At 40.3% G+C, this 137,780-nt stretch overlaps 3 protein-coding genes and 2 long non-coding RNA genes across 13 annotated transcripts in view; 3 read left to right on the top strand and 2 right to left on the bottom strand.

Annotated features, from left to right (window-relative positions):
- Window positions 1–16,828: 16,828 nt before the first annotated feature.
- On the bottom strand, window positions 16,829–53,540 carry STAM (signal transducing adaptor molecule). Of its 4 annotated transcripts, none has more exons than XR_008464846.1 (15): window positions 53,362–53,540; window positions 41,942–42,026; window positions 35,339–35,414; window positions 35,156–35,251; window positions 34,010–34,156; window positions 33,650–33,740; window positions 31,597–31,789; window positions 31,175–31,269; window positions 29,822–29,910; window positions 27,985–28,072; window positions 25,340–25,394; window positions 24,852–25,005; window positions 22,612–22,787; window positions 22,033–22,258; window positions 21,327–21,449 (listed from the first exon to the last, which is right to left on the bottom strand). XR_008464846.1 is itself a non-coding variant. In XM_054191317.1 (14 exons), the coding sequence occupies exons 1-14, from the start codon at window positions 53,399–53,401 to the stop codon at window positions 21,200–21,202; spliced, it is 1,635 nt and encodes a 544-aa protein (XP_054047292.1). In that variant the 5' UTR covers window positions 53,402–53,540; the 3' UTR covers window positions 16,829–21,199. The 4 variants fall into 4 exon arrangements, 2 of the variants coding, with proteins under 2 accessions (XP_054047292.1, XP_054047293.1); XR_008464845.1 differs by having other exon boundaries at window positions 21,344–21,449; window positions 22,050–22,258; XM_054191317.1 differs by lacking the exon at window positions 22,033–22,258 and having other exon boundaries at window positions 16,829–21,449.
- Window positions 53,541–53,631: 91 nt separating this feature from the next.
- Window positions 53,632–57,247, top strand: LOC128905340 (uncharacterized). 2 transcript variants are annotated; one of them, XR_008464847.1, is made up of 3 exons: window positions 53,632–53,826; window positions 56,048–56,166; window positions 56,997–57,247. It is a non-coding gene; the product is annotated as an uncharacterized LOC128905340 (long non-coding RNA). The 2 variants fall into 2 exon arrangements; XR_008464848.1 differs by lacking the exon at window positions 53,632–53,826 and adding an exon at window positions 53,903–55,551.
- Window positions 57,248–62,880: 5,633 nt separating this feature from the next.
- On the top strand, window positions 62,881–80,747 carry HACD1 (3-hydroxyacyl-CoA dehydratase 1). Of its 2 annotated transcripts, none has more exons than XM_054192756.1 (7): window positions 62,881–63,162; window positions 67,044–67,161; window positions 68,401–68,419; window positions 68,507–68,589; window positions 71,275–71,396; window positions 73,652–73,830; window positions 75,313–80,747. In XM_054192756.1, exons 1-7 carry the CDS (start codon window positions 63,035–63,037, stop codon window positions 75,393–75,395), a joined length of 732 nt encoding a protein of 243 aa, XP_054048731.1. In that variant the 5' UTR covers window positions 62,881–63,034; the 3' UTR covers window positions 75,396–80,747. The 2 variants fall into 2 exon arrangements, with proteins under 2 accessions (XP_054048731.1, XP_054048730.1); XM_054192755.1 differs by having other exon boundaries at window positions 62,882–63,162; window positions 68,501–68,589.
- Window positions 80,748–102,807: 22,060 nt separating this feature from the next.
- On the bottom strand, window positions 102,808–117,704 carry LOC128905830 (uncharacterized). 3 transcript variants are annotated; one of them, XR_008464996.1, is made up of 6 exons: window positions 111,886–117,704; window positions 109,982–110,098; window positions 108,050–108,189; window positions 107,777–107,938; window positions 104,764–104,953; window positions 102,808–104,653 (listed from the first exon to the last, which is right to left on the bottom strand). It is a non-coding gene; the product is annotated as an uncharacterized LOC128905830 (long non-coding RNA). The 3 variants fall into 3 exon arrangements; XR_008464998.1 differs by having other exon boundaries at window positions 107,777–108,189; XR_008464997.1 differs by lacking the exon at window positions 107,777–107,938.
- A 917-nt stretch (window positions 117,705–118,621) lies between these two features.
- ST8SIA6 (ST8 alpha-N-acetyl-neuraminide alpha-2,8-sialyltransferase 6) overlaps window positions 118,622–137,780 on the top strand; it is a 48,420-nt gene continuing 29,261 nt past the window's right edge. Inside the window, exons 1-4 of one of the 2 annotated variants that reach the window (XM_054192395.1) lie at window positions 118,622–118,838; window positions 119,094–119,189; window positions 129,494–129,592; window positions 135,052–135,138. In XM_054192395.1, the coding sequence (XP_054048370.1) occupies window positions 118,744–118,838; window positions 119,094–119,189; window positions 129,494–129,592; window positions 135,052–135,138 (377 nt within the window). In that variant the 5' untranslated portion in view covers window positions 118,622–118,743. The remainder of the gene's footprint in view (window positions 118,839–119,093; window positions 119,190–129,493; window positions 129,593–135,051; window positions 135,139–137,780) is intronic. The other variant, XM_054192394.1, reaches the window with a different exon arrangement.

The following is a 137,780-nucleotide window of genomic DNA, read 5'->3' as shown; positions in this document are numbered from 1 at the left end:
TGTTCCTGGCAAAATACCCTGAAATCCTGAAGTCACAGTGGCCCTTGACTTTGATAGTCAACAGCAAGATGGAAAGTTCAGTCTAAATGAAATCATATCCAGACCTGAAACATAACGTGGCGGTTCCGTTTGTGCTGAAACAAAACAACTACATTATTATCCGTTCTTTCCCTTTTACATCCAAGACATTTTTTGATGTTTCATGTGGGAACCTGCATCTCAGGTGGCATTCAGTAGTTTTCTATACATTTCTAATGTCTGCATGGTCATATATAATAAACATATACTCAAGAACAAAATGTGCATTATTTGTAATACCTGTACTATGTTAAGAAGCTATATAAACAAGACATTGAGCAGGGGAAAAAAAGGAATTGGCAAAGTTAGTATTTCCTTTTTAGGCAAATCAGATTACTCAGAAAAGTTATCCAAAAACTGATTTTGAGGTTTCTTATTTCTAAAAACAAAATATAATAAAATGTTTTATGAAGGAGAATAATCAGGGTTTTGATATCTGTTACCAGAGAACCTTTACCTAGAAAAAGTCCTTTGAGGATACTATTAATATAATGTATAATACTCACTTTAAATTCAACTAATGCAATCTTCTATATGTGCTTTAAATTTAAAAAAAAAACATTAAAAATTCCAACATTCTGCCTTTACTGCAAAGCAAGAATGTAATTTTTCCTTGCATACACTTTAATTGCTTTACAAATATAAATTATTGGGAATGCATGTATATTCAAATGATTTCTAACATTTCAAGTTCAGTTTATGCTTGACCCACACTATGAAACTAAAGAGAAACGTCCATGCCTTTGCCTTTCTAGTTGCTTACAGCTACAAAGGAGTGTGTTTGCATAGTTAAAAGCCACAGTAAACACAGCCCAAGTTTTCAGATGCTCAAGCCAAGTAAAGAAATTCTAGAAGGTTTCTTCTTTCTGTCATCATAGAGGAGTCTTGAGTGGCGAAGGAGAGAAGATCCATGGCTGAGGAACACCCATTGTGCCTACATAGATCCTGTTGTGTGCCTTTTATCAGTTCTCATTTGATTTTTCCATGGTATTCTACTATGTCGTGTTTCAGAAATAGATATTGGATTGTGGGGTAGGGACTGTTTTTTATAAAATACGAATAAAAGGACCTTAATCATAATGTGTTCACATCTTCACGTTCATTCAGGGAATTCATTCGCTGCTTCCAGCCATCTCCAGGAAAGCAGGGCTCCATCACGCATTACAGTTACTTGGGAAAACAAATGCCATAATTCTGAACACCTCCCCCTTCCTTCTTCTTCCCCCAGGTTTATATACTGAGCGTGATGTCATATGGCATGGAATATCCCTTTGGCCAGTTGGGGTCAGCTGTCCCAGCTGTGTCTCCTCCCAGCTTCTTGTGTCCCCCCCGAGTCTACTCGCTGGTGGGGCGGTGTGAGGAGCAGAAAAGGCCGTGAGCGCTTAGCAACAACTGAAAACCCCAGTGCGCTCTCACACTGTTCCCATCCCACATCCAAAACACAGCACTACACCAGCTGCTAGCAAAAAAAGTCAGCTCTATCCCAACTGAAACCACGACACTTGGGAAGCAGCCAAACACCTGCCTGACAATGGGAAGCAGTGAATGAATTCCTTATTTTGCTTTGCTGGTGCATGAAGATTTTTGCTTTACCTGTTTAACTGTCTTGATCTCAGCCCACAAGTTTTTCTCACTTTTACCTTCCTGATTCTCTCCACCATCCCACTGCAGGGGAGTGAGTGACAGGCTGCGTGGGGCTTCACTGCCGGCTGGGGTTAAACTCCAACAGACACAGACTAAAACATTATTTATGAGGATTCTTTCAAGAACGTTAATGTTCTATATGTTCTAATTAGCATATAGGAGTCAGACAATTTAGCTTTATTTAAACGAGAATCTTTCAGGGTTTCCTCTTAGCTTTTAACTCTAAAAGGAGTTAAAAGCTAAGAGGAAAATCACAGAAAATGGACAGAAATCTTGAATCCTCTCTTAAGAATTTTTGATGATAGGCAAACTAAATGTAACTATCAAATTGAGGAAAAATTAGAGCACTGTTGTGTATGAACTAAAAGAGCACAAACCTGTGGTTGCCAACCAACAGTCACCAGAGCTGATTTCAAATGTGGCTAAGACTGAATCAGGCACCTTTCCTCCCTACAGGACCTAGTAGAAAGAAGGGTTATGAAAACTTTCAGCACTTTTTCATCTCATCTCTTGCTTTTTAAGGCTTAAGCTCGTCCTGTTGACTTCTGCAAGCACGAAGAAATGAGACAGCTAATAGGAACAGTGAATAAAATTGTGCATAAGTTGAGAGGATCCAGTTCAGCACCGGTTTCACAATACCATTATCTCAACAAGAAATTTTGACCACTGGTGAGAAAAAAAAGTAAAGCACTGACAAGAAAGTAGATTTATTGCTCTGTAATTGCTTTAAATCCCACCAAAAAAAACTTCTAAATACCCAAATGTGTTCAGCCCACCCACACAACTCCTAAGACAGCAGTGCAATCATCCTAACCTGCCTTTGCTGTCAGCGGAGAGAAAGAAAGGAGCAATGTGGCTCCCGTACCCTTCCATGAACACCTCAGATGTTCACTTTTACCTAACTTGAGCCTGCATTCCTGCACAGGATACATGCATCATTGTGCTAAGTAGAGCGATAGAATAAATACTCAATCTGAATAAACATTTTGTTTTTCTCAAGGCAACACCTCAAGCCTTTATTGTGAAGCCCTATATGCTTTTCTTTTAAAAAAAAAACTTCTTTAATTACCTTTTTTACCTTTAAGTTGTCCAGCATAAAGAAAATAAGATTAACTTCATATTCTACAAGTTATAGCAGGTATCTGTTGTACAGGGAGAAAACAGCTCACCACTGATGTGGGAGGTGAAGTACCTTAGCTCACTCCCAGAACAGAATTGCTCTCCCAAATGAAATCCATGCTAGAAATCCCCTCCAGCCAGGAGGCAGGAAGGGAATGCCACTGTAGTAAGCATTGGTTGCTCTTCACAGTCTATTCAGTTTTCTCTCCCATTCTGTAATAATAAAGCACTCCGAGGTGATAACTGTGTGAATTTTGTTTTAATTGCAGTGCTCTGCATGGCAAAGAGCTGTACACAACCAGAGCAGTGGGACCTATGGCGCTGTTATCTGCGCAAGAGACAATTATAAAGTTCTGGACTGCCATTTCTCATTTATCTAGGTGCTGTAAGTCTTTTGATAAAACTACTTCTCAATTAACAAAATGAATACACATGTTTGATCCCCCTCGTAACTTTACAAGTACATCAGTGCTCTCTAAGTTTTCTTCGTGCATAATAATATCCAACTATGTGGATATTACTGCAGACAAAGGTCAGCAAAATTTGGAACTCAGTGGGAGTTGAGCAGAGGACACTTTGAAATGAATGTAAGGCCCTAACATACTGATAACAGTTATTACCTTTGAGCTGTACACTCAGTTCTAGTTATTCCATGGTTAAAGAAGAGATGCAGCAGAAATGTGGCAGTTCACAGACGAAATGGTGTTTAATAAAGGATTAAGAGATTTTCTTACCAAGAAATAGCTTTTTAGAAATGAAAGGCAAAAGTTGACACGTGATGGAGAAAGATAAAAGGATAAACAGTACAGAGCTGGTTTGTCAATCCTTTCTATTTGCCGTATCATGGTACAAGCACAAAAAGAGTCCAGTTTAATTCCAAAGCAACAGTCTTCATATTCATTGTCACTATCAACTGAAAATATAACCATAGACATGAGCTGTCAGAGGTCCTTCAAGAACTACCATCCTTCAGGAAAGAAATAAATCAGTAGGAGACTATTTAAAAAGAAAATTCTGAGCAGGTTATGAGATCGATAGGTAACTGTCAGGTAGAAAGTCTGGGTTGGCTTTGTTTTCAGAGAAGAGGGTTATTTGTGGGTTTCTTTCTTTGTTTTAACTCTACTTCAAATAATCTAATTTTGGGTTAAATCATAGGCCATACTCCTTAACCACAGATTTAATCCTGTCTCGCTGGAATAGGAATACTATGGCATTCCTACAAGTATTAAAAGGATACCTGACAAATCTTTAAATCATTCTTTTGGCAACTGTTCTGTTGGTTAGTAGTTGAACAACATTGCAGTGTTCTTTATTATAAATAAAAGTCTACATCCATGATCAGTATGCCGGTAAGTTTATGACATCATGAATGTTAATTCATGACGGCTACAGTAGCAAAGTACTACTTTGTGAGAGTTTTATTTGAAAAAAGGAAACGTTTTCAGTGCAATTTCCCAGAGTTATGGAATTAAGCAATAATATGAGTCAAATAGGCACGTATTTTTTAAGAAATTGATGTTATCCCTAATATTAGTCAGCTTATTGTTACAGAAGTTGAAACATATTCTAACCTTAAGTTTATGAAGTGTTATTTACAGTACAGGCTTTATCCATTGGCAGAATATTAGGTTTTTGGAAGGAAATTATACCAAATTTCACTAAAGGCACTTAGAATTGCAGTTATGTCTGTGATTTAATGTTCATACCTCCTGTCTTATTCAATGAAGTCCTTAAGCCTGTGCTGTATGAAATTTTTTTCACCATTTTTGCAGAATTTAAAAATCTTTTTCATCAGAAAAATGAACTCAGTAAACTGAAATATTATGGAGTATTATGTAAACTAAACAGTCACTAAGTACATATTACTGTGTTTTCAATATAGTAGGGGAATAAAAGAAATTTTATTTTGCAGAACATTGTTACATTTCCTTCTGATTTCAACAATAGAATTTGTCTTTTGGTAATACTTCCTGCAGAACAGAATAAAATTTCCACACCTTGGTTCTGTCTGTGCCAGAACAGCCTGAGCATCCCTCCCAGTGACTTCCCTTTCGGCCAGCACCAGAAGTGAGAGATGGCCCTCTGCCCCGCTACAGCTCACCCTCTGTTTTGCTCGTAAACGTGCCAGGTTTGTCTCTCCTGAGAATGACCGAGATTGATAATGATGTTTTTATTTGACATTGTTTAGTCACCAAGTAATGTCATTTTGATTAGTCCAAAACTGTTTATGCATTCAGACACAGTTCACCAAGTTTGTTTGAAAAGTGAATGTCATGCTGGATTCACAAGACGGGATGACTCATTAGACCACAGCAGGGTGCATTAGATCTGGGCACGTGTACGGCGACGGATGCCTCCCACAGTGGATTTCAGATCCCCACAGCATTTCCTGTCACTGCAGTGTCACTGAGGAACATTGCCAGACCTGATGAACACGCAGTTCTCTGCAAACCTGTCCTAAGTACCTAACTTAGCGATCCTGTGTTTCACTTCGTTCCTGCCCTCACTTCCTTACTCTTAAAATGAGATAATTACTACCTCCCCCGACTTACTAGAGAAGCAAATATAGTGATGTGTATATTGAGTACTGAATATAGTGAAATTTATGAGCCAAAAAGTGGCTGAGACAGTCTCAAAGCTATTCTGCCCTCCAGCCTATTTCCAATGAAATAAAAGCTGTGTAACGATTTTGTAGACTGTGGTATGCGTGAAAGAGGATGACCTGTGAGACAGGGATAGAGGGAGGGAGGCTGGTGCTACCTGGTGTGTGGGAGTAGCTCCGATGGAGAGAGCAGCAGCAGACCTGCCGGGGTGTGAGGAGGGGCTGGGATGATGCTGAAAGCTGCTGGGAGAAGGCACGTACTGAAATAGGAGACTGGAACTGGTGTGAAAGATACCTTGGAGCTTAATTCTTACCTGGACCTCAGGAGGCTGCTGGATTTGCAGTAACAAGCCTTCTCCCTTTTTCCTCTCCTCCAAGAGATAAACACCTTACCACTTTCTCTCGATGCAATGTCTCCTGTGCTAGGTCTTAGTGGGAGAAAGATAAAGAGAAGACAGAAGTTTAAACTGCTCTCCTCCTCTTACGGAGTTTTGATGACATACGAGGGGTGAGTCTAAGTCTGTAAATCATCATTTCTGGGAAATTCAACAGCCATGCCTTGAATTTTGAGAAGTTTGGCAAGAGCTCCAAAGTTATTAAGAAATGCAGGAACATGTTAAATACATGAACAGCACTACGCTGCCCCGAAGAACCTGCCATCTGAAAACTGCTCAGTGAGCTGGTAGTGAAATTGTGGCCAGAAGCATCCTAACTTAAGCCATCACTTCAGCTCTTCACTGGGTGGCATTTTCAGCAGAAATGCCCCGGTACGAAAAAGCAGAGAGACTGAATCACCTTTTTCTCTCCTACTGGGAAGCATTATGAGGAGTCAGAAAATCTCACACTGCCTCAGAGCCAGGCTGTACCTGTTGTGCACGTAAGGAAAACAGCCAATTTCACTGTTACTTGTCCAACTTGTTTTCCATTAAAAGAAATATTTTTAAATGTTGAGATTTAAGTGAAATGTCTTGTACCACTGTGTAACGGACTCACCAGGCATTTCCTTGAGAATATTTATGAATATTGACTTTGTAAAATCTGAAAGGGAAGTAGTACAGATTCCTGGGAGCTACGCCAAGAGATTTTGAATCCAGGGAAACAGTGCGCTCATGATGTGCAAACAGGTCTAGAATCCAGAGCTCCTGGAATTTCACCTCAGCTACCGGTTTTCTGCATGTTCATGACTACTATCTCTTTTTTTGCACCAGCAGTGGGGATCAGCCCTCACACATGTGGACGTCAACAGCACTGTAGGGCTGAGGAGCCTCATACACTCTCCCTTTCTCTCCTACGAAATAGTCCTCCTCCCTGGCCAAACGGCAATGGCCCTGTCACCAGGAGAGCCTTCATCTCCTGTTTTCATACAGGTACAGGTTGTTTATGGGTGACCTGGACTCCAACTTTTGTAGGTATTATTTTCACAGATGGACAAGACATTTCTTATGTATGTCAAAGTGAAAAACAAAACAAAACCCCCTAACCACACATGGGAAAGACCATCCAGTAAAAGGTGCCTCCAAAGAGGAAAGGCATAATACTCCCAACCAGGCAGGGTTTGGAATTATTTCCCTTTCCTGGTGCCTTGGCTAGAAGCAAGAGATCAGCCACAGTGGTGCCTGGATTATTTTGATGCATCATTTCAGTGGGAGTTAGGCATCAAAATGACTTTGAAAAATGTGAAACCTAGATGTTTATTTAATCCTAAATGTGAAATATCAAAGCTGATTAAATGGCAGTTAAATCAGAAAAATTCAAATGGAAACAATTACTCTGATAGGTTATGAATAGTTTTGAGATAGGCTAGGTTTTTCCCTTTTTTGGACACTTTTTGTCAAGACCAACGTCTTTTCCATAATTTGCCATCTCCACCTTTTCGCGGAAGAAACTTCTTAATATTTCAAAGCACTTCTGGCATTTCAAGCACTGTGAGAGTCCTTTGATAAAAAATACTGATTTTTCGTTGCCTAGTAGTTGGCTGTGCTATCTGCATTTAAACCCAAATTAGGTTACCTCTGCTAGCAATCCCAGAAGTTAGGTATCATCTGCAGCACTCAGCTCAGTACAAGAGATCCTCACAGTCTGTTTCTGGAGGTACAGCAGCAACTGTGCCATTTGTCACTTCAGTGTGTAACCACTCAGGCAGGCCCAGCGTGGGCAGCCCGCCAAACCACCAAGACAGCAACGCCACGACAACTTTGTTCTCTCTTATTTTGTTTCATACTGACATTGTCATCTTATCTAAGCTTTCTGGAGAGCAATGGGTTTGAAATCACGAACAACTTAAAATATCTGTATTTTCTGAGAACAGCTTCCTTCTGCAGTATCAAAACATGCCATTTGCTTTTTCTTCCTAAAATAAAAATACTCACTTCAGCTCTGTGCTGCATGGAGGATTTATACAGACTATTCTTCTTAGGAGCCCTGGCAGCCCTTCCTGCCTGTTATCTGTGACCAGAAGTGAGCTGATGTATCAGTTTTTACAGGAAACCAAATCAGCAAATGTCACACAGGCAGCGAAGCAGGATATAGTAAACTATGCTCCGTATATACATCCCGTGCTTCCTTTACGTTCTTAAAACTGAGAGCCAAGTGGCAAACAGCAAACGTAGGTATGGGGTGGGGGAAGAAAGCTGAAGTGCTTCATAAATCATAAAACCCGATTTTCCCTACAATCTAGTTAGTGCAAATGTAAGCAGTTGAAGATGAACACTGAAGTGCTCAGGATATCGCGTGCCACAGGAGTTGGAATACTGTCCAAAAAGACTTGCATGTATATACTTAATTTCTGTTCATTTTAATAATTTTCCTAGGTGACGTACTTAACTATGGCACCCAAAGCAGGAAAGTTCTGTAAGTCTCTTAACATTAGAGAACATGCTGTAGTTCTGATTTCGCTCAGAGCCCTGGGTTACTTCACATCTTTTATAACACAAAGAGGTTACTTTTTACACAGACTTAAAATACTGTTTGGTTTACAGACAACTGAGGGTTTCTATGGATAAATCCCCTCTATACGAAGCATGCGTTTCCCTCTAGAAACAAAGCTTTTTTATTAAAGATTAATTTATTTCCACAAAGTCATCTTCCTTCTTTGTCTCTCCTGATTGCATCATCCATCTCAAGTGCTAACTTGCTTTTTTCCTTCGTTCTCTCCACCACTCAAGTCCTTGAGACCCTGCCCCACATGTCATACCCAATTTGAGTGAAGCCGGTGCTTGACAAATTTGGCATTGAAATACTAAGAAAAGATATTAAATCCATTTAATTGTGATCTGTTGCTTGTCATAGCTATTCCAAAGTACAACATTACCCAAAAAGATTGACTATTATATTCCATGTTTTTCCACAGCTCCCTTCAACAACTGCCCCTTCTGGTCTGTTCTGCAAGACAAACAAGTATTAAAAATAAAAAGTAAAATAGCCCAAATACCTGTAGTGAGCTATGGAGAACAAGTCTGGTTTAGCTGAGAAATTCAAACAAAGTAAGTATTTCTGGGTGATTATGACAGGCTAGATCTGCAGTCAAGATCCAGTTTATGGCACAACATCCTTTACAGTTTTGCACCGGGAGTAACAATCAATAAAAGATCAAAGAATGAGCGAAGCAAAGATTAGGATCCCTGCAAAACATAGGCTAGACGTGACATCGTTATCACTACCTGAATACGGCATCCTCCCATCAAAGAAGCTAAAGACCCTCCCTTACCAACCTTCTCAAATGAGACATGAACCCTTCAGGTTTGCAGTGCTGATACTGATCTTATGCAGCACCCATGTTTATTCTTAAAATAAATTAACTCAAAATTATTGTACCTCAGTGGCCAATTTATTTTTTTTTTACAAGGGACAATTTAAAACTTTGCGCCCTCAATGGAAACAGAAAAAACAGGCGATCTTGATATTCCAGTAAACTCAGTGCACAAGGTGGGCTTAAATATTCCATGAATATGCAGACAGTGCTACAGCTGTCCCGTAGGACCCCAGGGCTTACGAGGGAATCATGAAAGAGAGATTTTTGGCAGACTGTTGATAAGAAAGATTCTTAAGCCTACAGGATTTACTGATGTGGAACATGCAGTGGGGCTACTGATACACACCAGCCTGGCGGTAACGAACCAGGAGCTCGTATTCCTTCATACTGCAGTGGAACATTCACAAAATAAAATCACCGATGTAGGAGGCCGACACTATTTTTCCTGACTGCTGCCTATATGTGAAACTGTATTGCAACTGTAATAATAACAGTTTTGCTATTAGTGAGGATACAGAAAATTAACTCCGCAGGCACCCGCCAGCCAGCCTCTAAATCCTTCCAGTCCCTCATTTAGGAGGAGCAAGTGTGCAGTGCCACCCTCAGTCTGGAGCACTCTTTCAAAATACTGACATGGAGTCACGCCTCTGGTGTGACCCCTTTGCACAGCCCCAGATAGCCCTGGATATGGAGGTCCCCACGAGCACGGGCATTTGGATCTGGGTTTGTTGGAACACATCCAGGGAATGCTTTTTATCAAAAATATGAACTGACAGTAGTTCTGACCAGAGCTGCTACTTATGTGGTTACATCTCTGACTCAAATGTCTTCCAGAAAAAAAGGAGGGAGGAGTTCCAAGATCATAAACTGAATATAGTCAGCACCAGCATTATATAGGTAAAAGAAGAGGTTATAAGAGTCAAAATTGGCATTATTATACATAATTCCAATGGATAAAGGGCTGGAGCACCTCTCCAATGAGGACAGGCTGAGACAGTTGGGGTTGTTCAGCCTGGAGAAGAGAAGGCTCCAGGGAGACCTTATAGTGACCTTCCAGTACCTGAAGGGGGCCTACAGGAAAGCTGGGGAGGGGCTGTTTGCAAGGGCATGTAGCGATAGGACGAGGGGCAGTGGTTTTAAACTAGAGCAGGGCAGGGTTAGATTAGACATTAGGAAGAAGTTCTTTACAATGAGGGTGGTGAGACACTGGAACAGGTTGCCCAGAGAGGTGGTGGAGGCCCCATCCCTGGAGACATTCAAGGCCAGGCTTGATGAGGCCCTGAGCAACCTGATCTAGTTGAAGATGTCCCTGCTCACTGCAGGGGGGTTGGACTAGATGAGTCCCTTCCAACCCAACAGGTTCTATGATTCTATGATAATGGGGACATTATCACTGTCGAGGCACACTCTGATTCAGCACATGCTCAAACTGTTTGGAGCAGGACAATTCTCTTTGAACTTGGAGGAGAGGGAACTGCAAAGTACCCATTACTGGTCTGAAACATCTTAAAAATCAAACTGAGTAAAGAAAACAGCCAGAAACAAATCAAGTGACCATAAACTGCAACACTGGTCTCCTCCTGGCAGACCACACGAGGATTTTGCAGCAAATCTTCAATAGTGAAATGTGACTTCCAAATACTGAGGAGAGCTGTGCATCACACAACGGGCTGCAGCCTGGAAGACTGGGGAACTGGGAATTGAGCTGGGAATTGGGACCACTAAATTTGAGGTTTGTTAGGTTAAAAATGAAAGGAAAATGCAAAATAGGATGGAGTAGGAGGTAAGACAGAAAATAGGAGGAAAATGTCAAGATCACCAAGTTTTTGCGTGCAATAGAGTTATTGATTTATTTGAAAAAGAGCCAATACAAATGTGAGAGGGAAAAGACTCACTTTTTCCACCTAATACTAAAATAAATTTAAAAAGGAAGAAAAGGGGTTGGTGAAAGTGACTTGTTAAATAGAGTATTTTGAAGACCAGGATGGGCACTCCCAACATGATTACAAATGTGCTGCACTTGGACCCAGTGCTGACACCATGTTTTATGAACCTGATTCTCTTTCAGCTGGGAGTTGCCTTTATGTAAACCCTATTAAAAAAAAAAATCATTAAAATTACCCAAAAGAAAACAGAAAAATATGAGGAGGGAACAGATTAATAACACAAACACCATGATAAAAACACAGAAACATACTGGATTATGCTGAAGTGGAAACTCTTACAAGGTTTATTAAAAATTCTGCTTCTTAATAGGGTCAGCTAATTAGGCAGACAGACATTTCCGTCAGAATATTATGTTCAGCACAGTATGACACTTTAAAAACAACAACTTCCAAAGGAAAGCATTTACTTTTAAGCACTTACATCTATTCTATTTGCTCTACCCAAATGGTACAATTAAAATAATTAGAATAGCTTCCTCCTGAGCGAAGTATGAGAAAGAAATGAAGAGCTGATTATGAGATTTCGATTGTTATCTTTAGAACTGTTCCATAACAGAATATTTTTCTAGCAGTTTATTTTCAAAGATGAGGCCAGGACACGTGAAAGAGAATAGTCCCAGCAGAACCCACTGACTGATTCTTGGAAAAGTTCAGAGCCTTCACCTACCTGTGTGGTAAAAATCGCAGCCATTCAGTAACGCTTATAAAGTTATAATTTCTAACTACTTGGAATTTGTGTGCTTGCATTAATTCACTGTGGAATAAAGAAAATGCTTTATTTTCAAATCTATCCGCGGTGTTCTGGAAGTATGTCCATATTTGTCGCAGATTTAGAATTTATTTTTTTTTCTTCCCAGGAAGTTGCAGAAACAACCTATGCTCTTGAAGGATGTGCTTTCACTTTGGAACATATCAATTAACACGTGAAAAATCGAGACACAAACTTTGATAAATGCAGGGTTGGAATGGACTGCTCTTACACTATCAACAACCAACTTTCTCCTCCATTCCCCCCCATCCATCCATCCATCCATCCATCCATCCATCCATCCATCATATGAAGTCCTTAGCAACAAACTAGAGTTCAAAGAACGTACAAAGTCTGTAGCAGAGACAAACAAGACTGCAAAAGCTGTTAAGTGCACGGTCTAGTTGGCACGAAAGCTGCAATAATCTCTGGGATTGTATAAGCACAATCAAATTTTTAAAAGCAACAATGGGTGGTGAACCACTCGTAAAAGTTTGTGACAGCCTTGCCTCAGAAACTAAAGTAATTGCCTTTCTGAATCCTGTAATGGATAAAAATAGCAAAAAGGATGCAACAATCAGCTTCTATCATTAAACCTTTTGGAACTAAACTTCGGTCCCCAAGAAGAGAAGTGGTTTTTTTCCTGGGTTGAAATCTGGCCAATTCCTTTGTGAAACCGTACCACTAATGAACAAAAAATAACGCCAATCAGAAAATGATGACCCAAAGTTAATGGCAAGGTGCTGTGTGAAGAACACGCCATAGGTCAAAGCGACATTACAGAGACTTGAAAAATACAAAGCCCAATTATGGGAATTGTGTGACTGAACCTGGGATGAGGGGAAGGGACGGTGCTTCAGAGATTAAAGAGAAGGACCGTCTGCATTTCAGAAAACAACTTAAAAGCTCCACGAGACACCTGTATTATTGTGGAAGGACAACCTGCAGAGTGGAAATGTCCAAATATAGGAAAAAAATATATATGTATATATAAAATTAATTATATTTATGATTGACTAACCATTAGTACTTGTGGGCTTACTTACTGTAAGGACCAAGTATGAGAAAGCATATGAAAGAAGGAGATAACCATTAGGAAACACATATAATATGTGGAACTGATTGAAGATAGAGAGAGAGAGAGAGGAGAGCTGGGATTTGGATTCTTTAGACTGCTGCTGCTGAACTACAGGATCCCGCTGAATGCTGCTCAGCTCAGCGCTGTTTACAGATATGCAATTAATAGCTCGCTACCTACTATCTGTCCTGAAGAAAGAAACCCGAGCAACAAATCTGATGTCAGTTTGAGCCTCATGGATACACAAATTCAAGGGAGTCAAGTTCTTGGAAGAGGCAAAATTAGGGACAGGTTTGAGCGATGAAGGCAAATAACTGCCCCCTGAAGCGACCAGTGGGACTCTGAAACCTTGGAAGGAGCAGCCAACATTTACAGGAAGCCTTGATTATCCGGAAGATAAGAAGTGCTCAAGAGTAGAAAGCATGTCTGCTTTGAGAGACAACAAGCTTACTAAGATAAATTACTAAATTAAAATTATCTACTTTACAGTTAAGTGAGCAGGAGGAGGAGTTTTAAAAATTACTAATGCTGAATCCTACTTGAGTGTCATTACCCGCACAATCAGATAATACAAACCACGACTCCACAGAAGCTGCAAGGAATTTGTTACGAAGTGAGAATGTGGGCTCTGTTAAAGCAGTCTTTTAGACACCACCTATGTTTTCTCTGAAAAACACCTATTTGAATGTTTCAAGAGCACATTTCAATGAGGTGGTGGGTACCGACACCGTGTTCTTACAGAGTTCCAGAGAACCATGACTCCTCTGTCCTCAGCTGAGCTGAGCCTTCCATTTGTTCTGAGGTAAAATACCATATTTTTGTGTAATCATCATATTACCTACATTCCTCAGGGCACATGGTTTTTATTGCAGCGTTTGCCTAAACGGACTCTGCCACAATTCTTCAGCATCAGCTACAAGAGTAGCTCACCAGGGGAACACAGAAAAGGACTAACTTGGGGAAATTTTCGCAAACCCACAAGACATTAAAACCCAGGGATCTGAATGTTCGCACTCCTTTGTGAAGCTCAGTAAATTGGGACAGTCTGACACATAGTTTGCAAAAGTAAACGCATCTGCATAATCCACAAATACCTGAGGATGTGTGACTCAACAGGGGTGAGCCATCTCAACTGTCTAGAAATAGATTCCAGTGTGATCTCAGTAGCAGTCAGGGCAGATTTGTTTGCATATTTGTAAATCATACTTAGAAAACAGGTAAATATTGTATAAAATTAAGTGGTCCGGGCATGGATGCATTGAAGGGTTCCACTTCTTGATCCATGTGCCTCCTATAGCCAAAAAGTGGGAAACAGAGACACTGACCAGTCAAATAACGATGAGTTTCTACTGATGAACAGTGTCACGCTGGTGATGGGCTTTACCAACCACACAACACGTTCCTGCTGGATTCAGCACCAAGAGGGCCCAAAGTACAACTGCGAAGGTCGTACTTGTGAGATATGACCAACAGCAGGAACATGGGGCATAAACACCAAACTCCAGTGATTTTAGCAACCAAAGGTGCATGTAAAAGCACTCCAAACTCATGCTTAACGCGGTTAAGCAGAGTCAAAGCAAAACACTAGTGGTTATTTCCTTACATTTTATATCAACTCAAGAGATTGTACTCTAAAGATGTTCTCAGTCTACAACTGGAAATATGTATTTGCCTTTTTTCCCCCATATGATTTTCTGTATTATTGCGTGTTACCCATGTAGACTCCCAACACTGATGTCAAGTTTCAAAAGTGCAAATCAGCCTTAATCAGTGGAAGTTTCTCCACAAGTTCTTTCACAATGGCTTATTTCTCATTTCTCGCTTAAAACACAGATCATGACTGGTATCAACCAAAACAACCTTGACTTAACAACAACCCAGATAATTTAATTTTACAACTATCGTGAGAGATAAAAGTCTTTATCCTGCAACAGAGTAGCACAAGATTTTGAAAACCAGCTACAGTAGTAAAACAATACATTAAAGTCCCCAGCTTCGTAATACAAGATGAAGTGACTGCTAATGAAGAGATATTACATACGAACCCGTTCATTGAAAGTCTAGTGAAGATATAGTTGGTTTGACCCCCTTAAACGCAGACTGAGGAATATTTTACTTGTTGCCCAGATTTAAGTACTATGTAACAAACTCTCAAACTATATTTTCATCACAGGCATCTCAACAGCAACACGCTTTCTGGCCAAGAGAGAGGGGCAGTAAAGCAAACTCAGTATTAATTCCCCACCCGCTGTTGTAAATCAGAGACATTGCATGTTTCATTTCTACACAATCTGTAGGACTTTTGATTCTGTCAACTGAATCTATATTCTCTTGAAACACAGAAATTACCTTACTGAGTTAACCCACGTCCACATAATGACTTAGCCTAGGGTGTTTAGCTCACATTTTTAGGAGGAGGCCCCAGGAACAGGCCAAACTGATAATCTGCTGCTCACTGCTCCCAAAATCCCATGGTGATATCCGATATTTACATTGGCTTAACTAAGAAACCTATAAAGTTTAACATTGTTTTAAGAACACAGTGTACATCTGTCAAGACTATTGTTTCAACTGTGACAGTATTTTAAGCAGTAATGAAGATTCACGAGCCAGGCTTTAGCCTGATCTTCAACTCATTTCACAGAGATCAAACCACCAAGTCTTAACACTACTTTGTGTTCTTGTCATCAAAAATGGAATTAACTGTCAAATAACCGTGTAAATTAACTGTCAAGCTGCCAGCAGTATTTACTTCTTGATCTGTAAGCAAATATATACATTATACTGTACAGATATGGTTGGTTTTGTTTGTTCTTTACCACCCTTTTGAAACATTCCTGCTGTATTCCTTAAAAAAAAAATGCAGCATACTTGAAATAAGATAGATAACGTATTACTTGGATTTTAGCTGAAGGAAATTGACAGATATAAGACTTAGAAAGTAAAAATACTATAATCTACGCCTAAGCATCATCCAAAAAAATCCACCAAAAAAAACCCCAAACCCAGAACAACAAAAATCCCCACCCCCACCCCACCTGAAATCAGAAAATTTGAGCTAAGTATTTCTAAGACTTTGCCTGTTGCATCTCCAAGTCCTTCCAGCAAAGGCCTTTTCTCATTCTTCCTCCATGAAATTTATAAATTGACTTTGCAACGTAATGAACTAAATACTCCAACTTTAATATTTTGCATTCATACCAAAAACAATTAACAGTTTTTACAAATAGTGTTATTTACTAAAACAATTCTTGTACAACAGTGCAGTATATCTAAATATATACATATGCCAACATCAAAGAGAGCATCAAAACAAACAAAACCAAAAATGCACTTTGCTACCGTGTACACTTTATTAAAACCAAAGCAGACTGCAGCAGGCTTCTTTTCTTTTTCATGACAAAGACAAAAATTATTTGGATTTCCAGAAGCACATGCAGGATAGAAGAACAACAACAACAAAAAAAAAATCCTACCACCTTTTTGCCAAGGTAGCAGCATGAAAAGTGAACTTCAGATCTGCAATTTCACATAGTAGCAAATGGAATGGTTTTAAAACACAAACACCCTAATTTAAGAAACAAGGCTTCAAAAACGTACATGGTGGGGTTTTTTTTACATCTTGAAGCAAAAAGTTCAAACGGCAAGGCCTTCCCACATTTTCCTGTGGTGTTGGATAGTGTAACGCATGAAAGTTAACATTCTGCACTGCAGCTGAAACTGAAAAAGGAGCGTCTGTAGCGTGGAGCTGGTCGGCTTTACCAAGATTGAATAACAGAGTAAACAATGATTCTGCCGGCTGTTAGCAATGGAGGGGTTTGTGGCAATAGAGGGTTTTGTAACTTTACTTTTTTCTTTAAAAAAAAAAAAAATAAATCTCCTCCCAGTTTTTAACTGGAAACATTATGCTCCCTTGTTCCAAAACAGATCCGTGAAGCTTCTCCGAAGGAAGCTGCAGTTACATCATTCGAAGTGCCGTTGTAGCTGCTGCAATTAGAGATGTTCGTTTTCATTCTGTCTGTGAAACCCAGCAGACGAGGAATAAGGTAAGACCTTTATATATAAAGGCTGCACAGACATCTTTGAAATATGAGTGAAAAATAAGGTAAGTGATATTAGAGAAAATACTAAAAAAAAATTGGAGAATGAGGTATTAAGCAGTTCTCCAGTGTAAATCTGATGTTCCTGCCATCTAGATGAAATCAGAGAACTATAATAGCAGCCTAGATTTGATCACCAAAATATGTACATGCTATTCAAAGCAAATTTATCTCCTTTGTTACGTCTAAGCATCTGCAATCTGGCGGAATTCTCTGAAGTTATGGTTACTCAAACTCATTTCAGTTCTCCTCCCCTCAAAATTCATGAATAGTAACCGTACCGTGAGGGCAATATGCTGCTCCACACCTGTTGAGAAGCATGCAGTAATTCTTATATGTTGTTCTCTTTTACTGTTGTTTTACTGCTGGCTACATGTGCTTTGGCCGGTGACACTAAATACACACCTGCATGGGTACCAGTTACTAAATGGAGGTGGGTAAATACGTTGCAACTGTCTCTGCAACTGCGCACTCTGGAATATACTGCCACGACATCAGCACAGCAAATTTTAACGCGCTGCCTCAGTATTGTTCCTGGGATGCTTTACAGTGAATCTTGACATCTTTGTTATGCCCACATAAATTGAGATGATACACATGGGTAAACAACCTTTGTTTATACAAGTGAAATGCACAGAAGGCACTTTCCAGAGTTTGATCCAGTTCATGATAAACAAGTCACTAAAATACCCCTTCTGGAGTTAATTAACATTTTTTGTATTCCTTAATTAAAGGGTTATATAGCAAAGGTTTATACAAAATATTATGAAAACACTTTAGCCTTTCATTGACAATTTACATGTAAAGAAACAAGACATTCAAAAATTAGGTCTTCTATTGGAACATGAGTAACATATGTTCAGGGATTCTTAAACTTTCAAATAGATTAATTTCCTGACCTTATTTATTTGCTAAAAAGCTCTTCCATACAGTAGCTGTACATGTACTTCCCCCCTCTCACCCCTATTCAGTGTTCAATACCACAGTAAGACAGAACATCTGTGAACTTGGTGAAAACAATGGATAAACGAGGAATCTCAGAATAAATCACAGCAGAGAAGCCCCAGTAATGGCATCTCCAGGTTCATGATACTAAACCAGCAGAGAGGAGGTGAATTGAAATATAATTGCTAAATTGTCAGTGAGAGAGGAGACGAGAGGGTGAGTGAAGAAATTAGCGCAATGACAGCATCTAGCAAGGTAGAAGGAAGCGTCGCTTTCGAGTATCTGGCATACGGGGGACAACCAAGTGAGAAGATGAAATCATCTTTTTCTGATAAATGAGAAAAATCAACATGAAGCAATACAGCTCCAAATTCAATTAAATATGAAAATTGTACCTGAAATGGAAAATGTAGGTAGGGTGCAATAGAAACACTCTGAACCTAAAAACCTAGGGATCTACTGCGCCAATTGTGGACAACGAAAACTGATTCTTAGTCAACTAAAATTCACAATTTGTTACAGGAGATACCTTAGAGCAGCCACTTTAATAACGGCATGAAATAAAATAAAAAGTGTCCATCTTTTTTTCAAAACTTTTATTATACTGGATTTTTAGTGGCATTGCATTTTAGAAAGTGTTTTTTGGTCATCATGAACACAAATGAAAGGTGATTTTAATTTTCTTAAAGATGGTTAAATGCCCAAAATAAGTTGGAAGGCAGAAAAACTTAAGATATACTTAAGTTTCCAGTGTTCAAAGGAGAAACCAGGAACAACCATTTCTGTGTTTTAATTGATGGCTGGACTAGATGGTCTGAAAGGTCCCTTCCAACCTAGGAAATTCTATGATTTAAGGAAAGAAGACTTCGAAAATTTTAAAAACAAAGACAAATTAGTAATAAAAAGTATTTTTGTGTAGTCATTTCTGTACAGAATTTCCACAGTCCCTTATTAGGGAACACGTGACACAGCATGTGAAAACCTGAGAATACAAATAGTCAATGTCAGCTGGATTATTCCGAATCTTCAAGCTCCTCCTTGAATCAGGGCCTAAGAACTATGGACTAAAAAGTCATTTTCACTTCTGTGTAGAAATTATACACTTCTATACACATTGTTTCTCTGATTTTGGAATAAGGTACCTAAAGCACACAGACAATGCTATCTAAATGAAACTACATGCCCTTTCTAAAGAAAATCACCTCTTCAATCTATTAAAAGTGATCTATGACAATATCTTGGATTCTTTTTTTTTTTTAGTCTTTCCTTTCAAATTCCACAGACTTCTGTGATGACACCAAGTACTGAAGTAATGACAATTTTTTGAGGGTGCTTAAGAATTCTGGAGAAAAAAAACCCACAAAACATGAAAATACTAGTATCAAAACAGCCAGCTGGCTAGAACATCCCCAACTGGAACACATCAGCTACGGGCACGTTTTGTAACCACCCCAGTTAGAAGTTATGCAAAGTAGTCATCTGAAAGCATAAACAGGGAAAATACCAGTGTCTATTAAAACAGTGAACCAAAGGCGTGTTAGGTAACTGAACAGACGCAGGAGTGTATGGGACAACTGAGGTCAGCTTATAGCGTAATGTACAATTGCAACATTTAATTCCAGGAGCACCACACTAAAATATAGTACACAAAAGCAAACCATTTCTGACATACACACTAACAAGACTGAAAACACAGATCTGACGTTGAAGCCATCTAGTATTGCTCTAATTAGAATTAGAGTCGCTGGAAATGATAAGAGGAAACCAGGATGCATTAATAGATTGAACACAAATGCAAAGTAACAACAGTCTTTGTACAAGAAACTCTGATCAGGCATATCTAAAATGCGGCCTTCCATCACCGTGTTCCTTTTGCAGCTCCTCAGCTGTAGAAAGAAAATATTGTGCCTTAAAGAGCCACCTGGGTGAGTTACTGAGAAATGCAAGGGTTTAAAAAAGGCTAATGGCTGTTGCTGCAGAAGAGAATTCAAAGTAACCTGAAAGCAAATGAAAATAAGATGCCTCATAAGCTATTCATACTATAGACGGGCAAATACACTCTAATGGTACAACTGGAAATTGAAGCAGATGTTTAAGGCAGAAGTGTTTGTGTAAGAACAGTAAACAGAACAAATTGCTAAGCAAGGCCACAAGAGATAAAATAAAGCCCTGAAGGTTTGTTCAGCAAAGTGATTTAAATGTCCATAATTCTCCATGTTCTAATTAAGAAGAGTTGAATAAAGTAGTGTTATTTATGTTGTGTGTTCCAGTTTAAAACTCCATCATTTCTCCTCCAACTCAATTCCTCTGTCTTTGGTGTAATCTCTACCAACACGCATAGAGTACAGTTCTGGTTCTCATTGTAAAAAAACAACTTGGAAAAAATAAATTACATGCTCTTATGATAAAATGCAAGTTTCTGATCTGTTGCATGGTCCCATGATATGTTTAGCAGCCTCTGAATAGTAGTTTTAAGTTATTAATTATATCTGAAGCAGAATCATAATTTGCTGTTATCCCCCCAAATCACTTACTAGTTAACGAGTTTACTTTGGTAGATAAGCCATCTAATAGTCATGATACACTTGTGTTCAATTCAAGAAGCGGTGAAACCTAGACTCGGATAAGTTTGTAAATTCATATATAGACCTTAGCTTGTAAGTGTAACCATGATATGCAGAATTACTGCTTTTCCTGCATTGGAAAAAGACATCACATCTGTCATAAAACCAGACAAAACTATGAAACCTGGTCATCAGTTCATGATTAAAATAAAATAGTAAAGTAAATTATTTTTAAACATTGTGTTAAATATATTCACATGATCACCATAGCTATACGAAATGGCCACTACTGCAATCACACACTATATGTACATAACATATATGCCACGACAGTTTGCAAGTGTTGAGTTTTCACAGACTAGCCAATTTTACCAAACATAAATAATCTTGTACCAATTTTTAGGCATTTTAAAAGGAATTAAATGTCCTAAATATATCCGTTCCTCTGCAAAATTAAAAAAAAAAAATCCTAAAAAGTCAGTGCAAATTGAACTTGTTCACCAAGATAGATTCTTATTAAGCTGAGGATAAACAAAGTTTAAGAGATTAAGGGAAGAAACTCATAGAATTGCCAACTGCCTTTAGCAGAGGTTAAAGAAGATTAGGAATCAGAAGTCCTGGATCCTATAGCAGAGCCTTCTGCGAGTAACTATGCTGTGGTTGTTGAGGTGGCGGAGGCTGCGGTTGTTGTGGAGGTGCTTGTTGACTGCCTGCTGTCTGTGGCAGAGGTGTAGATGCTAAGTTATAGTTTGGCACCTGGGACACATTAGTTCCAGCATTCTGATAAGCAGCAACATCAACAGTAGCAGGTGGTGGACTATACACTGAAGCCTGGTTAGAGTAAGTATTTCCAGCAACAGAGCCAACCATTGCACTGGGGAAGAAAAAAAAAAAAAGTTGAATTAGCAAACAATTTACCAATAGAACAGCAACACTTCATTGCTTCTTCAGCTGTTCTATACATACACATACAAAAATGTCTTAACTCTGGACACCTTGTATATTCAAAACTATAACCAATGAATATTTCAATTAAAACTCAAACACTCTCCTCAGATTTAAACACACCTAACAAACCTCCCATGGATTTAAAACTAGACTGTGAATCTATACTTTGTTTTATTCTAACGTGCAACATGGAATCCCATCTATCTTCCATTCCGCTCATGAGAAAAACCAAAGCCCAGCCAACCGTTTTAAATAGCAAAGCAAGTCAGGTGAAGTAGAAACTCACAGAAACTTGCTTTATCAATTTATGTCTTACCACCCCAAATAAGTAACTTTGGTGGACGTAGACTAACAAATACTTTAATAACTCAAGATGGATGTCTCTTCCAACTTTATAAAATAAAATTACTTTATACAGAGAGTAAAAAAAAAAAACCAAACAAACGAATCTTTTCCTAAGGTCACAATATGGGTAGCTTAGCCAAAGCTAAGCATCTTTGGGCATCTACCTAAAATAGAAAGCCACCTGTAGCTCCTTTATAAGGGGAAGCTGCGTAAGCTTTGGTAAGCGTTCATAGCCCATTCGCTTCGTTTCCAAAATGAGCAGAATTCTCCCCATGCTTCCACAATAAGATATTTGAAAAAAAGTACAATACAATATACACTATCTCAGAAGTTATGCAAAGCCAGCCAGAGCAGCAGATAATCTTCACCATTAAATGTATATTAGGTTATCTAAAAAAAAATAAAATAATAAAAAATTATCAGTCATGTCTATATCATTTTCTCTAATTTTTCTTTTATATAAAAGAAATATATATATGAAAAAATTATACATTTCTTATATATAAAATTAAAAACTGGAGAAAAATATAAGAACAACTGAAAAGTTTGAAGTTTGTCAGGAATTTTTACTAAATACACAACACCAATAAAAAACACAATGGAAATAATTTCACCGAAGTATCTTTCAATTGTGTTTAAAATTATATTTCTGTAAAAAAAAAAAAAAATCTCCTTTACATATTATCTGTAGTCCTTTACGTTTAAATTGATTTAAACTTGACTAGGGAAATACTTAAAATTACTTTGTGTAAGACGTCTGTGCAGGCTGCCCAGGCAGCCCGGAGCTGGCAGATGGAGTAACTGTGCCTTGGCTGAGAGAAGAGAGCTGTTCAGGAGGAAGGTTGTAGCCTTGAATATGGCCCATCTGTGCACTCCCTGCCACCAAATATGCATTACTTTGAGCTTGCCCCGGATAAACCTAGGAAGTTAAATAAAGGAAAATTAAAAATAAAAGACAAGAAATTTGGTATTTAATATCTGACTTCAGAACTTAAAAGACAGTCTCTCAAACCTTTTATTACAGATGTTTTACTAGAAAGCAACTGATGTCTTCTACTAAGCGTTGTAGTATGAAAAAACTACCAGGTTTTCAAAGGACACCATTTACATTTCTAACCTCAGTCCAAAAAGATCAAATTCTTTACTGGAAAACTTGTATTCCAGATTTTATTTTAATGATTATCACTCATGCTAATTTAAAGATTCTACTTTTGAATGAAAATACTGAAGGATGTAAATCATGTAACAAATAACAGTCCAAAGCAGAATACTTTTTGATGCCCAGATAACTTTCACTAAGCAGAATCATTAAAATGGAAAATCAATAAAGTATTATTTTCATGTCATTAGTTAACCTATCAGTTCACACAACTGTTGAGACTGCCATTGTAAAATTGTCTGGGCAGGGCGGAAGGGAAAACAAGCTCTTAAGAAAATTTCAACTGAAAATAAGGTAATATTTCATAACTAACTAGAAGAAAAGCTTACAAGTGTATGTCAACTGTATTCTAAATCAAGACTAATTTTCTAAACTCTACACTTTTGTTCAACCATGAATTATTTGGCTTAACACAAATTACTAGAGGAAATTATCAGGTCTTATGCACAATTGAGTTCCTATCTTAAGACTCAGATGACACACTCATAGAAGGTTTATCAGTATCGCAAAAGAACTTCAGAAGGCAGCAAAGGCACGAGACCTCCGAACTTTTCATAAACCTCCTAACTTTTCAGAACTTATTCTGGCTCATGTTCACCCCAAAATCCAGTTTTTCCCTTTTAGAATTCCCAGACACATGCCCATTTATAAAACAATAAAATTATTTGACAGGGTCACGGCATGATTGCTTATCACATATGAATGGAAGACAATGTTCTTTTTAATGACACTGCAAAAACACACATCCTCTTCTTAAAAGACACTGAAAGAAAGTACGTATTTGTAGGAAGCTAAAGGAACTAAATCAACTACATCTGCTTCAATGTTTATATAATACTGCGTAGGTATTAACAATTTGGCTTGAATTTTTTTTTCACTCACTCAAAAAGCAAGTAAATTATCTGAAAAACAGTTTGAAGTGTTATATATTCCTATAAACAGGAAAAGAATACAGCAAGTGTGCATTAGACTATGGGATGAAAACATTTAAATGTTTAAAAGACCTTTTAAAAATACCACAGTATATGAATTAGCTAAAAGACCTACTCAGAGAAAACAGTCAGTTACATGGCAGAGAAATGCTGCCATGAAAGAATTATAATTTTTAATTTCAGTAATTTAAATCCTAAATGCTCTCTCTTGATATTTCAAAAAAAAAAAACAAAAAAAAAAAAAAAAAGGAAATTGAGAGAGATTGATTTTAGGGTTGGGAAGGCATAATCTTAAACAGGAATTGTACTCCTTTGGTTCTTTACTTTCTCTGACCCACAATGCAAAGGTCTCGCAGCCTTAATTTTTAATTCTATGTGCAACTCAAAGCACAGGATGGGCTTTTTCCATGATCAAAAAGAACTGAACAGAAATGAACTAGAGGTGTTAGAACCTGCAAAAGAAGAACATTCAAAGATTGCAGCTGAAAACAAACAATACTTTTTTTTTTTTCTTTTTTTACATACTGTGTTGAAAGAAAACTACTCTTTCATTTGAGATTATTTCTGAGACAGCAAGATGATTTTAACCTAGCATTAAGGTAACAAAGATCATAAAAAGAGGTTTCCAACTCAGGGGGCAAGGGCAGGGGAGACGGAATTAAGAAATAAATTATTACTTGCAATCAACATGCTCCACCACGCTTTATGTATCAGTATATATTTATTTTAATAATGTAGAGAAATATATTGTAAAAGAATATTTGAGCAAGTTTTGTAAAAAAGTTAGCTCATGTGAAAAACTGTTTATCACTAATAATTTATAAAAAAAAAATCAACCATAGCTCAGTATGTAATCGATAACATCAATGGCTATTAAAGGTTACATACATACCTGAGAGCCAGAAACACCAGATGACTGCATATAATACTGTTGGTTTTGTAGTTTTGCATACATGGAATACATTGGGTCTTCATTCATCAGTTTGTTATACAAAGAAAGAGCCTCCATTGCTTTAACATTGAGCTCTGAAAGTTCTGAATGTTTCCTAGAAAATATATTTTACAACTTATTCTACAATTTAGATAACTTCAGTAAGAACAGACCATACAGGGAAACTTTTCGTGAAGTGTGATAAGCAACATACTGTTAGTGCCTGGGAAGTGATGCCTGACAAGTGCCATAATGTCAAATGGTACAATACTACAAAATACTATCTGACTAGGAAAAAGAACGTTCAGACCTCCTCCCAGATGAGAAGATACCAATAAATACAGCTATTTTCTTTGCCAGTATTCACAGAAGTGATTAAGATATCATTAAGTAACAACAGTGGTCTTTTTGAAAATTAATCTTGAGTCAAAACACATGTACGTTTTTACCTGTCTATATCTTCCAACTTTTCATCTATGAGAGGTCCCATCTGGTGGCACATTGCTAGAATAGAAGGACATTAAAATATATCAGACTAATAAAGATTTCCATACTACAAGTCAGAAAGTAATTTTTAAAAAAGTTATCAGATAGAAATGTGTGTAGATGCTAGTTCAGTCGGTTTTTTTAAATCATTACTATAATCTGTATACCCAAAAAATTTTGATAACAGAGGCAGTGTCATGAACAATTTAAGAATGAAATCCAGCAGAAGTTCTCAGTACTGGTACAGTTTAAAAAGTACATTTTAAAAAGGAAATACAGCAAAACAAAACACATTTAACATCCAGGGAGTGTAAAACTGAAAATATTTTGCATAAAAAAGTTCAGGTAAATCTGAAAGGTGATCTCTTCTTCAAGGAAGAAAATTTGCCACTGCAACCTACATCATGTGCTCAACTAACATTACTACAAAACAGTGAAGGAGAAAACAGGTTGCAATGATTCAAATCATCTGCACATCAAAGACACCAATAGCACATTGGAATATCTCTAACAGCACTATCTCACTGGAATCCTAATTGGGGTAACGGGGCTTTTTTAAACCACTAACATGTGCAAAAACCAACACAAAAACTTACTAGAAGTTGGAAAAACATTAAAATAAACAAAAATGCAGCCCCCGCCAACTTTCAGCACAAGGACATGGGGTTCATGTAACGGACAAGCAAACCACAGTTAACTAACAGAAAGACTGAGTTTGTCAAATGTAAAATAAGTAGACAAGGAAGCTGAAAGGGGATACTACAGTCTAACCCTACTCCAGAATGCAAAATGTGCCCACTTATCCAAGCAATGAACTATTAACTAACCAAGAGATGTGTTTAACCCCAAGAGCCACTCAACATTCAAACTGAGAGATGAGAAAAAAAAGATTCCGGCATCAAAGATGACCTAAATGCATTATAAGGAGCTTTGGAACACTGTCTTCACTCCCAGTTTTCCCAAATTAGAGATGTAGGAGGTCCTGAAAGCCTCTGGGCCACAATGGGTGAAAGGACATCGCTGATGTGTTCCTTGAAGGCAACTCCAGGTGAAAGAGGAGTTGTATGAAAGGCACCCATCTGCTTCTTTGAACCTAGGATCAGTAACACATTGGCAGAAATGCTGGTAAAAGATGTAAAACGTGGTGTAAATTCTGCCTATTTTTATGTATAACACAAAGTGTGGTAAAAGGCATGACACGGATTGCTTAGATATCTGTATGCTAACACGATGCCTGCACTGCTGCCAACCACAAACCCTGGGGTCCTGAAAGTGCTGGGATGAGTTCTCCAATTTAAAGACATTTGTGACTGGACATCCGGATGGCAGAAGAAAATGAAGTGGGTTTTTATCAAATGTTGATCTGCACCTGCACTGGTAGGAACCCCAAGATCCAATAGACATCTACAACAAAATTCCCAGAAACTATGCCAAAAATAGTAGCTACCCAAGGCCTACCTAAGTGTAGAGTAAGTACGATCTTGAATATGGCATTGCAGAACTATACGCAGCCATATGCTTAGCACGTGCTTTTGTAGATAGCTGGGGAGCGCTCATCTGACTATAATACACCTTTCTCAGAGCAGTCCCACAGTTTATATAAAACTCAGTATTGTTCTAATGATCTCACAATGCATTTTGAAAGGAGATCCTAATGCAAGCCAGATCAAGAGGCTTGATATAGGCAATCCCCTTCTTAGACAACAGATAACTATATTTGGTACTTGAAAGAATCAAAAAACATTCATGTTTCTTTTTACCCTCCTTTAGCTTTAGTGGAACTAGAATAACATGCAGACACGTCACTGATGTGTAGTTCCTAAAACAGGATTTGTTTACAGGTATGATGAACCAGATGGGTGTGGAAAGATGAGAGACACCCAAATGCTTACAAACTTATGCTCTTTTTCCTGATTAACTTCTAGATAGATCTGGAATATGCCATTTTCTTTTAACGAAGTCTGATCCTATCTGAATCGTCAGTTTAAGCCAATGTTCTTCTGTCTAATAACTGGTAAGTTTCTTTACTTCCTTCTCCAAAGTCACCTTCCAAAATTTTTGCTGCATCTCTCAATCTAGGTAGAATGGTCTATAATGCCTCTTTGAAGAGGTAGCCTGAATAATTTGACTCTAAATTTGTAGCACTCTATAAGGTATTTGCTAATATTAAAGTCCTATACAAATATGCACGCAAGTGAAAAACAAGTGGGACACCCACAGGTCTATTCTAAGCCTCGGTAGTATTTCTGCTTCTTCTCATGGAATCTTCCTTATGCCCCCTTTGCAACTCATGCTGTGCTACTCTATGGAGGGAAAAAATGGATGAGTAAAATAAATTTAAGTACTCCTGGGTCTTGAAAATTAAAAGAATATAGAATATAGTTTCCTGGAGAGAGGTGTGGGCTTGTTCTAAGTTAAAATTTTGCACTTAAGTCTCTTAAATGTGGGAAACAGGAAGGAAGACGGTAACTATGGCTCAGGCACTTTCCTTGGGCATGCTTGTGGTATGCACATGAAGCTGAAGTAGTTTCAGCTTAATTTCAGTTAGGTTTGGTATAGGTAATTATTAGAGAGGAAAACAACAAAAAAATCCATGAGATTTTCTTACCCTCAAGATGAAGCAATTCTGGGAGGTCTGGCTGGTCATCAGATGGATCCGCACTTTGTAACATCTGCAAGAGTTGATCCATTTTATCCTAGAACACAAATTGTGTAATTAGGGAGAATGTGGAGGGGCAGAATTAACACCTTCGGGACAGTAAACTAACACCTTCGGGACAGCTGCTATTTACAACAGCCATTTGGATCACTTAGGACTTGGAAATCATCTAGACCAACTTTAAGAAAATACTAATCATACTACTTTACAGGAACGAACAAGGATAAACCAAATGATAAAAATAATTAGTAGGAACAAGTGTAATGCACAGAATACCCACTTATTCCCAAAAGTTCTTCTAAACAGTATTTTCTGAGGAGTTTCTATTATTCCATTCTACTCATTTCATATGCAATACTACCACCTAGTGGGACAGTGCAAATGTTTTGACAGAATATGTTGAGAGAGTATCTTAAAAAGAAATGGGTACTTAAAACTAAATTCACCGAAAAACTATCCTGCATTTTGTCAGTGTATGAGGTCTGTTAGCACATGAGCAATGTCATTACTAATATATATGAAAGGGTTTTTTTAAGATGATGTTTGGAGGTGTCACATGGTTGACTTCAGAATAAGGCATCCTTGATTAACCAGTTTAAGTGCAACCCATTTATAAAAATATAGAAGAGTGGAAAATTAACAGGTTCTTTGAAAAGTATGTCTTGGAGTGAACTATACTGCTTAACCAAATGTTATATGTAAATGATTAAAAATCACTTTTTAGCTGAGTGCTATCAAATAAATAGCCTTTAACAGGACAGAGTTACATAAATTGTAACGAAGTGTAAACTAAAACCATGTTTTTTTCTTCTTAACCCCAGGAAAAACAGGAAGAAGCCAAAGGAACTACTTCCTTAAAAATTATACTATGATCATTTTACGGACAAAACAAGACACTAAAACATAAACTAATGTGGAATAACAGAAGACAAAAGCTGGAAGGCACCTAGAGGCAGGCCTGAGATAAGCTATTTCAGCAGATAAAAAACTAACTTGTATGTCTTGGAAGGAGAAGTATTTCAGGCAGGAGTTAAATAAGTCCTAAATAAGACTTTAGGAAGGCAATAAATGATTTTTCATTTCAAAAAACAATGACAGAACCCTAGTTGAGAAAGAAAGGAGAGAGAAAGTGAAAAATTCTGAAGAGAACAGTTCTAAGCTCCCTGGGAGGGAAAGGAAAAAGAAAAAAAAAAAAAAAAAAGAAAAAAAAAGGGGGGAAAAAAAGGAAAAAGGGGAAAAAAAAAAAGGCAGGGAAGAACATCCTGGGCTGAGATTTGCTGGGAACTTTCCAGAATCACTGCGGTGAGATTGTATGAATCTCACTAAATATTACTTACAGAGCAACAAAAAGCTCACAGTTCTCAGAGAAGGAAAGAGATCTTTCAGACTGGGAGAAGAAGTGGTGGTAGTATTGGAAATAAATCTAAGCCAGCATTCAAGATGGGTATCTCTGAGGTATCCTGAAGTACCTAAAGCAAAACCTGAAAGCAGATGCTCACTCCAACCAAGCTTTTAGTTTGGAGGTGAACAGATGTACAATCCTGGAGTAGGGCCCTAAAAGGAATGCAGTATCCAAATGCAGTTTCAGAAATTCCTAAGGACTTCAAGACACATTAACAAATTAGAATACTGCAGATATTTTTTTAAAATTAAATCAGCTTTCCATTCTCTTTTGATTATGTTCTCCTGATATTTCAAATTATTTTTGAAGTACAGGATAAAAAGTTTAAACATCACATATTTAAATATACCAGCACCTGAAAATCAGTACTTGTATCACACTTACTTCATCAATATAAACTGGTTCAGGCTCAGGTTCTATTGTCTCTACTTGAACTTCATCACTGAACTGCACTGTTTTCTTCTCAGCTTTCACTGTAGGATAAAAAGACAGATTTTATTTTATAAAATAAAAATAAACAAAACAATGACATAAATGTTATACGGATAGCATGTTGCCTAAAATCTTCGCATTTGAAACATCGACTGTGAAAATTGAAAAAATTAGTATTTTGTTGACTTTTGAAGGCCAAAAACATCTCCACAGACTTAATCAATTTTCATAAACAAATCCGTAAATTGCATAAAAAAGACATCAGTTCACACAAGGTCAATATAAACCCTTTTTAGCAAGTAAATGTCTTTATCGTAGTCTCACTACAGGTAATATTAATAAAAGTCATCAGGAAAACAGACTGAGATAGAGTGATTAGAAGAAATAGAGCTAGTGAGTCAGGTTTAAGAGAAAACTGGTAAAATCATCTATGACAAACTGGAGCCTTCTTTTCTCCAGAGAAGAGTACAGAATCAAAATTCTCAAATTTTGCTATTTCTTCTCTATCAAATAGTACCTGCAAAAGCATCTTACTCCTCTGTAGTGGAGGTCACAACAAAAAAGCTGCCAAATACTACTCTTATCAGTTAGTCTTAACATAGAACAGGTGACTCCTACAGCATGTAATTCTGCTGACCAGCTCATTTCTTTGGCACACTCGTATTGAGATCACATGAGATTCATCTTGCAAACCATCAGATTTACAGAAATCAGTTCTACCATCTTAAAACCTTGTCTAATATTAAATATTTTTAATAAATATTAAGAGTAGGTTAGACTGATATACATAGATACAAGATGATAACCGCTATGCAGAAAAAAAAAATTCCTTCCATTATGCACACATACATACCCAGAGTGTGTTGGTTTCTTGAATTGTTTGAACAGCAGTAATCTGTCTCTGACTCCCATCTGGCCCGGGGCCTTCAGTTTTTCCTTGATTAGAAATGTACCATTGCAACCAGGCAAAAAGGCAACTTGTAAAAAACCTGCTGTTGCCTACATTTATCCACGTGTCAACGGAGTTGTTAAGAGAGTCTCAAGGAAGCTACTGACAAAGTCAGCAGTAGACAGCATCGTATTTTTCAGCAGCTGCCAAGGTGGGCAACCTTGGTCCGACACAAAGATACAACTGTTGTTTGTGAGAGCACAGCAAGGGCTCCGCAGTTTTACTTCAAGTATCACATTAACTTGCAACTGAACTCTATCATAAGGGAAAGGAAATAGGGAAAGTACATCACTGCAGAAATATCCCTTGGGCCATGGCAAGGCTTAACATATATACATAAACGTGGTGTTACTTACTCATTTCTGGCTCAGCAGAAAGATCAGCTGTTACAAAATTTGATGGAAACAATCCTATACCCTGATGAGTTTCACCTTTCCACCAATTTGGATCACTAAAGATAAAAAAATAATTAAAACCCCCATACATTTAAAAAAACATACTCACATGGTATTTTCTTAAGAATTGCACTGTACAAGGCATTTATATTACTTGTACATAAATACAACTTGTATAAACGCAGAAATCTTCGTACGAGAATCTTTACACGATTACATTTGTATGTAAAAAAATCTAGGAGATAACCAAATAAAGTATTTAATATGTAAATGTATTTTATTGCAATTGTATTCCAATGTATGCTTCTACATAGAAGATACGATTATTCTCAATGGATTTTTACAGTCTAATATACTTCTAGTAGGCATTCTATATAAATTACCTGTCATCGAGGATAGTTATAAGTTCTCCAGCTTTAAAAGTTAATTCGTTGTCTTCAGCAGCCTCAAAATCATAGATTGCACGAACTTTTCGGCCCTCGTGTTTGTGATTTGTTAAAAGACTTGAGGTGCTTGGATACAAACTGGAAAGTGTTGTTTGCTGTTGCCTTTGTTCTTTTAGTGACAGTTCAATAGCTACAAAAGAAGAGTTAGTCCCATGAAAATTCCCTATAAAAATGGGTTAAATGATATGAAAACTGAACTCTGTGAAAACTTTTAGTATAATTCCATTCCTGTTGCATCATAATAAACTTCTGCCTTTCACTTCGAAATAATGGTAAAAACCAAAAAGATGTTTTACAACTAGAAAGCACAATTCTGCCTACAGATTTAGTGAGGCTTTCAACATGGACAAGATGAATAAATAGCACTTAAGCACTAACAGGATAACTCAGTGAAGTGACCCATTCTTTTATTATTGTTATTACCTTGAACTGATGTAAAGTATTTATATTCTTACTAGCATATATATGATGTTCAACTTTTCTGGATCGCTTGAAACATTAAAAAGATACATATGTTCAGGCACACATTGTTTCTCTGTTAGATTAGCAGTCTTTAGCCTGAATTAACAAAATCAGAGAATTGCACAGATTGGTTGTGGTTGGAAGACAACTCTGGAGGTCGTCTTGTCCAATCCCCTGCTCAAGCAAGGTCACCTAGAGTTGGCTGCCCAAGACTACGTCAAGACAGCTTTTGAATATCTCCAAGGATGGAAACTCCACAACCTCTCTGGGAAACCTGTGCCAGTGTTCTGTCACTCTCACAGTAAACCAGTGCCTCGTTAATTCATAATTCAGAAAGATATTTTTGCTTAGACAAGCAAAATTCCATCCATTCTTGTTTTCTCCCTGGAATAATTTTACACTTGGTCATTTTCAATTAAACTTGACAGAGCAGAAAGGTTTCACTCATATTAAATCCTCCTTTCACAAATTTGTGGAAAAAATGATCATGTTTAAGAAGGGATGGAGAGGGACACCACAAAAAAAAAAAAAAAGAGAACAAGCATTAGAGAACCCATTGAGAATCCAAACCTTGGAGACACAAATTCCTTGAAATCCCTTGAGTTGATCCTTTGGCGGATCAACTGTTGAAGAAACAATTAGTAACACATACAGATGGGCTAATGCCAATTTAAATAAATCAATGTTACATTAGATAATAGCTAAACAACAAAAATGTCTATCAAAGATGAGAAACTGCAAACACCCACCAACTACTAGCACAACAGCTTCACTCGTACACTGGTACAATTTAAGCCCAAAGCCATGCAACACACAACAGATTACATTTGAGGTCTTTACATTGCTGAAGTTTGACCTCAAAAAAACAGTATCTAGACCATAAAGATCAAACCGCTCTAAGAATAACTTCACACGTGTCTGGTATAGGATCATTAAATGACCTTTACATATACCTTAGTACAACAGTAAATCAAAAGAAACCATCCTAGTTTTGTTTACTGGGACTGCAGTGAGACATTTAACAGCTACTTATGCTTACAGCAATCAAAGCTTTAAAGTATACTACAGACTCAGTATTCAAAGGAATAAAAGTTTAAAGTAGTATACCCAAAATACTTTGCATACAACTTATACTATAATTCTCATTTTCTCCTTCCATCAAATGTTTAAATCGGAAATGAACGTGCTTCCCTTGCCCCAGAAAGAGGGAAAATCCAAGTGCAGAACTTTTATCAAACATTTCCGTAGTGGAACATGTCCTTAACATGAGATTTTGAAGATTTTTTACTGTATTGTTTCAGTTTGGAAAGGGAAAAAAGAAGTAAAAATTGGTAATTTTTCATGTTTTTTACCCATAAAATAGTTTTAGTCTCTAACCATCCAGAAGGGTACAAAAAGAAAGGAACAGAAGTCATAACCACAACCCAAAAATATACTATTCACATAGACAAAGGAAGCAAAAAAATTTTTCCTGCTTTATTTGATATTTACCAATATATTCATGAGGTCAACAAGTACATGCACTCACCTTTAGCTAAATCCTCCTCTTCCTTTTTGTTGGCTACTGTACCAGGATCTTTGGCAACTAGAGCTGGACTTGCTTTTGCCTGCTCAGCAGCCTAAACAAAAGTGAAAGATGTAAAAATGAATTCAACAAAAAAACCTGAAAATGCATTAAGTTGACCATTTTCATTTGTATTCATCTGCAATATAAAAATCTAAAGTAAATCAGAGCATTTCACCCCTCAAAGGAGTGTTTTATTAAGATGAGAGAGATTTCGTTTGTCAAACAGACTGTAGAATTCAAGACTACAAACTGTAAAACACAGAACTGAGGATAAAAGGAATTTGTCATTCCCTTTAAGAACAACCACAAATTTTAATGTACCTGTGAACCAATAGCTGGGAAAGTGACTCCTTGCTCTTTAAGATTTTTTATCATAGCAGATATTAAACTAAGCTGTGGGTCATTCTTGAATTCATCGGTCCATTCCACCATGAGGGCTTTCAGCTTTTCACAAACTTTTGGATGACCCTGCAAGAACAGTAGAAACTAGTTAAATAATGTAGGAATCTGTTCTTAATTCCTTAATTTCAAATAATTTCATGTTACTGTCAATATAAACTATATAGACATTTTATTTTGAAGTCACGAAGGGATACTAAATGTTAGGGCAACCAAGATGATTATGGGACTGCAGCACCTCCCTTATGAGGAAAGGCTGAAAGAGCTGGGACTCTTTAGCCTGGAGAAGAGAAGGTTGAGGGGGGACCTGATTAATGTTTACAAGTATCTAAAGGGTGGGTTTAAGGAGGGTGGAGCCAGGCTCTTTTCAATGGTTCCCAGCGACAGGACAAGGGGCAATGGGCACAAGCTAGAACATAGGAAGTTCCGTTCAAATACACGGAAAAACTTCTTTACGGTGAGGGTGACAGAGCACCAGAACAGGCTGCCCAGGGAGGTTGTGGAGTCCCCTTCTCTGGAGATTTTCAAGACCCGCCTGGATGCAGCCCTGAGGGATGTGCTTTAGGTAATCCTGCTCTAGCAGGGGAGTTGGACTAGATGATCTCTAGAGGTCCCTTCCAACTCTGAAGATTCCATGATTCCGTGATTCCGTATCACCAATGGATATCTTTATAGAAAGGGAGAATAGTTCACCAGCATTTTGTCTGTACTAATACAATATGTACTAGGCCCAAAATGAAGTAAAATAACGTTATATAAAAGCCCTGTATTATCTCCATTTCACCACATCTGTATTTAATGTTTCGTTGATATTATTTAATGTAAAAATGAATTTGTATATTTACAAATTCACACACCACACCACGCCTCCCCCAGGTAACTGCAGTGTGAAGTGGCATTCACAAAGTTCTTTCTCACAGCCACAGTCTTTCCAGTAATCTTGTACCCTTTCCTCCACCACCAAATTTCCAGTCTCCCAAAAGCAGATTCCATTCCACTTTCAGATTACCCCAATTCGTGTCTGATTGCGCGTTTCTATGAATTGTGTAAATCAATGAAATACATTACCTTATTCAACACGTTGCTTACTTCACTGGCAAAATCTCTTGAACAGACTTCTAAATGAAAGATTTTCCCACAGTTTGATACACATGCTCCTAGAAGCTAAAGAAAGAAAGATTAGAACTCAGAGAAGATTTTTTGCAGTGTAACTTTTCAGGAAGGAAAAGCACTACACTAAAAAGAACCTACTGTTAATGCTTGCATAGCAACATGGGGATCTTTATGGTTCACTCTCTTCATAATAGAACGGAGACAGTCCTTAGGCCTACAAAACACAAGACAAATTTAAAAAAATGTAATGGAATGAACATTTCCTATTGTATATATGACAATGCGTGACAATGCTAACAGACAGCAAGCTCTCCCGAACATCATCACTAAATTATTTAGTAGCTTATAAGTGTAACATTAAAAACAATTAACACAGTGAACAGTTATAGCCATTTCTATCTGTAGGTAGGATTGCTAGCTTTCTTAGTCATCAAAACCTCTCAGTAAGTTACATTATCTTTTGTAAATACTCTAGAAATGCACAGAATCCCTTACCATTAGAGAACTGTAATTCTCTGTAGCCTATGCACCTACTCCTCTGTATTTCACATACACATGTAAGAATGTTTGCTTCCATATTGGTTACCAACACCCTTTTGCTACTTTTTTTTAAAATTACCACCATTACGTTCCTCAGAGTCTCTTTTAATCTACAGAATAACACTTTTAAAGAAGATATGCAATGAATCAGTAAGTACAAAAAAAAATTTTATGCATTCCACATCAAAGTTTCAAAACAATTAAATATAGAATTCAAGTCTTACCTGTATTATGGTAGATAGAAATAATGTGAAAAGGAAATTTAAGAAAAAAATTGAATGGGAGTTTCAGACACAGTTTAGCATATTAAAATCTACGTGAATTCTTGTTAATTTGTTCTGTCTTTAAAGGTGGTGGAAGGCTGAGGGAGGCTACAGTAGGAATTATCATGGACATACAAGCATTATCTGTTGAATAGCCCCGAAAAGATAACCCTGAAAGAGGGTAAGTAGGGAAAGAGCAAAAAAGAAGGTAAATTTAAACTAAGAGATTTTATGCATTTCTGGAGTATTTTCTGGAGTAGTAAATTTTTTTTTGGAAGCAAAATGACTTTGCTATTGAGCTGATATCCAAGAACTAACATGAAACTTAGGTATGTTACACCACTGCTTGGCTATACTATATTTGTCAGTGTCTATATTTTACAGAAACGTCCACCTCATATTTAGTAGTACTAATTATAGAAAGTGCTGTCACACAGCAAGACTACATATCACTCAGTGTATACTTTCATATAACCAATTATTACAAATGAAGGCTATAAGGCAAGCACTGTCTTTTATCTATTGATTATCCAAGACTTCTCCTAAGTTCACTTTAATTGAGAAAGAATACATGCTAAGATTTTCAGAAATAACTACTTTTTTAAACCGTTAATTTATGAGTAGGACTGAGTAGACACACACTGAACCAATGTGATATGAGAGCAAGCACAAAAAAAATGCATGTCCCTTAATTGTTAAGCCAGTATTTATAAAGGAAGGGTCCAGGATCAAGAGCTCAGCAGTTCAGGAACAGAACTACTAGCCTAAGATTCTTTTATTAAGGAATCCAAAGTCTTATTAAAAACGAATAAAGTAACAAGAAAGCCTCAAAGCCAAATGATTTTCCACGTATGTCAAGTACAATTTTGAAAAGGTAAAGAAACCAACAAGAAACCTCTCAGTAATTCATAAAAACACCTTAAAAATAATAACTCTATTTGATCTACTATAATAACTCTATTTGATCTACTATTTGATCATGTATTTAACAGAAACGATCAATATTTGAGTGTTAATGTTTTAATGTGCTCTAATGTTAAAAAAAAAAAAAAATCTTGTGATTGCATCTACACCCAAACAAAAGGCTTACCAATGTTTAGTCACACAGACTAAGAATTGCTATTCCAGACAGAACTGTAATCCTTATTTTTACTTCAAATTATTAATCATAAGATTAATTTGTAAATTACGAGAAGCGCTATGCAGAAATCAGAGGGAAGACACACACCCTGAGAGAACAAAATTCTATGTATTTATTAGGCAACTCTCCAGACCATGCTATAGAAGTACTGTGCCACACTTCTGCTCCAACAATTCTACAATTAAAAATTTCAGAAGGAGTATGGTACGTGGGAATAACAAATCAGTAGGGGGAAAATAGGGCAAGATAAAATAGAAGCTATGGTATCATACACAAATATATCTAGAAAACATTCATAATAAATTTCAGGTTTTGTTTTAGAGAGGAAAAAGTAATGTACTTGATTATATTTTATTTAACAAAGACAAAATTAACAGCAATTGGAATTTAAAATACTACTCTGCACAAAAAATTTCATATATTTTCAGGAATTTATTGTTCATTAACAGTCTAAGGTAACTGCCTGTGGGGCTCAAGACTACACACGTGACCCAATTTTCCTCCTTGCTCCTTTAGAAACAAGTTAGTCAAAGAGCTTCCTGGCCAGCCTGTTAGACATACACTGCAATAACCAGTAAAATACTACTGAGATTGGGTAACTTGGGGGGGGCAGGGGGGAACCCACAAAAAAAAAAGAGGGTAGTTTGGAAGACTGTCAAGTAAGCAATTTTGCTGTTCTCTCTTGTATGAACAGGCATAAAAACAACCAAAGAAGAACCAGCTAACCAGAATACTGACTCACTGAGGCAGTGATTAATCCACAAGGAATCAGGACAAAGTTAGGCAAGCAGCAATATAGACAAACCATTTCTCAATGACAATTTTTCAATACCCAACCCCAACAGAGAATGCCTCAATCAACATTTATATTTTCTCAACCATTGGTGTATTCTCCCAGTCACTGACTTCATTTTTTTTCAGCCATCATTTTTATTAAGTAACCGTTCTGGAGAAAAACTGAAGTTGTGATAGTTTCAAACATAAAGACTGATGTGTCTCATTAACTTAATACAAAAGGTACAACCAACTCAAAGCCAAATGCAAACAGAATTAGACTCGGGAACTGGCTAGCACTGAACTGACAGAGGAAGGAGTGCTTCATGCTAAAATATACCATATGTGGCCTTTAATTTTCCCTTTTCTTCTGCTTAATGAATCATTCAAATTTTATAATGTTATTTTACTCAGAGCTGATAAACTATAGGTTCAGTTGTGCAGGCATTTTCATTGCAGAAAACCAACACAAGGCAAAAATCTATGCCTTTCCTGTAATCAGATGATTTAAAATGTAAGTTTTAAAATAAAACAAGTTTTCAATAATGCTGTATAAAAACAGAAAAAAAAGATTGCGTCTAGTGGTAGAACCTTTGTTTTAATCATGTTTCTATGTTGAAAAGGCTACTTGCGCACTGAGCTACCGATATTCCCCCAAAACGGCAGGCAAACAATGTAATATGCAACTGATGAACTGTATGAGTTCCTAAAACAAATTCAGAGATTCAAAAAATGTGTTGATTGTCTCACAGACAATTAGATTTTGAAATTCACAAAAAATAGAGAAAATAGATTCAATAGAATTCTAATTTGCTAAAACTTACTTTAGTTGGTTGGATTAAGGGAAGAAAGATACATTTTTTAGCTATTGGCAATTCTTTGTAACAAAGGTATTGCAATGTAAAAATTAACAGTAGCAATTCTGTTACTGAACTGTAACTAATTTGTTTTAAGAGAAAATGTAGCACCTTCGTTGCATAACAGGTTTCCAACAATTACTCTGGATGCAAACCAGTTGTTGGCAGACCTGAACGAGACAATGTGCCATGTAACACTGTGGGACAAAACGCCACTTAATGAAGAACAGTCCTTCTAGTCTATCGTGGCTTCACGCTTAAGATGATCTACACCCAAAATGCTGCAAGCATGCCATGAAGCTTACAGACTGATACAAAGAAAACCCATAAAACAGAGATTTTATAATCTAAACTTCTGCCAAGAGCAGCATCAGACAGCTTGTATTGGACCAGAATTAGTTAAAAGATTAATGCAGATCCCAGTTAAGGAGACTAGCATCCTTGCCACAGGAACTTAAACTGCAGGAGAATTTCAAACTGCACAGCATATCTCATTTAAACTTCTTAATGGGGAACTTTGTCGTGCTTTACCTTCCTATGGCATGACATAATCCATCAAAACAAAGAAAACCCACTGTCAGCAAGTTTTAACACAATCTGAATTTAAGCAATGAGTGAGCTGACAGCCTATTACAAGCAGGGTAAATATTACAAAGGTTAAAGTCACAGCCAGGATCAAACCACTGTTTTATTTAAAAAAAAAAAAAAAAAAAAAAAAAGAAAAACACAAACCCACAAACACAAAACCAACCAACCAACACGCACAAATCATAACAGAAATTCCAGCTGTCCCAGAGAAATTTAGCTGCACATCGCCAGAAGATCTCTAGCTTTGTCTGTGCTCCCAAACAGCTGTCTCTTGCAGCTACATACATTTGAGCACTGTTCAGGCTAAACTGCTGTGAGACTCAGTCTTGCCTGTGGAAATGCTTTCAGTGATCAAATAGAATACTGAAGCCTTCAATAATACAGTTATTGTTACAGGTTCAGCATCAAAATGCACAAGGAGCAGAAATGCAGTTTTAAATATACAGACTAATATGAAACATTATTAATGATTTGCCAGCTGTTATCTTAACTCCAGTTATACACAACAGCACAGAAGTCTCAATATGCCATGCTATTTATAAATGCTTCTCTAGAGACCATCTCTAATCCCAAGGAATAAGCTTATTTGCAAACCTGTCCTTTGGAACAAAAGTCCCAGGTGGGACATTGCTGTCTGGCATCTCCTACTGTTTCCCGCAGTTTTACAAGGCCATCCAAGTCGTTCTCAGAGAAGACTTTCACTAAACGGCAGCAATGGCAAAACTCTTTCTGATGCTATTCCTCACCTGAATTGTTACAGGGAACGTTTGGAGAAGCTGTATTTAAAACATTTCCAAAGCCTAATACTACACTGAATAAAAACACTATAGATACACTGAAATAATGTCTTTAAAATGTATTTTTTATTTGCTAACTCAAATTATACTTTAACTTTTTATGCCCAAAAAATGAGTGCATGCATAAATTCTATGAGAGAGCTCAGTAAAGAATCAATAATCAAAGCATTAGCAGCCCATATTAAGATGTGGTTAATATAATACCACATTTTCAAAAGGTACATTTATCAAAGCCCTGATGTCAGAGAATAGCTTCTCAAAACAAGAAGAAGAAACACAGAACCTCGTTGCTTTCTGTGACAAAGACTCTGGAGGTGAGGACAAGGGAAGGGCTGCAAATACTTTATACCTTGGTTTTAGCAAAGTTTCGACATAAAGTTGAAGCTCATATAGTCTCCTTATTATCCAACTGGTGAAACACAGGCTGGATAAAAGGATGACAAGTTGGGTGGAAAACTGGCTGGTCTCCTAAGTTCAAAGAGTTATCACCAGCGGTGCAAATTCCAGCTAGTAGGCAGTGGGGTCCCTCAGGGATCTCTGCTGGGACAAACACTGCTAAATGTCTTCACTAATAACCTGAATGATGGAAGGCAGTACACTCTCAGCAACTTCACTGACAAGAGCAAACTGGGGGGAGAAATCAATATACTGGAGGGCAGGGGCACTGTTCAGGAGGACCTGGGAAGTCTGAAGAAATGGGCAGACTGCTAATTCAGATGCATTTTGGATGGTCTGTGCCAGCAAAGGCCAGGAGCTGACCACCTAAAAAGCAGCTCCACAAGAAAAGATCTACAGGTCCTACTGGGTGACAGGTGTCAGCAGCGCAGCCTGGCAGCGAAGACAACCAACCACATCCTGGGTCAAACAAGCGGTCAGTACAGCCAACAGGGACAGGGAAGTGATCCTTCCCCTCCATTTTGTACTTGTAAGATTGCATTTGGAGAACTTTGTCCAGTTTAGGGCTCCTCAGTGCAAGGAGGCTGCACTGAGGAGCCCTACTGCAGTATGTCCTGCAGTAAGTCCAATGGAGGGCTGCCAGGATGGTCAGAGGAGAGTCACATACAAGGAGAGATGAAGAGCCGCTTTCAGTTTTGAGAGGAGCAGACTAAAAGGGGACCTTACTGCTTTCTATAACTAATTAATCAGAGAATACATATAAGATCCAGCCAGAATCTGTTTTAGAGCTGCACAGTCATAGGACAAGATGCAACAGGCAAGCTGGAACAGAGGAAATTGTAATCAGATTGCAGGATAATTATTTATTTATTTACTTGCTGTGAGGGTAGTTAAATACTGAAACATGTTGTCCATAGAGGTTGTGGAAACTCTGACCTTGGAGGCATTCAAGACTCGACACAGTCTTGAGCAACCTGATCTAATTAGACCTGTTTCGAGCTGGAGGGGTTGGACTAGAAAATGACCTCTGGAGGTCACTTCCAACCTAGATTATGATTGTGTAAGAAAAATCCCTAATGAAGTCCCCTGGGTTTACAGTGACACTGCTAAAACATATCAGTTTATTTATTCAGTTACATTGGTGAAAAGCCGCTGTACACAAGTCCTGATTTTAACATATCAGTTAGTATCTCCAAAGGAAGCACTGCAAAATATTTGAGCAGAAAATCCATACGTTTTCCTTTTACATGTAATAAATTCAAGTCAAATTGAGCTGTTGCAAAAGTCTATGCAAAATAACAAAAATTCCATTCCTCTCATCTGAGTATGAGAGCAAAGTAACAAAATTTAAGAAGTTTGGGGAAGAAATTTCTAAAGTCACTTACCCTGTGCGTGACTGTCCAACTTTATCACAGATGTCTAAAATGAGGCCCCAGTCCTCTGCAGTGTTCATCTCACTGGTTGCTTTCTCTGATGAAAAAATAATTTAACAAAATTGTCAACATATATGTTGCAATATTACCTCTTCGTATATTGCTAAATGCATGACAAATCCCTATATTTAATAAAATCATACATTAAAACTGTTATACCTAATACTTTTTGACTTTCAAATGCTCACTTGTGGCCATGAATTTAAACTCATAAGCAAATATATATTTGGGGGTTGTTTTCCCACATAATAAAGATACACTCAGAATATGACAAAAGTAGTATAGCTACCAACAGATTTTTTTTTTTCATTTGGAACTATGAAGCTTAATAGGATATGAATACCCAAAGCATTAATTCACCCTTTGCATAGTCAGATACAACCACATTTACCACTTCCTCAGACACTAAAATGCTGTGTCTTGCATTTCCCTTCTCTGTACTACAATTCAAGAAAAAGGATTCAACAATTCATTAGTAATCACTAAACTTTTATCTCCTCATTCTCATCTCTGCTTTGGATGATATATTCCACTGTCTCTTTTCAGCTATAAAGACTGCCAAACGAAAGCTAATCTGATAGAAGCCATTGGGACTCTTTCTTCCAAATCTTTTGAACAGGGTAAGAAGAATCCCTGCTGAAGAGTGAAGAAATAAAGAGGGTAGGTGGAGAAGAAATAGATTCCACATTAAAAAAAAAAACAAAACAAAACAAACAAAACAAAAAAGACTCACTCCCTATTTCTCCCACAGAAAAGCTTAGGTACACAGAGAATAACAATAAATAAAAGTGTTAAAGGAAACTGTGCCTTACACTGCACCTGACTGGAAGATTATTTAAACACTGACAGATCAGATCAGGGCTGGAGAACGTAAGGGTTTGCACGAGCACTTTCCATTATTCACTAAATAAAAGGAGAATGGGCACAGAATAGTACACAATTTTTTTCCTATCCCCATTTCATCTAATATTCACTTCTTAATCTACAAAACACAAAATATGCTTCAGCAATGAGTACCATCCCTCAGAGACTGTCTCAGACTACTTAGTTTTATGGAAGTAAGCAAAGATTTCCTATAAAACCTTATCTGCCAGGAAAGATTCATTATCCATATTAGCACTTGCAAGACTGCAGAGAAGAGAAGAACAAAGCAAAACATGTAACCTCCAAAAATTACTAGGAATTATTCATCCCAAAGTTGATGGCTTGTCCTTATAAATTAGTTTCTCTGTCCTACAAATTGAAGTCAGGTTACAGTTAATTAGTTTCTTATTCAGAACTAAAATGCAGAAAAGCAAAGCTCTGTGGTTATGGGCTCTCAAAGTATTCCTGAGGGAAATTTAACAGAGTCATATACAACTGAGGGAAATTTAACACAGTCATATACAACTAGAATGATAACACATTAGTTGTACCACCTGATGCAAGGAAAACAGCAAAGCAGCATAGGGAAATCCTAAATGGAAGTTAATTACAATTCTGTATGTTCTCTCAGATAAAGTAAAAGAGCACCACCTCTTCTCTCTAAACTGAATCAGAAAACTTACTTGATTACAAAAAAATGGTCATAATCAGTAAAAGTATGAAAATTCTAGATAGACACCATGCTAACATCTCTCACTAAGATATACCAGCTGATCAACCAACCACTTTATTTTTCTTTCAATCTACCATTGTTCCAAATCACGCTTAGGGCTAGTATAGCTAACCATCAGAGAAATTCTTGTTTTTTAAATCTTGTTCATAAAGGAAACACATCAACAGTGAAGCAAAAATTGAGAGGAACACCATAATGGCAGAATTCACTCAGCATTGTTTCATTACTCCAGAATTTCAGTTCTTTAGTTGGGGATACCTTATAAATACAAGCTAAGGAGACAGGAGGGGAAAAAAAGGCAAGGAAAAACCCAGAGCAGAACCATGAATTACACTTTTCCTGCTTGTTATTTATCATTTTAATATAGCCAGCTCTTAGTCCTCCGTAGGCAGAATACTTGTGCCACAGGTGGTAAGACACCTGAACTGAATGCCTTGCATAGAGCCATCACAGGTCAAGACAGTCTTTGTAATCACAGTCCGTGGGCAGCTGCACTGCTTCCAAAGCCAGCCTCAAGGCTGAGGCATCATAACTGCTTTTTTGAAACATGGAGCCCAAGTGGAGTTGTACCTGAGCTGAAGGTGCGCTTACATGACATTCCCAAAACTGAAAACAGCTGACAAGCACAGTCCAGAGACACACAAAGCAGACCGCATGGAGGCAGTTTAGTTCCAGGATTCCACTGTTCCAGTTCATTGCTGGTTCTGCTGGAGCGGGACCAGCTCCAGTCCCCATGTCTCTGCATGATACTCTCCAGAGCCACAAGTTCCCACCAGGCTTTGGGCTCACACGCAGCCTTGCAAACCCACACCCTTCACTCACGTCTGATGTCGTGCTTCAGTTAGCACATTCTTCAGCAGTCCAAGCTGAGGAATCCAATGGAACTGAAACTCTGAGCTTTTCCATTGCTCTACACAACAAACAGCTGTCTATACTTTTGGCAACAATTGATCTTTCTTTCCTCACAATGTCATCAGAGAGAAATGGCATGGCAATTGGTTACGTTTTTACAAACCAACAGGTAAACCAATGCATGCTTAAAGTTTAAAAATAACAGTCTTTTATGCTAATTTAAATAGTTCAGCTAAAACTAAAAATAAGATGGTGATTGATGAAATCCCTGATCCATATCAACCACACCAATTACAACTTTCATTTTAATTCTCAGTAAGAATATTTTGCAAATTTATCTGCAAGTACAATTACAAGTTTTCTATCATGGCTATATTCCTTCTTGGAAGTTGAACTTACTCCTGTATAAAAAATGCCATTTGCTTGCTACACCTTCCCTCTTGTTAGTCAGGATGTTTCCTCCACCAATGAGCTCTAGATAGCTTCTTCCTAAATTTCAGTCTGATATTTCATTGCGTACTTTCTTGTCTTCTGTAGTAACAAGCATCCATTAATTCCCTTAAATAATAAATTTAATTTTAAGACATGAGGGAAAAAAAATGCCTCTAGAGTTTAAATTAAATTCTGTCTCAAACAAGGGCAGTTAAAAGTTAACGGCATACTGTGAATGTTAGCAGTTCACTATCTGACACCGACTGTCCGCATAAAGGCCACTATCTCTGTCAGAGCATTAGCGAGTGACTATCACCTTTCAACACTCTGGGAACAGGAGCAACAAAGACGCTTTGACAAAAATCCTATGTTGCATCAGTGTTTTGTAGACAAAATTATGACTTCAAGCTACTTAAGTTAAATTACTTACACTATTGTCACTTAAAATCCATGAATGATCTCTCTTAAAATGTGAGGCACATGTGCACAGCCAAGAAAAAAAAACTTTATTTAGTATTTGCTTACTGTGACTAACAGCTGGCACCTTACCAGCCTTCAGGTACAGCTCACATGACGCTGTCAGACTCTATCTTAGTACTAAAATGGACTCTGATAGGGAGGGAAAAATAGACATTCATATTTAAAGTCTTAGGGTAGGTTGGCACAGGAGATGGAAGATAACTTAAACTAGAAATGGTCTTCATCTCCCATCTCTGATCAAAAATAATTCTGACAGAGCAATATTGATGTTTATTTCAGAACCTATCCCTCCACCTCATCATTGTTACAAAATCTTATTCAACTTAGTAAATGCCAAGCCAGGATCAGATAACATTTCAGACTTTACTAAAACAACCTTTAAAGACAGCGATGGCTCCTTCATGAAATCAGTGTTCTTTAAAACTTATTAATGCTATATCAAACACAATGGAAAACAGCACTATGTGACACAGGGGTATACCTGATGGAACTTTGACTCTAGTTTTCCAAAACAGCTCTCCCCCATAAAGCTGTAGCGCTCAAATTTGAGGCATTGTTTTCCTAGCACAAGCAAGGCATACAAATTAATGTAGTAACTTTAACCTGTGCAAGACTACAAAATCTTACTCAGATTGAAATTAGTCATTTTTAAATTTTACGACCGCTTTTTTCCTTTTTTTTTTCATTACAGGTCTTCAACTTTCACCTTTATTTTCTTACAATTAATTCCACAAAGAGGTAAGCACCATCATTTCAGAGGAAAAGAATATTCAGAACTATGGCTTCCTTGGACAACAACAACAACGATTCTGCACAATTAAGAATACCTTTCTAAATAACTTCAACAACTTATTTAATTCCTAAAACAAAAGCAAGACATTCAAAGCAAATGTATTGAATTTTTCATCCACTTTGCAAGGCACAGTTCATGGGATCACTAGGCTTCCTTTATACTTCTTCTGTACTCAGAACAATAATCACACTGAGCCAGACCAATTCCACCTTGCCCAACATTCAGCCTCTAATATATATTATACCTAAAGAAGTAGACGCCTAGGAAAACATAAAAAATAATAAGGTAAGCGTTAGCTGTACTTCCCTACAACACACCTTTCAGTGACCAACTATTTGCAGCTTCGTAACTCCTGAGTCAGAAATGGTGCATCAACTGCATAAACGTAATCATAAATCATGTATAAAAAAATAACTAAGGAAGTGTTCTGAAGCAAAACGCTTCTCCTCTGATAGAAATCTCAGCTGTGTCTGTATCTTCAAAATTTCTCAATAATTTCTAGAACATAATCTCCTTCAAATAAAATATTCATATGCTGAAATCATACTTCCAAACATATTTTCTATCTTCTTTTTATTTTCAACTAAAACTTTGCATAAAATTTATACAAACCTGAACATCATCTGCCTTCTAAAGAAATCGCCATTCCTTAGTATAAATTTTGTCTAATTTCACTGAAATGCTGTACCAAAAACCAGGAGACAGCATAACATCCATTGATCAGAAACCAGGCCAGAAAGATCTAAATATATGAGTTACATTACTTGCACTTTGGTTGTGGTGAAAGTACATGGGCTCTTGCATGGGCAGAAATGTGACGGCTTGAAGCATCACTAAAATTCTGTTTTCTCCTCTGCTTTTGTGCATTATTTAGAAATTATAACCTTAAACTTAAAGATTACCCATTGCTAACAACATTTTTAGAGGGAAGTCTTGGCAGGCTTGAGCTTCCTAAGCTTTAGATTTTACTGATGTTTATTTAAAAAAATTTCTAATCTTAGAACTGAGCTATTTTTCTGCTACAAAGTCTCAAAGTTGTTAAAATTACATAGAATTTCAAGAAATAACAAAACCAGATCAAAACACTCCCAAACCCAACACCTAAAATGTACATGATTTGAAGCAGTTAAAACAAATATGAGTAAAAACTGTCAAAATATTCTACTAAGCTAAGGACATCTTCTATTTTCCCATTTGCACATCTCTAAAATGAAATACTCAAGTTCTCGGTGAATGAAGTTACAAAGAAAAGAATGGGTACAGAAAGTCTTCAAAAGAATGGCTAAAGAAAGTCTTCACTCACAGACTAAAACTACAACCAGTTTCTAGCATGTTAAAAAAACGTCAAAAATCCATTTTATCAATGTTAACACCACAGAATTGACAAAAAAAAAAAAAAAAAAAAAATCAACACTCCCCTCAGCCTTCTCTCCCACCAAAAAATCTTGTTTTCTTACCAAGGCTAAATAAATAAGTTTCCCCTTCTCTATATAAATGCAAATACTGAAATTCCAAAGCATTGTAAAAACATAAATTAACTACTTCATCACTTCAATACAGTTTAAATAGTCCTGAAAGACTGAAACTGATTGCACATTTTTCTTTCTTGTTGCAGTCACTCACCAAGAAATTCTGATTACATACGGTTCCACATCACTGAAGTTAAAAGTAATTAATTTTGTTCTTTTTGTCTGTCAAGTAAAATGAACAAATGCATTTGTTGGCCCATTCTACAAAAAACACCACTTAAATATTAACCACTCTGTACTTCACTAGCATGCTCAGAACTGCACCGAAGAATATGTCCAACCAGATTCCATTTAGACAAGATTGAAACTAACCTCTATCAGACAACGCCAACATAGAAAGAACCTAGAATTCCCTGTTGAACCATTAATTTCAGAAAAGCTATTAACTAACTTCTTCAGTTTAACTGTATCCCCATTTACAGTATTCCTAAAAAGTCCTTATGGGAGCACTTGTAGAAGATGTCCTACGAAAGCATCACTAGCTGATCCAAGGCAAAGCAAGCAGCTGTGACTGAGCTGACACGAGGCCACCTCAACTCACTCCTTCAGAAGACTACGTAGGATCTCACCACCCATGAGGCAGCCCAGCCAAGACAGACATCACTCAACTCAGTAAGTTGAGAATGACAACAAAAGGATTCACAATCTGGTAAGACAATGCTGAAAACAACAGTACAACAAGCGGGGCAAAAATAATTTAGATGTTTAGACATCTTACGGCAAACTCTAACATATTTATGGAACTCAAACTACCTCTCACCCAGAAATACAACAGAGCAGGAAGGTGAGCACATTAGAGATATATGAGAACGATAATAATTACTCTGTAAATAAGGTGTATCACAGCCATGTTATAGTAATAAATGGTGCCAGGATCTATTTGCAGAGCCCCACAAACCAAGCCACAGTAGAAACAGCATTTCAGAAGGAATATCAGCAAGTAACTTTTCGCGTCAAATATCCAGTCTTATTTTTATCAGTGAGAAGAACAGATTTTACATGTTAGAGAACTACTTTGATTCTTCTGAATTTTGATATTATACTGCACACTGTCACAACTCAAATGAGGGGAAGCACTTAAAATGGAAAGAAAAGAAGGAGGAAAGAAAAAGAATCTACAAAATGTAAAATACAAATGTACAATCTACAAAAACTCCTTTGCTGATGGAACATATTATGTTGGCTTCAAATTGCCCAGCTGAACTCAAAGTCTGGCGTTTCATTTTCAGAAAGGGATACTGGAAAAGATTTTCTTGTTGGCTGTTATACAGAAGGGGTATTCCACTCATTTTGATCCTGACAGTGTTGCAATTTTTCACTGAGAATATATACCAAAGGTATCTGCAGTGAGAAGTTCTAGTTTTTCATAAATATTCATAAATAACTGAAAAGGGGGGTGGCTATAGCTCCTTTCCCACACATTTTCTACTCAGGCTCCCTGTTAGTTCACAGTTAATATCCTTCTCCCCAAAACACTGCTGAGAAAAGCAGTAGGCCAACTTGGGCAAAAAAGCGCCAGACTCATGACAAGCTGAACCAATCCTCAGAATTCTTCTTCCCTTGAAGTCAGAAGTTAACTCACAGTCTGCAGGCTCTATAATTATGTGGGGTCAAGAATCTCCTCTGCAACAATTTTCCCTCCTTTTGACAAACGCAGCCTAAACAGAGAAAAGCCCAGCTCAGAGAGACTTGTAATTGGATGGTTTGAAGACGTTGACTAACCAAGTGGATAAATCTCAAAAATAATGAGTTTAAATAGCAACAGTATTTTACTACAAGAAACTGCACCATGGGAATCATGGTAAAAGCATTTCTTACATTCTATATGCTGTGGTACCATAACATCCTTACTTACTCACATGTAATTCACGCATAATATTAAATATCTAAAGAGTTGTGAGCATAAAATGATCAGTAACTGCTACAGCTAATAAAACATGGGAAAATCATTTTAAGTCACTTTTAAGGTTGACAGTTCTACTACATTACTAAACTACCTGCTTAATTTCCTATTACTGTAAATAGTAAGCCTGAATCTTTCCTTTCTTCCCACTCCTGTGGCGCCTTAAACCACTCCACCAGCTGTATTCAGAACTAGACTAACATCCAAAGCAAATGCAAGAAATGCCTTCATCCCTTACTGTGCGTAAACCAGAAAAATCATGCCCCCCCATGTTTTTTAAACACCTGCTCTTAATATCAGATGTGATTTTATGAATACTCACACCAGAACCTGTATTTATCACAGCTTATAAAATTTCAAAAATAATAAGCTTACAGCAGGGAGTAAAAAAGTTCTTCCAGTTGTCTTCTTACCACATATATTAAGTTTACAATGCTTGACATCAAGTTACAATAAAATACGCATTACATTAAGTCCAGTTACAGATTTTATTCTTGAGATAACATATAAATGACACTTCAGAACTGCTTTAGCAGTAAGTTCTTCATCAAACCGAGCCTAACCACCGAGACAGTACTAATTAGTCTGTCATGACAGATTAGCAGACAGTCTTTTGGTTCTTAAAGCACACTTCACCATTATTTTGCCCGCATCAAACTTACAGATAAACCTGCACTTCTCAGGAACAAGTCTCTGGGAGTAATTTTATGATTCTCAGGAACAAGTCTCTGGGAGTAATTTTATGATTAAGGTTGTGAAATAAGGCAGAAATAGACTTCCCATCAAACTAATAAGAACACCATTAATTCCAGCTCCTTAAATGGAGGGTTAGAGTTTCTTAATTATAACCTCAGCAGTGTGGTGTCTTGAAGGTTTTTTATTTTGTTAAATTCCAATATTACATTCCTTACTTGGACACACTGTCAAAAGGTGCCCAGACTTGATTGTGAAATTTCACACTGACCTGTTGAAATATTCCTAAATAGGAAATTTAATTTTACCATTTAATTTTACCATTCCTAAATAGGAATGGTAAAAAAGACTGTTCAGAAACCAAAAAATATTTGGGATTCGCTCACAGATTTGAACTCTTTTGGACTGGGGATGACAATGGCTTACCTCCTCAAATCTCTGGGCAGCTTAAAGCATTCTTTAATATTATTAGTTTAACAGCAGTCTTAACCAACATTCTTTTGCCAATCACAGCTAAGGAAAAGGTGCACCCCTCAAAAATCTCTGTACAAAGCTGACACTAAATGGTAAGCTATTATGGATGCCCAGGTTGCCCAGCAGGAGCGTGCTAACAGGACTAGCCGAATGCTGATGGCTGGACAAACTGAGAAATTCCTCCTTCTGAACTGAGAGATACTTACGCTCCTCAAAACAATGGAAAACAATTTAGTTCCAGATGTGCTCTCTGCAATCCATCACCCTAAATGGTTCCAAAATCATTTCCAACTATTACACAGTACTGATTAGCTGTCCAGCAGATGAAAACACACAGCTATCACAGCAATACTAGCAACTACACCAATGTCCAAATCCATATGAAATTAAGAACAGCTTTTGACTGCCCTCCTCCTTCAGGCATCTGATTTTCAAAAGAAAATTTTCTTGCTGGTCAAGAACAAAAGCAGAGCACTCAACTTTCATTCTGAGAAAAGAAATGAAAAATAACACTACTGCTTGACAACTTTGAAAAGTTTCCTGAGAACATGAGAGCTTACTTTACAACTGACGTTATCGTATGAAGCCTGCCAAGAAGTTCATCCAGATAATAGCACATTCCCTAGGGACCTTAGGGAAGAAGAGCCCAGGGACACTTTCCGGGAGACTTCTTCATTCTCGTCTCACTGGCACAAAGCCAGTTAAGTGATGGATAAAGGCAGCAGGCTCCTGAAAGTAGGCTGCCACTAACTGAACAGCCTGCTGCTCCTTCAGTCTCCCTCAGGACATCAGGAAAGGGGCCAAGGGAAAGAGGCTGTGTTTACTGGTGAAAATTAGCCCAGTCCTCACTATCTGCTTTTCTAAGAACAATTTGGGATTGAGTGGTTATTTCCCTGTGCTCATACAGAATAATACTTTTGAAAAATATCTACTGGTGATCCTACTAGACAAAAGCAACAGGTAAGGTGCTGACATCCTCTGCACCTAGAAAACAGCAAATAACCCACCAAAGTAACAGTAGGGTGCTACTACCTTGCATTATGAAACTTCCAGTGGTGACAAGCGCATCTATCAGACCTAGCTCTAGAGAAAACCACTCAAGCAGTCTGATCTTCACTGCTAGACAGCGGCCTTAGGAACTAAAAAGGTGAACACTTGCCAGAGCCTCAGCTATCACTTTTAAATCTTATTAGTTCAAATCATTCTCACAAATACTACTACCAACGTTTCAGTCCTCTAATGGTCCATTGAAAATTGGCAAGCAGTGCAATCTCTTCCTCATTTTCAACTGACAAATTACATTAGAAGACAGCGAAACAATTAGGAAAAATTATTTACTACTTTTCAAAATAAGTCATTGTCAACTTTGCCACCAAGAAAATGACAAATTGAAGGGCAGTCTTCAGCAGAAAAGTGTTCTTAACTGTTCAACATGGGAAGAAAAACAAGCTGTGCTTTATTAAAATGCAACAGACTAAGAAATCCTGGTAGCATACATACAGAATTTGTGTCACGGTGCTTCCTTTGTGCACTAACCCTTCTCCCCTGAAAAGATACATAGTTTTCAAACAGTTTTGAGCTGTTCTTCTGAAGAGCTGGAAGTATTAGATTGGAGCCCTGACTTCTAAAGTTGGATCAACAGTAAGAGAGAAACAATGAATTTGTAGTTGAAAGCTTCAGCAAGCATAGATAAATTTGTTTCAAGAAACATATACAGTGTCATATTGCTGTAAGAAAACAATTTAGGGTTGGGGGTACTTATCCAAGTATGAGAAAAAGTCCCTTTATGTTATGCTGTTCCCCAGACAAGGCTTCACTCAAAGTGAAACAGACGTCAGCAGCAGGTAGGAGACAAACCGTATTGCACAATCACAAATCAGATGTGCAAAACGAATTTTTAACTGCCTATACATTATTTTACCTTGAGTTTGGACACATCACCATTAGGTGTAATTTTTGTCAAGTAAAAGCCAGACATTTCCTCTCCATCTAGCTGGGCCTTGGAACGAGCAAGGTGGGGATGAAACCTGATCACAGCACGTCAAGTTTCTCTTGAAAGGGAAAAAGAAAGCTCCCGCAGGAATTCACTTTAAAGCACTGAGTACAAAACGCTTTGACAGTTTTCTCAAGCCTGTCTGTGAAGCAACTGTGGATGGTTCTTTTTATTTTCCACCCTTTCAGCAACGCTCCAGCACCAGCCCTTCTCACCACTTGTTTTGCTATGCGGCAACGTTACTTGGGCTAAGCAGGCCAGCTTGACTCCCACCGCCATCCCGGCGCTCGCCCCCTCGCCCGCAGCCCTACGAGGCCAGGCAGGGCCCGCAGCACCCCCCGTGCTGTCACCGACCAGGCCGCAGCCATCGCCGCCCGCTGCCAGGAAGCGCCCCCGGCCCGGCCGCTCCCCGCCGCGCCCTGACCGCCGGCCCGACCGGGCCGCCGCTACTGCCCCCGGTTCCCCGCCACAGGCGAGGCAGGGCAGCAAGAGGGCTGTGCGGGGAGAGCGGGCCGGCAGCCCGCGGGGGTGGCGGGGAGGCGGGAGCGGGGTCGGAGGGAGGGCCGGCCGCGGGGTTACCTCCGGGGGAGGCCGGGACGGGACGGGGCCCGGCGGGAGCCACTCACCCACATCCTGGTCGAAGGGGTTGGTGGCGAAGAGCGGCATCGCGGGGGCGCGGCGCGGCCACCCTTCCCCTCCCGGCAGCGCGGCGGCGAAGCGAGAAGCCCTCGGCGGCGGCGGCAGCGGCGGCTCCTCCTCCCGGCCGGGGTACCTCCGCCGCCGCCTCCTCCCAGGGCCGGGGAGCCAGCCCGCCGCACAGCATGCTGGGAAAGCGGGGCTGACCCCGCCACCGCCTGGCGGCCCGCGGTCTCCCCGGCGCCCGGCCCCGGTTCCAGACCTCCCGCCCGCCTGGCGGCCGCAGCGACGCAACGCCCGGGCAGCGGGGCCCGGCGGGCGGGACGACCTCGGGCCCTTTCCGCAGGCACCCAAACTGTGCCTGGCCCTCGCCGGGCTCGGCAGGTGGGCGGGCGGGCAGCCCGCAGGACCGGACCTAGCCTGGCCTGGCCTCGGCTGTCGCCCGGCTCCCTGAGGTACCCACACTGCTGCCCCCGGCCAGGCAGGTTAGGGCCGGCAGGGCGGCTCAAGGCGGGGGTTTATTTGACTTAGTTCTGCCGAGCTCCTTCGTGTCTCCCTGGTTAGGAGGTGAGCTGATGCCAGACACGCTCACTCCTTATACCTTATAGGAAGTTTTCAGAGCTTCCCTATACATGGGGCTGACCGAGCCTTTTCACTGTTAATGCCACCGTGCTTTTAAAGGAGGTGGCCTGACAAGGAAGGTGGAGGGTGTTAGTGATGGCAGTGCCTTGCACAGCATGGCAGGGGAGCCTGACTGCTTCTTTGGGCTTAGATCCTGCTGAGATCGGTAGCTGGCTGTTGTCCACAGGGCCTTGAAGTTATGGATGCCCCATCCCTGGAAGTGTTCAAGGCCAGGCTGGATGGGGCTTTGAGCAGCCTGGGCTAGTGGGAGGTGTCCCTGCCCATGGCAGGGGGGTTGGAACTAGATGATCTTGAAGGTCCCTTCCAACCAGAACCATTCTGTGATTCTATAAATATCTCACAGCCTTTGGCTGCACAGTGGTATCTTGCTCCTTCGCTTTGTACAAGTGTCTTGTTGGCTTTGGTGGGATACGATAACAATTTGACTCCTAGGATATGACACTTTCTGCCTATTCCTGCTGTCACATAAAACTCAAGTCATTAACCTTAAGGACTTCTAGTACTGTTTAATTACTCTGAACTAGTTGGATCACAAATTAAGCAAAAAAGGGCACACGCATACACATGAGGGAAGAGTCGTAGATATCTAAAAGAGCATTGTGGGAACATGACAAGAGTGCAAACAAGAAATGAAAAAGATACTGTTTGCAGAGCAGAAATGCTAGCTGCAATCAATAGCACTAACCATGCTCAATAATGAATGTGATTGCATGCATTAGGCAGGCTTCTGACACATCAAATGAAAACTGCACACCAAGCCTCTTCCCACAGGGATTTACGGTCATTAGGCGCTTCCTTATTTTACTAAATCTTTTTCCAGGATTTCAAGCTCTGCTTTTTTCCCTGTCCACAGCAACTGTTTTCAGCAGCTGATGCAGGTCATTATTGATCTACTGCTTAGGACTGACTATTTTTTAAGGAATTGCATGGTTTTTTTGGATTCAGCCTCAATTCAACGACATCTGGTAGATATTCTCAAAGGATGCTTTACCTCCTCAGCATTCATCATCCCCCATTATGTTCACAAAAAACATATGGTAGATGTTCTCAGAGCCTGTTTTATCTGCTCCTTTTTCATCCCTTCCCTCTTGATGTGTTTCAAAATGAATTGTAAGGTTCCTTTCAAAACAGGCAATCTTTTATGCAGTAGTCCTGCAGTAAGAGCAAACACAAGAGATGTGGGGAACTGGGGTTTTAGACTGTCTTCAGCCTGAAAGGATTCCAACCCAACTTCACAACCCAACTTTTTTGCCCCATTTTGAAAAACATAGTCTATGCGCAGGAAGCATCTTAAGGCTCTGTAGTCATGGCTCATGTTTTGTTTCTGTAACAATTTTTTTCTGTTGAACAGGCTGTGAAGTACAAGAGTCTTTTGAATACCCTATATTACACTGTATCTCCCTCTTTTCCCGGTCCCATGGCTCTAGCATTCTTCCATGGCACAGCAGTGGGTGGTGGTTAGAGCACTCTTCCACAAAGTGTGGGGTTTACCTTCTCAGGCACAGATGGCTGTGGAAACCAGCTTTTCCACCTTATGTGTGAGTAGTATAATGAGTATGCTATTAAAAAAAGGTGTGTTAAACTTCCTTTGTTGGACCTCGTTCAAAATGTTTGTACTATTTCCTACTGCATTTGAAATGGGACTCGTGCTGCCTAAGCTAACTATCTAAAAGTAAGGAATCTAGTTCAAAGGTACAGTCTCAAATTGCATCTAATTTCAGGGTAACTACAGCTGATCAAGAATGTAGCAACACTGCACTGCCTGTGCCCACAACTATGTGCTGCCACTGCATTTCTCATATTAGGTTTGGAATTTGATCTAATTCATTTGTGGCTGCACAATCAGCTGATCCAGCCAAAAACTACCTCACTGCAAAAAGTTCCCTGTTGGATCATGTCACTCATCTGACTCACCTTGCAATTACATCCCAGGCAAGGGAAGAGGTGGGAAGGCACAGCTGGGGACTCTACTTCACCAGGCTGGGTCAAGCAAAACAGGCATGTCCAGGGGATTATTCATCTGTTCTATTTCAGACTTCCCTCCAAAGATGGCCTCTGCAACAGTCTGCCTACTGATTTCACAGAGGAGCTCATCTACCCAACAGTACTCTGACTTTGGACTTGTCTCCAGACAGCCTTATACCAAGTTTTAGGTAGGATGTTTTTCAAAAATATGTGCTACTTTTGTCCAAAGTGAAGAGTCTCAGGTGACTGGTACGAACACGTCTTCTTTCTTTGCACACTTCACTTTTTATATTGTAATGTTGTTCAGGTACTGCTAAGTGATAAAGGCATATATGCAGTTAATTGCCAGGGCAACTCGCTTCCTGCATTTTAAAGATGTGACATACTTCTGAATTTGCTTAATTAACTGTTTAATTTTATTGTCTGTTTATATAATTTATTGCTTATTTTTTAAATTATGACAAGGGTTTATCCATGACAAGGTTAGTTCCAGATTCTGATGATATACAATAAATCATTTCCCTATAGTCTTCAGGTAGAAAAGGGACTTATGTACAGCAACTTATAAATGACAAACTGCTGTAGAAGTTCTATGCTTTTTACAATCACTCAACTGACACACATCTGCATTAGACAAGCGTATTTTTTAGAGAAGACAAAACCATTATGGTCATGGAGGGGAATTCCATTGCAGTTCCAATTTACTGAAGGAGGATTATAGTTGGCATCCCCATTTACTTTAGCACCTATTAGTTTGCTAGCTGCTGCACTGTAAAGATGAGGTGTATAACTCCAGGCAAAAGTCAGGCCAGTACACTTTTAGCAAGGAGACAGATATGAAAACCAACGGTTGTCTCAGGGATCAATCATGCTGGTCTCTACTTTAACTGCATTTTCATTATAGTCCACGGTGTACATTGCTTTCGGAACTGGAAGCTGGGCAGAAAATAAAATCAAAGGAAAAGAGGATAGAGAAAGTGCCAGCAGTCCATTTAATCACAGCTTTTGTCTTTCACAGGGCAAGTACAAGATGTTTTGGATGGCACACAAGATGCTGTAATGCATAACAACAGAATGATATGACTAAGACAAAATTTGTCCTAGTCACAGGCCACATGTAAATTTTCTAAGTACTGGACTATGGTGATTTACTCCCTGTCTATAATTTTATTGTACATGTGCTAATATTTTGCAAGTGTCCAAATTGTATGGCTGACATGGTGTTTTTATCTATTTCTTTATATAAAAAGAATATATGAAACATATCAATTCAGTAAGTCTGGTGTCCTCTATTATACAAGAAGTCAGGCTAAAATTATTTAATTGTCTTTTTTGTATGCAAGTAGGATTATATGAAGCATATAGCTGGAGTTCCCTCAAATCCATGTAACTTCAGAACTAGGCGAGTATTCAAATAATAAACGTTCTAAAACAATTCATTTTGTGCTGACCACATTAAAAATTGTAACGTGCCTCTTTCTAGTTAGTATTTGCCCATACAGATGCCAGAAACACGTGTTTATATCTTCCTCAGTCCTTCTGTATTCAAAGCCATACTTACAAACCAACTCGTAGTAAAATTTCGTATGCTTACACTGCAGTTTTGTTAAATGATTTTGGATAACAAGTTCACCAAAGTCAAACACAAAAATGTGTTTATACTCTTTGCTTTAGTAAGCTAATAGTGATGTATTGTGATATACCTGTAAGAAGCAGATAGAGCTGCTGGGACCCGTGGGTGCCCAGGCGTCCCTGGGGATGCTGGTGGGAGCATCACTCTGTGCCAGCTCCTGACACTGCCATGGGGAACCACTTGTCCCAGTGCTTTTTTTGGCACAAACACCTGTTCTCCATGTGGCCAAACCGACTACACCCAATATGGTCCCTTTTCCTTGCTGGTAACTCAGACCAGTTTTCAACCAATGATGAGGTTAAAACTAATCTTTTCATTCTCCACCACTCTTCTAAGAAGGAAAATAGAAATACTTCCACTGACCATAAGGGGAGTTAGATTGGCACATTACTCCCTTGATGAAGAGCCCTTTTAAAGTTAAGTCCTTGAAATGAAACTAAATAACAAGCAAACATTGTGTGTGCTCTGAAACTAATAATGGAAGCAGCCTCCTCTATAGAGATTGTAGTGCTCACGCAAGCAAGCTGCCATTGAAATACACTGAAAATCAGAAGGTATTTTTAATATTATTGAAATGTATTTTGTGAAACTTCATGAAAAATCTGCCTAAGTTGGCAAGGTAGCAAAGCTTCATTATTTACGAAAAATGTTACATCTATTGCATAATATGGGGAAGGGAATTTAAGAATATCTTATTTACGCCAGCAGTAAATTTTCAACATGTACTTTATGTTACTCACATGAACAGTACCACTGAAGTTAATGGTAGTAATTTTAAGTTTTGAGCATTTTATATGTATATCTGTATAATTAGAACATTATAGTGGAGATAGCTTCTCGATACAGCCCGTCTGCCTAGTGTGTGAAGGTGCTGACTGCACAGATCACAGTCTCTGGGACTGGTCTATACATAAATCTATCCAAGCTTATCAATGCAGGGTAGTTAAACAGTGGTACAGTCCACAATACTTCATAAAGAAAATAATTGTTGTACAGAGTCCAATTAGTCTATTATACCAAAAGCACACTGAGTTTGAATAAACCAAACTCAGATGTGCAGAATCATCATCTCCCTTTAACACGTGTGTGTCCTTCAACACTGCGGTTTGGGTTATAGTTTTGCTTCTGAAGAGGATTGAATAGAACAATACACAAGGGCATCTCAAACTGGTGCTTTTCAGAACACAAAATAAATATACCAGTGCTTTTCGGATATATAGAATCAATAGTTTTCATACAAACTTCTAAATGTTTGCACTAGAATTTTGTATTTTTATAACAAATATCAACTTCCACTTCAGCCTGCGTTCATGGCACCTGTTTTCTTTCGCTGACTACTGAACTGTACAGTCGAAGGTTTAATATGAATCATTTATCTTGCAGTAGCAGTGCAAAACTCTGACTGTTCGGATGTGCCAAATACAAAGACATCTTCTGGTTCTTCCCACAAGAATTATGCAATCCATTCTACACCACACCTTTTGAAAGCATCTTCTGTCCTATTTCCAGAGTAGTAAATAAAATAATAGTTATACACACCCAGATGAATAGACAGAAAGTGCATGAACACTGTGTTGTTCAATTTAGACATAGCTAAATTCTGTTTACTTGCATTTATCCTTGAATACCTCACTGATTACTATATACCATAAACCTAAAATAGCGTCCAATTACTATATATGTCTGTTGTCTCAACACTTTGTTCTTGCAAAGTGTGTTGAGAACATTAAGTGAAGACGGGGCAGAAGGACATGCAGGATTTCAGTTGTTAATTTTTTGAACAAATTCTCCTTCCTCAGGATTTGAAGTTATCATCTGGCATTTAACTAATCTGAAGTATAAAGGTAATCTCATGATTCTGCAGGGCTAATACTAAGTAATTATTGCAGCATTTCATAGTAGATGACCTTCCCCTGTGACAGAGGAGCTGTAAGTCATTATATTAATTTCAGAGCACTACAACTTTCCATTTCATAGAAATGTTACCATATTGGATAGGTAAATTTTGTAACAAAAAAAAAAAATCATTATAAAACACTGCATGAGAAAATAATTCTCATAAAAGCTTCACCTTGCATTTCTGGAAATAGATTGGAAATAAAACCCTTTCAGCTTTATAAGGCATTGAATATCTACTTGTGCAATAGGAACCTAGAAGATAAATACACACTGATAATACCAATCACAATCACAAAGGCGGACGGGAAAACCATTCATTCTTGTAATAACAATATAGCAATGTTGACGGTTTGGAACTAGAGTGAATAAAGGAGAACCGCCTGTGAAGGTTGAGAATGAATATGAAACAGAATGATGCGCACACCTACAATACAAAAGACCTTGATCTGACTCTCTTAAAATTTATTAGGAAGCTTGATTTCAGAGTCTACTTGAATAATAGCAAAATTAAGCTAAATTGATAAGACAGTCATAATTGATTTAAAAAGCTGATTTAGGTAATGCAATTAATGTATAAGCCATTTCAGTTCCATTGGTTACATTTCTGAACGTAGACATTTTGAGATTTTTTAGGCCAAAAGGTGCTAGCCAAAGTTAAAATACTAGATGAAATAATTTTGCCACTACCAAAGTACAGTATTTCTAATGAAGCACAGATACTGTACTTAATGCTTTGAAAATAGCTGACATTTTATCAAATTTAAACAAAGGCTCTTATAGTGATACATAAAATACAGATTAGTAAATGACAAATATATACATGGTAAATTGACAGAAGTCATGATTAAATGAATAACAATAGAAAACTTATGAAAAGGAAATTACGTTTCAACTAATTTAGTGCAATTCCTGGAACACATAATTGCAAAAACAGATTTAAAAAAAAAAGATCATTAACACAACAAACACATTTTGAAAACTGCTGAAAAATTGTCACACAGGAACTACCAAGGTTATGAAGTAGTTATGAATTAAGGAACAAAATATCTCCATGGATCAAAACATGGGAAACAGAAACAAAGAGCAAATTTTATTATAGCAGAAAGAAATCAGTGGAGGGTTTATGAACGTTCTGTAATAAGTTTTGTGCTTAATACATTCATAAATGGTCAGGAAACACAGACAAGTGTGGGATGGCAAAATTTGCAAATGACACAAAATGTTTAGTTTATTCAAATCCAAAAAGGATTATGAGGATATTCAGCAATTTCTCATCAATTGGGTGAATGGGTAGTGTGATAGCAAGAGAAATTGTATGCTCCTAAATAAACCTCACAATATTAGAGCAAAACCATCGAGCTACTTATCCTCACTAGTAAGTTCTTAATTGACTAAATCAACTGAAGACAAACCTGGTCATCATTACAAATAATTTGTCCATCCAAAATCAGTAAGTTTGAGCAAATAAATAGTGAGAAGGAAAATAATACTGAATTCTAATGAGAATATATCAAACATTGTTTATCAAATTTCAAAAGATTCTGTGCAAAAGCATGGAGAAGATCCAAGGCAGGATTTAAAACTGGAAAATGTTTACTTCAGAAAGCAAATAGGACTTGTTCCCTCAAATCTGCTGTGGAAAAGTCTCGAGAGAGAAATGGCAAAGGATAGCTAAAAGTATTAAAAAATCACAACTAATATTAAGAATTGGGATCACGTCATGCCTTTCCCCATGTATCATAATTTAAAATTAGAAAGTCTTCATCACTTAATGAAGTCATAAGTTGGCAAATTCAAATGAGACAAAAAACACTTTACACATAGTATGTCGTTCATTTGTGACACCCATTTCAACACTGCATTGACAAAGCCAAGAAGTTAGAAAGCTTTGAAGAGAGAATTGAAATTTGGGCAGAAAAAAGGTGTAAGGTAGGTAACAGAAATACCCAGAATTAAAATAGTAAATATAGTAAATATTGTGGAAAGCTACAGAGTTTAAACCAACTTGTAACTGTTACACTGAGATGAAATTTAGGCTCAGATTATCCCGTATTTGCCCACTACATAGTTCCTTGCACTTTCCTCTGTAACCCAAAGTTGGCAAAAACCCTGAATTCAGTCGTTCAGTCCTGTGTGTAAATTCTTTTGTCTGGACTTTCTAACGATAGGATTCCGAAATTAGTTTATGACTACTTGAACACAAAAAGCATCTGTGTATATATAATATCAGTACTTACTATAATCTTACCAGCATATACATGGTGCTGTTTTGCCAGGTACTCATTTTGCACGCACATGTTACACATTTGCCATTGTCAGTGGGCGTGTGTTTTGAGGCTGGAAGCTGAACATCTGTGTGCTTTGGTGAGGAGAGGGAGAGAGAATGAGTCCTCATATGGCACATCTACTTGTCTTTTACCTGAAGGCCCACCAACTGAGACCATCCAGGTGTTTTAAACACTGAGATGACCTACCCCAACCTAAAGGAGATAGACTTGGACTCTTGAAGTCTTTTAGGACTGAAAAAGTAGCATTCCAAGGATATATGCTGTCCCACCACTGCGTCACACCAGCATAGGTCACGCCAAGGCTGCTCCCACTTCCACGGCGAGCCCCAGCAACACTCCCAGTGCTGGCAGATCTACAAGGCAACACGCATGTTCAAATGCCACCCTTCAGCTTGCCAGCTGGGTCCTCTTCAGGCCCTGGGAAGAAATTCCCCTCCATCTCAGATGTGGGCCGTATGTGTATCCAGGGGAGTATTTATTGGGACATACCAGGCTGGGAAGGTGTCCTCTCCCCAGGGCGACCCCAGCAGTGGCTGTTGGGCCTCTGAGGTGGGACCCTCTGGGCATATTCCCACTAGCCGGTCTCTGACCAGACTCCCAGATGTTCACCCTCAGGCACACGGTTCTGCGTTCTTCAAGAACCGTGGTATCTTCTGTCACTTTTGTTGGGGCGGGCAATGCCCGCCGCTCTTGCCTGACGGCCACCACCAAGGCTGGAGACACGGTACCAACCCACAGCGGGTCCTCCTGCCGCGGGAGGGGACACCGGCGTGATGCCGGGGCGGGGGCCGCCTGTGCGCCTGGGGCCCTGACGGCCGGGGACACCTCGTGAGGGCCGCCCCCAGGCCCCGCGCCCTGCCCCGCCCGGGGGTAACCGCGTCCCTGCGCGCCCGGGGACGCTCCATGAGAGTCGACGAGGGGAACCGCGTCCCTGCCCGCCTAGGGACCCTTCGTGAGGGCCGCCGCTAGGCCCCCCGCCCCGGGGCCGCGCCGCGCCGCCCCCGGAGCCCCTGCCGTGCCCCCGGGAGCCCCTGCCGTGCCCCCGGGAGCCCCTGCCAGGCGGAGGGAGGAGCGCGCAGCGCCATGTGAGCGGCTGGCGGCGGGCAGCGGCCCTCGGGGAAGACAGATGGGGTGAGAGACAGCGCGAGGTCCGGCTGTCAGCGCGGCCGCAGCCCCGCCGCGGAGGGAGCCCCTCCTCCCCGCGGGTGTGCGCCTCTCGCCTGGCCGGGGGGAGGCATGGCGTCCAGCGAGGAGGACGGGGGCGGCAACGGCGCGGTGGAGGAGAAGGAGAACGGCAAGAAGAGGAGGCTGGGCGCCCTGGCCACGGCCTGGCTCATCTTCTACAACGTCGCCATGACGGCGGGGTAAGCGGGCGCGGGCACGCCGTGGGCCGGCGGCGCGGTGCCTCAGCGGGGCGGCGGCAGCCGGGTGGCAGCGCTGCCGGGGCGAGGCGGGGTGGCGGGGCCGCGGCGGGCTGGAGTAGCCGTGGGGCAGCCGGGTGCGAGAGCCGGGGTGTGCAGGGCAGCCCTCGCCTGCCGCGCATTGCCTAATACGGTGCAGCGCTGCCGGCCGCCGGCGCGTCACCCCGAGCCCGCCGCGGAGGTTAAGTATAGCCGGCGGAGGAATGCCGGGCGGGGGTGCCGCGCAGGCCGCGTCCCGCCGCCGCCGGGCCGGCCCCCGCGCCTGGTCGGGAGGGGGCTGCCGGCCGCGGGGAGGCAAGGGCGGGCCTGGGTGCCGCCAGGGGCGTCGGTTGCGGGCGCTGGCGGCTCGGGGCGAGCTGTCCCGGGCGGCGGTTGACGCCTGCGGCTGGGTCACGGCCCGAATTACTGTGCGGGGTCGCCCCTTCAGGTCCGTGATTCCCCCTGGATCGAAGGGAGCTGAGCTGCCACCGGCTCCCCGCGAGGGAGACACGTCCCAGTGCGAACGCGGTCCCCAGCGGGCATTTAGTGATGGGCAGAGGGTGGGGGTAGGGTGGGGAAGGAGCTGTGATAACCCCAGGGACTCGTCTGAGGTAACGCTCCACGCTGCGATGCTGTGCTGAGAGGAAAGTGGGTATTTATTTTGAACAGAAGATCAGAAGAGAGCTCACGGTTGTGTTGTTAGTGCTTGAAGCGCACACTTCTTCAAAATCTGTCCTGTTTGCTAACTCTTGGGAAAAAAAAAAAACAATCCTGTTAATTTCCACATGCTTAAAAGAAAACTAAGAACGAACAATTCCATAACTTCTAGGCTGACATTCATCATCAGAACAATTTTACCTTGGTTACCAGCGGGTGAACTCTCTGCCATTTGAATCGCGTAGAGCAAAGGTGATAACCCTGTGGTGGAAGCTGGAGTTCAAGCACTCATGCAGGAAGCCAGGAATGTGATTGTAATGGCTTTCTTCTCTAGCATCTGTGGATCTTGAACACGTATTCAAGTCTGTTCATATATTGCAGCAGCAACTTTTGAAAAGGGCTTTTACTCAATGTAATTTTTTTTCTAGCTGGCAGGTTAATGTTGTCTCATTGAATTCCCAGCCTTGTGCTCCATGTGTGAATTTGCTAATGAACACTGACTCTTGCCACTGACTTTTATATGTCTGTAGAAGATTATCGAACCATAGTTAGTTTTGACCTTAGGTGCTGCTTCAGTATCTCTCACTTCCTTCTCTCTCATCTTCCATTAATATCAAAAGGGATTAAGATGTGCAAAATTACATATTTTATGTGGAAACAGAGATACAAGTTTTAGGAATTAGCTTTTACGGATAGAATGAAAGAGAAATATACACATTTGACATAGAGCAATACTTAATAGGGGCACTATACAGAATAAATAAGTAACAAGAACAATATATTTGTCCATTTGTCCAGACAGTGCAATATAGCAAAGTCTTCCTAGAGCTTTAACAAACTAATACATAATTGCTTGTTAACCACCATTCTAATGAAAAATTGTAGCTTATCTTTCTTTCTAACAAAGGTTTAAGGGACTAAAATGGCAGATCAGTACCCAGTCTTACTGACATTCCCAACTGGAAATGCTGCCTTTATTATGGAAAGTGTTTTCCATTTCCTGGTGATTTGTAATACTCAATACAAGGGCTTTCTTGAGATCCAGAGTCACAGCCACTCCATAAATCTATCTACAGAAATCCATGTCCAAATAAAAAATTATTTAAGAAAAATGTATTTGCAGTCTTTGCTTCTGAGTGTAGTCCAAGATTACTTCTCTCTGCAACCCTTTAGTTACAGAATGAGGTGCAGAAAATGCGTTGTTAGATTAGATGTATTATGACTTCTTAGGCTAGGGCTAGGGCAGAGCTGTTGCTGTCACCATTTGTGCTGCCAGCTGGATGTAAACTCACTGTCACTTTCCTCATGTCAAACACTTCGCTATAGAACAGGGCAGCTTTACTGCGAAGGACTGCCAGTGATATTCCAGTAATTCGTCGTTTCCACAGTGGTGGGAGACAACCTCAAATTATCGTGCTCAGGTTTAAAATCCATTATAAAATCTAAGTAGCTCTGGTGGGCTCAAATTTTGGAGCTCCGGCAGATCGGATTCATGGGCTTAAAGTAGAAGAGATCAAGGAGGGGAATCTTTCCTACTGTTTGGGGAACCTTGACTAACTTTATGTGAGTTTGAAATGCTGTCATGAAGTGCTGGAATGGGGCACGCCAAGTGACTGCGTAGCAGTAGGGAGCGCGTCTAAGAGTTGTTAAGGAGCCGATACTGAAGTACATGCCATCTGAGGTGAACAGAGAGCTGTCACGATCCATGCGACTCTCATGCCGTTACAGCATATCTGATCTGACCAAAGATGAGTATTTCCTGGTACCCTGTTTCCAATGTTAGCCAATGCTTAGGGAAGAGTATAAGAACAGAAGATGTGTTAAATATTTATCCAAATGTTTATATAAATATTTCTTTGAATGTTTATATGCTCTCAGAATCTGCCTCTCAGTATTTCTCAGACCCCTCTGCTTTGTCACTTGAGCCCTTCTTACCCAGAGCTGATGTCTCTGTACAGCATGCTTGCTGTGGCTTTATGTAGAATAAAAGGACTGAGTAACTGTTCCCACTATCATCAGACAAGAAGTTAAGCTAAAGTTATTGTAATTTTTGTATTTTTATTTTTAACTCTCAAAATAGCCATCCATAGCTCTGGTTATGCTATAAATCTATATTAAAGAATTTTTGTACTTTACTAGTCTTTGTGGATTGAAACCTGGAGTTTCAAGGCACCTCGGTAGTCTAAGAATGTGGCATAACTCTACATTAAGGATGGAACATATAGTATGCTATTTTGAAAACCTCAATTATATAAACATGGATTAATTATGTGGAAGGAGTTGCTCATGCCTTGGGTTATTGTACAGGGTCTGGGCTGGGTGGTGGGGATCAACCCACCACAGTTTAGAAGTTTATTTTTTTCAGTCTCAATTTCCATTTGAGATCTCAATTTAAGTTTTATGTCAAATTCCAGTTTGATTAAAAAATAATGTTACTTACTTTCTTTTGCATTGGAAGGGTTATCAGTCGGTAGTATTGCTCGGTTTCCTTAAAAAACCCCAAAATTAAAAAAATAGCCAACACCATCAAATGTGCTAGTTAAATATATCTGCCTCTGGAAGCCAGGCGCATAGAGCACCCATCTGTCAGCACTTTGGACTCTGATTTTCAAAGGTGACTTCTCAACACTTTTGAAAATTGAATCATAATAGTAACTTCAGTTGGATAATCACAAGCAGAAACATTCAAATCATTAATCAGTTCTGAAAATTACAAGTTGAGGGGCCATGAAAAATGTAAAAATGATGTGCATAGGTTCCAGTCCTTTACTTATACAGACCTCTGACCCAAAAGGGTGGCTTCAGTGCAGAGTTCATCAGGTGTTTTCAAATAACAGTAATTCACAGTAAAGATCCATGAGGATTTAATGGTAAAAATATATAATCACTGCTAGTGAAAAGTTTGATGGACCCATGGTTTTGAGGGGGTCCCCTCATTTCAGGTCAGTCCTCTGAAGGTAAACAAGTCATTCTCTATCCTTTTCCAACTAAAGAGATAAAAGAGTGTAATGTTTCCATAACATTATGTAATATTTATGTCTAAAGATATTTTTAATAATCTTCTAAGAGCACTGGCAAGTGAAGAAGCAAAGATATTCTGTGAAGAAAATATTCTACTAAATTATTTACCATGGATGGATATTTTTAGAATTCTAATTTGAAATGTATCCATTCTCTCTCTTTTGTAGGTGGCTGGTATTAGGTATTGCCATGGTGCGGTTTTATATACAGAAAGGAACACATAGAGGCTTATTCAGAAGTGTTCAAAAGACGCTTAAATTTTTCCAGACATTTGCTTTGCTTGAGGTAAATTTTAAACATTAGTTTACTTTATTGGATGCTGCATATCATAGGCAAAACACCTTATTAACCTGAATGTACTATCAAAATATTATGTTAGTACTTAAAGTCCTTTTAACTTTATTATTCAAAGATTTTTGGGGGAGCAGAGTGACTAGTTGAGACAAATGGGCACATTTTTTCAAAATTAATTCTAATATTTCTTTAAATCAAATACTGTCTGGGAACTGCTTTGATTTGAGAGTTTTTAACTCAAAAGGCAAAATCTCTGAAGGCTTTCCAGCCAGCAGATCAATGCTCTAGCTTAGTAGATATCTCATCTCCATGTCCAGAGATGATAGCTTCCCTTTTATTCCTTGTCCCGGACTCATTATCCTTCTGTGCCTTTCCTGCTTCTGCTTATTTCCAGACTTGACTCACAGGCCCCACCTAATCCATTACAATAGGGTCTGTGCAAGTTGTGCAAAGTATTCTTTAAATAATATGACTTTTGCCAACTATGCACTCGTGGTCTCAGTTTACAGTACATCTCTAGAATGAAAGTGTTGGGTATATCGAGCACTTAACCGTTCTTTCCCAGGCACAACAAAGAGTGCCTACCTACATTTCAATTTTTTTTTCTCAATGCGCCTATAACATCTGTAGTCCAAGCAACTACTAAAATCATGTGGCCAGCTGTGCATAGGCTTTTATGCTATTAAACTTTGACAGTAAGTAATTCAACTCAAATCTGTCAAAGTAATGAAAAGCACTCTATTTGCTAAACTTTACTGACCAGAAAATACAATAAATCTGAAGCTGCATAGCTGTCATTGGCAAAATTATAGTAATGTTATTAATCCGTAATGAATACAGAACGTTTTCTAATTGCTATGCGTTTAGCATCCCTTGTATGACACCCTCCACACGGTGCTGTAAAATTCTTCTTTCAATAGGGTAATGGAAGGGAAGCTTACTAGTTGAAAAAAATAAATGCTTTGTGAGTATCTAAATAAGTAATGTATACAATTAATAAGGAAAATACATGTATTTTGTGCGTTTGCACAGATCAGATGCTGAGCCCATCACAGCATGAGTTGCCAGGGCTCTAATGTGTATTTCTTTTAAAGACTGTTCGTTGGAGACAAAAAGCAAGTTCTCCTTCAGAACTAAGCCTAGGTTTATATTAATATCAAACGGCCATGTTTATAGCATAGCGAGTAACATACTGTACATCAGTAACCTCTAACTTATTTTTATTTACAGGTAGTCCACTGTGCAGTTGGTGAGTTCTTTGTTCTAGTTTCTCTTGTAACTAATTAAAACAGGAATTGTGGAACAGAGATAACATGTTTCTCTTTTTAAGGAATAGTTCGCACATCTGTGCTTGTGACTGGGGTCCAAGTGAGTTCAAGAATCTTCATGGTGTGGTTCATTGCACATAGTATAAAACAGGTATGTGCGTGAGCAAGTCGCGTTTTGATTGTTTTTGAGGAGAAGCTATTAATACAGTTCTCACTTCACCAGGACGGCCAGTTTAAAAATGAATTATGTTCCTCCAGAGAATACTTACATACTTGAGTGTGATTTTGGAAGTTGGGGTTACAGGATGGAATTTATGTGCTTCTACCCAGGAGACCAGGTCTGGGTCTTAACTGTGATTCAGCCCTGTCCTAGGCATCGTGCCGGCTGTGGTCTGCCTAAGTGAGATCAATGATTACTGCTACTATTTATCAGCAAATCTACCACAGTGTTACTGATTCCCTTTCAAAAACTTAAATTAGCATTTACTGAATTAATCTAAATGAAAATATGTCTTGAATTGAATTTACCTGCATAAACATGGTTGTGATTTTGTAATTTATTTTAGGAACCTTGTCAAGATTTTAATGTTATGGTAATGTTAATATTTGATGGCATGCATACTGCATTGTTTTCGTTAAAAATATATCAAGACATCCAGCATGCCACAGTGATGCTTAAGGTCCTGTATAAATGATAATAGTTTATTTGCCTGGATGGAGGTGGTTTTTGTAAGTCTAGTGATTTGCTAGCAGAATGAAGCAAGCAGACTGCTTACAGCTAGTAGATAGGACATTCAGTTCAGTTTCTGAGGTCTGCTTTCTGTGAAGGGCATGAAAGAATTAAGCGATAGATTTTGAGTCTGTTCTCCTGAATTTCTTTACTTAAAAAGCTGAGCCATTAAACTGTCTCACCAGCAGATGGCATATGCCTTTCTGCTGATGGGATATCATAGCACCTGCCTCAGTTTTCAAATCTCTTTGTTTCAGTTCACTGAGGACTTCATCTTTTCCTTTACTGTTGCTTTTCCTAACATGGAATAGGCTTTTCATAGCTTTTTTTTTTTTTTTTGGTAAGTTAAGTGTTTTTGTGTGTGCCTTAAGGGAAAACGTTTCAAAGATTAACATGTTTTTGTATTGAATGTTTACATGAACGCTGGAATATAGCCCTGCATTTTGCCATTTTGTTATTATCTGCAGTGGATTAAATCTTTAGCATATCCAGTCATTTCATTTGTTTCCTCTATCTTCAGTACAGTAGGTCAAGCTGTGTCCAAGAAAAAATACATCTGAATGTATGTCTGATTGTATTTCACGCTGTTATTGCTTAGCAGGCATGAATGTTCAGGGTCACTTTAGGTGGTGAGAGGCTTGTTAGTGATAATAGCCAGACCCAGATCTCTCTACTTGACTGGAGATTTGCAAGGCAACAGATAGGAATTCTCTGCATACTTATTTAAAGCTCTTCTGCTTGGATTTAGCACTGTGACATGAATCCAAGTTTGGGTTATCAATGTTTGTCTCTAATTGCATGAGGCTCAGAACAGCCTAATTCTGTCTTTTGCTTTACTTATTTGTTTGGATGTCTTTGCACTTCAGTTGTTGCTATCTGTTTGTGAGCTTGGCAGTATTTTTATATCTCCTTTTCTTTTGTGATGTTGGTGAGATCCTTTCACTAAAAGTGCACCTTTTTGACTGACACATTGAGGGCGTGATTTTACGAGATGATGAGGTCTTACAATTCTTCTTGACTTTTGACGGAGTTGTGCATTTGCAGCATCTTTGAGATGTATTAAGCTTTGTCACCATGTTGCATTTTATTTAAAAGAATCATTTCCCTTTTTTGTAATTTTAACAAAACTTGTGTTACTTTATTTTATTTCACAGACATCCCTGGAGCTTTTCAGCCTTCAGGCATGGAAGTGTATTACAAAATTCCTCCCCTTTTAAAGAAAAGAAAATTACTTGCGTGTAATTCTTCTTCTCAGAAGGTAGTGTTTGTAATAGATCCCCATGTGCCGCCTTTGTATTTGGGGACTTTTGTTTATTTGTTCACTTAGAGTGAAAAAGAACTGATGTTTTGAAACAGCAGAGAGGTGTGCTACCTACTGATGAGGCAGTTTAATGACTCAGAACTTAAACCTTAAATGGGACTGGTGATTGAGTTTACCCAGAGCTCCTCATCTACCAACTACTCTTCATTTAGTGATCCATCAGTGTTCCAGCTCCTTAACTATCTTACAGCTCCCTGAAGTCTGCTAAATTTGATCTTCTGTGACCAAGTTCCAGTTAGTAGATTATACTAAGCAGTTCCTTTTGTCTAAAGTTTCATGGAAACGTGCATTATATGGTGAGGAAGAAGCAAGATAAAATGTAAGAGAAAGTCTAAGAGACAGAGTAGTGAAATGCAGAATGGGAAAAAACTGATTATGAAAGGAACATATTTTCTGTAGCATTGTTTTCTTCTTACTGTTTTGAGGAGTAAGAAAATAAACAAGTAAATCAACCACAAATAAAAAGAGGGAGACAGTTAGATAGCATAGTGAAAATGCAGGTAGGAAGTAACGAGGAGGAATAAGCTTAATTATAGGGGTTTATATTTTGATATTTGAATAATGGATAAAGATTGCTCAGTTTGCAAAATGTCTGTTTGTTAGTAAATACATACAATAAAGAACTGTACATGGTAATGGTTTCAGCATATCACTTTTATGCCAAAATTTTCTTTCTTTACAAGATGTTAGTTCTGTTCCATATATCTTAAACAGAAGTCTGTTGCAGTTTGCACAGAAAAGAAGCTTAAGGATGAAGAAAGTGTTGGTTCTTTATACTTCTGCAGATCCAGAATGAGGAGAGCGTTATTCTTTTTCTGGTCGTATGGACTGTGACAGAGATTACTCGATATTCCTTCTACACATTCAACCTGCTCAACCATTTGCCATACTTCATTAAATGGGCCAGGTGGAGATGTCTTGCACTTCAGTTTCTCATGGTTCTGTGCATGTTAGTTTCACGCATGCTGAGCTAACACACAGGAGAGCAGATGTTTGAGCTTTGGTTATGTGTCAGCAGAGTGCAAGTCAGTTGCTTTCTGTACTTGGGATCCTTGTTACTTGGTTTAAAATGTTAAAAATATTTTAGCTGAGATTTTGGGGTGTGGTTTGTTCTTTGCTTTCTGTGTCTCATGGTTTGAACACCGCGTTTGTTTACTTTAATTTTTTTTCTTTATCTTTGGAGTCATCTTTTAACTTACAGTATGACTCCTTAAAATGCTTTTGAGTACAATGCCCTCAATTAAGCACCTGTGCTAATCTGTGTGGATTTCACGTCTTTGAAAAGGTGGGCGTTGTTGTGTGCATATTACTACTTGATGAGAAGTTCTGCTTTATCATAGCTTTTTTAAGGTTATATCCATGTAGTGAAGCTACATATTGACTTAGTTTAGCCCACATAAAAAGTGTGTTCCATATCAAAACTACTTTGATTTTGAAGTATACTTAAGTTTGGCCACTAGATCACATATTAGAGAGACTGCATGTTTATCAGGAGACTAACTGGAAGAATAGTATTCTCTGTAGTCATTATTTGAAAAATACATGTAAGGCAGACAGACTTACACTGTTAGAAGGAAAATATGTAACCTACATTCAGCACAGGTGACTCTTATTTAAAAGAGTGTGTTTATTTTCCTTTATTTTTGTTTTATAGATAACGCGGTTCTGATGCTTCTAATGCACTTCTTTGATATGTCTGATATGTATGTCCATTCTTATAATACTTTATCTTTTTGCTAATAGCTAAAGTGGTAGGCTTGGTTATGTTTAAGCACTAAATGGCAAACTTAATCAGGTCTGGTTTCATTAATAAATTTTTATTTAGACTTCAGAAAGAGAAATGCATTCATAAAGTACCACATTGACAGATACACTTTTTGCCATTGAGTCAGTGTGTCTCAAATGACAGAATTTTTGTTTCCTTGTAATAGACAATAGGGAAAACAGATGTTCTCACAGCAGAGATATATGGTGAAGTATACTATAAACAAAACATTTGAAAGTGTATTATCTTTTCATAGAGTCCAAAATATCCAATTGAGATTTATGGATAATCAAACAGCACAACTGGGCATAAATTCAGTACTCCAAGGGAGCTGGAAATGGCTGATCTTTAGCTTATAATTGTAAAAGTTTTGTCTGTCCATGGCTAATGGAATAGGTATGCTCTAAATTTTAGTTCAGAATTTTTGTTTTTTATTTTTTTCTCACTGCATAGTGACAAACTGTGTAGGGAATGGCATCAGTTCCTTCTTATACCTCCCTTAATCTGTTCTGTGACCTGTGAGTCCTTTAAGCGCATCTGCTCCTAGGACAGTTTCATGTTTGGTTGCTACAGTTTTGGATCTCATCTCTTTTGGTCATGGAGTGCACACTGTACCTTTCTCTCTGTGCAACAGCTCTCATTGCTGTTCCCTGTGTGAACTTGAGAGCTGTTCCTTAAGAGAAACTGCTTCTCCATGCTACACTATGAGTAAGGACAGCACAAATGCTATTGATTACGTTTTTCATTTTGTCACTGCCTATGGCATTCAAACCACATTTTCTTCACCTTTTATTTGAACATCTTCCTGTTTTAAAATGAATCTGATGAGTTTCTGCACTCTCATTTTATTTTATTTTATTTTTTATTTCCATTTCCGTTAGCGGTAAATGTAGTAGTATTTGAATTTCCCATGTGGCAGTGGACAAAAAGGTGTCTGATGTTTCTCAATGTTTTCATCATCTTCTAAGAAATCATAATACATAGAGTTGACCCAGTGTGTGTGCACTGTGACAAAGATACATAGGATCATCTGAATTTGGGATCCAGTCCTGGTCTGAATCCTGTCGGTGACAACAGGAGCAAGATCAGTAAATTAAAAAAAAGTCATTAGTGTAGACTACAAATCTGCAGATTTTTTTAACTCTTTAGTATTAAAAAGACATACAAACATTCTGATACTTCACTGTTTTTAAATAAAAGGACTGAGGAATGCATTCTCTGTAAATCTAAGCAACGCTATCCAAAGTAACTGAAACTGGTATTCTGTACCAAGTCAGGATGTGGTCCTTGATTTTGGTTCAGGAACTACTGTAATACATTGCTGTGCCACTAATAATAACAAAAGGAAATTTAAAATTCATGGGGGGGTTCTCACAAGGGTTTTTCTTTTAATGCAGATACAACTTTTTTATCATTTTGTATCCTGCTGGAGTTGCAGGTGAACTGCTAACCATATATGCTGCTTTACCCTATGTGAAGAAAACAGGAATGTTTTCACTGAGACTTCCCAACAAATATAATGTCTCCTTTGACTACTATTACTTCCTTATTATTGTCATGTTCTCCTATGTGCCATGTAAGTATTACTTAACTGTAGTGATGCTAACAACATGATAATCAATTATCAGCAATGCTGGAGACACTGCCTGTGGTTAAATTTGCTGCACGCTTTCTCCTATAAAAGCCTGCTTTCCGTTGTTCCAAGCTTTGCTGTGCTTTAGTTGGTTAGACTGAAATTTTCCATTCTGTTATCTGCCTCGGAGCATAAGCTGTCTTAAAAATTTCAATGAAAATGCTAAAAACATTTCTAAGACTTGGACAAAGTAAAAAAACTTTTCGCTTAGACATAGAAATGTCTGCAGCTGTGTCGCTGAGAATTTCTAGTGCCCCTGCCACTTTGAAACAATAGCTGAAAAATTGTCCTGCAAGTTATGCCAGAGATTTGCTTTGCTTTGCTTTTATTGCTATTAATATCCATTTACGTGTCACCTCTGAGAAACACCATTTGAGCATGCTCGGGAAAAACTTGAAGCAATATTCTCCAAGATTTTGTTTTCACCATAATCCACTCCCCAAACCTCTCTGAACATACTTCAGTCCCTGGTTTAATGAAATTGTCCTTGTACTTCTGGATACCAGAAGCCACAGACCAATTGGCTAAGCACAGCTAAAATTAGAGACTATCTGTCTTTCACTTCCAGTGTTATTTCCACTGGTACCTAAGCAGCATAGACAAGGAGAAAGCAATCTGATTCAGATATAGCACCATGAATGGTGCTAGACCAAACTAGGCGACTAGAATATTTTAGGTAATTGCACAATGAGGCTAGAAACGAGGCAAGAGATTAGGGAGAGGCATTGAGAAGCAGGAAAACTGAAGTTAAAAGGGTCTGTGATCTGCATCCATAAAAGGTATTTGTTTAAGAAGTTGGCCTTAAACGGGGACTTTCACAGTATGCACACACACTGTGAATTTTTTTGTCACAAGAAATCATGAAGGCCAGTGAGAGATTTATACGAGTAAAAAATGCTATCAGAACTTACTAACAGTTTTACAATTGTTTATATAGCATAATGCTTCAGGAATAAATCCGATTTTCTATCCATTAAATATAAGGATCAAATGTATCAAGCAGGACAGTAGTATAATAGATTACAGAGCATCAGGAGAGAGGGAGCTCCTCACTTCAGACTCGAATAAGTAGGGTAAATTTGTATCCTCCTCAAAGTCTTAATTCAAACATGCTTACCTTAGCACAGATTTGAGGACTTCAGGCACTGCCGGCACATGGTTAAGTCCTGTTTATACAAAGAGACTGTTGGAGGGAAGTTCCTTGAGCACAGGGTGTATGTTCAGGGAACTGTGTCTGACTTTCAAGTAATTATTGTTCTGTAATTCATTGCAATGTTCATGACTTCCGGTTATTTACCTTAACCAGCTCTAGTGCTGTGTGCCATAGTTTTTCCTCAGTTCATCATTCTGCGAAATTGTATTTTTCCGTTATGCAATCTGTTGAATTTTTTAATCTAATTTGCTTTCTTTTATGCTTTGCTCAAGTATTTCCACAACTCTACTTCCACATGCTGCGGCAGAGAAGAAGGGTGCTTCATGGAGAAGTGATTGTGGAAAAGGACGATTGAATCAAGCCGTGTAACTATGGTGCTTTTAATGGAAAAAAAAAAAAAGGGTAAAAAACCAAAACTTCCTGTGATTTTTCTGAGTCCAAGTTTTAAAACATGGAACAAGAATAAACAACTGTGCATAAAATAGCATGGACTGTATTATTTTTACGTTTAATATATCTTCAGACTCACCTTTTAATCCTTGGTTTCACTTTAATTTTTAATTGTTCGTTTCTTCAGACAAATTATTTTCTTATTTTCAGTAGGTTTGCAAATAGCTATAAGAATTGGAATAGCTGACTACTGTGCTTTCTACTCTGAAAGTTCTGTTATGATCTGTAGTCATCATCAAGAACAGAAGGAGAGCTGATAAGTTGTACTGAAAGTGAGTCTTCTGGAAATTAGGTAATGGTGTTTTTCATAGACTAGGTGGCTTAAATGTTATTTAAGCTTTATATTAAATAATACCTTTCCAGTTATAAGTACTGTTAGCATGTTGTTCAACATTCTTTGGATTACAGGATTACACTGTAGAATTCCAGAAAGACTTTTGAAAGGAGGTGAATTCTTGATTGTCAGTGCAAATTTAGAACTCTGTATTTTCGTTTGTAATCTTAAAGGTATGTAGAATGATATAATATTAACTGGTTAAAAGCTTGTGCTGAGGAGTAGACTTGATGAGCTTACCTTTCTCGGATCAGTGGCTGGAATGGGACTCGTTTGCAGAGGAAGACTGATTGTCAGCTTGTTTCCTATTCTACGTTTAATTATGTATGCAGAAAAATTATGGTATTGCATTTAGAAACTGTGGCTATAGTGAGATAATTAACTTCTTATAAATAGCTAAGTAGGATAAAGTGTATTTGAAATAGCACCTTAAAATATAAATCGTGCTTTGAATCATCCCATTGTGCAATTTTAATTACTCCCTCCCCATTAGTTGTTTATACGGTGTTGACCTAATTCTATTTAATGTCTTCAGTAATCTGCAAGAGGGATCTACAGTATATTAATAAAAGTTACAGATGATACTACATTATATGATACCTGAATGGGAGAGGTCTAATGAATTAGACGCAGCCAAAGAGATTCGGAGAAAAGTTAATGCATTTGAGGAAACTTGGATACTTAGTGAGAGAGAGAGAAGATTGAAATGTAATAGTGTAGTAAGAAGGCTTGATGATGTGGGCGTCAGAGTTGCTTCTGGCATCAGGCAGCTGGAAATCAGAGTACTCCTTATGATTGCTGAGGCCATTTCTGGACTATAGTCTTATATTTTGGGTACCTCAGGGAGGAATTGAGTCAATCTTCTGAAAAGTCAGAGAACAGTAACAAAATTAATTAAAGTGAGAAAGAAGTCGGAAAGATTGAGTAGTTAAGGGTGTATAATTTTTTGTTACATGACAAATACATGTGAAGGAAGAGGCTTTCTAAGTACGAAGGTGTAACTAGAACCGATTATACAAATTTGAAACAAGATAAATATCCAATGAATGCCAGGAGAAAGATCCTACCGATGAGATCAGTTAGGTTATGGAATGACACAGTAGTGCTTACCAGTACATACAATTTCTTGGAAGGTTTTAAGTTAGATGTAATGCAATAGCAGAAAAGAATCTTCCTCTGTCAAGAGTTTGAATTACATATTTGAATAGGCAGTTTCCATTTTTAGCTTCAATGATTCTATGATAATTCAGCTTTTTTGAAAATTGTAGGTACACCTTTTTTTGGTGTATCAGATAATTTGATGAAAAAGCAAGGAGTTACTACATCCCTAACTTTCAAATTCCATTTTGTGCCACAAATTTGTGATATTTATGCATGTCTTCATTAAATGTAAATTCGTTTCCTTTTAAATGACAGGTGCATAGTGGACTTGAGATAGAATAGTTGTATTTCTTACTATTTTAAAAGGTGTAATCTTTGTATTTTTTAGAACAAATTTCACACAAGGTGCTATAATTTAATTTATTACTTCTCTCTTTTATATGCAGCTAAAATTATTAAAAGTTTAAAATATAAACTACATTTACAACATTGAATCACAAAATAGTTGTGTTGCGCGTGTTCAGACTAGCAGTTGTATTTGTCCAAAGTTCTTAGAGTACTGTTTTATAAACTTCACTTGCTTTTTGATTCATGAGGAACATCATGGCAGTTTTTAGAAACATTTCTCAGTTAGCAAGCAGAAGAGTGGGATGAAATGTGAGTAATTTAAGTTTAGATTAAGTTCTGTGTCTCTTTTTTTTACTGTCAAGGCAGCTCACTGAAGACCATAGCTATCAATTCATTGAAAATGCATTGGATACTTTAAGGTTGTGATTTTGAAATCCTTGATTGGATGAGTGTATCTCACAGATACTATTCCTGTCATAAAAGGAATACCTGTGCTATAATACTGTATTATATTTGTTTTCATTGTGGCCTGAGGATATTATCATATGTCAATCAAGGAGCTATTTTTATATCCTTTTGTACAAGTAACATGAAAAAAATACAGCACTGTTTGCTAAAATCTTGGGTCTGCACTTTCATAAAGCAACAGTGTACAAGGTAACAATACAATTTTAAAAGTGATTTGCAGCTACAGAATAGTCTTGCTAAATGATAAATGAATAAAAATAAAGCTAAAAAAGACTTAAGTATTGCATTCAGTGTTTTATAGACCAGAGAGATTGCCATGTAGATTAGTTTACATGGCACGTACTTTAAAAAAAAACAAAAAACTTCCTTTCTCTTCTTTTTTAATTGAAGCCATTCTCTGAAGCCTCACTGTATACCTTTTGGTTTAGTACCTTCTCAAAGATAGTGAGAATTGCAGGTAAAAATCCCCTTTCCATTGACTTCAGATGGGCCAGGATTTTATCCTAGGTAGCTTACTTAAACATCGGTATAACATTTTGAGACATTTAATTAGCTTGTTAAATGGATATCAAAAGTTAAGTATGATTTTCATATGGTGCTCTCTTTCCAACTTCTTTTTGACACCTGTCTTTTTTGTCTTCCTCTCTGCAATGTTCCTAGTTTTCTAAAGCATTGAAATCCTCCTGTTTATGAAAGATTAGGAATGTATTCAAACATCACCGTCTTTAATGTTTTGATGTAGTCTTTAACCTACTGTTCATATAAAGTTGTTTTCTTACTTGTGCTGTATATGCCTACTGGAATGGATTAATATAGAATATGACCTTATCAAGCTTTTTTAATGACACTACATAGGAATAGGCACTTGGAAGGAGATTCCTATTCATCAGGTGACATTTGCTACTATTGGTAGTAACATAAACACACCGTCCTTGTTACAAACTCCAGCTGAAAACAGATGGATTTCTTGAGGTCCCCCCCTACATTCACAGACTGTTCCCACTGGGAAAGGCTGTTCCAGGACAGATTGGGTGAACCACCTCGTTTCACAGCTCTGCCTGGAATGTCTGGAGGTCAGATCCTGGTCTCAGGGCATGGGCAGTACAAAGGAATATGACACTGAGAAATTGCATCTCCCACGTTAGCTGCCAAGAGGGTCACTGAGGCCATTGTGAACAGTAGTTGATGGATGTCGTTTCTCTCACCTCTCACCATGCAGGATGTGAGAGGAGAAGATGCTCAATGTGCTCTCATACCTTCTGCCTAGGCCCTCGTGAGATCAGCTGGGAGGATCTCTGTGCACAAATGGTGTGTTACAGAAAGGGCTTTTCTGCTCCACTTAGTTATCTTATTGTTATTTATAAGCCTATATTTCTTGAAATGCTGGTATGCCAAGATAGCTGTGCCACACTGCTCTCAACAGTATGGTTGAAAATTTACAGCCTTGAAGAAATGGTGCAGTGTGCTGCTTCTAATTCCCGTTGAGCGTAACATTTAGCCAGGTTCATGTTAATGGACAGATTGCAATGACTAGTTAACAGGGAGACCTTTTCTGTGACCAGAGGGAACCTGCCTTTTCTTAACCAGAAATAAATATGTGCATTTTAAATCTAGGTCTAGCTACTGCTCTGACTGGGGTACATGCAGTCTTAACAGTAGCTTACTTTAGTGGGTATTTGGATATTTATATGTACTAAATAAACGAGAGTAAAAACAAATTACAACCATGACAATAAATTATAATTTAAGGTAGTTGCTACATTAGCAGTTTTTGTGAATTCAGCTTTTACTTAATCTGCCTTAGAAAAAAAAAAAAAGGAAAGTTAATACAAATAAGTGTTCTGCACTAGGCAGGAGGGCTTCATAAATCAAAATTTTCAGGCAGGCAAACAGGCTGCAGTTGTTTATAAAGGATTGGTTAAATCTGTTTATGAACAAAAATGTTGAAAGCTTTTCTGAAAATTAAATTTTATTTCATAATGTGTATTTTAAAATGTGCTCAAAGATACTGTATTATTTATTACCTGTTTATAATTTAAATTCATGCTGAACATACACTTTTTATAGATGATTAACTGTAGCCCATTAAAATGCTTTATTCTATGTTTGCTACAATGACTGTTGAAGAAACAAGCACCTCATGTTTCTGCTCTGTGTTCTCTTGCTCAAGCGAGTTGCAGTTTTGTTAGTGCCTACTAAGCTTTGCAAGGTTTTTGGAGTGGCAGGTTAATGTTTGCCAAGGATACCTCCTTAAACTTGCTTTCCTGCTGGCACACCTCAGTCGTGGGTGGTACTCTTGGTTCCGTGTCTGGTACTGTACGTCACCGATGCCATTCTAGCGGTGTTGGGTGCCCTCAGTAGGACCGAAGGCCTTACAGATGTCAATGAGTGATTCATCCTTATGAATTACCAGATTGAGAAGACCTGTCTTGTGCACTCTTAGGTCACAAAAGTGACAAGTCTGGCAAGTGAACTCAAGGCTGTACCAAGACAAACTGAGGAGGAGCTGGATGTTGGGTAACTCCAGCCCTCTCGTAGGAACTTGCTGTCAAGTTCAGGCCTGCAACTGCTAGTGGCTTTCGAGTTCTAAAATGTACAGTACTTTCTGTGTCATGTTGTATCAACTGGAACATGTTGTCTTTTTATTCACAGCTCTCTTGCTTCTCTGTTCAGTCTTGAATGTATTTTATGTCCTTGCAGTTGACGGCTTTGTAAAAGTGTAAGTACAGAAATACTTATCTAAGTGTATCATGTATAGAATTGTACTTAAAGATTCTTAATAATGTAAATGCACCGCAGCTGGTCATTATTGTTATTTTTTCTGAAATGCATTATCATTAGCAGTTTACACAGACAGGAAAACAACACAATATGATACTTTTAATAACTTATTTATTTGCAAAGATTATAAGATTTGTTGAGCTAAAGATTCAGATACTTGTTTTAGAGATTGTTAATACTGTAGCACTGTAGAAATTAATCATCAATTAAAAGACATGTTCTAAACTGTGTTCTATCTGATTATTCTTTTTTCGTAGCATGTACAAGTCAGTTCATACAAATGTTCTGCATATTACACCAGACCGGTATCTATTTAGAAATACTATACTTTTTTATCTGGAATTATTTCACAAATTAATCTTGAGGTCCTCTGTAACATGTTTACTATTACCCAGCCTTCCTTTTTATATTTCTTAAAATATAGTCTGTTAAAAAAGAGGTAGTTTTGAGTATAATATTGGGTTATTAAACAAGAGGGAAAAATAGAGGGCATTAAAGAGAATGTATAACATCTATCAACATGTATGAAGACAATTGCACATTACAGTGGTCCTGAAATAGATATTACAATAGTGGATATTTCAGTGTTTTGGAACGGGACTTTTTGTGGTATTAACCTTTGAGGGGGGTGGAGGCAGTGAACATCCTCTGGCTGTCCTTTGCTACATGACTAACAATGACATTGCAGCTCTGAGGATTTTGTTGCCATGACAGCTCGACAGAGCAGCATGTGAGTATTCACACCTACTTCTTTTGAATTAGGAATCAAGTGGTTGTAACCCCAAGGAGCTTAACTGCGTACAAAGGCTAAATCCTGTTAGTCAGATGTATTATAATGGAGACGTAGATCTCCTAATCTGAAAGTCGCAGAAGTGGTCTCCTGATCTAAATTTACAGGACAGGATTTACTTGTCCTGGCCCTCTACCAACCTTAAACCAGTCAGATTTCTACAGAAGCTAGTGGAAGAATATCCACTGATCTCAACAGGAGTATGATGGGAAATAGACATTCATGTGTTCTGTTCTGAGTAAATCTGGATTTACCAGGAAAAGAGTAAACTCTTCTCCCTGTTAGCACCGTCTGGGAGGGAGCAGATGCTTGTTGCATATTGGCTGTTGCGTGGTGGCTCACCTGTCTCCCTGCTTCACAGGGCGACTGCACCCAGTGCTGCTCCCTGTGGAACATGCCAAAAGACAAAAAAATCTCCAGCCTTACACTACTATTGCATTCAGCAGAGTCATAGAAACTCCCTTCACGTATCTGCAGAAGTATCTTTTATTTCTGAAATTAATCTAGGTCCAGTGACACAGCCCATTAAAAATAGGCAGGGTAGATCAGCCCTCACAGCTGCTTGGACATTGCTGGCTCGGAATGCTGCTGTCACTGAGCAACTTCGATTTTCGTATGTAGTCTCTTGGCGGTCTGTGCTCACACCACACTCCTAAAATGGCACTTTGCCTGCCCTTAAGTGGCTGGTCCAGATTCGGTAGAACAAATTGCAAATGACGAGCAAGAAAAGGTTGGGACGGGTGTACTGCTTCACATGCCAAGCGCTCTCCTGCGCTCTGGAGAGAACCCTGGGTGTGCAGTCAAGTTTTTGTGCCTCTTAATTTATCACGTATGAAGTTGCATTGTGTTGCAATAGAATATTATACAATATTTCCTTCAGCTCATGAAGGAAAGAAACAAATTTGAGTACTGAAGGCAGCAAATTACAATGTGTTGTGTAGATTAAGTCTGGGAAGACCAATAAGACCGAGATTCACCTGGTGCCAAAAGAGAGACAGAATTGTGCATCTTGCAGCCAACACTTGTAGCCAACTGAAAGCCAACTATTTAATGTTACTCTCGTTTTCTTTCAAAGTGAGATGATGTTGCTGAGAATAATAGTCTGGAATTCCTGTCAGGAGTCTTTTATAGGGATCATCTCTGACTGGGCCTTGTTTGATTTGACTTTCCAATCTCTATATCATGTCCAGCAAACTCTTAACAAAGGTTCTGTCCCTGGAAACAATTCCTCTGGAGGTTCCTAAATAGAAAATTTATCTGAGAGTTCATGAGATATAAACACTTTTGAACATTTTCATACTCTTAAGGAGAAATAATAATTTAAATCATATGAGGATTTATTTATTTATTTTGCTCTCTGTGCTTACTACAATAATACAGTGCTTGAAAAGGAGTTGGAAATCTAGAGAACAATGCCCAGATACTGAATATGCTGGTACCAGATCTTTAAAAAGACGGTAGTATCTTAGGGTTAAGAGGAAGAAAGCGGAGGCACAAACTAACTTTTCTCAGGCGGAAAGAGTAGCTCAGATCTTGGGTCTGCCTGATCAGCTCTGATCCATCGGCAGCGTCTGCTGTTATCGAGTATGTTGTAAATGTCACTGTGTTCATACTTGATATAGAAGGGCATGGTTTCTCCGTTTCTCAACCCTTTTAGATTGAAAGATTGTCTTAAGAGCCATATCAGACAGTGTTGCCATGATATTTTTTATTTGCCATGAAACCAAAATTAAACTACTTTTTAGATTATTAGTTTCCCACCATTTTTTTTTTGCTATGCAGGAATGAGTATGTGGTCCAGATGATTTTCTTAGTTGTCTCAGAGCCCTGCTATTTTATGAGTCAACAGTAGTCCACGGTCCACAGCTGTAAGAACACCGCACCGTGATATTCCTAAATTGGTACAATGGCTACATTCTTTCAAAATAACTTCATTCTCCCAATGATGAAGATAAAATATTAAAGACTAATATTTTGTATAAATGTGATTGCCTCCTGAATAATGCCTGTTATGTGTGAACAGGTTTGGGGAGGGTTGTTTGTTTGCTTTTGCCCGTATATTACTTACAAACTGATAACATCATTATCTACTGAATATAAAGTCAGTGGGCTTTTGTGGTTGGCATAAATATGAGTTCCTTGAGTTTATGTTGAGTTTGTAGTCCCCTTCCTTGATGGTTAGCTTTAACTCTTAGCTGCAAATGTTTGTGGGAAAGATACAGCGATGTCACCATCTGTCTGAAGTGAGCTTTGTACTCCAGGATATCTTTCTCAATGCATTCAGTATTTAAGCATGATTCCCTTCTTGTCTTGCTTCCTTCTGATCTGTGCAGGCTGCTGGCAGAGAGGGAGCAATCACAAGATCTCTTGTAAACAACGTCAGGTTTTTGTTAGTTCTCGTTTCACTCCCCCGACTCCTTTGGAGGCTTGCTGCAATCCTCGAGCTGTTAAACAGCACGAAGTTGGAGATAACTCAGTCACCTTCCTGTCTTCTGTAAAGTGTTCGGGGGCAGAGCCTGCAGAAGACAGAAAGCCAGCAGAGAACAACAGAGCTAACGTTTTGTGTTGGATGAAGAATGGGTGGCTTTAGCCACGTGCTGAGGGTAGCATGTAGGATATATGTTTAAGGAACTGAAAAGGAGACTGTGTTTCTGAGTCAGTCACTCCTGGATGGCCGCTGTGCTTGTGACTGGAACAAGCTTGCTATTTAGCCCTTGGTATTGAGAAGACACATGAGACGTGCTTCACTGATGAGCGGTACCATTTATATATCTGCTCTTGTTTTTCATCTCTGGGCACACTATGTGCCTGCAATTGCACAGTTTGCAGATGCTGCTTTCTACATGTTAAAAGAATAACGCTTCCTCCAGTATTTCAGCGTAGTTTTTAATTCTGAGATGTCAAGAACTTCTTGGAAGAAATAGCGCTTTTCTTCTGATTCCTTCTTGAGAGCATGAATGTTTCAAGCAGCAGAAGTAAATCTATTCAGGGTTTTGGCTGTCCTCCGTAAATAGTTCTGGCAGCTAATTTAGCCCTGTCTCCCATCTTTCTGATGTCCTCTTTTCCAGCATAGCCTGTATCTTCTAATTCATTCTGTGCTGTGAAATCTCATTACACAAAATAAAATATGTATGAAAGAGAAATATGAGGTATGCAGGTGGGCCAGCATGCTTAAAATGTGGGACCTATCCTTCCTTGCTGTAATCTTTGGTGGCAATCATGGGAGGAATGTCGGACCAACAATTCCAAGGAACAGCAAAACTCTTGGTCACTAACAGTGGTCTTAAAGTTTCCTGACTGTGAAACAGTTTGAGGGGAATCTGCTCGGGGGTGGGTTTTTTGTAAGTGGTCACTGAGAAGCCAGTCACAATCTCTTTTTCCCAAGGCATGTTGGAGTGATCTTTTTTGCTTTAAGGTGACCACATGTGCTTCACTTTAGAGGTGATGCTTAAACCTTCAGGGTGCCTTGTGCTAATAGTAAGAGTTCTACCTTTCAAGGAACTTTAACCTTTCTGTTATTCATTTATACTCCCATTACAGGCCCATAGCGTCCCTTTAGTGATGGTCTTTGTTCAGTCTATATTTCGTATTTCCCTGGGAGGCTGTGACTATTGTACTCAAAAATATTCAGAGCCAAGGTTATATTACCTAGTATTTCCTCTGGTTGGGACAGGGTATTACCTTTGTTTTGGGCATGGTAAGCCTGGGCGGGGAGGGGGTGGGGTGGGGGTGATCAAGGAATGCGTAGTTTCAAAGCTCTGAGATCTACAATGAAACCTAGAAATGTTAAATTGGAGAAAGGGGTTAAATTACTTTATTATTTATGACAAACTCTAAGGCCTGTAACAGGTGCATATTGAATGAGATAATTAGGCATGCTTTAAAGTCAGCTGCAGTCAAACAAATATTTCAGGATTTCTCTCTCAGAAACCACAGGAAGCGACTTATGGGTCTCATGATGATAGCAAATGCCTTCAGAGCACTAGCCAGGCTAACCAGCATCGTTGCCCATTGCAACCCCTCTTCCATGGCAAACCGAGAAATAATTACCATGTAAGTACACCGAGCTTTAAATAGCTGTTATTCCTTAGGTATACTCTTTACCAAGATGTTTCATCTGCAAATAATACATTTTGAGATGGAGCATGAGAAGGATGTGACAATTTAGAAAAGCCTTTAAGAGATGAGGTTTTAAAATGTCACGGCTGGGTGGGTTTGCAGTTCTCAGTGGGTTTGGAGATGTAGATCATGGGACGAGATCCTCTACTGCTGTGCCTCAGTGGCATTATGCTGACATACAAATCAGAAGACTTGACTCCTAAAAGAGCTTTTCTAAGAACAGTTCAAAATTTGAAAATGTAGTCCATGGGAAATGGTGATATTTTTCTTTTTTAATTTGGACAAATGCTATAAATATCAGCATCCCTTTCAGAACAAGAACTGCAGAAAAGCAAGGCTGGAAACAGTGAGGGATTTTGTTCAGAACCAGTTCTAGATTAAACCTTTTTCTCAATACTCTGGTACTGCAAAAATGCAATTTTCTGTCAAAAATGCATTATTTTCCTAGGAAATTCCTGGCTAGCTCACAAGTCCTGAGACCGAGGATGTGGGTATAGGGAGCAGGGTGGAAGACGGTGAGTGAAAAGCTGTGTTGCCTCCTGCAGCTGTGAGCGGCCGGCGGAGGCTCCCACGCCGAGACAGCTGCCATACGGGACCGCAGCCCCGGCGGAATGGGGTCAGTAGGTGGAGAGAGAGGTGGCTGCCAGGGGCAGGCTTTAGAGATCCCCGCTGAAAGAAGCTGTGGAAGGAGCAATAGGGAGCGAAGCCTGCCAAGCCGGGGAAGCAAGGAGCGGCCACAGGGAGCAAGAGATAGAAAGGAACAGTCCTCAGTCTCCTAGCACACAGTCGCTAAATCTAGAGGAAAGATTTCCTGGGTCTTTTGCCCTTCAGAAAAAGGAGATGATGTTCCTGGAGGAGAAGAGGGTGAAGGATTAATTAATCACAGACTTAAGAAAAATGAAGTCACATTCAATGAGATTCCACTGTATTAATTTTACCCTACTCTGTCACCTACAGCATGTAATCTTTTATCCTGAATCTGTTTCATCCCAGTATAAGCAATGGGATGGAAATGTCTTCTGACACGTCATGGCACATGTGTTTTCTCTCCTGTCCTGGTGCCTTTGACTCTGAATTTGGAGAACAGTGGAGGGAACTTGAATTGGGAAGCAGCCGAGTCCTCCTTCTGTGGGCAGCCATGCCTGCGTTCGTGCTGTGTACCTCCAAAGGAGGATTTGCTTCTTCCTGTGCATCAGGAGGTTAACCCTGATTCACCTCAGCTCTCCAGTGAGAAAATTCTCTAGGGTCCATCCGAAACACCTACACAGACACTTCCCTGAAGCCTTCGGAAATCCCTGAAGTAGTCAGGGTTTTGCTAGCAGTCCAGCAATTTGAGATCTACCTCTGCCACGGTGGTCTGTTCTGCAGAAGAGAGGAGCCGAGAGGATTTGGCTTCAGATTTGGGTCGCCTCCAACCCCCTTCTGATATGGGGAGCAGATCCTCAAAGGAAACCCAGCCACTACTGCGAATCTGGATTCTTGCAATGGTTCATCACTTTCAGTCTGGGAGTGCAGAAGGAGTTAAAATAATCCCTGTTCTAAGAGTTCACCCATCACATTTTTTACCTCTATGCCCCTTGGGAAGTGCGAGTGGCTGAAAGAACCATATTTTGTTCTCAAAAGCTTAGAAAGAGGCTTAACGTTGTGACAGATGAGAAATTGGCTGAGAAAACAAAGGATGAAGCGACAGCAAGAACTGTTCTAGAGAGTAGGAACATGGGATCTAACAGGAGTACACAGTAAAAACAAGCTAAGTATAAATGCTGATCTTGCATATCTGAGATAAACTGGGGAGGTTTCCGTGTTTCTCAGGTTTTTCTGACACTTGAAGTGGACCAGATGGTCATTTGGTGGGAATTAGTGTAATGCCATGAAAGTTAAGCTGCTGGTTTACACCAGCTGATATGTGGCCTTTTATGTTTCAAAAACATATCATGTGTTTTTTCTATATTGCTTAAAGTTTTCTAAACTACATCTCTCTAGAACATTCTTTGGAAACCTGAAAGGAATTCAGCTGCTCTCTCATTTCGTTGTACCAGGCCTTTGCTTGGTTTAAGGCTATGGCGAAGACAATTTTTCCTCTCCGTTACGTGCGAGTCCCTTCTGACTCTGAGAACATTATATTGTCTTCACAAAGGATCGATGCTGTTTATTGGACATAAAACTAAAGGGGGCACTAAAACCAATGATAATAATACAGTATCTGCAGACAAATAGCTTTTCTGACACAAAACAACAAAATGAGTTATTGCTGTAAGTGTCAATTAATGCTTTTAAAATGCTCTAATTGCACGGTATCTATTTCAGAATATTGAAATGAAGAGGTAATTTGGGCTAAAAGAAGATATGATTCACAGTCGAGATGTAAGCTGTGACTTGACAAGGGGTTTAATAGCTGCCTCAGGCAGATCAGAATGTGTGATAATGAGAATCTAGCAGAAAAACACATCGTGAAACTGAACTTCAGAGTTTGCCAGGGTGAGTGGTGTCAGTGAGTAGCTGGTAATGCTCCTTCTACGAGGCAAAGAGGCAGAAGTGGTCACTCTTGGCAGCGGTAGCTGCTGCAAGCAGCAGTCACAAAGTACGCATTTTTGAAGGAAATACATGCATTCATATGTAGTCATATTCATACATATGTACATACATCCATATATAAACATAAAATCTATTTTTGTGGAGTACAGTTCAGTGAAATGCATTTCAGCATGACAGAGAAGTAGGGCCATGATAAAGCCTTCACCAATGTACTGTGCTCCATTCTCTGTCCTCTGCCAAGTCCTTTCTGGGAAGCTGTAAAAAGAAAATTATTTGCTGGCTTAGGGTTGGACTTGACTCTGTTCCCTTCATTGCTACTGTACTCTTCTCTGCAGGGGATCGTTTTACATTTTCTTAATTGCAGAGACAGCTCGTGGTGTTGGCAGTGGTTGTACTGAGAAATGGATTTTAATGAAGTGCGGTTCTCTTACTCCACTGGAACTTCAGCGTTCGCAAGCTGAGTGATAGCATCCTGTCAAGATAATGCTGACAACTTTGTCACCCAGAGGACAGATTTATTTGGCATCTATGCATTTTATAGCAAGATTGTGCTTTAAAATGTCTTGCCATGTTGCTTTATGATTACCTGTATTTTTCTGTTTGAGAATATTGCTACTTGGAAGTAAAATGAAAGAGAATTTACTGACTGGACCCTAAGGTGAGATTCCTTTCACCTAACTTTAGATTTTTATGCTGCAGGTGTTTGCAGCCAAGTTTCCCTTTAGAGTCAGGAGAGGGAGATGGGCATTTGGAGGTCTCAGTTCATTTAACCTTTTGTAGACATCTAATTTGAGTTGAGGTGAATCCCACTCTAGCCTCTTTGGCTGTAAAGATAGCATACGGTAGCTGGCTCTGCAAACAGTATTCCCACAGGTACACGGGGTGCCTCCTGCATCCATGCTGTTTGTAGGCTGCCCCATCAGAAGACTGGTTGTGTCCCTGCTGCATAACACCTTTACCTTGAGAAACTCTCCAAAATGGATCACACTCAGGGACTTCCGAGCCCCACTTGGAACAAATGGAGGAAAACATTGCAGATGATCTCTAAAGGGGGAAATCAATCCCATATTTTTTAAGTTTTTGTCTACCAGAAGGTTCGAAGTCTTGTATCTCCTAGTGAGTGTCTAAAGAGTGATGCATACGTGGCTGTACTTTCCGTCCATGCCTGCACCTGCCTTCTCCCCAATGGCTTTGCAACCCAGTTGTGAATTTCAGCCACGTCAAAAAGAGGCAGTAACTTTGCAAAGACATTGTATTTCTAAAAGGTGGGGGTTTTTTTAATTGGTGTTTGAATAGAGAAATGAGTGTCACCATAAAAGAAAGGCTGCAGCATCAGCTGGGCAGGTACCTGCCGTGTTTGACTTGCCGGTGGCTGAAGCGGGGGGCACACACTGGCTCAGGACAAGCCACGGCACCCTGCTGCCTCTCTCTAGCTGATACCTAGGGCACGCGAAGGAAAGGAGGGGTTTTAGGAACACGAGAGCAGAAATGGGCTGCTGAGGCAGAAAGGCAATAGGGAATAGCTGGGTCTGTGGTGAAATGCTGGGTGGATAAAAATCCATAGGAATCCAGGCTACGACTGTTTGTCACATGTCCTTTCTAATCACTCATAACGTTGTAAATTCCATTGATTTCTAAAAGTCAAAGAAAGACCAGGAGAATTTGAGAGAATAAGATGGACACACTGTTCAGAAACTAGAACAAACTAGAACAAACAATTGCCTTCACCTGCAGCATCCTTTTCTGCAATCCCAAATTCCTACTGTGAAATCCTTTTAGCATCCCCCTGAAACACTTAAAAGTCTAAAGAAAATTGCAGTCTGTCTGCAGTTCTGTTTAGCTAACAGAAAAGAGGTCATCTCTGCTGCCTGGGTATTGTCCAAATGCTATCCTTAATCAGTCTACTTAAACATCTTAACGAGAGAAAAAGATGCAGAAAGGCTATTGTCCCAGCCAATTTATCACAGGAACTGTGGAAACGTCAACAGTGGAAATGCTGTGAGACGCACAACACAAAGTCTTTGTGGAAGGGGTTCAGCATCTGAAACATCCATAGGAAAGGGAAAAAGGAACTGTTTCCCCCCACTTCTCAGGCTGCTTATAACCAACCTGAACAACTAGTTAAAATCAGGATGTGCCTGTCAATACCGTGGCTAGTAACTTAAACCCCCTCAGTCTTTGAGTTAGTCTTGGCTGGGTGGGTGGGTGCTGAGAGCACCTGGCGGGCATTAGTGCCTGACACGCTCCCTTTGTTCCCTGCACTGCTCTGCTCAGTCCTTACTCTCTGGCCCGTCCTGTCGACCAGCTTCTCAGACTTTCTGCTTGAGCATCCATGATTCAGGCGTATCCCTGAACCTCTGAAAGGAGGTAATCCAGTTTCTTTTTCTACTTGTGTGTCTTCTTATTCCGAAATCAGCAAGCTGGGGTAAGAAGCAGCTTCTCAAGAGGTTATTTAGTCACTGTTATACCTGTATATAAATTAATCTTCCTGTGACTATAAAGGCTGTGGGTCATATAAGCTTTGTCATATAGATTTTCTGTTTGATCTGTTGCTTTCTCATTTTAAGGGGTTTTAGTGCCCTACTTTTAACATCAGTTAAGGAGGTAGTGTCTGTCTGTTAAACAAGAAGCCACAGTCCCAGTCCCACATATACTGCTCTGCAATCTGGTAGGGCTTTACCCACTAGTCTTTTCAAGTGGCCTTTTGGCAATTTCAGTATTTTTTTTTCCCAGGAAGGCTTTAGACTGTGTCTTTTGCTATTTTGAAAAGCATCTGAAATTATCATAATAGCATATTCTGGCTAACCAAGGAGGTCTCAGTTGACTGGAAGTTAGCAAATATGATGTCCATCTGTAAGAAGTGCCAGAAGGAGGCTACAGGCCTGTCAGCCTGACCTCGGTGCTGGGGAAGGTTATGGAGCAGATCATCCTGAGTGCCATCACACGGCACATTCAGGACAACCAGGCGATCAGGCCCAGTCAGCACGGGTTTATGAAAGGCAGGTTCTACTTGACTAACCTGATCTCCTATGACAAGGTGACCTGCTTAGTGGATGAGGGAAAGGCTGTGGATGTCATCTACCTAGAATTTAGTAAAGCCTTTGACACCATTTCCCACAGCATTCTCCTAGAGAAACAGGCTGCTCATGGCTTGGACGGGTGTACTCTTCGCTGGGTAAAAGGCTGGCTGGAGGGTCGGTGGTGGATGGAGTTAAACCCCGTTGGCCACAAGTGGTGTTCCCCAGGGCTCGGTGCTGGGGCCCGTTCTCTTTAATATCTTTGTCAATGATCTGGACAGGGGGATTGAGAGCACCCTCAGTAAGTTTGCAGACGACACCAAGTTGGGCAGGAGTGTCAATCTGCCTGAGGGTTGGAAGGCTCTACAGAGGGATCTGGACAGGCTGGATTGGTAGGCCGAGGCCAGTGGTATGAGGTTCAACAAGGCCAAGTGATGGGTCCTGCACTTGGGTCACAACAAGCCCATGCAGCACTACAGGCTTGGGGAAGAGTGGCTGGAGAGCTGTCTGGTGGAAAAGGAGCTGGGGGTGTTGGTCAGTCGCCGGCTGAATGTGAGCCAGCAGTGTGCCCAACAGCATCCTGGCCTGTGTCAGAAATAGTGTGGCCAGCAGGACTAGGGAACGTGTACTCGGCACTGGTGCAGCTGCACCTCGAATACTCTGTTCAGTTTTGGGCCCCTCACTACAAGAAAGACACTGAGGTGCTGGATCAAGTCCGGAGAAGGGCCATGAAGGGGTGAGGGCTCTAGAGAGCAAGTCTTCTGAGGAGCGGCTGAGGGAGCTGGGGTTGTTTAGCCTGGAGAAAAGGAGGCTGAGGGGAGGAGACCTTATTGCCCTCTACAATGACCTGAAAGGAGGTTGTAGCAAGGTGGGGGTTGGTCTCTTCTCCCAAGTAACAAGTGATTGACAAGAGGAAATGGCCTCAAGTTGTGCCAGGGGAGGTTTAGACTGGATATTAGGAACAATTTCTTCACTGAAAGGGCTATCAAGCATTGGAACAGGCTGCCCAGGGAAGTGGTTGAGGCACCATCCCTGGAGGTATTTGAAAGACGTGTAGATGTGGCACTTTGGCACTTAGGGACATGGTTTAATGGTGGTTTTTGGCATTGCTAGGTTAACCGTTGGACTTGATGATCTTAAAGGTCTTTTCCAACCTAAACATTTCTATGATTCTATAATCATGTGGTAGTGTATTATTTATCATTAGCATAGCTGATATGTGGAGGCCAATAGATAAGTATGAGATTATGTGTGTTGCATTGTCACAGTGCTATTTCCAAGTAGTGGGAATAATAATCCAGATGCAGTGTATATATATTTAGCATATAAAAATTAATTTCACGCTATATTAAACACTATGGATAAAACAGAAGACTCTTCTCCACATTTTTAATGGTAACGGTATTTTTTGTTATTTCTATCCTTTGCATGCTTGCTCAGAATTAAACTTTTTGTTTGCCATTTCTAGACCTTTATTGTGTCCATCATTCTTTTTATTTGTGCAGTTGCTTTCTGTCTTCATGGACTCTTTTCTTTTACGTTTTAATGAGCCTGGGTATTTGACCTATTTTCCACCTTAGAACAGATGCAGTAGTCCGTTCCATAAAAATGAATTTTCAAGATGTTATTGCCCTTTTGTGTGGAGCTCTTGAACACCCACCCTGGCAGCCATTCTGCCTGTGCCCACCATGTCTGTGCTCGGCAGGATGAGGTTTTCTCTTTGAGATCTTGGATTAGCTCAAAAGCCAGTATCAAGCTGATACAAACATTTACTTAACAAGGGTTCCGGTATTCAGTGTGATGTTCTGCTCACATCATTCCTTTTTGAAAAATTCTTTTTCACTGTGTAGACTGTGAATGACTCGTTGTTTCTTTATAGGTACATTAAAACCAGCTCTGCAAGCTTTTACAATATGTTTTTCCTTACAAATATAACAGTTCTGGCCAAAGTCTGGATGCTTAAAACACGCGTCTTCTATGGTCTTTCAGATTGCTGCAGGTGCACGTTGACTCTGACTGTCATTTTCAGTCTTTAGTATGTAGAAATCCTGGAATTCCTTAATTTTCCTCTGTCCTTTAGTAACTTAGGGTTTGGTCACCCTCCATACTGTAATACTGTCTTCTGTTCCTTCTAGCTCTTGCAATCAGATCTGCTTCTGTTTTGCTAATGCTAAATAATCTCAGGTTAAATCAGGACTGTTGATTAGATTTTTTCCCTTGATTTTGATATCTGATCCCCATTACAATTTGTTCTGACACAATGGTTATAATAACAGTATCTGATGTATTCTGAGTTATGACAATTTGCAGATCTGCTATACATGGCTCAGAAGTTTCTCCCCTCTGATTGGTTTCTCTTTTAAAGCTGTTACCTTTCAAGAGTAGTTTTTTTCTCCTAGATGTGGTATCCTGCATCTTTCGTGCTGCCTGATCACTGGCTCAGACTCCAACGCTCAACGCTTCCCTATGCAAACCTGAATAGACGAAAATCTAGCGCCTGTCTCCCAGCAGTATTTTAAGAAAATACCCACCTCAGGGCCATCTTTCTTTCCTGTTGCCTGCCCAGAAAACTTGAGATTTTTCCTCTTCTCTGATACGTTTCTGGAAAATGTCACCTTTCTTGGAGTTTTTAACTGCCTCTCCATGAAACACTTTATTCACCACTTCTTTGGGTTGGAACTAAATGATCTTTAAGGTCCCTTCCGACCCGAACCATTCTATGATCCTGTGATTCTTTCTTTTTCTAAAACGTTCTCTCTATTTTTGAATCCACTGTTGTTTATTCTCTCACTCCTTGCATCAGGGATTATTCTTTGGTTTGGGAGCTTTTGGAGAATACAGAATTACAGCTTTTAAGCACAGTGAGTCATGATTACAACAAAAGGTAAAAATAAAGACAATGTGAAGAAATAGTACACGAGGGAGGGAGAGGGATCCATGTAGCCCACTCTCAGCCTGCCTGCACATCAGCTAACTCTGACAGGATTGCTCCAAGCCCGCAGGTTTCAGTCTCTGTCGTGTCCCCGCGTCCCCATGTGCATGGCACACACAGTCTGTAATCACTGCACTCCAGGAAAAATACTCACTTGATCAGGTAAATCAGAAACATGTTAAAGAAATATTCTGGACACTGAAGAGCAGTGATATAGCCCTCTGTACTAGGAAAGGTGTAGATAATTATTTCAGCTGTTGGCAGAAGAAGTAATATGATAGTTGTAAAATATGAAACCTTTCTCAGAAGGTGATATTTAGTTGTTTGTAAAAATACTAGTTGGAAAGGAAAAAAAAAAAAGCGGTAAAATTGAGTGATAAGGTGGTTGTGAAGAGGATCCGTGTTTCTGGAGAGTGGTGCTTCTTAAATTCCAGTAGGGGATGGATGCGTGTGTGCAGGACAGAGTTAAGCCCCCATGACTCACATTAACTCAAGAAAAATTGCAGCGCTACCCTAATAGCTGCTCCCAAAATGTGCTCTTCTGCATTTGCAGGATGAACCTGACGAGTGACTAGTGTGTTGTTAGCAGCAATAAATAACTGCTGGAAATGTTGTTATTGAAAGCCTTGAGACAATGAAGATGAAAGGGACAAACAGTTATTGTCCCAGTTAAGAATCACAGCTATTTTGAAAGGTGTACCATGTCGAGTGGGAGAGATGGGGACCTACCAAAGGCTCTGCAGGCGTAACTGGCAGCAGGAGATGGAGCAATTTAATGATGTGAAAGGCAGCCTCTATAGGTGAAGGATGGTCTGGGAGGAGGGGTGCTTTGCTTTTTTGCTTTTTTCTTTTTCCAGTAGCTGACAACGATAGCAGCAGCAGGAGCTACCTGAGAGTGGGAGAGCTGGGATTATCAGCAAATGACAGTAAACAAGAAAAGTGACTTGAAAAGGCTGTGGGCCCTGAGTGCCTCTAAGAATAGTGAATTGGGACAACAAAAGCAAGAGTGCACTTTGAAAGAAAACACAAACGTGCTCTTCCTCCTGGCCGAGTCTGAACCCTTTCTTAACTGATAGATCAAAGCACAAAGCAAAGATGTGTTGCATCTTTCATGTGGTTGTGCTGTTCTATAATAAAAGCTGAACAAACAGGTTTTGTTTACCAGCCTTCTAGTGAAGACACATTTTTCAATCAGGAATCTCCTCATGTCCCATTCTCCAGCCCGCTGAAGCAGAGGGTTAGATCTGCCCTTGGCATGGATGAAGCTGCACCAGTTTCCATTGGAGGGTCTCCAGCTGCTCACTTCAAAAGTGAACTTTGTCATGGAAAAAATGTTTAGTTTTTGAGTATGAGGAACAGAAATTTTTTTCATCAAGCCAAGACTTCAGTGTAAACCAGGCGGCACAATTCTGTGAAACTGGCAACAATTTTTGGTAATGTCTGAATTTACAGACTTTGCAAACAGACCTGGATTTAGGTCATGGGCTTCAGGCAAATAGCCCGCTCTCCCCTTGGATAAACAGTTTCACAACTGTATTGTCCTACTTGTTCAGTTGGTTGGTTTTTAAAACTGGGTTTTGCCAAGGGAAATAATAATATGTTAAGTGCCTTGTAAAGCACCTGACAAACAGCTTTCTTAGTCAGGGGTGGATTCTTGCCTTGTTATCCCCCACTGGCAATCTCAGAAGCAGCTTGGGTCAAAATCCTATAGGTCAGGGATTTTTGTTCTGACTCAATGAGCATACTTTAAAGATGTTTCCTGTTTAGCGAGTTATTTATTTTTGTCTTCATATCACTGTCTTTGTAGCACCTCCTTAACTGGAGACTATTCTGAGGGTCAGCAGCAGCAAAGAAATTGCCAGCAGCATGGAGATCTGACCTGAGAGCAAAACTCCCTTCTCGTTGTAGTGACCACAACTTGCTCACATTTGAAATCCTTGCCCTCATTCATGAAAAATGTAAACCCTTTAATTAAGACCTCCTATCACTGATAGTCCCTCTCTGCACAGACCCAGATCGAGACATGAATATTCTTTCTGATACATCCCTCCTCTGTCTGAGTATAACGTCATGGAAAATGAAATATGACAGTCAAATCTGCTGGTGACCGTGAGGTGAATAATAAGTCTTCCCCCTCCTCCCAGTGCATTCAGTGTTCGTAGCACTGAGTTTGGCAGAGCTGCTGGGTTTGCTCATTTCCTTTACTCTGAGCCAACATTCCCAGTAGTGTCAGGACAATTTTAGAAGCAAGATGCACTCAACTGAACTTCGTCTATGAAGAGATGAACAGGTGCTTGTAGCTGAGTTTTCAAGTCCATATATTACCTTGATGGCTTTTTATTCTGTCTGAATAGAGCAATTTTTGAATGCGGGCTTTTGGCCAACCCTCACATTTCAGGAAGCCATCTACTCCTGAATCGGTTCATTCTGGGGAAAATGAAAATGCAGAGGACAAGACAGAAACATATCTGCAATATGTGGAGTAACTGAAATTGGTGAAATAATTGTTGAGCAATATCAAGAATGCCTTCTCGCATAATAATGCCCTCTTTCCAGCCTGCTGACTCAATGGATTTTAACTTCTCTGTGCTTTGCTACATTCCATGACTTCGAGTTACATTTTGGGAAGGAATAGGGTTGAGTGCATCTACTGGTGTAAAGAAGTGATGAGGAAAGGTTATGGGGAATCATGAAGGAATGAGCTGGAGGTTGGTGGGGGGGCTATATGAGGAGGAACGCATGAGCAACCTGACATGCGATCTGGAAGTTCAGTCTACAGATTTTGAAGTTTACAACCTGCAAGGCTGAAGATGCGTCAGCTGATGTGCTCCAACCGAATCGGAAGCAGCAGAGACCCCATATTGCTGACCAGATCAGCAGAGGCATAAATCATCATGAGTCTGGCTGGAGTGTCTGAATGGACACCCACACCAGCAACAGGAGTAGATCTGTGGAGGGAAACAGTTGGCACCGAGGATCCGATGTCCATGCTATTCGGGGCGGGGGGGTAGAGGGGGATGGAGGAGGTTACTAATGCCATTAGTGGCTGGAGCACATTAGGTACAGCCCAGAAGCATGTCTTCTGGTTTAATTTAATCTGAAAGCAATCCAGCTTGTGCACCCTGAGACCATTCCACAAAGCAAACAAAAATAGGGTTGACAGGGTGACTGACTTTAAAAACACATTCTCTGTGTATAAAATGCTAGCGTAGATGCAGCCTCTCAACTTCTCTAACAATATACAGATAGCAATACCGCTGAATGCAAATCACTCCTACGGGCAGGAAAAAGTTTGGGAAAGGTGAATTAGTACACATGGGAAGCAAAGTAGTATTTGTTCCAGAGCTCTCTATTTAGGACGTTTAGGATGTTCTCTGTTTAGGATGTTCTCTGTTTAGGATGCTCTCTATTTAGGAAGACTTTCTCATGCAGCTTTTAACAATTTGTAAAATACCACAGACCCACAACTCCGTCTGGAAAACTTTCTTCGGTCGCCTGTGCCGCATCTCTGGTCTCTGGCACCGCAGAGCTCTGATCCCCCTACCAGGTCCCTGGGTGATACTGCACAACCAGTAACTTAAACCCGTTGCTATTTCCTCTGACCATTAATCACTCAGAGTTTCATCGGTACTTAATTGAGATACCTAAGGCACCCTTATAAAGACTATAAGATTTCTTGTAGTTGGAGCCCTTCTCCATTTCTAAGGCACTTACATTTTCTTTTTCTAGGAATAGCCTTGGTGATAAAACGAGTCACCCAACCCTCTGCCAACAGGGAACACGATGACTGACACTTATACGGCACCTTTCATGCTAAGAACATTTAAACCTATGCCTGGAATCCTGCCCTGGCTGCTGGCTGTCAATATGGTGCTGGAGCCTTTCTACCCGCACAGATCAGGGGGTCTCAGTGTGAGGGTTCAACACCCTCCGCTGCTGCTTTGAAAAGGATCTGTGTCCGTGGCTGTCTGACCTGGCTGGCATACAGAAGTGTTAGGTAGAGGGTTATTGTGCTCATATGCCGTGCCGTAGGGGACAGCAATGGAAGGGACGGTGCAAGTCCTTGGGTGAGGGTCCTGCAGCCGTGTCACGGGCACCTCTCCTCATCCCTCCCAACAGGAACGTGACAACAGCTCCATCCTCCAGTGCACCAGGGCTCCCTGGGCACTGCTCAGGTCCAGGCTGTTGAGGGGGAATAGGTGAGTGACACGAGCTTTACGTTTATTCTGTTCCTACTGGCTTAACATAAACAAGACTTGACTGTGCGTCTTAGAAGCATGAATTACTTTAACAGGAATGTGGTGCTTCGCACTGATGTGCATCTAACCAAGCATAGCAGCACTAGAAATAATCAGGTAAAGGAAAGAGATGTTGCTTCATTGGAGTCAATGGTGATGTTGAGTCTATTGCTTTTATTATTTATTGTAGTCTCCACTATTTTCTAATAACACCTTTGGGATATTTACTTATCTGTGTTGTCCAAGAAGACCTTTGCCTTATTCCTCATTTAAATTCCTCACTAATGTATATCCTAATTGTATTCAGGAGCTGGGTGGAAAAATATTCCCAGCTTAATTTTCAGAATCACCTTCTGTAGCCATTGCTGAATTTATTTGTGACTTTTCTCACGCACCTACTAACTGGTCCCAGCTCAGTAAGATTTGATACGATGACATTATAGAAATTGTTGCTGTAGCACTGCAAAGTTCCTGAAAAATAACAATGGCTTTTTAGATCAAATCAGAAATAAGGTAGAATGTGAGTGTGAATGTCCTTCCTGAATTTGTCAGTCTGATCATGTACTGATTGAGTGTCCCTAATGCTATAATTAGGAAAAGGGAGTTCAGGGGGCAAAAGAACAGGCTCTACAAGAGCCTACAGATTGCTCCATTATGTCAAAAAGAAACATGATTCTTAGTAAGCGTAAATGTCACTCTTCCTGCCTCTTTGTGCAAACAGCCAGGGCTGATGCCGTGGCTGCTGGCAAGGAGAGCTCTGAATCAAAGAGGGAGACGTGAATATTTAAGTGTAACGTACAGTTCAAAAGCAGAAATGCTTATATGTGATTGAAACAAAAGGTCTGAGCTCTATACTTCAGGCACGGGCCATTAATTAATATCTCAGTGCCACTCTAAATTACCATCACGCTGCAAAACGAGAATGATATATTCTTTTTGGCAGTTCAGCGGCAATTTGAAGAAGAAAAAGCCTCTAGCAATTTTTAGATGACAGAAAGAAGATTGGGATTATTTAATGATAATAGGGAAGCCAAGAGCGATCTGCAGAAGTGAGAGAGAAGACTAAGTATTTAATATTAATATTGGTAGTTTATGGAACACTCTTCATGGACAGAGTCACAACACAAAAGTATTCAAGGAGCAAACAGCTGAGCTGTTCCTTCAGCCAGCACGCCAGACACATCTTCAGCTTCCGTACCACAAACTGCCTGATTCAGAGAAACCCGAGAACTGTATAGAAAGGAAATGAGAAAAGTGAAATTGCACTTCATTTTTTCTTTTATGAAACTTGAACTTCTGCAGAGCAAATACGTTAGTTCTTAGATGAAAATGTTGTAAGTATCAAATGAAAATATAATTTAGTTACAAAGGAAGTCAGTATTTCTATAGCCAGAAGTAAGCACGGGGGACAAGAGGGAGACGGAAGAGGACAGTGTCATTCAGAGTCGATGGGAGCCCCGGTCTTTCAAGTGCCTGCACACATCTGCCCAGCGACATCAGTAGTTTTCTATTTAAAGTCAAGCACTGGTTCAGTGAATCTGACTCAAAGATAACCACAGATTGTTTCATAAAACTGAAAAATTAATCGGTGTGAAATGTATTGGAAAATGGCTACAGTTATTCATGTGCCTCAGCAGTTTCTTTATTAGGTAAAACAAGCTTTTGATTGTTCTCCCAGGGCATACAATACCTCAATATGCTGCAAAATAGGCTGTTAAAAAATGAGCCTGTGCGACTTGCATACCTCAATAACCACTTCTGTAACAAATGCAAATTAATATTTTGAATCCAAGGTTAAAGTCTAATCATCGAAATGACGACGGCTCCCTCGCTGACTGGCACCTTTAGATGTATGCCTCACCGCATATTGCTAGCTTGTCCCGGGCTGAGGGGGATCCAGTGGGGTTTGCAGAGGGCAGGGACCGCTGGCTGCCCTTCTGATGAGTTCCCTAGAAAGTTACAATGCAAATTCTTCCCAGCAGATGCAAAAGAAGCCAGCATGTGATCAGAATCTTCCTATGGAAAAGGAAAGCACCACACGTTAAAATAGAAAGATTAGAAGCTCATAAAACAAAAGGGTGGCTTAGGGTTCCAGATATATCATGTTCCAAATGGTCTTTCACAGTTGGCTCCGCTCCTTGGAACCACTGAATCATTTCCTACTTGGACACGTTTGGAAATGTCAGCTTTTTCCAATTCAGTTCTATCTGGTTGCATCAACTGAAAATTCGGAGTGGCTCAGTGACAAAGTATGGTAAAGATAGTTGCATAGAAGCATATCAAATAATTTGTTATCGTAGCAGAATTAACCTTGTTTAAATAGCACCACTCCCTGTCCTGAACAATGCAAGAATAAAAATTAAAGGCAGGTCCTATTGCAGGAAAAAAAGTGTTCCTCTTTAAATCTGGATTACTTTCCAGCAAGTAATCCAGGCCTGGGTAGCTTTTTAAACCTTGAGAAGTTGTTTTAATGGGAAGCGATGTATTAAGACTTGTGATCTCCAGTTCCAAAATACTTATTGAAGTTGGCATTTGAGCCACTTCTTTGGGCTCTCAGAATTAAAGCCTGCAGCCTTTTTATATTAATTTCAAATTTTACTGAGAGATTCTTTAGATAGTATTCTATTATTAAGTAGATAAAACAAATCTGTAATGTGAGTTAAATTAAAGTCTTAATGAGGAAAAAGTCATTACATATAACACGAAAGCTGCAATCATACCTAGACATAGAAATGTTTTATTAGGCATTAAGAGCCGGCTTCCAAGGCACATGATGGAGATTGATGGGTGGAAACTTTCCTAAACTTAATGAAACAGAAAATCCATCTTTCCTCTGACATTAGCGCAGGAGGGGGAAACTGGCACAGGAAGAATCTGGCAGAGTTACTTATGAACCTGAATGCACGGGACAAAGCTGAGGAGCAGCGTCTGCGTATACAAGGATGTTTCATCACAGGAGCTGGGGCTCTTTTGCTGTCTTCTCCTCTTGTCCAACTGCAGGTGGCACTGGTTGGGCACCTTATGATGACTTATGAAGTAGAAGATTATTTCTATCCTTGAGAGTTATGGAAATAACTGGGTGCAGAAGATCAGGATGCTCTGCGCCTCTGGCCTTGAGGGAATGGGGGGATAAAACAAGAAAATATGCTGGATTAAGCTTATGTCCAGAGCATTAATTTTGACACTGCACTCTCGGTATCAGCTGCCAGCTCAAAGATGAGCATGATGGTGATGTTTCAAGGCAATGAAGGGCAATGAAGCTGGTGAGGGGTCTGGAGCACAAGTCTCATGAGGAGCGGCTGAGGGAGCTGGGGTTGTTTAGCCTGGAGAAAAGGAGGCTGAGGGGAGACCTTATCGCTCTCTACAACGACCTGAAAGGAGGTTGTAGAGAGGTGGGGGTCAGTCTCTTCTCCCAAGTAACAAGTGATTGACAAGAGGAAATGGCCTCAAGTTGTGCCAGGGGAGGTTTAGACTGGATATTAGGAACAATTTCTTCACTGAAAGGGTTATCAAGCATTGGAACAGGCTGCCCAGGGAAGTGGTTGAGGCACCATCCCTGGAGGTATTTGAAAGACGCGTAGATGTGACACTTAGGGACACGGTTTATTGGCGGACTTGGCAGTGCTAGGTTAACGTATGAACTCAATGATCTTAAAGGTCTTTTCCAACCTAAATGATTCTATGATTCTATATTGTTGAACCGGCAGCTACTGATTACTTTCTACCCCGATCTAAAAAATGGTGAGGCCCCTGTTTTACACATCTCCATCCTGACTGCAGACTAGTGCTAGGAGAATGAATTAAAAGGGACGGTGAGACTACTCTACATACATCCCTACATCTGGTCTAAACACAGGAGATCTCCTGGCCCAAGATGTGATCTGACGGTGTGAGTTCATTCAGCTCATAAATCTGGGATGACGTTAAGACAACACCAGATAGTGCCTACTGCAGCAAAATCCCCCCGCAAGCTGGCAGAGCCACCCTGGCGAGCAGCACCTGCGCAGCCATCAGCTCTTCTCAGCCACAGCTCTTAACTTATGTGTCCATGTTATGTGGACAACATACAAAACCTGATATGCTTGATGGTTTTGGAGTGTAGACAATTAATTTTTAAAACCTTGTCAGCACCCCTGTGGTTTGTGAAGTCCCTGGGGCAGCGCCGTGTCCCTGCTCACCCCAGCCAAACCCTTGGTGGTGCTCCCAGGCCACCCCCAGCAGCTGGTGGATGGACATCACGTGTGGGCAAGCAGCTGGCCGCCACCTCCTGCCTCCCTCCCCTTCCCCACAAACACCAGCCAAAGAGCTGTACAGTGGCTAATGCCTCTGTGCCATATATACTGGGACATGAGATGCTCTTTGGTATTTTGAGTGTCTGTTTAATGCTGCTGGTACAGACTAGTGGGAAAACATCTTGATACAAATTAGAAGCCATAATAAGCTCCAAGTGAATTATTTCTAGTGTGTTTTTAAATGTTTGTTTTGGTTTTTTTTTAACTGAAGCTACTCCAACACCACATTTCTAGAGGATCTCTACATTGTGAGGGGGCTGTCTCACCGTGCAGAGGGTTAACTCTGATGGCCGTCTGCAGTGGGACTGAAAAGAACTTGGCCACAAAGCAGCGCCCATGAACACTGAATTTGTGACGTGACATTTATTCTCTCTCCATATCGTGTTTGCAGTTTGCAGACATTCATTTGTAAAGATTTTCTTTATCTCTTCCTGAAAAAATTGGAAATTTTATGACTAAAACAATCAGTGAAGGTGGCCAGGGTACCACTATCCCCTTCAAACCATCAAAAATAAAACATAACCTGAAATTCTACAATGCGCAGGTCCTTTCTGTTTGCTATCCATTATTTATATTCCTTGTCAATAGTTCATCAGTTCTAGTCTGTTTTTCCACATCAAAAAAGCTTGTTTTTCATGCATACAGCCGTGCAGTACAAAGAATAGTGTGATCAATGACCTCAATACAATGAAAATAACTCACTTTAAATGGCCTGTTTGCATACGGTCCACAAGCTGAATACTTCACATCCCATTTATGCAAAGAAAAACTCCCAACAACATTTCAGGGAAATGAAACATATTCTCAAGTAGAAGTGAATTTTTTCTTACTGTTTTGAGTAAGGTATTTGAATGAATTCTTGCAAATAACAAATAACACTGGCAGAAATCAGGATGAGTTTGTAAACAGCCCGGCAAGAGGAAAAAATCGCATTCTTCTGATAACATATCCCTCTTCATAAATATTGTAGCTAATCTTACCTAACGAGGAGCTGTTTGTGAGCATTTCTCAAAGTGATGAATGGCATCTCACCATTTCCTTCTCTCTTTCTGATGATCTGTTATAATGACAGCCGCTTTTATCATAACTCTGTTTGTGAGAGCCCCTCGCTTTCTTGCTTTCTTCCTTCTTTTACTATAAAAGCTCTCAAAGGAAGCCTTTGTATGTCAGGAGAAGCAAAATTAACATAATATGCAGCACCTATAAATAGTTCCGTCAAATTAGAACAAACCTTGAAGTGATATTTCTTTGCTTTTTTCCCCTACTGCAAGTACAAGCTACGATCTCATATAATACTTTTTCCTTTATAAAACATTATTTTTGTTGTTCTGATTTTGGCTATTTTTCAATGCTTTATTCAGCCACAGGTGAAAACTAGTCAGCTCCTTGTTAGTGTATTTTGAATTTGTGCAAAAAAGAGCTCGTTAGAAATGTGGCATGTAGTACTGGCAAATTAATTACAAAGAACAATGAAAAACTGGTCCTAAAGACAGATATTGGGAAAATTGGATTTTTTTATAAGCTGCGTTTCTAAGTTTTTTTTCCAAACTTTCTGAGAAATGCTTCCAGGTGTAAAGAAATTAAATAGGAAAGAGCTCATCATCTGAAAAGCATTAAGGAAAAGATATTTAAATTGATGACTGGCATGAGGATGATAAATGAGAAAACATTAGTCACTATTTTCACACCGTAAGGCTCATGTGGTGAAATTATCAGAGATTTAATGCAAACAAAATTATTGTTGGTTTGGTGTTTTTTTTTCACACAATGCTCAGCCAAAGTATGGAATTCAATTCTGTGCAGCAAGTGAGTTTGAGTGGAGTTTAGACAAATTCCTGGAAGAGGAATCCCTTAAGTGTTTTAACGCGATAGTCCGGAGATCACTTGGAGATTTCACAGTGCTGTGGGGTGACACTAAGGAAAAGCCAACTGGCTGTATTGCCTATTCCTTGCATTTTTCCTCTTGGACATGGTTGCAGAGAGGCATCATGGCTACCCTGAGCCAAGGCAGAGGTTGTTACAATCTCAAATGTCTCGTAGTCACTGCCCAGGTTTCATTCTGGAGGCGCAGACCTGGCGTTACCAGGTACTTGTTGGGACGGTGTGTCTGTGTGCCAGCCCTGGGACCCTTTCCCGTGCATCCTCCTCCTCCCTCAGGGCTGCCCGGCATAAACATCAGGTCCCAGAACAGCAGCATGGCTGTGAAATCTGTGGGAAAAAAAATAATTAATACGGCTTCTTGATTGAGGGTAGTTGCCATTGAGCTGTTAGCCCTGTAAATATTTGTCATTGCCAGGAGGCAGCAGTTCCAGCTGTACCTGGCCGCTTGCCGTCTGCTGCGGCGGGGATGGAGGAGGCTCAGGGCTCCACTCCGACAGATGCCAGGGCTCTTCTGCCTGATCTTGATTTGTTTGGGGCTTTCCTCTAAGGACCAAGTGGTGCAAAATGGTTTAAAAATGATCCCCATGAACTATACAGTCTCTCGTCAGTATTAGTTGCTTACCACTGCTGAAGAAAGAAGAAATGGCTGATATTATTAAAGCACAGCTTTTCAAGACCTCGGTAGGAACACACCAGTTCTTCAAAAATATTTCATCTTTTTTCTCTCTGATTTCTTTAACGCTCAGGAACTTACTTCCTTTTTCTTTTTTTGCCTGCAATTTTAAAGACTGGTAATTTAGTTTTTAAAGAAAAAGCTCAGCTACTCAGCATCACATGACTCTGGTGACTGAGCAGTGGGAAAAAAACCTAAATATCACAAGATGCATAATTAAATCACAGGCATCCTTCAGTTTCCTGAGATTTTGTCCTGGAATGTTTTCCTGATCTCAAAAGCAGCTAACATTTTAATCCTGGCTAGGGAAAGGCAATCACCCCTAATGTAATTTAATTTAATTTAGGGCTTGCAATGAAGCTAACTCATGATCAAACCGTTCGCTTTTTAATTCCATGGCAGCATAATCCATTGCTATATCATGGGCAAATTACCAATCCCAGCTCACGTATAAATATAAAATTTATTTACATAAAGCATAGACTAAAGTATCAGACAGCTACTCAAAGAATATCTGTTTTGTTCAAATTAAGAATACCGTGTGCATTGAAGAAATCCCGTGAAAACTATTATTTCGAACTAATAGGGCTCCTCAATAAATTTTTTTTGAAGAAAGGTAATGGCTGGAGAAGCGTGAAACAAGCTCTTGTTGCAGCCGAGCTCAACTGTTTCCTGAGACAGCACCATCTACGTTAACTACTAGTTCCCCTTTCCCATAACAATTTCTTCTTAAAGAGGACTTTACAAAATTAAAATAGCTTTGACTGTTTTGCATAATGGCAGTTTCTTTTAACACTTCTACTTCTGTAACCAAATACAATGACTTAAATGCAACAGAGAAAAGTTCTTGAAGCAGGTTCGCAGGAGGGGTTTAGAAGCAGCTTTCTTGCCTGCTTTAATTTGACTGTCAGTTTCCAGGAATCGCAGGGTGTCTTTCCTTTTTTTTTTTTTGCAGCTTAAGGGTTTGGGTTTTTTATTCTGTTGCCAACTCTTTTTTCCAGGAGTTTAGCTCCTCTTTGTTCAGTAAGCCGTTCCAGCTGTAATGCCGCCCGGGAAGGCCTCCTGCGTGGCCGGGCTGCCTCTCTACTCCCCACGCTTTGCAGAGCTCGGTGCTCTTTGCGCCCGGGCCCGCGAGCTCGGTTCGGGCCTTTATCTGCTGTAATCACCTTGCACATTTACGGCTCAGCACAATAAAACCTCTGGCAGCTTGTTTTCTTGCAGGAGCATGCTCAGCCTGACAGAATACGAGTTCACTGATTTGCTCCCCTCTCAGCTTTCTGGAACATTACAGCATCTTGCCTTTCATTAATTATTTTTTATTTCTCATGAATGTAAATAAAAAATTAGTCCAATATTCTTCCCAAGTCTCTGATAAGTGGGGGAAGAATAATTTTGGGGAGAAGGGGTTTTTGTTAACTGGATTGCCAAAGAGAGCACATGCTGTATGACCTTATTAATATAACGAAGGCGAGCAACGAGCCTGGTGATGCTCTGCACCCCGGTCCCATCCAGCTTCAGGGTACCAGAGCCCTTCCCAGGTGACGGAGTTACGCTGGTGGGGACAGCTTTCTCCCCGAGTAGTTCCTACCAACTCATTCCGCTCTCTAGGGACTTTAACAGCAAAACTCCCTTCGGTTTCAGTGGTAACCACTTGTAAAATCCCACCCTGCTGTAAGGCAGAGGGAGCTGTGGGAGAAAGCACAGCAGCCATTCTCTACGTGAAGAGGGAAGGGAAGATAAATGAAAAATTTGGCTTTAATGTCAAGGAAAACTGAAGTAGGCAACATGAACGTAGCAGGGTGCCCATTGATAGGGTAACTCCTGTCAATAAGGGCATGAGCACATGCACAGCACCAAGTCTCTGAAATATTTTTTCTCACATATGCAAGTGCAATGGAAACCTGGAATTACCAAGCCCATGTTAAAGTGGGACTTGATTCAGACTTGTGTCTTCAGTAGAAGTTGTGTAGTAGGCTATGTAGAAAATACTCATTTGAAAGCTTGCCAACATCCCATAGCACAATACATTTGAATAAAGGAAACAATCTGCTTTTCCAGCTGAGGAGAGGAATGATTTTAATTCCCCTAAATATCTCTCAGTGTCAGGCAGGAGGGCTTTAGTTCACTTGTAGCTGAACCAGCCTCTCTGGGATCTTTTTATATGTGTGGCAAGAAAACTGAGCTTAAATAGTTCACTTTTGGAGGAAATAAATATCTGCCCAGAAGTGAGTGTCTTTCCTTTAAACATAAATGGAGCTAGGGTGAATGGTTCAGAGGTGGATGTATATATTTTGAATGACTGCATCTGGTCACATGAAACCCAGCCATGGTGTCCCAGCTGTGTCCCATAAAAGTAGACTTTGTGTCTTTACTTTTTAAAGATCTTTTAAGTAAGTAGATCTAATGAGGTTGATGTTTTTCATGAAAAAATGTGTAATTTCAGTCTCCTTTTAAAAGCAGAACTTAGAAGTTTTTGTACCTATAACTGGCAAAACCAGCTTGTTTGTACATTTATTCATTTTACATCCTGCTTAGGAAAACACAGTATCTATAGGCTATTTAAAAATGAAATGCAAATGGGAAGTTAGCTTTCTAAGTTTATATTTTATAACTTAATTCCACAAAATGTTCTCTGAACTTAAATATAGCAGAAGTGACTAAATATGGGATCAGGTATCTTACACAAGCTTCCAAATATTACAGAGGCTTAACCTTATGATTACAGAACAGATCAGTACAGTCAGAGGGGGAGTTCTGTCCCTTTTTTGTTACCTTACCTTGACTTGGGAGAAAAATAATGTCTGTTTGCTACAGCCAGAAAGAAACCAAGAGTGATCTGATCCTCAGTGCCTCTTCACCCAGAGCCTGGGGAAAACACGGCTCCCTTCCCTGCTGTCCCCTCCAACAGCTGCTGCAGGATGTGGGTAGGGTGATGCCTTCTGTGAGGGAAACGAGTGGGCAGCTCAAAGCACCGCCACTCCTTTCGCTCCTTCAGGCTCAGGACCTCAGCCAGGTGGTGCCCAGGGCAGGGACTCCCACCAGTGCCCTACCAGTGCAGTTCTCCGTGCTCCACTCGCAGCTCCCTGGCTCGCGCCTCCTTCCCCGATCTCTTGCAGAGCGTCTGGCAGCACCTTCTCATCACACGTTGGGAGAGCACTCCTGTAGTCACGCCCTCTTGCTTCTGTTTAGCCTGAAATATTTTTATGCTTATTACAAACTTCCCATACTGTCTTTATGAGTCTAGATGAAATACATGCTCAATAAATGTAAAATGTCAGTAAATGGTAAAACAGTATTTATAACTGGGCTACTGACCAACTGTTAGAGCAAAACATTGAGTTATGGCGCTGTGTTGCAGCTTTACAAACGATATGGTGTCTGAACAAAGAAATCAATATGTCACAATTTTGAATTACTTGGCACCTTTTAATTTCCAGAGATCATCTTGCTTCAGATCTTGACATGCATCACTGGGTCAGACACGAAATGGGCCCCATGACGACCACTGGTTCCTGTCTTCCAGGGCTCAGTGCACTACACGCACATACCCCATACGGCAGCTCTTTCAGATCCCTGCCACTACGCGTTATGCATCCTTAGCTACAAACTAACATGCCACAAAACTGAAAACATGCAATTCAGTGCAGATAATTCAGTTTTCACTGAGGTTGAGAAAGGGAACAAATTCCAACTCCTCCAATGTGGACTGAATTTGTGGTCTCAATCTCCTCCTTGGTTAAAAGATCTTTTTTTTTTTTCCAAAAAAACTATTGCACCACACACATTACTGAAGAGTGAGTCACACAAGAAGGAAAAAAGTGGTGCAGAGGCTGAAGCAGCATCTCTCCTGGCAGAAGATCCAGGCAGAGTGGTCTGGGGCAGTTCAGAGAGGTGCTGCTGTGTCACCTTGCTGCTGTCTGTGTCACCCTCAGGTCAGCTGTCAGCAGGATTCATTCAGTTTTTCATGATCATACCCAACAGTTATCAATAAAATCACATATCGCTTACTTGTTAAATTCTCAGTTTGCTCTTAAGCACAGCCAAGCTGAGCCTGAGTACATCTGGAAAGCCTGAATAAATTTTCTCCAGCTGCAGGTTTCAAGTGATGATTCCTTGCTTTACAATCGCCTTTTACACACGCTCAGCTATTCGGTCAAATGCATACTCATGCAATATGCAAACATGAAATTAAAGGCTAAGGATTTTAGATGTGGGTATTTAAAATGCACATCTCCCCAGCAAATGATTATGGTACATTAAGCATCAGCATTCCTCTCGGCTGAAAATGCCTTCATACTCCCTCCCCTCTGCCCTTGGGGCTCCACACACCCTTGTGTGCCAGTGGGCTGTCCCCCACACTGACCCCCCCCGGCTCCCCACACACCCCCTCACTGCTCCGGGGCCTCTGTCCTCCCCCGCTCCCTCCTGCTCTCCCCTCTGGGTCCTCCTCCCAAACACTGATACGTTTTCAGATTCCTTCAGATCTGATGGCGATGCCAAGACTGTTGAATAAAGAAGACTCAGAAATGGTGTATGTAAACCATACGTTTCTAAGCTTAGTCCGTTTAGCTGGATTTGTTAACTTTGGGGCATTTCTAACAGCTCCTCACACAGAGGGTCTCTAAATAAGCACTCTGGGTGTCACAGCCCTCAAGGATAAAAATAAGGTTGATCAATCTGAAAGAAGAAAATGACCACGTGCTGCAGAAAGTCTTACCTGGGAGCTAGGTACTGAACGCCTGTTCTGAAAATAATGCTAAATATAAGAGTATTTATTGATCCCTTCTGTTCAGATGGCACTCACTTTTCCTAGGCTACATTTGGTTTTCCCCTCTACTAGACCTTAAATTCTCTCCCGACAGGCCATTGAAAGCACTGGATAATAATAAACAAAAATGTGCTTTCTCTGGAAGTACAGTAATTGAGAAGGAGACAAATACGTAAGTGGCTATCTGAGGACCATAAGAGAGATTCTGGCTTACCCAGCACACAGATTTTGCGAGAATGGCAGTATATTTGCAGAGCCTAATGAAAGTGAGCCAGGAGTGCAATCCGATCAGCAAGGCCTGTCACCGAGGCACGGGATATCAGCGCATTTACTGAAATCGAGAAGGTAATATTTAAAAGAATTGTTATTTTTAATGAATGCATGAATCACAGAGGAGATTATATTGGCATACCAAAGGACCTCACCGCGGGAATGGAGCCCTGTACCTAGCACTAGACGTTTAGAGGACAGAGAGAGAGCCGAGCTCAAGTGATGATCTGCTGGGAGAGGGAAAAATTCCCAGCACCCTCCCTCGGCCTCTGCCTGCCACCTTTCACACCCGCTGGCTGTGACACAGCCTGTCCAAGGTTTCTCGCCTTCTCCCGAGGCCGGAGATGGATTGTGCTGCCCGCGGCTGCCAGGGCTGACCCCAGTCCTGCTCCCACCACCGCCTTTCCCACCCCAGCAGGACAGTGATGCTCACATGTCAGCTGAGCTGGCTCTCAAATGTCGGCATGAGTCCCACTGTGTTTTGGCCCATTTTGGACTCCGGTCTACAACTGGTATCATTCAGACAGAAAATTACTTCAATAACAATTTACTTCCCACGGCCTTATCAGCATTAACTTCACAACGGGGCAAACAGCTTAAGAAGTACCCAATGATGGAACATGGAAAATCTGGGATTCACAGCAGATAAGTTCCTACAGAGTATTCAACAGTTTTTACTGCAGAAGAGACCAGCAGAATCAGTCTTATGTGAGAATAGGTTTAAACTGCAATCTGGGCAGTTATATTTTAACTCTTTTTAATGAGGTTAAATGGCTTTTTCTCTGTTTAAAGACAGAGGTGCTGTCTTCCTTCCTCCAAACCCCTCAAATCCATGAGTTTATGGTGCTCTGTATCACTTCCGTTGTTTGCTTCGGCACCAACAAAGTAGTCTATCCCCATACATCAGCATATGATGCTTCCTTATTTTTTTATTTACTGTACTGTGTCTGAATTTCAACAAAGGAAATGTAAGAATGCCCCCAAAAAATGGCTCGAGCTTTCTTCAGTGCACTGTGATCCCAAGAGGTCAGTGTGGAGCTGGGCTGTCAGGCCACCATCCTGGATCGAACTCAATAGATAATCTCCCTATCCCAAGATCAGGCCCTCATACAGCCGTCCCTTTTTTTTTCCTTCTTCCAAGTTCTCTCTGCTATTTGCTTACATCATGCATTTATTTATTTTCCTAAATTGTGTCTCTGATTTCCCATAAGCATAAACGATGCTGATTAACCACCGCAGCCCATCATGTGTATCATTAAGGATGACTCTCAACTCCACTACAGCCCCTCATTTCTATTGCTGAGTATTTTATACACACACTTCAACAAACATGTGATCCCAAATCGGATTTTTCTACAGATAAGCAGCTGGACACACCGTGCCACGCTCACTGATGGAAAGAAGTGGTTAGCTTGATACAATTACCTCAACCATCAACCACAGTGCCTGATGAGAACCCTTCCATTATGTGACATCCCTGGAGGCATATTCCCCCTTCAGCCGTGCAGGCATATTAAGAACCGCTGGGAGCTGTAGTGTCAGTCTGCATGCTGATCTATGACGAGCAAATGTTGCTCGAACAGTTTTGGCAGTGCTGATTTACTTGCTTTGTTTGTTTGCTTGGGGTTTTAACAATAGTAATCGAAGTCTTTGCTCCTGATGTATTTGACATTGTGCCATTGGTCCACTAGGATTTGGTTGAGTGTTGTGCATTATTTTTAATTTGCATTCACAGTATGCTCTGTAATAACTCCCTCTGAATTCTAGCAATGGATGCTGTGAATTTGTATTAACAGCAGTGCTGATTTGTGCAATGTGTAGTAAAAATCTTTGCAGAATACTACTTACCGCTTCATGTCCTTTAGCATAGGAGATCAGAGTTTCCAAATAACAACAGAGACTTTTCTTAGCAAATTGTTCCTGGGTTCATCATAATGGGACGGATTTCAGCTTGGATGGAAATCATTGACACAAGCTGCTGTTGATGCCAAAACTTCACACGGTTTCAAAAAGCACTTAGGCACAATCATGGAAGAAAAATCCATGAAAGGCGCCTAAACACACAGATAGCTCTGGTTCAGAAATTCCCTGAGCCGTTGATTGCTGGAAGCTGAGAAAGGATCCTAGGGACGGATCACCGCACACTTCTTCCCCAGGAGTCTGCTACTGGGCGCTGCCTGAAGAACGTGCTGGTCTAGTCTGACCCCATATGGCCTTTCTCATGGTGTCACGTTAAGAGGTCATGTTGAGAGCATTTAGGAAGAAGAATGGGGAAAAAAAAATATCTCTCCCTTCAGGTTAACAACCTGCAAGTTTTCAGGGTCTCTGTGTTAAAATCCTCTAATTGTATCTAATTAGAATTCAGATCCTCCTCCCCCCATCAACTTCCTTCGGAAGAGCACGCACACTGGACTGCACGACAATCACGGGCATTTCAATGCCCGCGGTGCCCTTAATTGGATGAAGCCTTGCACAGTGGCTGGCAGTAGAACATTGATTTTCAGTAGTTACTGGCCTTAAGTTTGCTTATGCTACAAGATGCATTTTTGGCAATGAACGTTTATCTGCCATGGGGCAGGATCACAATTGCTAAAGAAGGGAAGCTGGTTACTCGGTTAAACTAAAGAGAGGAATCTGGGGAAGCACACACAATACATTACTCTGACAAATAAAAATCATAGCCAGTTTACAACAGTGAAAAAAAATTCTTTAAGGATGCTTTTCTTGGAGCAAAAGAGCTCTCAATGTGCAAGAAATCAGGAAAGGAAGGCAAGAGACCAGCATGCCTGAGTCGAGACCTGCTCGTCAAACTAAAAAGCAAGAAAGAGATGCACAGGCAGTGGAAGCAGGGACAAGTATCCTGGGAAGAGTACAGGGATGCTGCCCGGTTGTCTAGGGATGGGGTCAGGAAGGCCAAGGCGCAGCTGGAGCTGAACGTGGCAAGGGATGCAAAGAATAATAAGAAGGGCTTCTACAGGTATGTCAGCCAGAAAAGGAAGGTCAAAAAAGAGTAACCCCGTGATGAGCAAGACTGGCAAACCAGTAACAATGAACAAGGAGAAGGCTGAGATACACAACAACTTTTTTTGCCTCAGTCTTCTCTGGCAATCTCTCTCCCCACACCTCTAGAGTGGATAGACCGCAAGGCAGGGACTGGGGGAACAAAGTCCCTTCCACTGTAAGAGAAGATGAGGACCACCTGAGGAACCTGAACATACATAAGTCTATGGGATCTAATGAGATGCATCCCAGAGTTGAGGGAATTGGCTGATGTAGTTGCCAAGTCACTCTCTGTGATATTTGAAAAGTCATGGCAGTCAGGAGAAGTCCCTGGTGACTGGAAAAATACTGCACACATTTTTAAAAAGGGTAGAAAGGAGGACCCTGGGAACTATCGACCTGTCAGCTTCACCTCTGTGCCTGGGAAGATCATGGAACAGATCTTCCTAAAAGCTATTCTAAGGCACATGGAGGACAGGGAGGTGGTTCGAGACAGCCAGCATGGCTTCACCAAGGGCAAGTCCTGCCTGACCAACCTGGTGGCCTTCTACAATGGAGTGACTACATCAGTGGACAAGGGAAGAGCTATGGATATCATCTATCTGGACTTCTGTAAGGCCTTTGACACAGTCCACCACAACATCCTGCTCCCTAAATTGGAGATTTGGTGGGTGGACTGTTCGGTGAATGAGGAATTGGTTGTATGGTCAAATCCAGGGGGTAGTGGTCGATGGCTCAATGCCCAGATGGAGACGAGTGACAAGTGGTGCCCCTCAGGGGTCTGTATTAGGACCAGTACTGTTTAGTATCTTCATTAATGACATAGACAGTGGGATCGAGTGCATCCTCAGCAAGTTTGCGATGACACCAAGCTGAGTGGTGTCAGTTGACACACCTGAGGGATAGGATGCCATACAGAGTGACCTGGACAAGCTTGAGAAGTGGGCCCATGTGAACCTCATGAGGTTCAACAAGGACAAGAGCAGGGTCTGGCACTTGGGTCAGGGCAACCCCAGTATCAATACAGGCTGGGGGATGAAGGGACTGAGAGCAGCCCTGCTGAGATGGACTTGGAGGTACTGGTGGATGAAGAGCTGGACAGGAGCCGACAACGTGCTCCCACAGCCCAGAAAAGCCAACCGTATCCATACCAAAAGAAGCATGGCCAGCAGGTTGAGGGAAGTGATTCTGTCCCTCTGCTCTTGTGAGACCCCACCTGGAGTACTGCATCCAACTCTGGAGCCCTCAGCACAGGAAAGACATGGTTCTTTTGGAGCAGGTCCAGAGGAGGGCAACAAAAATGATCAGAGGGATGGAATACCTCTCCTACAAAGACAGACTGAGAGAACTGGGGTTGTTCAGCCTGGAGAAGAGAAGGCTCCAGGGAGACCTTATTGCAGCCTTCCAGGACTTAAAAGGCGCTTATAAGAAAGACGGGGACAGACTTCTTAGCAGGGCCTTTTGCAAAAGGACAAGGGGTAATGGCTTTAAACTAAAAGAGGGTAGATTTAGATATAAAGAAGAAATTTTTTTACAATGAGGGTAGTGAAATACTGGCACAGGTTGTGCAGAAAGGTCATAGATGGATGGGGCTTTAAGCAACCTGATCTAGTTGAAGATGTCCCTGCTCATTGCAGGGGAGGTTTGACTAGATGACCTTTAAAGGTCCCTTCCAACCCAAACTATTCAATGATTGATTTTGTGCACAAGGGGCAAGCCCTGCTATAAGTGTGACATCTTATGAGATGCTCAGCATCTTCAAGACTTCTCCATATGCCTTGACTTCTTTCACCTTGACCTTCTCTGGAGAGTGAACAGTGCCTTACATGATGAGTTGTCACTGGCACACTTGATGAATGTCTCAAAACTGGGGTACACATAACTGCTTTTGAACACCTAATACTTCAGCTAGTTTTATGTAGACCTCAACAGACTGTTTGCTGGCTGAATGTAGTTATTAGTTTAATAACACCTAATTTGTAAGTTATAGGACACACAATCCTGTCCTGAAAAAAAAATGTGAAAAACACTAAGCATAGCACACAACATGATTACTGGGCTTGGATTTTATGTTTTTATTTATTTATTTTATTTAAAGGGGGTACAGGAATGCCCTGCTTTCTGCCATTTTTCTTTTGTGAAATGATCCGGACAATTTGATGTCCTAGAGTTTGGCAGACAGCACCTCAGTTCTAGCTGTTTATCATTATTTAAATTATGTTGCCCAAAACTACGGGTAGAAATAAACGAAAAGGTTGTGAAATGCAATGAACCAATAACTTTCTCCTGGTTTGAAACATACATGTTTTGGTTTTTGGAGTTTTTTTGGTTTTGTTGGAGGTTTTTTTGCTAAAAGCATTCACATAACTACACTAAAAATACCAAAACAGTAGCCTTGCACTAACACCTGACTCTGGAAACTCTCATGCTTTGCCACAACATGGGACTCCACTGAATATCTTTAGTACCTTTCTCTTCTTCCTAATTGTACCAGTCATCTCCCCTCCTATTTGCAATAACTAATATCCCTATGACAGCTATTGCTTAGATGAGAAGGCAGCATTAGGAAAGCATTTAATGAACATTAATTGCTTCTTAATATGATTTAGCTGCTGGAAATAAGGCAGCTAAGCTAACTCCATGTGACCAGCAGCTCTACAGGCACCACTAACAGACTCCTTTCGAGATGCAATCCTGCGGACCTGGGGGGAGGAAGGGGGGCTGCAGCCATTCACAGATGATACCCAAGGCTACACTTTACTTTTCCAAATTAGCAACTAAGTAGGGTTGTAGGAACTCAGCAACAAAGTCATCATGGCACCACCTGGCTGATCAGTGATCTCTTCCTTCTGCACAAGCCAGCAATTATCAGTTCCCACTGACTTCGGAAGCTAATGGGAATCAGAGGCTGGGGGATGCTGCCAAGATGCAGCAGCTTCCAGCTGTCAGAAGGACAGGATGGGACACAGTCCCAGCGTACACTGTTCACTCTTGGTCTTTTCCTGTGTGGCATCTTTGGCACCTGTGCCTTTATCATTTTGACACTCTACATTATGTTACCTAACACTATCGCTTCTGACATGGCAAGAGAAACTTCATCTCCAAATCCAGCATTCCTAAATTTGAATCCTGATTTACCATTGATTCTCATCTCACCCTTTCGTTAGGTCACTTAACCTCTCTACTAAGCTGCTCTGCCAGGAAATTAAGGTTGGTAACACCTAGAGATATTGTCACAATCAATCAATAACTGTTTGTAAAGTTGTTGGTAAACAACAAGCACCAAGTGCCAAGTCTAATTTAAACTGATATGGTTTATAATCTTCCCATTTTCTTTGCAAGAACTTTAATATGACATAAAGATTAACCTCTGATCTGGGAAAAAAAAAATCTCTACTGATATTATAGACTGGTGTTGGCAGCAGACCTCTAACTTGAAATACGATGTCCTCACTGACATCACTAAATTTCCCAGCTAATCCGCTGACAGTGATACTTCAGGACTCATGGGAAAACTGTATTGCAGAGGGAAATAACGGGGGGGATAAAATCAAATCATGTTCTGGACTGCAATTCTCAGTCTTCTTTCATTCAGAGCTGAAACAGACTACCACTAGACTATCTAAAATGAAAGATTTTGTTTTACAGAGTATTTAATGGATATTATGAAATCATAGAATGATTTAGGTTGGAATGGAGCTTAAAAAAATAATTTAGTCCCAACCACCCCTACCATGGGCAGGGATCTCAACTAACCTGATCTAGTGGAAGGTAATAGTTATAAACCTTCAGGAGGAGCCTTCAGGCTTTACAGAGGTAACAGTGGGACTGGAATTTCTACTATCTGCTAACCAGTGAACACATACATACTTTGAAAAGCTTGACTGTTGGCCCCTACGTGTTCATATACAGTGTCAACTGGACAATAGGCCTGAAGTTGAAGTAAGTTTTTTGGAAATGGTGATGAAACACCTTAATGTTTCATGACATGTTTGATTATGATTCATGACAACCTCAAACAGCAAACTTCCTCAGGACTTCAAAGTCTTAACACTGTCTTTTCTTCTCTATTACAACTAAGTACTTCAAAGCCAAGAGGACAACTGAGCCGTGCTCACAGGGGGACTGTGCACTGAGCTCATATCTGCTACCTCTCAGCAACATCAACCCGCAACTGCTTCTGGCTCCCTCCTACCAGCACCCACAGCACTGCTCGCTGGGGACATCAATAAGTGCCCTAAAAAATAGAATCATAGAACGTTTTAAGTTGGAAGGGACCTTAAAGATCAACTAGTTCCAACCCCCCTGCCATGGGCAGGGACACCTCCCACTAGCCCAGGCTGCTCAAAGCCCCATCCAGCCTGGCCTTGAACACTTCCAGGGATGAGGCATCCACAGCTTCTCCGGGCAACCTGTTCCAGTGCCTCGCCACCCTCACAGTAAAGAATTTCTTCCTGATATCTAGTCTAAATTTACCCTCTCCCTGTTTGAAGCCATTACCCCTCATAATACCCTAATAATTAGATATTCCCTGGCACAGCCTTCGACAGCTGGTGCTGTGCTCTTCCTCTGATGGACCATTGGCATGCTGCTTCTCATTGCCTGATCTAACCACTGACCAGTCACAAATTCAAGTCCCTTGTTACTTCATTTACATGGTCCCAGCAGAGCTCTTACTTTGAGGCTTTCCAGCCATTGTTTGGGAACATAAGTGCAGCTCCTAGGCTTAAGGGAATGCTTGGAGATGCAGAAAACAGAAGGATACGGAAGAATCTGCAAAAACAAGGCATCAGCTGGCTTATGACTGAAGGGCTGCTGCAAGGTGTAGCAGCAGCTTCTTCTACACACTCGCTTAATAAAGGGGGCCTAATTAATGGCACCTCATCACCTTACTAGGTTTCTCACACCAGTGTCCAGCCCTGAAAAAACATAACAACATGCACAATCATGCAAAAGGATGCAGACTTACTACAGAAACATTTCTTTATGAAAACCACTTCCAATACATTAAAAAAAAACCCCAACTCACAAAACAAATAACACATTGAATGTCATTTATAAATAAGATACAGCGCTATTGAAGCGGCAGCAACCCCGCCGCACCAGCGCCGGGGCAGGGCGGGCTGCCCGGGCCTCCCCCGGCGGCTCCTTGCCAGGGAACCCCCGCCTCATCCCGCCCCCCCCCCAGTTAAAGTTTGGGCAGTATTTTAACTCCCTCGCACCGCAGGGGACCTGCCCCGCCGCCTTTGCTACCCAGAAACGCCCCAAGCGGCAGCCAGCAAAGGTCGCCTGGGTCCTGCCCTCCGGCCGCGGCACCTCACCGAACCCAGCTGCCCCCCGCCGGCACCACCACCCCGGGAACCGGCGGGTAAACCGCGGGGGCAGCCCCTTGCCCGGCCACCCCCCCCGCCCCGGGCACGGCGGCCGTGCCCTCCCCCCGGGGAAACCTGCCCCGAGATCGCCGCGCCGCTCGCCTGAGGGGAAAGTTCGTCGGAAAGCCCGGCCTGCCTCTGCCCGGCCCCTCAGCGAGGCGGCCGCGGTGGGAGGGGGGCTGACGGCGGCGGCGCAGGGCTGCGGCCGCCGGAACGGGCGAGGGGCGGAGCGGAGAGACCCTGTGGCTGCCATAACCGCCTCCCCCTCCCCGCAGCCTGCCTTAAATACTATGGGGCGGCCGTAGCTGCGGCGGGCGCTGCTGCCGAGCGCACCATGCGGGCTGTCATCGCCTTGGCCGCCGCGCTGGGTAGCCTGCTGCTGGGCGGCTGTCTGCTGCGCTTGGGCGGCCAGCAGCCCCTCCGCGCCAGGTAGGGCGGCCGGGGAGGAGGCGGGGGGCCTCGCCCGCTGCGGTGGGGGCTGCGGGGCGGGAGAGCCTGGAGCCAGCCAGGGAAGAAGGAGCGGGAGGCGGCGAGCCCCCCCCCCCTCCCCCCCAACCTCCCGGAGCGGGCCGGGGTGTCGGCGGCGTGTGAGGGATCGGCGGGGAGGAGAGCGGCGCCGCACACGCCCGACGATGTTTAATGACTGGTTTTGACAACTTTTGTTTTCCCCGTCTCGCTTGGCAGGGGCTGGGAGGAGGACGCAGGAGCGGCGGCTGTCACGCCGAAAGTGGTGCGAGCCCTCAGGTCGCCCTCGCCCTCCCCTCCTCAGGCCGGGAACAGGTAGGGGCTGCTCGCCTTCAGCCACCCAACCCTTGGAAGGGTCCCCAGCAGCAGGGCTTCGCCCTGGCTCCCATTCATTCTTCCTTTTGTTTTGGCAGCTTTTTAATCAGGGAGAGCGTTAGAGGCTTATTATACCCAGAAAATGAAAATTCATTTTGACTGTAATAAATTATTGGCTTCGTCGGTCCTCTTAATGACGGCTGTCACTCCGTTGCTGGTTTTTGAGCCCAATAAAATGTTGCGAATAGCAGTTTTGTACTGTGCAAAAAGTGTTTGCTGAATGGCATGTCCCAGGTAGCTTTTATTATTCTTTCCAGGAAGGTGGAGCTGGAGTTGGGCAATATTATTATCATTTTTCCAATGTGTATTGAGTCAAAAATATAGATTTCTCCTTTAAAATCCATAGGATGAAGGCCAGGCACACGAAGCCTTTTTCACGTTGTGTAGCATCTTACTTCACCCTTTCACTTGGTCCTGTGTCTTCATCTTTTATATCAGCGTAGATCTTTGCTTTACAGCCTCTTATTTTATACAGTGAAGTTTAATATGAAAATATTTGGTAAAATTAGCTGTGAAACGTGTTGTGTCTTAAGTGCAGGCTTCAATATTAACGACTGTGTTTTCGTGCTCTTGGGTCTTCACACACTATAGAAAAACTGATAGTGCAGAACAGGGTGGTGTAATCCATACATGAGATATTACTATGTCAGAAGTAGTTTGCAAATATTTTTGTTACTCTCTTTTATTTTATATGGCTTCATTAACATTGCTGTGCCAATGATTATATGTCAAAAACACATGATAAAAATTAGAAAGAACTTGGGAATCGGGTCTTTAATGGGAGCTGTGATGTCCTGATTATACTGAAGTCAGTGGTGACAATGCAGCTAACCTTACTGAAGCTGCAGTCTCACCCAGTCTAGCTGAATTGGAGGTTGAAACATATGCTTTCCCTAAGTGAGTGCAAGTGACATTAGCCGTAGTAACCATTGCAGTGTACCCTAACAGTAGGTTTCATAGGTGTTTCTGATGAGAGACCCTTGTGCTCCCTGCCTCAAAATTTAGAACTTCCACAATCAGTAAGTTTATAACTTCTTTCAAAATTAGAGTTAAACAAAAGGAACAGGAACATTTGCAGAATTCTAACTGCTGTTATGTGCCTCTGTCTTGCTTCTCTTTCCTGTGCTCATTTTTTCCCTTTCTGCCTTTTTTTCCATCTTTTCCACTCCTTACAATGTACTGGTTTTGCAGAATGCTCTCTGTTCTGCTTTGTTTTTTGTAGCTGTCACTCCATTCTCCTCTCCATTCTGTTCTGTGTTACATCTGTGGCCCCCCTCTGCCCCGTCTTCTCATACTCTGCCTTTTCCCTGCTTGCCTCTGAGCTGCAGTCTCCTTCTACTCGGCTCTGCGTGCTAAACCATGGAGTCAAATTGACTAGAAATGCTGGCAGAGAGCACCTCAGAGAACAGAGTCTAGCTGCTTCCCATCTGCTGTTAGTACACTCACAACTGGAGCAAAGAAAGTGGAAGCAACACATACCGAAGAGGGCTGAAAATCCATGGCCTGTATGGGTCAGTTTTTAATCTCTGTAATAAGGCAAGTGAGCATGAGATTTTAAATACATGTTTTTCCTTAATCTACTTGGAGGATTTTGGCACCAGTTTGGAGCTAGTTTTTATCAACCTGAAATTCTATTTCTTCGTGACTAAGTGACTGCAAAAGTGTGACAAGTAAATTATTCATCAAAAAAAGTTTCATTTCACACTGGCGCTCCTGTAACCGTAGTGCCTTTGGAGGGATGGCTTGCTGGCTAAATCCAGGAGAGAATGTTCTTTCTCACCTGAGTGACTGTGCTTTGTAAACTGGCCTGACAGGAGTTTGTGGTGCATGTTTGGCATAGGAGGAAGGAGAGAGGGCTGCTGGACTGACCAGGAGCTGTTACTTAATCCAGAGAGCAGCTCTGGGCAGGGAGCCACGCTGTAGGGGTTTGATCCAGGCAGCAGCTGGACTGGGCCTGGCTGAGGGCCATGCTGGAGAGATTTGATCCAGAGAGCATCTGGACTCATTCAGGAGATTCAGACCAATCCCTCAGTGATGGAGATGGATGGTCTGGTCAATAGGAATTAGATTCCAGTTTGCAGTGGGGTTTTGCTGCAGTATCCATCCATATAGCAAAAGGACAGAAGAGTCCCTCGTTGAAATCGGTTGTACAGGGGTTAGTGCATTTTTTAATCAGATAAGGCTACGTTGGTTTGTTGATGCATAAAACCAGGAACAATCTATTGGTGCAGAATTCCTGAAGTACGGTTCTCCTAAATTACCCTGATGGTTTGAATAGCATTGCTGTGTTGCTGACAGCAATGTCCTTTCCTGTGTAAGATTAAGAGGGTGTGCATGGATGTTAGGTTGGACTCTGATCCCTTCATCAGTTTGATGCATTTTTCTGGAAAGCTAGGATTTTCTCACCAAATTTGGTGGGAGGATCCAGGAAAGCAAAAAGAAAAAAAACTGGGCACTGTCCTCCTTGAACTCGAAGTATAAGTAACCTAGACAATCTTCATAATCGCAAGCTAATCTTGCTTCTTATCATAATGTCCTTTGCTGTTGGAGGCATATTTGTAACCAGACATCTCCTGAAGAATCTCTAAGGCCTTATTATTCTGTTGCCTCACAATATTGAAAGCTAATCCGTTCTTTTACTTTTGAGTAATTCTTTTAAAAGGATGAAACTGAAGGATGAAAGGATGAAAAGCAGGGGATTGGTTTGGACTGTCATAGATATTTAGGCAGCTATTATGCACAGCGATGTTTAATTAGATGGTGACCAGGCACCTAAAGTTCTCTGAGGAATGTGTCTTAGTAAATAACCTTGAAGATACGGTTTGTCTCTTATAGGACATTTCTTCCCACTTTTCCTTGTTAAGTGTTAGATAACTCAAACAATGTGATGACTGCCTCTACAGTATGACTTCCAGTTTTTGTCTTGGGTTTATTTCACAGCCTGCTGTGCCTGTTAGTAGGGTTTCTTACTGAAAAAAAAGGCCGTTGTTAGTAAGATTTCTCTAGTAGTCCCCAAATTTATTCATGTAACCAGTATTATTTTACACCGCAATACTATGGTTCTCTGGCAAATCCTCATGTCTATGCCTCATACCATCCTCTCAGTTTTTAAGTTGTAACTGCAAGTACAGTTTAAACTTGCTTAAGCCAACAGTACAACCAAAAAAAGTAGTCTTGCACTTGTCCCAGCTTTAGACACTTGGTCCTCCCTCCCTCCCCAGCTGTGCTTGTGCCGGCATATATGTGTAGTTACAGCATTAATAGCAAAATAGAGGGCTCAGTACTGCTAGTGTTTATCAGGGGAAGGTGACAATACGAAGAGGAGCTAAGTAGTGTTTTCTTTGTTATGAGGCCCAGAGTGTACCATGTTAAGCCTGGGCAGAAATTCTAGTTCCTTTTGTACTGTCCAGATAAATAATGCCAGCTCCTACAAGGAAAGTGAAAAGCACTATTTATATATACTTTATATACAAGTAATAACAAGGCAGCAGTACCCTGAAGAACTGACCGCCACTACTCTGTTATTCTGTTGGTGTCGCCAATTTTAAGGCATTCGCTTCCTACTTCCCTAACTTACTCTCTGTCTTTGCAGGTCTAAGGCGAGCACAGTGTAGAGACTGTTGGGGTAATTGAACAGTGGGAGGAAGTGATTGAGGACCTATGAGTAAACAAGTTAGTACTAATACAGTGTTCCATAGTGTTGGGTTCTCCAATTCCTCTCTCAGCAGCAGATCTTTATGCAGGCCTAGGGAATAAACAACTATACTTAATTAACTATGCAACAGAGACCTGTACGTTCTGTCTCCTGTCAAAATATTGCATTCTAGCAGGCAGAAGGGGAAGAAGAGACAGGCTATTACCACGATTATGAACGGTAGCTTAGTATATTGCACAAATAATTTGCTATAGTTTAGATTAGTCAGCACTGGTGATCACTTCACTAATTTTACAGCTCTCTTAGTATTTTTTCCCTTCATTCCCAAGCGATGCATGCAGACATATTTTAGGAGTGCATTTCTAACACATGCCTCATGTATTAGTTCTGTCTTAAATGAATAGGTGTTCAGTTGAAAGCTGCTGCCAGGACACATTTATGTTCTGACAGTGGTGAAAGGTTTCCCAGCCTGTTTCTGTTTACTTGGTCCAAGTGAAACTGCTCTGTCATTCTGTCTATCGTGTACTATTGTAACATCATTTTAGTGTAAGTACCTTATTCTTTTCACTTTACCCACCATGAGACGCTGAATGTTGCTTGTCATATTACCTGTCATGCGGTTTATGGATTTTATAAATAAAAAGTATCTGATGTTATGTATAACTCTCGTGAATGCAGTGGAAGGTCTTCCAAATAATTTCAAAATGCAGCTTGTCTTAAAAACCTGATTTAGCATTCCTTAGATAAGCAAAACCTCCATGGGAACTTGAACACGGTTAGGAAGATCAGTCTCTTTCGCAGTTACTGTGATTAATGTTACAAGACAAATTCTTATTCCTATGGTTTGATAAAGCCATTTTTGTAGTCCGTTTCACCAAGCGTTTAAATTGTGTATTGCCTTATTAATCAAGGTGTTGTGAACCTTAAAAATGTCGCTATATTCTTATCATCTGATTCATTAGAAATAGTGTTAAAGACAACACTTAAGAGCACCCTTCCTAGGGAAGTATGGATTACGGGTTTTTAATCGTATTCAACTAATAGACTATGAGATTCAAATATAAATTTCTCTCTTCAAGGGAGAGATTAAGACAGAAGGTATTCAACAAACTGCGTAGCGTTGTTCAGTGCCACTTTGGTGGAAGGATGTAAATGTGCAGTTTTGCACACAGAAGGTACCCTTTTTAGCTGGAGATGCTCAGCTGGAACAGGGTTCAGAGGTCTCCTGTGCTGCTTCAGGCAGACCAGAGCAGGAAGGCACAGAAAAAGTGCAACAACTGGTTCTGCTGGGCACGGTGTGAATAAAGCCAATGAGCGGGATTTTTCCTTACATTCAGTGTGGACTTAACTCTTGCTGAAATTAGGGGTGAAATTCTTGTTGCTTTCAGTGCTGCCAGGGCAGTCCAGTTCTGAGCTGTTTTGAAAATCTCACCTCACATTCTTTCAGTTGTTTCCAGTTGATTTTGTGGGAATTCTGGAGGACTGGCCTTTCAGTCCTGGGCATATCTTTATATTTTGGTATAGTTCACAGCGCTACATTTTCTTCTTCCATCTGCCTTTTTTTATTTTTCCCCTACCATTCATCCTTTTTTCATCCATCTTATCTCCATCCATTTTCCTAGCCTGTTAACTGTTTGGAGTTGAGTTTCGTTTTGTTTTTAAGGGGATTCCCTTCTTCCCTCCCTGTACCACTGCTCCTCCAGAACTCCATGTGAACTGAGGTGGCTGGCTGTCTGGTGGTTCGCTGCACTAAGGCTCCCTGTAGTCTCAGTATTGAATGCTACAGGTGCAGCAAAAGGGGCTGTGGACTTTCCATATAGTTTCTCTGTTTCTTATTCTAAAGGTGGGTGCAATCCTTGTCTTAAAGAATTTTACAGTTTAAAGAACTGATGTCTTTCTGAGAGCGAGATATAGAATAACAACGTGCTGATAAATATGGCACATGGTCTTAATCTACTGTGGATTTATTAAAGTACAGATGGTGTACTTTCTGAGTTCCTAGAATTACCACAGCAAGTATGTGGTCCTCAAGCTGTTCGTATATGATATTTTAAAAAAACCCCTGTTTTTCAGAGTTTGGCCAGTGAGATTGGCTTTGAGAACATCTAAACCCTAAGGGAAATGCAGCAGATATTTCCCTGTTTCATCCATTTTATGAGTTCAAGCCAACAGAATATAACATGGTCTCCACTTCATGTTCTCATCTGGTTTAAGAGTTTGCAAAATTAGTTGAATGTAGCCTGTTATCTGTGTTGTTAGGCATGTTATCTGATTTTGCTGCAAAAGTTTTAGTGCAGTTCTAAGTATTGAACAAAGACTGTCATCCCCTAGGTCAGGTAAATTCATTTAGTGATAAATGTTGCCTAGCATAATTGTCCTAAGTGATCGGAAATCTAATCTGAGTCTGATGTCTGCACAACTCTGAAATGAATAATGCAGTAGAAGTCTGGACTGCCCCTTGCACACCCCTTTTGTCTGAATGCAAAAATCTTTCACTCATGTGAAGCAGAGGCCACTCTGACAGTGAAACAGAAATTAAGAAATTAAACTTTTACTGGAATGAGTCATTGTTTTGCATGTCTGGCAAATAAATTGTTTTATTTTTGTATCTTTTTGCACCATATAAAGAACATTGAGTAAATTTTTTGTGGAAAAACCCACAGAAGCATTTTGGTGATCTATCTTGTGACTGCATTACATAGACAAAGAATTTTAATTAAAATTTGTCTCTGGTTTTCCCCACACATTGTGGGGAATGGCACAGTTGTGCCATTTTCACCAATTTTTACATGTGTCATGGAAAGGGAAGGAAAGACTCCTTATTCCTTTGTTCTTCCCTTGATGGCTGTAAAAGTGATTGTCAGGATTTAATGACAAAACAGAACAGGGATTTATTTTGCTCATTCTTTTTTATCTGACTTCTTCCTTTTTGAATTTTTCAAGTCTTGAAAATGTGTGCATAAAAAAGCAATTACATATTAAAAAACGAGGCAACTTGCTTCACTTGATCTTAGTGCTATGAATTTAAAAAGAGTGAAAGTTTGTTGAGTAAAGCTTGTGTTTGGTTGAGAGAATATTTATTCACAGCCCCACTGATCTCAGGACATAAATTAACAGGAAGCGCTAAGGACCTTTTAATGATTTTCTGCACAGAGTTGAAGCCTACTTGTGAAAGAATGTTGGTTCTCCAGCGATGCAAAGGCACCTCACATGAGCAGATCTGACCTGAACCTGGTCTTCCTGGCAGGTTTCCTATGTTGAAGAAGGTCTCCTTTGGCTAGCTGTGGCTCAGAAGGGCTGGGGCCACTTCTCAAATCAGCATCCAGCATAGAATGTGTTGGGTTGGAGGGGGCCTTTAAAGGTCTGCAGTAAGCAGACTTTATTGAGATCTTTTACTTTAACTAGATCAGATTGCTCAGAGCCTCATCAAGCCTGGCCTTGAATGTCTCCAGGGATGGGGCCTCCACCACCTCTCTGGGCAACCTGTTCCAGTGTCTCACCACCCTCATTGTAAAGAACTTCTTCCTAATGTCTAATCTAACCCTGCCCTGCTCTAGTTTAAAACCACTGCCCCTCGTCCTATCTCTACATGCCCTTGCAAACAGCCCCTCCCCAGCTTTCTTAGAGGCCCCCTTCGGGTACTGGAAGGTCACTATAAGGTCTCCCTGAAGCCTTCTCTTCTCCAGGCTGAACCCCAACTCTCTCAGCCTGTCCTCATAGGAGAGGTTCTCCAGCCCTCGGATCATCCTTGTGGCCCTCCTCTGGACCCACTCCAACAGGTCCATGTCCTTCTTGTGCTGAGGGCTCCAGAGCTGGACACAGTACTCCAGGTGGGTTCTCACGAGAGCAGAGTAGAGTGGGAGAATCACCTCTCTTGATCTGCTGGCCACAGTTGTTCTGATGCAATCCAGGATGCAATTGGCCTTCTGGGCTGTGAGTGCGCATTGTTGGCTCATGTCCAGCTTTTCATCTACGAGTGCCCCCAAGTCCTTTTCCGCAGGGCTGCTCTCTATCACGTCATCCCCCAGCCTGTATTGATAACGAGGATTGTCCTGACCCAAGTGTAGGACCTTCCACTTGGCCTGGTTGAACTTCATGAGGTTTGCACAGGCCCACCTCTCTAGCTTGTCCATGCTTGTCAGCATCTTGATTTTCAGTTGTAATGAAAGACTTATTCGCAGCTGTAACATGCACTTGGTTTATGATATCAGTAGTTCTTTTTGTAAGGTGCTGGTTATGCAGCTAAGCTTTGCATGTGGCCATTTCTCTTACTTTAAGCTGCAGCTGCAGAAGAATTGCTTGAGCTTACTGAATTCAAGAAGCAAGAGAGAGGAAACATGATTTAGTGCTAACTAAGTTTGTTCAGGAACTGATGTTGGGTTCTTCTGTGAAAGGACCCACCTGGTTCTTTGGTGTAGACAGAAGATAAACCTGTGTGCATAAGTGATGCAGGCAGAACATTTGCTGGCACTTACTATGTAAGATCTGCTGAGTGGTTTGCTCTGAACTGTGTACTCTGAGAGCCTTCTGCCCTTACAGTTGTACGTCACTCCCTGGAAAAGAATTAGATAAGTAACTGTATGTAAAATCAACCAAGAAGCTCTCAGTAGGTAGTGCCAGCTGTTGCTATCTATTAAAGTCACTGCAGAACTAAAAGGATAGGAGTTTTACATTGTGTCGTCTTACCATTGCCCTCAACAAGGGGCATGCAGGCTGCAGACTTCCTTAGGGACTGAGCGTATACTGGGAAGAAGTTCCTGATGGTGGAAAGAAAGGGAGGGAGCTGATCTCCCTTTCTGCAGCTGTGTCCTGGGTGAATTGCTCCTATGGAGTGACTGATTCACTAGAAAATTCATGGGCAATGGAAAGAGAAGGAAAGGGGCTTTGTTCCTCTTCCTCCCCTGTGGTAGCTATGAACGTGCCAGGCAGTTCAGTAGCAAAATAAACAAGCATTTACTCTGCTCACTCTTCTTCAGTCGGTCTTCTTGTCATTTGAATTAAGATTTTCGTTGTTTAAGAAAAGGCTTAGGGGGGACCTTATCAATACCTGAAGGGAGGGCGCAAAGAGGATGGAACCAGGTTCTTCTCAGTGGTGCCCAGAGACAGGACCAGAGGCAATGGGCACCAACTGAAACACAGGAGGTTCCCTCTGAACATCAGGAAACACTTTTTCACTGTGAGGTTGATTGAACACTGGCACAGGTTGCCCAGGGACGTTGTGGAGCCTCCAGCCTTGGAGATGCTCAAAAGCCAACTGGACACAGTCCTGGGCAACTGGCTGTAGGTGGCCCTGCTTGAGCAGGAGGTTGGACCAGATGACCTCCAGGGGTCCCTTCCAACCTCAGCCACTCTGTGATTCTGTGACTTGAAATGGCATCTTTCCAAAGTAAGAGCTTCAAAATCAGCTGTCAGAAATCTTGTTCATGAGGGGTTTTAATAGACGTTTTAATAGATGAAGGCAATGGAATTTTGGTCCTTGTTAGTAAAAGGAATGATGGTTCAGAAGCAGAGTGCATAGTGTATGAAGCAGGAAGGCCCTTTCTCATTGTGTATATAGAAATGGGTCAGTTCTTCTGTGTTTCTAAGAACAGCCCAGGTTCTGTTCACTGCTGCAGCTCACAACCAGGAGCGAATGACATAGCATCCATGTCTTATGTATTTCTAGTTCTGGGTTGGGCAAATGGGTTGCAGGTCCAACTGCTCCAGAAGTAGTGAATCAGTGGAAAGAACCCAAAAGGAACAGGTAAGAGGGAGAGGGGAAAATGGTGAGGAGCAAGGAAAATCAAAATGCTGGAGGAAAAAACCCTCATGATAAATGAAAATACGTACAGCAGAAGGTTGATGACGGAGGAGGGTGATTGTATGAGACTGAACTGAGATACAGGGTGAACTGATGTGAATGGAATAAGACCTTGGTATCGCAGTCGTTTACTAATTTACAGCTCCATCTTCTACTGGGACTGCCAGAGCAAGAGGACCACACAGGAGTTTGGTGAAAATAAGACAACAGGAATTAAAGATCACTGTCTGGCACTTGCCTTCGTTCCTTTTACAAATATTTATTCTTACTGTGTAAATAAAGAATAAGCAAGGAAGTAAGTATTAAGCTCGAGTCAGTAAGTTAAGGTCCAAGTAGAAAGATTCACTTCACCTGTGGTGTTTTCTGTACATATTATATTGGCTCTGAATATTGCATTTCATCAACAACTTCAGGAAATCACATCTGCTGAATATTTTACTGGTGAATATTTTAAATATCTTCAAAACATAATATTCAAGGGGCTTGCCATTTCATTTCTTTTTTTTAATCACATTTTCTGATTAAAGTGTAAAGGAGAAAATATAATTCAGACTATGAAATAGGGTTACTTTAAAGAATCAAATATTTTATAGTCACTAGCAGCGAACTCCCCTTTTATACAAGAGTTTGACAATAGAAGTCAATAAGATTTCTTTGGTAATGTTTTCAGCTAAATCAACCGTTATTAATCTTATCGTCATAGCAAAGTAAATGTGACAGAATTGTCAGAATTATGTTCTCTTTTTTAAAGTTTGTTGCTTTTTCTCTCCCCCCCCCTTTTTTCAACAGAACAACTGTTAATAAAAATGGAATTTACCAGTTTGAACAGGCTTCAAAATGTAAGGCAATTCAGGACAACATTTTGTCATCATCTATCAAGAAGAAAAGGTAGGTGTTTGCTGTGCTTTGTGCTTTGTTTGTTTTAAATAGAAGGGTAAAAGATTGTCCTCATTTACATAATTCTCAGTGATATGAATGTGGAGCTATACAACAGGAAACTGAAATTTTTCAACCAAAGTTTGCCCACATTTTTCCTTTCACATGAATTAGATTTATTCAAGGTTAGCAACATTTCATTCCAAGATATTCACAAGAAGGTTGAACAGAATCTGTGAGGTATGATTTCATTCTTGAGTGTCTTTTTCCTGATTGGTGAACACTCCTGCTATGAGCAACCTCAGTTAATGGATTCTTTTCAGCATATTCATTAGAGTAAGCATGGAAATGTACTAGTATAAAAACTTGCTAATTAATTGCAGTCTTTATAATAACTAGTCCACAGGAAACTAATAATTCAATTTTAGATACATTGAAAAAACACCTCAAATTAATTTTGGGTCTCAACTTGCTGTTCTGCCTTTTCCCTCCTGCTTTCTAAAGTGAAAATGGGAGAAGCAGCCCATTGCTTTTGACATGTAACATTTTGCCTATATGGATGCAGCAATAAATAAAACATTGTAAATAAGAAAAGCTTCACATTAGGACCAATTTCCAGCTTAAAATTCATTATGTGCCATGGTGTCTTTAAAACTGGAAGCTTTTTTCCCCCCCCTCCATTTGTGAAAAGAGAAAAGGAACGAGAAACACAAGTTCTGCTAAAAATAATTATGTGCTTTTCCCCATTCAAAGAACTGGAAAAGTTAAATTTTTCCTTAACACAGGAACAACATTAAATCATGATTTCAAAACTTCTCCTGTCTTTTCTGCCCAGTCCTCGCTTGTTCATTGCGTTCGAGGATCTTTTGCCCGTTTTTAAATCACTGTATTTCCAGCATTCTGTCTTTTTAAATTCTTTTCTTTTTTTTCTCCTCTCTCACCTCTTCTCCCACCAATATTCCACCTCGTCAGCAACACTATGACTGGCGTTTTTACTCTTTTGGAAGGTGGTAAACCACGATGTTACTGATGTGCTGCTAGTGAGAGCTGAAACAGAGACTGGCAAACAGGTCAAAGTATACAGTTGGCTGAAAACCTGAGTGATTAACACTGAGAGAATGACAACCAGTCACTGTATTGCCTCCAAAATCCAGTTATAGCAATATAAATGCTGTTATTTATCCCGTGTGTTACGAAGTTGTACAGGCTGCAGCAATGTAGCCGTGCTCTTCATGTCTAGAGTGTCTTGGAGCTGAGATTGTAGGGTAAACTTTACAAAGTTTCAGACCTTTATTCTGTTGCTAAAGAGTAAGGAGGAGCTGCGCCATTTAATGAGGCAGAAGATGAATTGGGCAGGTAGGAAGAGAAACTGATGCTTGGAACAAAGGAGCAAGGGATTGTTTTGTGCCATGAATATTGCAGCTCATTGCCCTTCCCTCAGAGGAGCTGTAGGGATCTTTGCTGCTTTTCCAAGGTGTGACCCACAGGCATGGTATATAAATGCTTTATATTGCAGTTCTAGACTTTCAGGGACATTCTGGAGACTCTTGCCTCTTAAGCTGGCAGAAAGAGAAAAAAATTACTAGTTTAAAGCTTGTGAAATTATTTGATAGTAAAAAGTGCTATGTAAGTGGGAAGTTATTATTATAGCAGGTATGTGCTGGTGGTGATAAAGAGCCTGAAATGCTGAGTTTTGCTGGCAGTTTTCCATTTTTATTCTAGAGCAAGCCCTGTGCACATTCTCCTGAGGGGTTTAAAAACTGATAGTTATTTTGGTAGCATTAAAGTGTCCAAAGGCAAAAGGGATCCTCCTTTTCTTTTGCATTTCCTGCTGTTGTTTTTCTTTTTATTTGTTTCTTTCTTGAACATAAGCTGCCAAGTAGAAATATCTCCTTTTTTCACCCCTGCTGCTCAGTTTTCCTTCTAATTCAAACAGCTTTGTTCTTGAAGTAGGTATTTAGTTTTAGCAAGTAACCAGTGGGGCTGCTCCTGTCTCTCTGTTCTGACATTTTACCTATTGTCTCCTTACTATCTCAACACTTGTGTCCTTGCTGTTGTCCTTTAGATATCTGCCAAAAATTAGAAGATACTTATACTTTGTCAGTGCCTCGACTGTGCATAATAATTCCACCTTAGCCACTGCAGTTAACATAGAAGGTCACTGCGTACCTGACAAGTACTATAGGCAAAAAAACCCTTCCAGGTGTTATTTGTCAGCAAGGCTCATACACTATAAGTGAGTTTCCTACAACACTAAGTTATTATAATGGTTGTGGTGCAGGTGGCAGACAACAACAGGACAAAGCCTGTTTCATTCACTATTCTCAGCGCTGTAATTATTGTCTTGTCCACATATTTTTATAGTTCATTTTATCTGAGCTTTTTTATCTTAATAATAAACCCCTTTTAGCTTCAGTGAATACGTGCTGTAAGCTCCTGGGTGCCAGTGGAAATATATGTATTGTCCCAGCTCTTTAAAACGGAACAGTGGAGGACTGTCTGGGTTACAGCAGAGCCATGAAATTATACCCTGATGGCCTTCTGAATGATTCCTTTGGAGGAGTGAGTCCCCAAGGCTCCTTTAAAGCAGGAAATGCTAAAATAGGCTTTCTGAGAGGAAAACAAAGCTTTCTGGGCTGTAAACCCAGCTGCAACAAGTCCCAGAGCTTCACTCTGAGTCTTTAAAAAAATTAATCTGTGGGAATATTGCCTGTGTTCAAATAGAGTTTATTTCATGGAAGCCTTATATCGGTGTGAGCAGATGTGGCAGCTGCTTTGCAGAGCTGTCGCTGTTGTGAGCTCCTGTTCCCCAGGACACGCTGCTGGGTTGTCTCTGCCACTCGCCATGCTGTGCCAGTGCTGGCCAGGATGAGTTCTGACGGTCCGTAGTGTCTTTGTAAGTCACAAGAGGAGCAAAACTGGATGCAGAGAGTGAGCAGAGATGGTGTTCTGCCTTCTAAAGACCTCTAAGTGGTGTTTTTCTGGGTGAGCTGGTGAGCTTAGATGCGTCCAAGGAAGAGTGATTCCTTCCAGTAGCCAGCAGTGGACAGACAACCATGTTCTTGCATTGTAATTGGTGTTTTTACCCTGGGTGCAGCTTCTGTTAAATGTATAAGAAGGTCCTTACAGTTTCTGGCAGTGAGTGCCTGTGTTTTTCATGAGGCCTCAGAACTAGCTTTATGGATGATGCTTTGATTTTTCTCCTTACCAAATGTTTCCCTGTAACTTGCTAATAACTTGTCAGTCCATGCGATTTCTTTCCAAGCTGATGGTAATTTTTCTTTTCATTTCTGACTGTGATCTTCTTCTTATCAATGTCTTTAGGCTAGAATTTGCTTTTTCTATATTTTTTTCTCATAGATAATGATAGCCTAAGTAACTCTTCATGCTCTCTTATCCTATTAATTCTTGGATTTTTCCGTAAGTCCCAGCGTCTAAGAGTTATTTATTGTTTAGCCTTAAGGAATACAACTAGATGAGTGATTCAACATCAGCATGGGCTATTTCGGTCCTGTGCTTCTATCCCATCCTCCCGCAACGTGCACTCCCTGTCCTGCCCTGTGCTGGTACTGACACTTGCCTGACCCCACAGTGAGCCAATTTAGGTAGCAGCTTCAGCAAGAAAGTAGTTCCATTTTCTCTGGCTGCAGTTCCAAGGCTGATAATACAACATACCAGCAGGCAGCTGCCAAAATAGGAAGGCCTTCTTCCCACTTTCTCCACTCCCATCACTCCTTGCTTATACTGGCTGTGGTGTTTGATGGAGTCTTTTCTGAAGAAAATGTATATGCATATTTTTTTCTTTCTGGTTTGTTTTTTTTGCCTTAGTAGTGAATTAAAGTGGCCTGTGAAGGCATTTAACAAGTGCAAATGCTGGCAAAAACAAAAGAGAGGTGGACTCAAGTAAGTATCAGCAGTGGCACGAGAGAGAGAACAGATGTGGAGTTGGACTGAAAGGAGGAGGAATGTACTGCACCAGGTCAGATCAGCTACAGCTGCAATCAGACTCGTTTTTCTCTTCTCCCAGTTCTGCCCATTCATTCCTGCTCTCTTGAGTTGTGCAAGGGCTCAGTAAAATCAGTTTAGTCACAGTCATCTGGTTCCTTTAAGAGTTTGCTAAGTCTGCAGAATCAAAATCGTACGTGTTGTCACAGGTGCAAACTTGAGCCAAAGACCAATTCTAATGCAGAATTCCTCTAAAAAGTTTCATTTCTTCTTCCATGTGGAAATGGGACATGATTTTACTCAGGGGTAGATAAACAAGTTAACTTTAGCAGTTGCAGTAGTTTTATGAAGCAAACAAAAAAAGGGTTGTATTTTCTCAAATATTTACCATAAGGCTGTGGTACTAAAAACGTGTTGAACACAGAGAGAAGGAAGCTTTCGGGTTGTTGACTTCCGCTGTTGCAAGTCACCACAGCCGTTTTTATATTCCTTTTTATCCATTCTCATGCTCCATTTAAAAACAAGTGAGGTTTCTTGCCATCCTAACTCTTGTAAAACTGTTCAAAATACACACTTCTAAATTCCAGCTTAAATAAACTCATGATCATTTGAATTTGGCCAACACTAAGCCATTTTTGCTAAAATAATGCAAGGTAGTTCCTTTCTAGAGACATGAGTCCCATAGAATTTGTAGTCATGGCATCCATAACATCCCTTCTTCCCATTCCACCAGTTTGCCTTATAAGTCAGAGTTATTGTTTTAAAAAAACCTATATTAGGATCCAAGCACAAATGGGAGAAATATTAACATTGAACCTGTAAGGGAAGAAGTGTCTCCATTCTTTTGACTTACATGTTCTGAAGTATTTCACAAATGGACAAATTTAAATCTCTTGAAAGGGTTTAAAAGGAGCAGAAAGTTCTTTGGTTACATGTACCAAGGTAGCCAAAGTGCTGGTTGATGTAAAACAACAGATTGTTTTATTTAACAGATAATTTGAAGGACAGCTTACATCTGTAAATATTGGTCTATGGTATTAGACGATTGAATTGAGCTTTGGGGACTCTATAAGGTAAATGAAAGAAAAGGGATAAGAAGTGTAATGTTTCATTTTGGCTTGCAAGAGCCACATTTCAAAACATTTTTGAAGTTTAAAACACCAAACAGAGGAGATTTTTTTGTATTATTTTGGACTTTTGCACTTGAGATGATTTCTAATAATTTCAAGATATTTAAGGTCAAATATTTAAGTTTGAAACCAGTGTACTTTTGAAAGTTTCTGAAAAGAAAAGTTCATTAGGACATCGCTATTAAGAAGCAATGTTTAATAGGTCATGCTAATTAAATGAGGATAGTGCTGTTACAAATTACAAAAATGAAATAGGTCACAGAGTTCTAAAAGCAATCTATTATATATGCATCATGCACATTATTATTAATAAATGCATCATTTGAATGTTTTAGAGACTGTTTCTAAATATACATACATATATATTCTAGTGTTTGATGTTGTTGCTTTTTTTAGATATGCAGAAGATTATTATCTTCACATAGTCAGAAAACTGCAGAACTGCACCTGGATAAGGAGACCAGAAGAATCTACAAAATTCAGGTAATTTTCATTGTCTCATTTAGAAAAACTGTTTACCCTAGATTCATCTAACAAGCCATAAATTTAAATCTACCCTTTTGAAAAGATAATTTTGTATTGTTTTTAGACTGCTTTCGTGGCTGTACATTTCTGTTAATCTTTTGATGCTGGGCCTTCCTGTTTATTTGAATTGAACTGTGGAAACTGAGTAGGATAAAAGAACTACACAAATGAAGTAATTTTCCCTGTCTCCACTATAATGAATAGTTAACTAACTTATGTAGAATAAGTTGAAATATTCCTGACACAAAACCTACAGTATTAAAAAAAAAAAATCAGTAATGTGATTTTGTCCATCTGAACTGGTGCTCTGGTAACAGACTGTGTAATGAAGCTGTGTATTCCTTACCTCAAGACTATTGCTTCTATTAAAGAAGTGCCCAAGGCACTCATTGGGTTTGATGCTGCATGTCGTGGCCCCTGAGCGTGTAGGCATGTGATTACACCTGTCCTTGTTGGGCATGGCACATAAGTACATGCTCAGTAGGGACAGTGATCCCTGAAAAGCTTCCACTCTCATTTGGAAATGCACCACGCTGGGTGTAGAGAACAGCTTCACTGCGCCAACCCTGTTTTCTCCAGGAGGAAATACTCTCTTGAATTACATTATTACATGGATCAGAATTAAAGATTCTGTCATGATCATTAAAACTAAATAAACTGACCTACCTTCCAACTCTTTGGAGGTATCTAGCATTGAAAACTTAATATCCGCATGCTCAGCATGATACCCTTGGCAGAAGTAGTTTTGGGCAGTAGGGGGGTAATGCTCCCTGTGCGACATAAGTTGCTGTGTTTGCTGTGTATCATAACTGACTAATAGTGTTTCCCAAAGCTGAGGTAGGAAAATACAGAGAGATAAGGTTTTAGAAACTTTAAATTAACTCAGGCTGGCTTTAGCTGTGCACAGAGATCCCAGAGCATGATAAGGAGCTGTTCTGTTTCAGAACAGGCAGGTGTCTTGTACAGTTGACAAGAGATGAAACTGCTTTCATCTGCTCTTCACCCTGCTACATTTTTGGTTTTTGTTTTCCTGTCTTCTTAAACTTATCTTCTGAAAGGACCAGCCACCACTTACCAGAAATTTGCTGCTTCTGCTGTGCTAGGTGTACGAGTCAGTGTCAGAGTAACCACTCCTTGTTCCAGCTTGACTTCTTCATTTATTGCTTCTGCATTCTCCCTTCCACTGGGCCAACTTCTTCTCCATCTTCTAGGCCTATGGGAATCAAACATGACACCCTCTATCTAAGCTCTCATGGGAGGCTGTTGGACTTTAAGTACAAGATGCTTACTGTTCTTCTTGCTGTCGTTGCCTTCCAGCAAGGAGTGTGGGTCATAAGTAGTCAAGGTGGGTTATACAAGGTCACAAGGTGGGTGGAAATAATCAAAAGTGAAAACTGTGGGGTGCACTAGGCCAGTTAGAAAATGTGGACTGTCTGTACATTGAGCTGAGCTTGATAGCTTTAATTTAGCTCAAACACCAAGCGGAAAAAAATCTGTTGAAACCCATGGTTCAGCACAGGCTGGACAAACTCTTTTTACTTAATTTGCATTGAAGGGCTGTGCTGTTATGGGTTCATTGCCTTTTAACATCCAAACTAGCTAGAGTATTAGCTAGTTCATAGGTATACAACCCATGCTGCAATTCTGATGATAGTACTGCACATTCTTCTGTCTCTGTGAAATTTGATCTGCTTTGATATAATCCAAAAATTCCATTGATATGACCAAGGACTGGTGCTTTTGTTTAGGGCATTGTGGACGATTATTTTACAAAAGATGTGTGCTTTTGCATAATTGTTTTCTTTCTTTTTCTGTCCACTCAAACTCCCCTCTGTTGCTTTCTTGAAACAGGACGTTAAAATTTTACAGTTGTCCTTGCTCCCAGACCATACTAGAGACTTTCAAGGCTCTTAGCAGTTGGTCAATAGAGGCTTTAAAAAAAATTAAAAAAAGAGAAAACAAAATTCAGTATAAAATTTACTGACTAAATCTATATATACTCCATGCTTACAGCACTCCCAAACTTATTTATCAGACTTAAGCACAAGAGCCTGGAACTAGCTTTGCAAGGACACTCTAGCTGAGAAATGATGCATTGACAGAGCTCTACAGGGAACAAAGCTTCTAGAAATGTGGTGGAATAAATGAATTAATAATCCCTTGGCAGTGCATCTCTTCCTTTTTCTAACTTTGCCTAGTGTCAGTAATGCATAATAATGGTGCAATACAAATATTATTCAGTTCTAAAAATCTCATTAAGAGATAAACACACCCATTTTGCAGAAGAGGAAATTAATCTTAGAGGAGCTGTGCAGCAGGGATTGGGTAATACAGCGAGACACCTGCAGGAGGAGAGCTTGAAGCTGCCTGTGTCATATTCACCTGCCAGTGCCACCAGAAGCCTGCCTGCTGACTAGACTGCAGAGAAGCTGCTTGACTTCTTTCCCTGTTTGCCCATCTGTTAAATGGAGTGAACGCTTACATGCTTCTCAGACGTGGTGTCAGTTGTACGATATCTCTGTATTATCTTGACATTCTGAAGAACAGGCATGCATATTTATAACGGATTTAATGTCTTACGCTTCAGGGCATAAACTAAC

The sequence above is a fragment of the Rissa tridactyla genome, chromosome 2 (genome assembly GCF_028500815.1).
Source record: "Rissa tridactyla isolate bRisTri1 chromosome 2, bRisTri1.patW.cur.20221130, whole genome shotgun sequence".
Lineage (NCBI taxonomy): Eukaryota > Metazoa > Chordata > Aves > Charadriiformes > Laridae > Rissa > Rissa tridactyla.
This window is presented reverse-complemented; position numbering and strand designations above follow the sequence as displayed.

Excerpts from the sequence above, each read along its gene's own strand:
- HACD1 (XM_054192755.1), top strand. The coding sequence starts at position 63,035 with ATGGCGTCCAGCGAGGAGGACGGGGGCGGCAACGGCGCGGTGGAGGAG. Across the intron at positions 71,397-73,651 it reads TACTTCATTAAATGGGCCAG|ATACAACTTTTTTATCATTT; the intron begins GTGGAGATGTCT and ends CTTTTAATGCAG. Across the intron at positions 73,831-75,312 it reads CATGTTCTCCTATGTGCCAT|TATTTCCACAACTCTACTTC; the intron begins GTAAGTATTACT and ends GCTTTGCTCAAG.
- STAM (XM_054191317.1), bottom strand. The coding sequence starts at position 53,401 with ATGCCGCTCTTCGCCACCAACCCCTTCGACCAGGATGTGG. Across the intron at positions 42,027-53,361 it reads CCCCTTCGACCAGGATGTGG|AGAAAGCAACCAGTGAGATG; the intron begins GTGAGTGGCTCC and ends TTTTTTCATCAG. Across the intron at positions 25,006-25,339 it reads AAGTTGGAAGATATAGACAG|GAAACATTCAGAACTTTCAG; the intron begins GTAAAAACGTAC and ends TATATTTTCTAG.